Below are 131,711 nucleotides of genomic sequence, written 5' to 3'. Positions count from 1 at the left end.
TTCTAATTTCTTTTAAAGCGCACAGAAATATAGCACCAGAGCAGATCCTGCAGACCAGTAAATGCAGCCTCCAGGAGCAGTGCCTGAACACGTAGCTCGCTCCCCGGGAGCCATCCCGGAGGGCTGCCCAGCATCAGAACCGTGCTCGCGAGCCTGGATTGCTGCCCAGCATCAGAACCGTGCTCGCGAGCCTGTCTCTTCACCTCTGCTCAGGGCAGCCTGAGTGTGTGGCCATATATAAATCTCGTAAAGCCGTAGATCAGGGTATATAAAGATACAAATATGGAAACTGACAATGTGTTCTCCAATGCAAACAAGCCCTAAAGCTGTCTCTTGGCACTGACACCGTGAGCAATCTCTCTGCTCTCAACGGGGCTCTCCTGCCTGCACAGCGAAAGCACACATTTAAGCACTTGGCTGCTAAGGGACTAAGGAGATCAGTTTGGAAGCTCAAACTCAAAATACGTTCACACACAGTCTTCAAAGTTCAGCAGTGACTTTATAAACACAGAATGCAGCTCCAAGCCCTGCAAGGAGAGGTATACTTGGCTCTGCACCCGTCTGAGCAGTGAGCGACGGGAGCCCTGGGCAGGTGCCGGTCGAGGCCAGGGCGGGCAGACGGGCATCGCCAACCTCCACTCCGCACCCGCGGCCCCCGCTCTGCGCCCCTCCAGGAGCTCCTGCAGATGCTACCACAGCACACCTGGAACATGGGCTTGGCGGAAAAACAGGGCACTGGGGAGTGCCCAGTGATCCAGCCGGCAGCAAGGGTCTAATAACGCCCTGGGGAGCCCGCGGGAAGGGGCTGACTCCAGCAGAGCCGCCGGCAGGACAAGCCCCAGAGCCGGGCTGGCCGCGGGGCCGCGCAGGAGCGCGGGGGTTTGGCAGCGCCGGCCCCGACGGAGAGTGTGCTCCGCGGCCGGTCCGCCCTGCTCCGCGGGGCCACCGCTCCGCGCCCTGCGCGCCCCGCTCCGCACACCCGCTGCGCGCCCGCTCTGCACACCGCACTCGCTCCGCGCACTCGCTCCGCACACCCGCTCCCGCACCGCACACCCGCTCCCGCTCGGCACACCCGCTCCCGCACCGCACACCCGCTCCCGCTCCGCGCTCCCGCACCGCACACCCGCTCCCGCACCGCACACCCGCTCCCGCACCGCACACCTGCACAGCCCGCTCAGCACACCCGCTCCCGCTCCGCACACCTGCACAGCCCGCTCAGCACCCCGCTCCGCACAGCGCAGCCGCCTCGCCCCTCGCAGCCCCGCTGGGCTCGGCTCCGCAGCCCCCCCGCGCACAAAGGCGCTGCCGGTCCCCCCGCCGGGTCCCCCGGCGGGCACGGCCGGGCTGGGCGGCTCGGAGAGGGGCAGCGGCTCCGCGGGGCCGGGGCTGCGCTGGGCGGGCGGCGCCTGAACGGCGACACTGAGTCCCCAGGGCGATGCCGCGCTCGGGGACCCCCAGCCCGCACCCCCAGGCCCGGACGGCTCCGCCAGCGCACCCCGCTCCCCATGCCCTCGCCAAGAGCGAAGCACTCACGGTCCTCCCTGCGCGGCAACCCGTGCTGGCAGCGCGGAGGATCCTCTTCCCAGGGAATCACTTCTCCATGGAAGTTCCCGATAAAGCTTCCCAGGAAATCTGGCACGTGGTCTCGGCAGAAAAATCAGGCGGGGGGGAGTTCCCAGGGATCCTCGGAGCAGCAGGAGCCTCACGTCTGCGTGCTCGGGAGCGCAGGTGAAGCTCTGGAGATGTCTGGGAAGACAAACGACAGACCCGGGCTGATGGAGTGAGCAGTGGCAGGGCTGAAAGGCTGAGTCAAACCCGCAGGAGCTCTGCCGGGCACCTCCAGCGCGGCCCTGCTGCAATTTCCTCGGCAAGTGGCTTCAGCCTTCTGGCCTTGCCTCAATCCCGGACCCGCGGCAGCCCCGGGGGACTGGAGGGCTGGAGGGCCCAGGCCACCTCCATGGGCCAGCAGCACTCCCTGCCTCGCAGGACCGAGCTGCTCTTTTGATTAATGCCCACTCACTTTTGCTACAGCAACAGGCACACAGTTCCCACTCCTCCCCTCCCAGTGAATATTTGAATCACACCATGGATTCACGGGCAACTGGGTTTTGTTCTTCAGGGTCTTCGTCTGGGAATGAAGGCAATTATCACATCCCAGCGCCTCTGCTCGCTGCAATAAATCTCTCACAGAAGAATGGACCTTGGAGGCAGCTGCTCGGGGCGGCTTAGTCATCGCTGCCATGTGGGAAATGGGCTGGCGCTCACCGGCAGCGCGGCACAGAGCGCCAAAGGCTGGCAAAGCAGCGTGGCAGCACCGGGAGAGGGCTCTGCCACTCACTGTGGTTTGGCCACAACTGGATCCTACTCTCCCTCAGTGATGGAGGGAGCAAAGGGTATGAGGCAGAGCCCAAGCTTACCCCAAAGATCTTTGAGGAAAAGCGCAGAGTGTTTTTCAAACTTACAGCTGTATTCAATTTAATAAGAGTTATAGTTCCCCAGCAGATAGTAAACTATTTTATTTATGCCCATGTCTTAGACAGAATTAAACACCTTTTGTAACAGCACTAAATGCAGTTTTCTGGTAGCACTAGAAACAGAATCCAGGCCACAGCCTCCAGCGTCACTCTTTCCTATAGCCATACGAATTAACTGTCCTCTGTGCATGTGCAGAGAGGTGAAGAAAAGTTTCCTGTGCTCACTGAATGCTGCCTGCGTCTCTGACCTCACCTACACAAGTTCTTTGGATTTAAATTTGAACTAACTTCATAATCGCACGCTGGACTTTCAGATAAGACTTGATGCTTTGGGTGGCATCGAGGGCTTTAGAGGCTCTGGCAAGAACGCAGCTGTCTCCTGAGGGCACCTGCAGTCCTGGAGTCAGCCTCCATCCACACATCTCGGAACAAATCAGAAATAACAGAGTTCTTAGACTTAAGAGATGTCCATCCAGTGCAAGAAGACCTTGGCAAGCAGATGTATGACCTTGGGACAGGTAGATGGTGAAATCCCAACGTACTTTTAATGCCTGTAAATCTCTCTAATAAGCAGCTGAACAAAGGGCAAATTGTGTTATGCAGTTTGGGTGATGCTGTCACTCTGGGTTAGCTTATTTTTAAATAGGTTGCCATTCTGTTTACATGCAGTCAATTTAAAAAATCAGCTCAGGTGCATTTTAAGAAGTGTTATCCTTACCAGTTAGTAAACCCCGATCTGCCACCCTCAAGGCACGTCTTTCACACAACCCTTGGAAGATCTTCCCAGCACATGGGCTAGCAACATGTTAATCTTTATAAATCAAATATTTGCCAAGTGGAGTAGAAAGCCATGTGTCTAAGCAAGATACATTGAAAAATGGAACAAAGCGCCATGTGTGTCAGAGATCACTAGGTTGCGTTGCCTGTCCCTTGCTGAGTTATCCTTCAAAATGACATTTCCCTAGCCCAGCTGTAGATATTATTTTACTCCAACCTTTCTTTTTTCCCACTTTTGACTGCAAAAAAATGACCCTCTGTGGGAGACTTAAGGCTGTGGCAGACTTAAGGCTGAGAATGAACGGTCTACCACTGAAACAGGAACAGGACTAATGGATTTCTGAGTGTGTGATCAGCCTGTATATTTAACACATCTCTGGAACAGACACTTCCATGCTAAAGCTCCTCTCCTTCCTCCCCTACCAAGATTCCTGTGTGGAAAGAGAAACAGGAGCTCGCTGTCCTGTGAGCCCCAGCGGGCTGACAGGCTGCTGGCTTCTGCTCCGGCAGGACCTCCTGGTCAGCTCTCCCAAAAGAAGATTCATCAGTATTCGGGAAGCAATTAACACGGCATTGCAGTGGTCCGGTTGTGGCACAACTTCCCGCTGTTCCAGCTGACAGGGAGGCGTCAGTCCAGGACATCCCACGTCTGTCACTCCAAGCAAGCTGTTAATATGCGTTATCACTCTCTGATGGATCAAGCTATCAGAAGCAGCAGTGCCTGGAAAACTCTGGACAACTCTTCCACCTCCTCTGGACAAAGTCCCAGCATCCCCACCTGACCTCCATGCACGCGTTACCCAGAAGATTGGGCTGCAGCTCCACAGCAACACTGCCAGGCCAGGCTGGCTGGCAGCAGCTATCACCTGGACGAGTTGCTCTTTGGACTTTGGATCGTGGATGCAATTTCACATTCACAGCTCTGCAGGAGAGACACAGGAGGACACGTGTTCAAGCTCATTCTTCAGGTTTCCAAACAAGGGTACTTATTCTGCACATGAAAGGTCTATGCTGAATTGCTTTTATGGCCAGACACCTGCATGTTTGGCGATCCCATTATTTGTCTGGTTCAATCGATTTCCCCTCACCCTCTCCTTTCAAGTCTGTCACATCAGGGTCGACCCAACTTCCTGATGCTACCAGCTTCATATCAAGAGTCAGGCACGGCAGGGCTACGTCCGTGGGGAAACCGGGGGGAGAGGGCACGAGTTCACAAGCAGGAAGAGCAACACCTCCCCAAGGGGACGTGCAGGTCTCCAGAGCCTGTCTGCACCGGTCACCTCCTTGCGCAGCAAAACGTACAATTCACCCTGTGGTCCTCACCCCACCGTGCCCTGCGAGCTGCAACGCGGGTCGCACCTCAGCTGCCTGCAAACAGCAACCTGTGCAAGAGCTCTGCACTGGATACCTGTGTCTCCTCTTTGTTTTGGGCACTGCTGAAAGCAACGTTTGGGATCTCACCCCGAAGAACCACAGCGAACATTACTGTGTGGCATATGGCAATAGGAAGTTATAGGCCTGGAGAGATGGAACTGATAGCAAGGAAAATTTACCTCTGTGGCTTTCCTGATGCCTGCATGTTGGAAGAACCCCTGCACGAGCAGAAGAAAAAGTTTGAAACTTGCTGATCATTGTAATTTATTCTAATAGCGCACTCTAAAATGGCTGAGGGGACGGCTGCTTCCCTCCCAGTTCCAGTACTGGTCACAGCTGAGACTACTCGTGTTGCTGCTTTGCTTTCAGGGCCCTTGCAGTGCTAGTAATTTGGGGGGCTTTTAAACATTCAGAGTGCCAAGTACGGAGTATTGCCCAGGGTGTAGAACTTGTATTAGTTGGGTAGAAAAACCTGGTGCTTAGTCCTAGTCCTGTCTGAGCAACACAGAACTCCCGCTGCAGCTTTGTGCGCAGCACACGCTGGTGTTCCTTTCCTACGGTACATCGCTGACAGCTGCAAGACATCTCACCTGAGAAGAAAGTCTTTCCTCCGCAACCCCAGGCTTATATTTCTAAGGCAAATGATCCTATTCCAGTGCTATTTTGCTTTCTAGACTTGTTTGTAGAGTTAGATTTAGCCAAGGTTTTGTTATTTTTGTTTCTTAAATGGCTCCAAGTCTCAGTAGGGTTTGTTTCAACAATCTCTTGTGGACATGCCAGCCTTAATCTCACTTTTCCAGGCCCTTCTTATTGTCTGTGATGAAAGCGCGACACAGAGCCTCGCCTGCTAATTGCCAGCTTTCTGTTCCCAATGACAGGTGTATTGTCTGGAGGACCAGACCCAATTGTGTCCCTGCGCAGTTGGGCGTCAGCTGCTGATATTGGAGAGCCTTTCAGGGGAGCTTGGGCATGGCTGGTTATTCAGTGCCATCATTTATAACAAATCTGTGTAGCCTAGAAACTTTTAATAGAAAAAAAATAGGACCTGCCTTTATTATTCATCTATCATTGGGGGTTTTTTTGTTTTTGTTTTGTTTCGTTTTTTCTCAAGCTACTAACTACTCCTAAATCTCCCATCCTCCTACCAGCAAGACACAGCATTTGGTTCTGATCCTCTGTGAAGCAATAAATCTCTCTGATATCCTTTTTCCATAGTTTTCTAATAAAGGTGTTTTGCTGGTTTCAGCAGCCACCCACTGCAGATCTACTTTAACCTGTAATCACAGTCAGCAAAAAGTTGGCAAACTGTTATTTGTGTGGGGTGCGTTCTGAAGCAATGGGGCTAGTGGATATGCACGGCCTCAGACTGACAAACATCAGGGAGAGACGGTTCACATCCTCGGGAGACCCGAGTGGCAGCCCCGCGGCAGCGAGCTCGCTTTGGGACAGCGGCTGCGCCACCAGGTCAAGAGAGGGGCTCTGGCGCTCAGGCGGAGTGAGGAAAGGCAGCAGCAAGAGAGCTCCTGGGAGATGAGAGGAAAAAGAACAGGAACCATATTAGACTCAGCTTGCATCTGTCTTTCCCATTTTCCACATTAAAGGGTAAATAAAGCTTTCCATACGTGACTGTTGTGCAACACCAGAGCTCCAGCCAGCGCCGTGCCACCAGAAACGCAACGGACCATTAAGCAGATGGCCCAAGTTTTCGCTGCAGGAACCTGGCAATGGAGAAACCATCTCTTTACTGGATTTAATCACATCAGTCACAAGACAGGAGGGAAGGTTTACAAACAACCGGCACAAGCAGTTCCACATCAACTCCAGGAACACAGATGTTGAGAAGGAGGCGGCGTGTTGCGTCTGGCTGAGCCCGGGGTGCCTCCGCGGGTTTGGAGCGGTGTTTCAGTCAGACCAGCACAGGCAACCGCAAGGTTTCCCCTTATTTCTGCCCTCCCGCGCTGTGCAGCATCAAAACGTGCATCCAGACACCGGTGCTGGGAGACTCGTGACTGCACCAGCAGGTCACAGCTGTAATACAATATATAGACAGCCTCTACCTGCTGCTCCAAACGTGTTCTGCAATGTGAACACCTAGAGGTTACCAACACCTATTTTGGGAAGTTTATCTTGTCTTTATAATAGCTGTACCTCTGCAGTCATGTTCAGTCAACTCCAACACATATTCACAGTCCAGATGGAGACTCCCCACTTCACATCCCTTTTAATGACACGCAGCAGCATCTCAGAGAGCAGCACAGAAACCTCTTTGTACCTGAAACTCTCTTCCTCATTTTCCAACTCACGTAGTTTTGCCAGCTTGTTCTGCCAGAACCTAAATAAAGCTGAAAACTTACTCCAACACTACTAACAGAAGGACTTTTGCAATTGTCAACAGACCACCAGAAATTCAGGCACCACTTCTAAACAGTATTGACAAGTGATAGACAGTAGCATAATGATTTGAGCATCATAATGCGAGAAAATAGTGTAAGATCAGCACTGGACTTTCTCGAGTTTCTGGCGTCCTATAGCATTTAGCTGAAAGCAGGCAAAGGGCTCCTCGGGTACTTCATTTGTCCCTCCCTTGGAGGGAGATGCCTCTTTCTTACGTCTGCCAGCTCCTTTTCACTGTTCAGAAAACAGTTTTTTCAGAAACTCTTGGGAACTTGCTTCACATTTCAGTGCATCATCCCCTTGACTGCAACACTTGTCTGCTCCCAGCTTCAACCTCTTCTTCTCATTTTCAAAGTAATGAAGACACTGTCTTGCACTCAGGGCAATTCTCTATTTCCTGCAATGAGTTTCAACACCTCAAATCCATCTCCTGCCTTTGGAACAGTTGCACAACAAAGATCCTGGAGAGATCATCTTCTGTCCCGACCTGGGTAAGCACTTACTCCATTACCTTTGTTTTAGTCAGAGGTTGATAAAGTTTTAGTCTATCTAGTTCTGATCTTGCCAGAATTGTATTTAAATTCTTCTGACAGATTCTTGGCCTGCAGTTTGTTAACAGATCGTTGTTGAGGCAAGATGTTTGAAATTAGAGTGGTTTTGAACAGGAGAGACACATGGTGCGTTTATTCTCCAGCTCAGTGATTATCTCCGCCTGGCTCCGCTCCTAACACAAGTTCACCTTGGGACGTTATGGGAGCTGCTGGCTACTTTGGGATCCAGGCAGTCTGTTGGAACACGCACAGGACGCGGCCACAACCAGGGTTCAGGTGCCGCTGCAATATGTGCTTTCAGCTGCTGGATGATTTGCGTTGCCTCCGGCCAGCGCTAATGCAAAGCAGTCCTGTGCAGCGTTGGATGGTGCAGGCTCTGCAATATCCTCCCATGGGCTCTGCAGACAGACGTGGTGTAGGGGCTGTCAGCCGCTCCGTTGCCTGGACTTCGCGCAGCAGAGACACCAGCGCAGCCGCTCACAGCACGAGAAAGCGCTGCTTGGGTTTCTCCAGCTGCCCTTCGTTTCACATACACGTGCCGGGGTGACCTGTCACCTTTCACTCTGAACAGTTGTAGGCACCAGTCCGACAGCCACAAGCTACTGGGCACCACACTCCCACCAGGGCTATACTGGGATCCTTTCACCAAACAGAGCTGCACTCTGGGGACCAGCGCGGCGTGTGTGGCGGTCGGGCTGTTGGTGGCTGTCAGGGTTGGCTGTCTGTCCTTTGGAAACCTCCAACAAACAGGCGCTGAGTTATTCCACCAGACAGTGCTGGAACAATGGAAACCCTCTGCCCATCACTCCTTCCCGTTACACAAAACCAGTCCTGTCTCTACAGGATCAAAAGCCTTGTCTGCTATGACTTTACTTTTTGCAACTCTCTAGTTCTAGAGAGCAGAAAACTGACTCATGATTTACACTTGTTACCCTGAAGAAACAGCATGTTTGTCTTTCATACTGCAAGAGCAGGTGCAAGCTTTGCAGAGTAAAACCGTACTGAAGATTTTGTTAAATGTTCCAAGTTACCCAACATCTCTTTAAATAAGGTCAAGAATTTAAGATGTCATTTGGCACTCACACACAAAGCAAGCACTGAATACAAACCTAGGAAACCAGGCATGGTATAAACGCAGACACTAAAATACCTGGGAATTCATACATTGCAGACACACATAGACTGTAAAGACACAGGCTTCAGCTTGAATGCCCACCTGTTGAGAAAAACATGAACACTCCTTGTGTCTCAAGCAAGCTTTCAAAAATGTGTCTGGAATGCTATTTAACTTCCCTGTCAGATGCCTTGTAGGATGATAAACCTGGATTGCAGCCTTGTTAAGGCTAGAAACAGACTTCAGGACTGCTTTAGAAAAATAAAGAGAAAAGTTTGCATTCTTCAGGCTTCAGCACAGCTCATTGCCCCAGGTTAGGGTAAGCACTTCTCTGAATATCAGCCAACCATTAACGGGCAATAGATGGAGCTAGTGGTGCGCGAAGATGGATTTGACCTAGGGAAGAGATGTACTTGCACATCTGCAAAAGAGCCAGTCGCATACCTGGGAGGACAGGAAAAAACACTCTATTACTAGAAGGTAAAACAATAATTGTAGGACATCTGCTTAGTTGTCAAGGACCAAGAGGGAAATAAAGCTGTTGTCCCCTCTAGCTAAAACCTGCTGTTTCTTTTTCCCCAGACTCCCAACCACCAACTGCTCTACAGTTTGTATGCCAATCCAATTTTGATGCCTGTAATTCACCCCAGAGACTGTTTATTTTAACTTTATCAAGTGAAGAGAAAAACAACTGTGTTCAAATTTTAAAAAAAGAGCATCTGGCAGCAGGATATTCTTTCTCTCAGACAGCTTCCCAGCCTAAGCGGTGTACAAGAAAATGGGACTTGAGGTACCCAAGGGCTGAAAGAAAGAGGAGAACATAGAACACAGGTTCTCTGTGTGCTTATCTGTTGGAATGAGTGCTCTCGGTATATTGTGCTCCATCTCAGGCCAAGTGGCCAAGCCTCGTACGGGCCCTACGGGACAGAGTGGCGGTGAAACCACACACGGGACACTGCCCGATGTGTCCTGTGCCAAAAACGTGACCTCTGGAGCTCCACCAGCTTCGCAGTGTGTCCCCAGGAGCGCCCAGCCTGCGTGGGACAGAGCGACACGGCTTTCCGAGGGCTAACGGCAACCAAAGGGCGCTTGGGAGAACAGACGCGGCCGATCCTTTTTCCACATTTCAAGTATCAGGCGCCTTCCCCCCTTCAGCAGCACAAGGGCTTCGAGCGATGTCAGCACACGTCATTAACAGCAACTTTAGGTAGGTTTGCATTCTCTCGTGCAACTATAGGTTCTTTGTTAAGATCTAAACATAAAACTTGGGGATTTTTTCCCTTTTTGTCCTTCACCTGTCATTTTGAGAGGCTCACAGCTTTTCACAAAACCCATTCGACGAGCCCGGCAACCCACAGCAGCATTACCGGCGTTTAGCACAGGGAAAAACAAAGGCACGGGAGGAACCAGGCGGCCCCGGCTCGGACGCGGAGCGCTCGGAGCCCGGACCCGCGTCTGCCCGCCCGGCCCGTCTGCCCGCCCGTCCTGCCCGCCCGTCCCGTCTGCCCGTTCCATCTGTCCGCCCCGCCCCGCCCGGCCCCGGGGCAGCGGCACGTTCGGACGCGCCGGCGGCGCCGCAGCGCGGGTGCCGGTGCCGGTGCGGGGCCGGTCCCGGTCCCGGTGTCCCCGCACCGTGGGGCGCCGGTCCCGGCGGCTGCTGCCCCGCGCGTCTGCCAAACCCCCCGAAACGCGCGGGTTTTGGTTAAAGCTGCCAGGACAGCGGCGGGTCCCGAGCACGAAGGGCAGACGCGGGCAGGGCCCGCGGAGGCCCCGCGGCCGGACCCGGCACTTCCGGTGCCGCCACCGCCGCCGCCATTTCGCGCGCAGCGGCCGGGCGGGGGCGTGGCCCGGCACAGGCCCCGCCCCGGTGCGCGCGCCGGCAGCTGACCCGGAAGCGCTTGCGGGCGGAGCGGGAAGATGGCGGCGGTGTCGGTGCTGCGGGCGCCGAGCGGCGGCTTCAGCTTCGACAACTGCGCTCGGTGAGGGGCGGGCGGGACGCGGGGCTGGGCCCGGGCGGCGGCGGGGGCTGCGGCCGGGGGAGGCCCCCGCCCCGGCCCACTTGTCGCGTTGTGTTGCAGGAACTCGCTGCTGGAGGCCGAGCTGGTCCCGAAGGGGCTGCGCCTGCCCGCGGCCCGCAAGACCGGCACCACCATCGCCGGCGTCGTCTTCAAGGTGAGGCGGGCGCGCCCCTCCGGCGCTGCGGGCGGCAGGCCGCGCCGGGCCGCCGCGGTGCCCCCAGCCGGCCGGCGCGGTGGCTGCGGGCCGGGAGAGGCCGCTCGGGCCCGCGGCCGCCTCGGCAGGAGGCGCCGCCGGCCCCGCTGAGTCACCCGCGTGTCCCTGAACCCGCCGGCAGCGTCCGGGCCGGACATCCAGCGTTTGGCAATAATTGTCCCTTTCTGCAGGAGGGCGTCGTGCTCGGAGCAGACACGAGAGCAACCGAAGGAATGGTTGTCGCTGACAAGAACTGTTCGAAAATACACTTCATTTCCCCTAATATCTAGTAAGCGTTAAAGTTGTTTATTGTGTATTGGTAACAGTGTTGGGATTTTTAGTGGTGCTCTGCTAAAAACAATTGTTAAGATGTACTTTAAAATTATGATTTATTAGCAAGGCTTCTGGATTTTTGGTATTTCATTTACACTTAAACAGACTCTTGTTTCATGCTCTGAAAATATCGATGGTATGAGAACTTAATTTTCTCAATATTATAACGGGAAAATTTCTGCTCGTTGGTTAAAGCATTAAGTTTCCCCTCTCTTCCCCACCTCTCCCTCACTTGCTCTTAATATTTTTCAGCTGTTGTGGTGCAGGAACAGCTGCAGATACTGAGATGACAACTCAGCTGATTTCTTCCAACCTGGAGCTCCATTCACTGTCTACTGGACGACTTCCAAGAGTTGTCACAGCTAATCGAATGCTAAAACAAATGCTTTTCAGGTAACTGAGTGGGTTTCTTGTTTATTAACAATGCAGTTAAAACAACCAGATAAGCTATAAGCTCCAGTGAAGGAGCATCTTTCCTTGGTCTGCTCAGCCTTCATAACAACAAATTGAGAAGTTTAGGCAGCCAAGAACATCTAATGGGGAAACACAGGAACATGGGGTTTTTTTAAGTCCCTAGAGAAAAACTTAATTTCAGATACAGGAATTTAACTTAAGGCTTGAAAGCTACTGTGAATTCTCTCCCTGTTGGTACAAATGTATTGCCCGGTGTTTGTTTGTTCTTGACACCGAAACATACCATATTTCAGTAAATCTTTTAAACTGTTGCTCACAGACAGTAAAAGTTGTCTTTCTATTACGAAGATGTACCTGGTGCAATCATGGAAAAATTCTCAAATGCATGCGTTGTGTTAAAGAGCCACAGCTTTCTGGTGGACTTGCAGGCTCACGTGTGGCCATTGCTCCTAGGTACCAGGGGTACATCGGTGCTGCCCTGGTTCTGGGGGGAGTTGACGTAACAGGCCCTCACCTGTACAGCATCTACCCCCACGGATCGACGGACAAACTGCCCTACGTCACCATGGGTGAGTGACACTCCTCAGTATTGTGACGCTGCCTCAGATTATTATTTTAAGTGTTTTTACTTAAAATGCATAGTTTGCTGGGAGCTGTACAGACCTCAGACCTCAAAGATAAAATTGTACTCATTTTCACTGCAGGTACGCTGCTGTTTCTAACACTTTAAAAACATGGACTATTATACTATTTAAACCTAAGCTGCCAAAAACCTGGTATTAGGAAAATTGCTGCATGCATTCTCCAGCATACCTTAAAGCAAGAGAATTGTGAGATTTCCAAAAACTTGCTATAAAAAAAATCTTTAGAAACTTGATTTGCAGAAAGTCCTAACTCATGGTTCATATAAACTCTCATTTGGGGATTTACATTCTCTCTGAAGATTTTCTGTAGTTTCATTACGAAAAAAATGCACCTTGCTTCTTCGGGACTGTTGTATTTCTGTATTTCTTGCTAAGTAGCAGCTGTATTTTACTCAAGAAGGTGCTTCATTGTAGTGAAGCAACAACTGCTTTACTTGTACATATAATAATTGGTCTTAACCTGCTGTACGGAGCTGCTCGGTAAAGACGTTTAGTTCTGTCTGTTGTTGGGGTCAACTTGATATTTGTAGCCCACCCTCAGGTTATTAGGTGTTAGTACCCCAACTCTTCTATGTAACACTCTCTGTGATAACAATTTGAGCTCCATGTACACACAGTTCTGTGTACATCTTGTTCAGTTTTGAATTGGGGAGTGTGACAATACTGAAAGCTGAAGCCACAGATTTCTTGCATGCTTTTTGACATATAGATGCTGCCCTGTCCAGACCAATTACAAAGGCGATGCTTGGGATATATTGCAAAATACAATCTTAGTAAATGTATTCTTATTTTCCAATTTTCTGCTATAAACAAGAATATAAGATAATGTTGAAATAAGTACTTTCTGGTAGCAGAATGCAAATCTGCAAATTGTGTTTGCTCTCTGATCATTCAAGAAAACATCGCATCATTTCAGACTTGTGTTTCGTTTTGAAGACTTGAATGATTTTAAAGGAAATCTTGGTTTTGGTAGAGCTATGAAAGTGTAACGTAGGGTCCAAATAAAAATATCAGAAAATTGATCTGAAAAGGAAGTGTCAGGTTAGCAAATCAGATTCAGCCTTTGTCTGATGCAGCTTTTATGCTGACTCTGTGGTGGGAAAATAAAACTTTAATTTTAATTAAAACTTTTTTGTTCACTGTTGGCATCTCTAGGTGAAACACCTACTTACTGTATTGGAAATGTTAAAGGTTTTTATTTTTGTTCTGGATCTTTGCACTACTGCAACATGGCAGCAGTTAAACAGAATCGTTTGTTAACTGTCACGAGATGGGATTAATTTACAGGAATTCTGCAGAGGTGGTGTGGGACCAATAGATGGTGCCATTACTGCAGGAACTGGCGAAGGACTGACTGGGCATGGAAAATCCGTGTCATGGGCATGTGGTGTCATTGTTTAGCCTTTGATATAAAAAACCCTGAATGTCTGATTCCTACAGTTGCCTTATACCCGACATTGCAGTAAACTGTAAGCCTAGAACTGACTCTCCAGCCAGTAGTAGTTCATTGCCTGGGTAAAGTCACACGGTTTCTGTTATGTATGTGGTTACTTTTGTGCATGTGTTTCGAAAGTTCTAAAATTTGTCATTTCTGAAAATTCTGGTGACTACTTTTTCTCTGCTATGAAAATAACATAGTAGCAAAATAGGTTCAAACAAGTAGGAGGTAGAATATCAATGGGTGAAGTTTATTTTAGCTTAAACTGTGATTTGCTGTTGGCTGTAGCAGGTCTGTGTCTGGTGATGACATGTTTGTTTTGGCCATTCTGTCAAACAAAGCCCTTCTCAGCATAAGTGTCCTTTGCCTTTCCGCACCCGGGACACTCCAGTGTTCTCCACTGGCTAGGATATATTTTAGTAAAAAGAGTAACTGGTGCGTATAAATGAAAGGTGGAACTGAGACAGCAGGAAAAGTATCAGACGTCAAATTAGAGATGGTAATTGGAATTGTATTTCAATCTTATTTAAACTAATTTATTGTTCATTATTTTTTTTTCCAAATGATTTGAGGGCAACTTATTAAACCAGGGTAGGTGGTTTTGGCCAGTTAATTTCTGGAAATTCAGTATTAAATAGTAAAGGTGGTTGAGGTGTTGGGGTTTTGTTTGTTTTAATGTGCTGGAGTGTGCTTTTATTTAGCTGGAGTGTGCTTATGGATGGACAGAGTGGGGTCCTCCCTTGCAAGGGAGACTTAAAAGATACTCAGTGCTTACTCAGGAGTGAAAACATCGAATTAAACTGTTTATGCTGACAAAGGACAAAATTGGATTTCAGCAAACGATGCAAGATTGTCTGATTGCTTGGCTTGTCTAGGAAAGCTTCTGGCCAAGACTTATAATGAAATGCATGCATAAGATGAAAGCACTTGAAGTCTGTGGTTCAGCTTTTGGAAGCAGTAAGTGTGTTCCAGCAGTCTCGGGTGGCCAGGCCGGTCCCCTGGTGCCCGCGGTGCTTCGGATCCATAAATCAGCTCTTCATGCACCGCAGCGTCGTCCTGCCGAGCAAGCACTACGGCTGCGAGACCCGGCAACCAGCATGAAAAATGATCCCAGTCCATGGGGCTGCGGAGATCACCGAGTTTTTACCTGGAATGAACAGCAAATTGAATAACAATGAGCGGTGGTGAATAACTGCCCTGTCAGGGAGCCCTGACATGATGGATTGAAGCGCTCGGTGCTGCTCTGCCAGGCTCCCGCAGTCCTGGACGGGTGCTGGACGAGGGAAAGGGGCTGTGCTTTGCAATAGGAACTTGTCGTCAGTGAAGGTTCTGCTAAAAAGATCTAGTTTATCTGTTTTAGAAAAGCCACTGCAATTGCAAAACATGGTGGAAATTATTGTTGTCTGGGTTTTTTTGCTATGTATCAATAATTATCTTGCACTTTAAATCTATACTAAAGCAGTACAGCTGCTCAAGTAAAGACCAGATGGGATTTTTTTAAGTGAGTTTTACAGTTGAGTCCAGAATTTTTTTTCAGTAACTTAGTTGTGAAAACTTACGAAGTGACTGATGTTTCTTAAGAAAAAAAAGAAAATCTCTTATGGTCTCATAACTTCCCTGGTTCATGCTCATTATCAGACTGAAGAGCATTTGCCTCAAAATAGAGCTTTGCATTTCATTTTCTCTAGTTCTTTATAATTTGTTGGGCAATCAATATTTTTATACATTTAGATGCTAGATTAATACTTCCTGAATGTTTGTCTCCAAAGTGTAGCTTACTGAAAACGTATGCAAAATAAATTCTTTGGAATTGACACGGCTTTTAAAATTGATGATGGTGTTTCCAAGGTCGTTGAAGTGTAACTACTCATCGTAGTTATTGTTTTAAAAATGTAGCTGAAAGGTTTTTTCCTGGATGTTATATAATACAAATACACCGTGAGTTTACCAATGATACTTTGTTTTAATTATCCTTATTGCTCATATGTGTAACAGTTGTAAACTTCCAACACTTAATTCCAACAAAGAAAATTTCCTATTTCTGCATTGTTTGTGTGTTGTTAAGATTCCAAACTAAAGTTATCTAAGATAATATCTGGTTTGGTATTACTTTGAGCTCAAAACCACTATTTAATGACTCATTATCTCACAGCTTTCCTGAGTGTTTTAATAGATTTGAGGTTGAACGGCTGCATGTTAGCAATGCTGAACCCTAACTGGTGATGACTTACATCAGTTGGTGTGTGTATGAGGTGGGAACATCTATCTCCAATTGATTGTGTTTTGCAATTTTTGAATTTTATCTTTCTCCAGACATTCTGTTTGGGAATTGTTAAGCTTGTTTCCACATAAAGGCAAAGTATGGCTGTTAAAAATGAATTATTGGTGGGCACTGAAATGTGGACAAGAGAACAGCTGTTTCCCTGCATACAAACAAGTTCTCCATAGACCCTTAATATCCAAGTTTTCTGTGCTTTTATAGGTGCTGCAATAAGAAAACCGTACTTGCAGTGTTTACTCACGTTCACAGGTTTTATTGCCAGCTCTCCTGTTACAATGCAAAGCTTTCACAAGTCACTGCAACTACTTGGAACATTGTGGGGCTGTTTGGATCGTGTGTGGAATTTGACAAGCAGAGGGAGGTTGGTGTGACTGTAGTGACGTTGGTGACGGTGCCCGCGGGCAACTGTCCCTGCCCGTTTTCTGCGTTTCTGCAGGGACAGTCGGGTGCTGGGTCTCAGCCCACCAGTGGTGCAAACAGGGACTGAGGGGTGTTTCTTAGTTAATGTGCTACAGGTGAATATATGCACATCATTAGGGTGTTTAAAACAGTTCATATTGCTGTTGTCAAACAGCAGATGATTTGTTTTGATGGAGAAACTCAAGTATACATCTATTTGTTTCTGAAAACATAGTGTTTACATCTGGTGCTAGTAAGAGTGAAGAATTTTCATTATACTGTTTAAGACGACAAATCTGTTCTTTCAGGGAATGCTTAGCTGTGCTATGAGACTTTTGCTAAGACAATTTTTTAAATGCAAGCCGTTTGTACTTCCACTCTTGCACATTTTTTAGTCTTTATCCTCTCAGTTTTTCGAAGAACCCTCATCCAAGGGTCCGATTGTTTTCTAGTTCTGAGGTTTTCTGTTCTGCTCATGGTCGGCCTTCATTTGAGTGGGGCAGGAATGTACTCTTAGGTTGAGGCAGTATCTCAGATTCCACCCGCGCCCCCCCCACCTCCATTAGAAATGTTCCAATGTCGTTTCACAAGAATTATTTTATGGTTCGAGTCCTATATTTGTTTTGGCACATACCTTATTTTGGCCTTTTTTTGAAGGATCAGTAAAATTCCTTTTGTTTGTGATTTGTTCTGTGATACCAGTTGTTTGTATCAGCAGTTCATTTCAGCTATTAGTTGCTTAAAAATCTTTTTTATTCCCAGTTTCAGCATTTAAAAAATGGAGTCATGTATTGCTCCAAGGTGTAAATGAATAGTCATTGCCTGTAATACAAGTCCACACTCAGAGTGTCCTACTGCTTTTAGATGTGATGTATTTGGTACTGTAAGGGTAATGATCCTCAACCACAGCAATATTCTGTAGCAGGAATATCTGTCATATTCATTGGGATTACCATGTTCATTGATTTGTGTCTGTAAATCTGCTGTTTCTACCCTTTAAATTTGATCTATAATTGGACCTCCTTAAATGGTTCAGATAAGGTAGTCTGTATTTTCTCAACAGTGTCACTGTCAGCTTCTCCTTTTTCATTATACATTCAGCAGACTTGATAAAATCAGCAGGACACCTCATTTGAAACTGTTTAATCGCTGCCTTTTTCTTTCGCTAAACCATTGAGGTGGTCAAGCGATATACACAAATCATTTTAAATAGAAAATATGGCTTTCTGTGTGACCCAGCTAAACAGATAGCAATATGCAAAACAAGTTAAAAAGTAATAAATGCCAAAAAATCTTCTAATTGGAGTAAAAAATTGCAGGTAACTTTATTCACTCCCCAAAAGTAATGCTCTCTGAAAAATGTTTAGGGCCATAGATAGACAAGATATCTTCCTGAAGATTCACTCTTTCTGAACAAAGCAAGTTTACAGTTTCAAATAGTATCATACTGCTTGTATTAATTTGCAGAAAGCACATTTCGAAGACCTGCAGCTACAGAACTTTGGGTAGAGATGGCTTCTGGTCATCATTGCTCTTGCGCTGCATCCTTTAAGAGAAGTGATGTTAAACTCGTGTTTTCATATATGTCATTTTGTCTCTTCCGCTGTTATTGTTCAATGTAAAAATAATGGCACAAAGTAAATGCATAATAAACTGTTTTAAAGTAGATATGGGAAATAACGCGAGGGCAGCAGCCGCTACCCTGTTAGTGCTGCTGGTTGACTCGTCCTGTGTGTGAAGGCGGCTGTGCCGGGGCAGCTCGTTAGAGCAATCTATTCATCGCAGTGGCTGGTGTGAAGTGTCAGAGCCTCTAACGCGGCCACGCACAGAACTGGGACAGGAGAGCTGGGGGAGTAGGAATTACAAACTGTGGCACTCGGTTAACTCACTTGTTCTAACCTCATTTTCATACCCTGATGTTCAAAATAGTAAAAAGAAAAAGGCTGTTGGGACAGGGACCGTGACAAGTCTGTGTATGCCGTTATAGCTACAAATTCAGGATTAAATGAGGTGCTGGGTTTAAAGAGGGTAGACACCTTAGGGTGTGTGGTGAGCTAAGGTAGACTTCAGTCTAGTTTGTGCTGCTGATACTTGTTGTCTTTTGAAAAAAATACTGTATCTAAATACACTGGCTAAATAAGTGTCCTAATTGTGTTACCGTAGGTTCTGGATCGTTAGCAGCTATGGCAGTATTTGAGGATAAATACAAACCAGACATGGAGGTAAGAAATTTTTTTTAAGCCTCGCTGTTTTTCCCTCAATAATTCTCATGACTGTAAGAACTTAAAATGTTTTAAGCTTTAAAAAAGTTAAATCTGCTCTAGTTTCCCTGCACTTAAAATGTGATAATGTCAGTTTACTGCAAAGCTGTAAATATGGATGGGTTAAATAAATGGAAAGAAATGTTAGCTTCTTGTAAATTTATGCATAGAAAAACTTGTGTGATTTGAATGTAGGTGAAAGCTTTAAAAACATACAACTTACGAGTTATGGTTGACTTCAGTAATTTACCCATCCCTGCATAGTCAATATTGCTGTTTTCCCCCCAGTGGTCACTTGTTCTCTCTCAATCTTGAGAAGAGAATGTATGATTGTAAAAGCAACAAAAAGTCTTCGAGTAGTATATGAAACCAGTTAGATTTCCAGTTGATTTGGTATGTTCAGAACTGGTAACTGCACTTTCATTTTTAACATCTACTTAAAAGCTGGTTGTTAGCAGATTTATAAGGTTTTGGGTTGTGTTTTGCTGATGATCTCAATAAAAATTGGAAAAATGATTTGTTGTTCATTATAGAGAATCATTCAGGAGAGCTGAAAGCTGGACTGTCATGATTAAGATCTGATTAAGTTATTCAGTTATTTTTTATAAATGTATGCAGTACGTTATTTTTGCATTATCTAGAGTATTTCCTTACACTTAGTTACACCATGTTCAGTGCCTGCTAAACTAAACAGTGAAAAATCCAGTTATCTGCAGATGATTGATGAAAATAAAACCAAAACAATTAAAGGGCTTCCTGTGACCATATTTTGTGAAATGCCTCAGCACTGTCAAGCCCTTTTTTAAACCACATTAATGTCTTCAGACTTTCTGTGAATGCTCCTTCTCATTCCAATTGACTAATACTTTCACAGTAAAGGAAAAACTGAGAATCGAACACAAAATTGAAAACCGAGTCTGTTAAAAATTACTTGTAACACAAACAGTTGGAATCATTTGAGCCTCAACTGCAGATAAAACTAATCTTATAGCTACTTAGTGTAAGTGAATAACACAGAAATGGAAACAGTTGATTGACTTCAGAAAGGTCTTCAGATGTTGCTCATCTTTGTATCGCGCCTGCTGAGGGTCATTTCCTCCCTTCACACGCCGGCCTGACTGCACTGTGTTTGCAGGTGGTGATCCCGTAAGTCCACTGAGTTCCTCTATAAAATGAAGTAATTACATTTAAAGTGATTTGTCATACCCTGTAAACTCTCCTGAAGAAATGGGATGTATAATACCCAGTTGATTTTAAAAAAACTCCATTGTTTTGAGTAGCATTACACTAGATGGCTGATAGAACCTCTAGATAGAGGTAGACTCTCCTTTTTTCCTTTCCCCTCCCCACATGCTCTGTAAGAACGACAGAGTCTCTGTGTCCATCCTCTGTGTGACTGTGCACTTGGGGTATGTGCTATTCATACTGAAAACACGGGCTGCAAATCCTTGGAATCAACAGCCACAGTGTAATAGTCTGCTGTCAAAGATACAAATGTCAAAGAGCTAGGAAACTAAAAATTTCATCTTTTTCTCAGCTAGTTTTCAAGCTTGTATTTTAAGTCATTCTTTGTGTAAGAGCAACCAAAAAAGGCACCAAAAATTGGTAAATCTCCAACTTTTCCTATTGAGAAAGGTCATCCTAATTAAATTGTCTTCATACACAACCATAAATGGCAGCAGATATTCACTGTTATAACAAGCATGTAGAAATGCAGCCTACCAATTTGTTGAAATAGATATTTAGATCTTTGAGGCTTGCGTGTACCTTAACCCTTCCTTTGTTTTCACTAGATGCTCTGTTCTGACAATCTAGTAACCGTATTAACTAAACCAGCAAAGTTTCAGGTGATAAAGCTCAACTGTACTCTTGAACACTTGTTCATGTTCCGATATGGCTGCAAGCTTAAAATATTTACCTGTTAAGTCAGATATGTTGTGGTTTTGTTTTTCTTTTTTTTTTTTTCTCCATTAAAGCAACAAAATAACAAATGGCATTTCTATCGAAATTAAAGCAAATTAAATCTGAAGCACACTATGTGTATTTTACATAAAATGTGCCATGAAATGGCGATGATGATAAAATTCCTGGAGATTAATTTAATAAAATGGGTAGAGGATTAATATTTTTCTGTCAAGATCAGTAGTGCTTTCTTTTGCACTAATTGTCAGAGTATCTTGCTAGGGCTATGGAGGGTAGTGGTGTGCTTCAAGACCATCACATCACAGAAAAATGATTCAAAGGCAAACTGTCCTGCACCCTCTGGTATCGACTTGCAAATTAGCATCTGGAATGTAATTAAACAAGCTTAATGAAAGTAGCAGCTGAATACTACTGGAAAAGACAATCAGCTTTTTTGCCTCTGATATATATTCTGTACTATTGAAGCTGATCACCAAATGCATCGTGTGAGCACAGTTAAAAAAATTAGCATTTATTTGAAGAATAGGAACTGTTTTTCATTCTGTTATGCTTTTGGCATGCACTGGTGTCCCAGGAGAGCCATGCCACAGCAGATAGTGCACAATATTTATAAATCCATGACAGGCAATAATAGCAACTTGAAAAATTCTTTTGCTAGAATTTCAAGTTGAGAGCTGCCAAAAGCTGAGAGGATCAAATCTGCAGTGGCAGCTGCTGTGCCCTACAGTTAGAATCGTAGACTTTGAAGATGCTCAACTTAAAAAAAAAAAAAAAAAAAGACTGCAGGCTTAGCCAATTCTTGCAGGTTTCTGGAGCCCTGGCTCTCTGCCTTTTGAAGATGAGCTGCTGAGGCTTCTCCCAGTGCCTGAGGCGTGCTAACACCAGCAGGATGTGTTTTTTTCCATAGACTTAGTGTGTCTTCAGATTTAAGTAGCACATGCTTTATCAGTGCCAGCTGTGATGGTCCTTTCCCTGGTTGCAATGCCGGGAGATGATCTTTACCCAACATCCTTCAGAGAAACTGCCAAGATGGATGGTGACGTACACAAGTGCTACTTCTGCACTCTGATTTATGGAGGCATGTTTCATTATGAAGCAAGTGCTGGCCTCTAGAGGAACCATTATAGATTGCTGAAGATGTGAACACTTTCAGCCCTGAAGGCCTGTAGATGCTTCAAAAATGTAATGCCAAGCACCTAACTACTGTGGAACAATATTAATCTGTCATGTGGGCAGCTATAGATCTACTTTAAAAAACATAAGTGGAAGAACAGCACATCTAATAGAGTGTTTTGAGCTTAGATCTTTCATTGCAGCCAATTTTTCTTTCAATAGCGTTTCAATGGAATAGCCACATGGTTTTTAAACCTTACAGTCAGATTTTTGCAAATGCACTTATGCCTTCTGGTGTTAAACAATAGCAAAGAAATACTCCAAGTCAGTGGATATGGAAATCATCATGAGCTGGGAAGACACGTCTACAGTATTAAATGCTGGAATTCTGGATTTATCTGTACTGTGGTGGTTGAATTCCCAAAGAGACTGGGGGCGGGGTATTATATATTTTGTTCTGGTATTTGGCTTCTGTTGTTTGGGAAGTAGAAGCTTTTTGTCTGTAGAAGAATTACTTGATGTGCAGCGAGGCTACGTAGCGTTCTGGCAACAGCTTCATGTTTAAGCAAAGAACCAGTCTGCTTGTAACTTCATTTCTTTTCTGTATTTCATCAAACCAGCCAGATTTAATAAAAAGAGGATCCAAAAGGAAGAGAATCAGTAGAAACTGCAGAAAGCAGAACTATTACTGAGAAGGGGAAGTAAATGTGTAATGAGTTTGGGGGCACAAAATAGGTGGGAAAAATGGAAGGAGGTAGTCTGGCAGATATTAATAACTATTTCTAAAAATAGATCACCCCCAAAAAAGCAAGATTATATTTACACTCATTTCCTGCCACACTAAAAAATGGTATAATAAATCAAGTGGTACTGAATGGAAACAAACCATGCTGTGGAGGGGTAAGAGCAGATGAACAGTAAGAGAGGGGCTGCTGTGGCTGCCGCTCCTCCCCTGCTGGCCCGGGCTGCTGTTCCGTAATTCTGCAGCGGTTCCTGCACTAACTTGTTTGGTTCAGACAAACACGGGTTGGGGAGCAATGTGAGCGGTTCAGCTGCTGGGTGGGGGGTCAGGAGGAGCTGGAGGTAGGAACCTTTCTCAGTTTGTAGTTGGAGCTGTCAGAGTAGGCGTGTTCACAAAGAAATTATAAGAAGGAAGAGGACTGGAAGCTGCAAAATGTTTAGGCTTGGGCTCTTCTGGTCCACAGTTTTGTTTCCTGGCTCTGCCGCTGATTTTTGAGGTACGTGTGAGCAGCCCCGTATCCCAGGGTGAGGCAGCTGAGGCATGAGGAATGCCCTCCTCTGGACACTGTGCACCCAGAGTCCTTGTGGTGTTAAAGCGGAACGCGCTCTAAATTCGGCTTTCACTGTGTACCTCTTATTTCAGTAAAAAAATAAATCAGGCATAGTACAAAATATTACAAAAACATATCACTTTCTTCCATTTTCAAACAGCTGCCACACAGAGAATTCAAATGTTTCTGTGCTCATATTTCCTCCTGTCCCTCAATATGATGGTATTATTTTTATTTATTAACTACTGACAATAATACTGAGCTATTTTTGGAAACTGTCAAAACTCTCTAATCTTCAACGATAGTTGTCTCATCAGTCTTATTTAGCCTGCATCTGTGCGATTCGAGGCTCAAGAGCGGTGACAAGCTGCATATGAATTCCGTGTTCATTAGTGGCGGTGACCAGGATGCCGGTGTCCCTGCGCAGGGCTCAGGTGTGGAGTCCAGGGCTAATCCCGCCAGCTGCCACGCGGAGCTTTAATGACTCCGCGGGAAGGTGACCACGTGCTGGGAGGTTTGTGGGCTGAACTCGCACCGCAGACAATGGAGATCAAGCCGGGCTGTGGGAGATAAGCTGGAGAGCCTGCCTGAGATACTTGAACCCCTGGTGGTGTCAAACACGGAGATTAAGTAAATGGGGGAAAAAAAAAGTCTGACTCCATGAACAAATATACGTACTTGGTGTTTCTGTGCTCTCTATATCCGTTTATTTCATTACCCAGTGACAGTAACCAGGACTGTTGGTGACATATCTTCACTGCCTTTTCTGACGAGCTCCTGGTGATACAGATTTCAGGCTTTCCTTACATACCTGTATTATTGTCTCTTTCAGAGACTGGAATTTCCATGGGTAAATATCAGGTGTTAGTGCAGACAGTCGTCCAGAAAGTAAAAGCTTATTGTGCTGTTTCTTATTTTTTGATTAGATGGAAATTACTCTATGATAACCCAGTTTCTGCTCGACACATTGGAGAGTGAGCACTGTTCTCATCTTTCATGGAATTGTGCCTTGGATCGATCACCTTTGCGAAATAATGTTAAACAGGAAACATGAGGCTGATTTAAAATGTGCTGGCTGGATGTGCTCCCAAGTGGCTGGGTTGTGCTTGGAACTGTGCTTTTTGAATGCACCAAAGCACAATTTCTGTGCAGAAATCAGGTGGGAAACTGCCAACAGTATCAGTCCAAGTTACCAGTGAGAGCCAGTAGCACCTCCTGCGAGTTTTCTGTTTACAGCCTGTATGGAGGGAATAAATATTACCTTCGTTTAAATTGCGCCTTGCCGCATGACAAAGAGCAACAATTTCTTCACCTTCACAAAAGTAACACTTAAACTTTGTAGGTAATAACGCGGACAGGCTGGTGGGAAGCAGGGCTCTGTGTTCAGAGATCATTTCACTGCAGAGGGTAAGGTGTAGGACAGGTAATTATTTTTGATGCATTTCTCAGGAGCAGGTGTTCCAGTTTAAATTGTTTCAGTTTGTGTATCTCCTGGAACTGCAGAACGCAGGCAAAACATACTGGAAAATATTTCACGTGGCGAGAAGCCCGAGGGCCGAGCGCGGTCCTGTCTGCGCAGGGACGGCCGGCGGGGCCGGGGGCTCCCTCCTGCCAAAGGCTTTTACGGAGCATTTCGGTGGCTTAGGAAGGAAAAAGTACCAGAGGGCCCAGCGCTTATTTTTCCAAATAAAATGTTGGGCTTCATTCCCTTCCATCCTTTGTTGAGAGGTAAGGTAACAGTCATATGAACAGAGATTTGCTTTATTTGAAGCCAGATGCGTTATAGTTAGATGATCACTTTTTGATATGCAGTAGTAATATATAATAATTCTAGTTGTCATCCTTTGCATGGTTTACGTTTCCGGGGGCTTCCTGGTGGCTCCGTGTGTCAGCGTCCGTAGCGCAGCTGCGCGGGGCCCTGAGGCTGGGGGACGCGCAGCCTGGCACAACGTGCAGCTCCGTGCTGCTGAGCGACGCCTTTTTATTTTGAGAACCAGTTCCCGAGAAAAACATGAACTTCACCCAGACGTAGGAAGTGATGAATTAAATGAATTTTCTTATTAATTCTTAGTTCAGAGTGTGGGAATAGCATTAAAAGAAATCCTGCAGTTGTGAGAGGAACTCGTAATTTAATTCTGAACCGTCGGAAATATGTATTGTACTAACGTACATGTAAGGAATGACATATAGGAACTAATGTTATTGAATAGTAGTTCCGAATCACATAAGTTTCTTGCCTTGGCAGGTAATTTGGCATAAATTGTTAATGTAAATCCAGGTTAGTGGGGAAGACATTATTTTACTAAAAAAGATAAACTGCTGATTAATTCAGTATAGAACTCAATTACAAATTGAAAGTGTCTCTGCGGGATGCCGGTACCCTAAAGACAGCAGATGTTGAATTGATACTCCAGCATATTTCACACTGGTATGAAATATTAACATGGTTTATTACACTTGTGTGGTGTACGATATCAGAAAGGGGGAGGTGGTGATGAGCCCGGGCTTGCAGGCGTCTACCATCGGAACAACTGTAATCACTGAGAATAGTAATTAGGGACTAAGGTGTATTTTATTTGAAAAGTTCATTGTAGAAAACAGTTAGCAAAATAAACATACGCTAATGTACTATGCACAACAAAAGTGACATCCAATGCAGTACAGAATGACCTGATCTGTGATTATCTGATCTATTAATGAATGAATGGAGGTACATTTGTGTAAAAACTCAAGTTGCTGAGCTCTAACAAGACTGCTAGGGCAGTGCTGTGCTCTCATTGACTTTTGCAGAATTTCCTGCCCCTGCCGTATTTGTGCTGACGATTGCTACTGCTTAACAAAACTCATTTTTCTGGTTTTGTGTGTGTGCGTGAAGTAGGCAGCACGTTAAGTGATGTGTTCGTGAGCAGGGATTGAAGCAGGCTGGGATTTGCCTGTCGGCGCGTGCCCCGGTGCTGAGCGCGGTGGCACTGGGACGGCACTGGGGTGGCACTGGGACACACGGGTGTCTGGAACTGGAACTGGCCTCTGCTTTTCCCCCTTTCTTGTAAACAGAAGTCCAGCTTTGAATTCTAACTTCTCCGCAAGCTTTCAGGCAAATGTTTGGAGTCCCCATCCCAAACGGAAGGCGCGTTCCCCAGCGTTTGAACAGGGTGTATTCTGGAACGAAAATTCTAATCGTATTTAATAGTGGTTGAGCCCTTAACGCTGTTTGTTGTGCAAATACTGAGTCATTCACTTGCCTTCCTGCAAGTAAATGAAAGTAATGTTTCAGAATTTGCAGTCTTGTTAAATAAGACTGTGGAAACAGTCCTGGAAAATAACATGATACACATTACCTTGATTTAAAATAACTCAGCTGTTTAACATACAAATAATGGAGTTATTTCACTTTCCCCCACTTTTGCTTTAGAAACTGCTAAATTTCTGTTTGTCTTAGTCTTCAAGAGCCGTTCAGTAAAACTAAATAAACCTGTATATAGTATTTGAAGGCATATTTTTCTTTAGATGTAACTTTTTTCTTTGGAGCATGCATTAAAATTCAGCAGAATGAAGGTGATGCCATCTTTATACTTAACTCAGGGCATAGTTTTAGTCCTAGATATCTTCAGATATCTTAATTCTTCTATCACATGCTGGGAGTATTCCAGTAATTTCTACCTGTTCCCTTTTATGCACAAACTGGTGGCTGTTCCCAGGACCCATCTTTGTGTTTTACGGCTCCGTGTCTCCCAGATGCTGCTCATCTTACAGATCCCGATTTTCGTAACCCCTTGGCCTTTGGCGTTACCGTTGCTTTAATTCTCTCTACCTGCAACTGCTGCCTTGTAAGTGTTTCTTTGTGCTGTGGTCATTTGCTGTGTCAGTTTAATCCTGTTTTCTGAGATTTGGAATCCTGATCCTACATATTCATCACATTTATCTATTCTAATAGCCTGGTTTGCATTGTTTGGACTGTTAAATCTCAGCATTCTGCCTCTAACTTCTTTTGTGACCTTTTAGAGCACAAACAAAAGGAGGAAGAAGGGTGAGCAGGAGAACTGGAAAGACTTTTAAGTTTCCTTCACCTGGTCAAACATGAAAGAAAAGGAAAAGTTTTTGATTGTAGCATAAATTTAAAGAAAAAATTAAAAATGATGAAACAAGGTATGTCATTCATCTGCTCAGGAGGTACAGCTTGCGATGCACACTTTTTTTTGGTGAAGACTTGTTAAACCTGAGTGGTTTGACGTACATGTGCCAGCCCCTTTCCAGCACCCGAAGGCAGCCAAAACAAATTCATCTCACTAACGGTGTCTTTCAGCCGCCCCTTACAGGAAAAACACGGAGTTCTTTGCTCCTCAGTTTTGTTCTTTGGGTTCTGGCGTTGCTCCCCGTTCCGTATCGATCTCTACCGCAGCTTCTCCCACAGGCACTGACACGACCTCACGGGTCATTCTCTGCTGATGACTCTAACAGAGTCTCATTTTGCTTCTGTAGGTGCTTATATCCTTCAAGAGGTACCACTTTCCTAGTCCCAACACTCCTTTATAGATTTATTTTTTTAATTATCATTGTCCTTCCTGAAGCTTCTGATTGTTTTCCTCTCTTCCTCTTCCCACATGAATCTTGTGGATTCTTACTTTAAGTAGGATCGACTTTTTACATTATATAATCTGAACAAATTTCATTCTATTGGAAAAGACAGTTGTGATAATTACTTGATTTTTTTTAATTTTTACAAAAATTGTTACACACTATGATATTCATTCTATCCTGACATTCATTGTGTACTGTCTTTCAAACTCTTGATAAGCCTTACTATTGGAGAACTGCTCTACGTATCGTATATCCATCAGGATACCAGTGACCTGCAGAAGGTATTGATTTCACTTTGGTAAGAATTAAAACAAGTAATCCTTTCTACAGTTTTTTAAATCTAGAAAAGACATCTCCTGTTTAACTTGTTTGCGAAGTTACAAAACATCGAGGAAATAATATTCACAAAGGTGTGAACAGCTGCTCCTGTTACTGCTGGAGACATAATGATAAACTTGTCTAAAAGCTGTTAGTAAAGGTAGTGTTAATGTGATGTAGAAATATCCTCATCTTCTGTAGGAAACTCTTTTACTTCAGTAGCGTTTGAAATCTGGAAATGGCTTAATGGAGAAGAGAAACTTATTCAAGTCATATAGAAGAATAATGTGTAAAAGTTCCTTATTGGTGCTGTTTGGGACTTGCACCGCAGCAGCTGTACAGAGGCAATCTATCAGTTCTTGAGTGTCTACAAAATGCAACTCTCTAGATAACAGGTTTAAAGTAAAGATTTAATACAGTCTCTATCTACTATGATGTTGCAGTGACAGTTTAAAACTCATTCTCTAAATCTCAGCAGACTTTATAGCCAGCAGTGGGCCCATATAAAGCTTAATGGCATTGCAACACATAAATCATCTTTTAAAGATGCTACCAGTGGCTCCAATATTAAATGCAGACAATTGTCTGTGTTATAAATAATTTATCAAACACCATTTCAGATTAGCCTTCCATGCTGAGTTATTTATTTTAGCCTTTACTCTGCTATTCCTCAGACACATTTTGAAAGATCCATTACTGGTCACTTTAATGAACTTGGGGTCTGTTTTCCCCCCTCGAGCGCCGCGGTACATCTGTGGTGACCATTACACGGCTGGTCTGCACCTCTTTGCGCCTTTTACAAGCGCTGCCCATTTGTCATGTGCTGGTAAATGGAGCTGCACATTGGAGTCCTGGGACGCGCGGGGCCGCGGTGATGGAGACAAACAGATCGCGCCATAAAGCGCCGCTTGTCAGCGCCGCCGGTCGCGATGCATCACTCCTGCCCTAATCTCATTTAAGCAGCAGCCTGGACCCCAGAGAATGAGATTCCCAGTTAGCTTGGTCTTTGCAGCCATAAAGTAGGAAGCGCTCCTTTTATATACCCTGAACTTTTAGGGTTTTTTAAGATTAATTATTGCAGTGACTCATTGGTGCCCCGTACCTGGGGCTGTGTCAGCACGTTGATGCTCAGCCGGTTTCCGCTGCGGTCACAACCCTTGCGGAGCGCGGGGCCGTCAGGAGCGGCGGCGCCTTCGCTCTCCTGGCGGGCTGCTCATCTTTCTAAGTTATGAGAAAGGGAGGAGAATTAAACACAGCACCGAAGCAGGGTTTGCTGTCGTTAAAACTACTCCAGGTTCATCAACTAGGCTGCAGCATATCAAATGAAAGAACTGAGATTACATTTCAGACTTTCGCAGTGCAGGGGATGCCTTAGTGAGCTCTACTGACTGTACTGGATATTTTAAAAACTATTTTGATAACAGCAGATTGATAGAGTAAAAAAGTAAAAAAAGAAAAAGAAAAATCAATTAGCGAGAGGACTGTGAGATTTACACTGTAGTCTAAAAACGATCAAATTAAAAGGGAGAGCGGAATGAACCTCCACCAATCTGCGTTAGTTTTCCTAAGCTGCTCTGCTTTTCTTGTACTAACAGCTCACATAATAGCTTGAGATTATTCTGCTTTTGCTACCATTTTTAATCATATCTGCACATACTTTTTTGTTTTATTTTAGTATATTTACTTTCACTACAGTACTAAAATACCCTTAGCATGCGCCGAACCAGTGAAAGCAGTCTGCTGTCAGTCAGTGAGGAGACACTTGCCTATCAGAGTTTTGTTACCCGAGTCACTGAAGAAATGTACAGGTGTTGTTTTTACAGCATGGCTGGTTTGTTCTACTCAGCTTGGTAGGATGTGTAATTCAGGGTGGTTGTTGTTTTAAAGAGTAATACTAATAAAACCAGGACTGAAGTAAGAATTTATGCTATTTCTGTAGTTTACCAAAAAAGTGCCCTCGTCCAGGTCAGCACCTCGATGAAGCGCTGGAACAGGAGCTGTTGTGCAGCGGTTTTCGCCGGTGCTGCGGGGGCGGCCGGGCCGGGCTGGGCGCCCCGCAGCGCCACAGGCACCCAGGGCTTGGAAGTGAGGGGAGCGTTTAAAGGCTGCGTTTATCAAACCCAGCGTTGAATATTTGCTTTGGTTCATGATGTCTAGTGGCAGATTATTGAAATGTGGGAAATATCAGTGAAGCAGCGAGGGGTGGTGGCGGTAAACTTGGCGTTTGGTTACAGTCGCGTTGGGGTTGCTGAGCAGCACCCACTTTGAGTGACCTGAGGATAAAACTGAGCCCAGGTTTGTGTTCATAGACGTCCTTGGGTCTCATTCTTCATGTGCTGGAACAGGCATGCTCCAGGCAGAGTCCTCAAGTAAGCTTATACAGCTTTGAGAGGAATTAAGGAGTCTTGTGTGCTCTGGTATGTACTGGGGAGGTTACTGGAAGGATTAAAGTGTGTGTTATGTGTTGTGCAGAGATGCGATCCCTGGCCGTGCCCGGAGCTGCGGGGCTCTGACTGGGCACAGCAGCGCCGGGGGGAGAATGAAGATCAGTGTCGATGTGTTGTGATATTTGAATGGAGAGTTTGATGAATTTGAGAGGTTTTCTTGTGAGAGACTCATCTGAACGCTACACGTGTGTGACGCAGACACGTGTGTGACGCAGACACGTGTGCGCTCTGTTCCGGGCTGTGCAGCTTCTGACCAGTGCAGGTGCAGCGCGGGTATTTGGGCAGCTGCGAATTTGGCCTTTTTAAAGAAAGCAGAGCTATCAAACCTGTAAGAAAGCAAACATTGCTTTTTCAGGATTAGTGCATGGTTTCAGAAGCAATAAAAATAGTGAGTTTTATTTCCTGTTCTAGTTTCTGTTCTAGTTTTGTTGCAAATATGATTCTACTAATTGTACAAAGTAATTTAGAAATACACCTTTGAAATGTATAAACACAGTATGCATTAATGATCTTAAATATATACTTTGCTTTAATTGCCTATGAAGTTTCTGAAGTGTATAGCAGAAAAGAAGTTTACCGTTTTTTTCACTTAAATGGCAAGCAGTGCAACTGGCAGTATTTTGACAGAGGTACCTAGTTTGACCAGGATTTTCAGCAGGTTCCTTTAAATTCTCTGCACTTGCTTTCAGGACCGGAATTAAAAATATTAGCCAGCTACAGTTCAGTACAAAGCTGCTTTGCAACGCAGTTACTAGTAAGATGAGCTGAATAAATTTTGCAAACCAAGCTGTGTCACAAAATTATAGAAATAATTTTGCTAGTACAGAGGATAATTAAATAGGCCCTACCTAAGGGAAGTCTGTAACTAGTGTGTCTCTGTGATTTGTATGCAGCTGTTACATGGAGGGCACTACAGGGAACCTGTACCTGGGCACAAAAGCCTGGAAGATAAAAATTGTAAAATTTCTTTTCTCCATTCATTAACGTAGGAATCTTAACCTTGTTTCCTTGACTGTCTTTACCAAGTCTGGTGTGTGCAGAGGTGGTGGCTCGTGGGCAGGACAGAAGGTTGTCCCTGGAGACGGTCCCCGTGTCCAGCAGTGTCAGTGCTCTGCGGTGCGTGGGCGAGGGCAGAGGCAGCGGTGGCTCAGTCCCTGTTCTGCAAGCTCACGGCTTCCACCGTCACACGGACAGACGTGTCTGGGAGATGCCACCGTGTGTGCAGTGACAACTTTGTTCGCTCTCCAGGAGGAGGAGGCCAAGCAGCTGGTGCGGGACGCCATCGCCGCCGGCATCTACAACGACCTGGGCTCCGGCAGCAACATCGACATCTGTGTGATCAGCAAGAGCAAGCTGGATTTTCTCCGTCCGTATGATGTGGCCAACAGAAAGGGGGACAGGTTGGTGTTCCTAAGCTGTGCCTTATCCCTGCTCTTCCCAGCAATTCCTGTTTTCCATAATACTAGATTTTGTCAAGAGTATTCTCTAGATCTGTATATTGAATTTCAGCTAAACCAAGAAAACAAAATAAGCGGCTGTACGTGCAGCTGAGGCTGCTAATGGTGCGTACAGATGCGTGAGGGAACAAACGCGCTGCTTCCCACGCTGGAGCTGCTCCAGAGCTTCAGGCACTTGGAAAAGTATTGAAGTTTGACACTTGGGACTGAGCAGACGCGCAGTTTTGTTGTGTGTTCTCGCTGAGACGTGTGTGGGGCCGGGAAGTCGCAGCTGCGCTGCACCCTCTGCGGTGCTGCCTCCGCTGAGCGGGGTTTGAGGCAGCACAGTCTGACAGCAAAACCAAAACCTGTGACTCCGAGGTTGTGTTTTATTCTACTTCTAGAGGCCTTTTCTAGCCCCTGGCTGGAAAGCGTGCACTATGCATGCAGGGAAGGGTTGCAGAGCATTTGAAACTACTGTAAATCCTCCACCAAGGTGATGTTACTGTCACTTGTTTCCTTAACACAGTAATTCTGAGTCCTTAGATTTTATGTCATAAATGTTGAAGTCTGGAACTCTTTGGGAATGAGGTCACATTTCAGTATGTATCGTGTGGTCTTGTCACACTGACAGTGTTTGGGACACAGGTGATGAAATTCCACAGTGAGCAAAACTTGAGGAGCTGGCAAATTTTATTTCTAAAAACTCAAGATATGTTGCTTGGTGAACTATGTTGCCTCATCAGTGAAATCAGAGCCCCCCCATGGCAGCTCAAGGATTTTGCAATGTGTACTTTTTATGGTGTATCTAACAAGTTGTGCAACTTTCCCATCCACTACGCAAACAGTAGAATTTAAAGAAGTTGGTTTTTTTCCCATCTTTTGAAGGCAGCCGCCATGGGCACAGCCACACGGCCCGGCCGTTCCTCACCGTCTGGAGCAGAGACCTCGAGCTGCTCAGCCAGCAGAGGGTTTATTATGCATTTTAAGCGAGATTTTGGGTTTTACTCTGTAAATGGATAAAAAGGCTGATGACTCCTGTAGTCAGGCTGCGGAAGCATGGCTTGATTACAGTCTTTGTGTTCACTGTTAGTTCATTTTAGCACAGAAACCCAATAATTTTTACCCACTGGCAAAATTATTCTAGTATTTCAAAAAATAAACAACTAGCTTGTTGCTTGAGTGAGGGTGCACAGCAGGAATGTCCCACACTGCCATGAGATCTCATTTCTCTGTAAGGCAGCCTTTCTAGTGACTTGGTAATATATATATTTTTTAAAGACTGTGTTTCCTAAAAATGTTCATTTATCTGAAACTTTATCAGTTATTGCAATCAGTTTAGATTTTGCAGTAACCACAGTTCCTTTACTTACTTTGGACTTCTATAGAAAATTTCTAGAGAAAGCTGATTATTTTTAAGATGTGAAGATGAGGGTTTCCTCTGTGTTACTGCCTTCCAGCTGACTTTTCACCTATGTCATTAACAGGTACGGTAGATACAAGTGTGAAAAAGGAACGACCGCTGTTCTCACCGAAAACGTGGCGCTGCTGGAACTGGAGGTGGTGGATGAGACGGTCCAAACCATGGACACGTCCTGAGCCAGCGCTGGCTCTGGCAGCTGCTCTCCAGCTCATGCACAATAAAGAGGCTTCTGACCATTCTCCTAATTATTGTTTTTATGTAGTGCTGATTTCCTTGCTTACACATTTGAAAATGTGACGTGCAGAACAGAACTGCAGCATTTACCGGCTCTTTTTCGTGTTGTGGGCTGCGTAAAATTTGCATTATCATGTAAAAGAGCATCATATTGTCATTTGGGGCAGAAAACCCACTAAATACAAGAGTTGTTTTGTTACTTCACTCCAGGAACAAAGAGCAAGGGTGAAATTGTTCTGCATAAGCCAAATTTGACAGGCTTTAATTTAACCTAATGTTCTTTTCTTGATGAGTACGTACCAGATCAAGAAATGGTATGAAAATCGTGAGCACTGGTTGTTCTGAACTGCTGCCCTTGATGCTTCATCGTAGTTACTGCAGGGCAGTAATAACTGTGACCACGACGTTCATGTTGATCCCTGGCCAGCCAGGACACAGTGGAGCTCCAGCCTCCACACCCCATGCACATTTTCACTTCTAAATGATGTAACCCAAGACAGCAATAATTCAAAGTCCAATTGTCTTGCTACTTGCCTGATTTTTTTGAAAAGCTTCTACTTGGACCTTTGTGTGTCCTAAAATCCTGAGCTTGTACTATTTGAGATAAACAGCTGCAAGTAAAGGTTCACACATAGTTAGGGCTGTTTTCAGTGGTGGGTTTTTTTAAATCATTTTTTTATTTATCTAAAAATGCACAATTGCAAAAAAAAAAAAATTTACCTTTTGAAGTACATTTACTTATAAGCACTAATAAATTTTATGTAGCAAGAAAGTGACCAGACTTGTCAAGACACTCAGCCTGAGCTGAGCTCCCCAAAGATCCTTCCCCATGCGCGGGCGGCGCAGCACGAGCACCCGCTGCACACGGAGCTGCCGCGGCTCGAAGGAAACCTGCAGTGCGGGAGGGCCGGAGCGCGGCCCCACACGGCGGCTCCCAGAGCGGGGAACGGGCCGAGGGAGCAGGGCAGCTGGGAGCAATCCGGCGGCTCCAACGCCGTCTCCTGCTGATCTGAATTTCCTGAATCTCTTGAGAGCAGCCAGCTCAATGTTCTGCTTAGAAGACTCAATAAAATGGCACATTGCATTAACGATACCAACATTATTCACAGCAATTAATAGCTTTTCTTTGCTACCCTATATAAATATTTCAAAATTTGACAGGAAGTAGTTGAGGATGGCACTGCAGTTTTCCTTTAAGTAGAGCAAATTAGGTTAAAAAAAAAAATCCACTAAAAGCATATATATGTATGTAACCCTCTAACCCTATTCTTACTTCCAAAAAAATTAAGGATCATATGCTTTTCCTAAGAAAAAACAGGCACAGGCTGCATTTGAACTGTCACACACAAATCTACATTTTGGCACGAGCCCCAATGTCCCGTCAGTGCAGCCCCGTCCTCCCAACAGGCGTGAAATGGAAACACTTGAACGTGAATCCACGGTTGTTCCTAAAGCAGTGAATAGTTCTCATCGACAGTAATGAAACAAATCATTGATTCAATGAATGAATTTAGTTGGTTGAAAATTTTCATGTAAAGAAGATGACTCCTTCAAATCAGGTTGAGATTTTATAAAAATTCACATTCTGTAAATCAGCTTTCACAGTTAAATAGACGGGGCTGAGCCTTATGTAGAATTAGATACACAAAGCATTTCACTTATTTCTTTTCTCAATTTTTTCCAAGTGTTTAAAACACTGTTTTACCTACAGTACCAATGTACTATGGAACCTGTAAAAGTATCTTCACCAAAGTCTAGTTGGCTTAGATAAACACTGGTTTTTTTTTTTTTTTTTTAACAAGAACGTGTAGTCTAAAAGACCCATGCCAAATGGGAAATAAATTTAAAGAGAAATTACTTGCAGAAGCAATGCTTGTTCTGGGTTGGTTTGGCATGTTTTTCTTCTTTTTCCCCAGGTACACGCTTAACTTCTCTCATTGGCTGTAGCCAAGTTAACAGATAAATGCATCAGCAAAATACTCACTCTAAATTTTCAATTAAAAAAAAAAAAAAATCTTGAAACAAATGTGTTTCCCACCCCCCAACCCTTCCCAGTTCCTAAGTCTGAAGAGAAGGGAATTAATAAAAACACATAAATGGCTGCTTTAAAATACACAAAGTAAAAACTGAATTTGCTATTAACCTTTTGCAGAAGAGGCAAAGTAGCAGTTATACAAATTACACAAAATCTACTGTAATTCTTACATTAGTATAAAGTGATTTCACTGAAGGAATTATTTCAATATTTCACATTACAGTTAAGATAGAAGGGGTGTGTCAAATGCTGACACCTTGTTAATATAATCTAGCCTAGATTACACACGACAGTTTTAAGAAAGGACCCTTAAATGATCTACATCTGTAACATGTTATTGGCCTTAAAAAAAAAAAAAAAAAAAAAAAAAAAAAAAAAATCAATCACTTGCAATACCTCACAGAATCTTCACTTTAAAGCATGACCACCTTGTAAGAGTCCTTGTCAAATAACCTGCAGAATAATGGAGCATCCTGCTACGAGTGCTCAACCCTCTCACTTGTGTGACCAGGCACCAGTCGGTTTCATCTGAGAAAAATAATTCAAGTAAGACTAAGCTGTGCTGGCTTCTGGAGCGCGGCCGCTTCATGTGCTGGAGGTCCAGACATGCATTTGTTTTGCTATTTGGTGCACGTAACCGATGTCAGGTCTCTGATCTGGATCAGGGTATATGCACATGCTGACCAGCTCCCGCAGCTGAAAGACAGAAAACAGGCAAACGTGAATGAATCTGTGCGTTTCTTACTGGGAAAGGCAACGGGTACGTTTGTCTGACGACTGGAGTCCAGGACAGGAGCTGGAGCCTTGGCTGCAGACGTTCCTGGGCAGGTTGCAAAGTGCCCACCCTTCCTGTCCTGTGTCTCTCCACCCTACAGAAGGACCAGGAAGAACCTTTTCCACCAAACCCTCAGCACTGAAGGTTTGAATCTGCCACAGAGCCCAGTGGATTTCACGTCCCCGTTTCTAAGTGCTGTGGCCGGGGGTTCCCTGGGGCTCCGTGGAGAACACGCTGAGACGGGGATGCTGAGCAGAGCTCCCTGTACCGCGGCTGCGCTGCCCTTTCCACAGCCAGCCCGGTAACCGGCCGCTTCAGGGCTTTTAATGCATGAAGTCTGAACAGCACTCGTGTATCTTAAAATACTGGAGCAGGGCTGTCAAACACCAGTGTTTCCTAAAAACCTTTGTGAAGAAGAGAAACTGGTCATTGATTATGTTTAATAAATAAAATGCAGAAGGGCTCAAGTCTCTCCACCTCCCAACCCTCTTTATTGTGCACATGAAAGATTGTAGCTTTTAATTATACAGACTCTGAAAGCTGCTCGTACCCCGGAGGCACCAGGAGAAACAGCCTTGAGCCTCTGATCTTCTCACATCCTCCCAGTAGCCACGGTGCCAATTATTTTAATGGTAATTAAAAGCATGACCATAGAGCTACCAAGCACACAGCATCAGCTGCATTACTGAGTGTCCTCGACGAGGTTTCAGCTCTGGATGGAACGAGGCCCCGAGCTGCGGCTGCGCCCGGCCCACGTTTCTGTGGGATTCCCGGGGGCAGCGTGGCCGCACAGGCAGCACAGACGGACAGACAGACAGACGGGCAGCACCGGCAGCCAGGACGCGGTGTGACACAGTCACTGCCAACCACCTCTGTCACACCACGTGCAACACAAAGCCCTGGCCAGGCCAGAGCAAGCCCAGCTCCACTGCGCCCAGGGCAGGGGCTGCTGCCTCTGTCACCGCCGAGACCCCAAGGACTTAACACGCATCTCCGCCCCTATCAGACAAGATCACCACGGGATGCCCACAAATGAAAATGCCTCTAAAGCTCTGAGCGGAGCCCGCGCTATCAGCACGATGTGTCCGACAGCAGCTGTGCTCCCACACAGGCACAGCACTTACAGCCTGGGAAGTTCTGTCCTCTGTCCATGGCCAGGACGGCACAGGCATCTCACCAGCATCTCCACGGAACTGGCAGACCCAGCCTTGATAAGCACCGCCAACCGCTATCTCCAATTACTAGCAAATTTGTTCCCGATATAGAAAACTAATCCTGGCTGGAGTCCCAGCTCCTCCTGCTACAAGCAGCACAGCAGCGGATCATGGGAGGATTTGGACCGGTTTGCCACAAAAGGCTACAGAGAGGAACAGCACTGACACACCATTAAAGCAGGCATGCTTCAATAAATGCTCTGCCTTGTTCATCTAAAACAACACTGCAACTAAAATATTCACTGATCAGCAGTCAGCCTACAGCCAGAACTTTGCTCTGAGGCCACGTTACTGAGGTCAAGGGAAGACGCACCGATGGCTCCAGAGCATCACAAGGTTTCGGCAGCGCAGCCTCATCCCCAGCGCCTGCGGGCAGGAGGATGGAAAGGCTTTGCTGCTTCCCCGCATCACTCACAAACCTGCAGCAGTGATAATATTAGAGTGGTGATAAAGACTCCGCCCTTTCAATCTAAAACGGAGACATTCGCTCTTGAGGGAAGACGCAATGTCTAGATGGAAATAACCACCCACCCACCGGCCGCAGGAAGAACAAACTCCTGGTGCAACTTGCTGCTGCAGGCGCTTCACCTGCCTTGGCTGTTGGGAGACACCAACACACCTTCTCCTTTGACTGTCCACCCCAAAAGCATCTGAAAATCCAAACTTTTAAAGTATATACTAAACCAAACATTGTTCGTGGTGGAGTCACGTTCTAAGGTTCACAAACGTGGAGCTCTGTGCGGTTCCGGTGAGAAGCGGCAGCTCGTGCAGCGGGATGAGCTCCAGCCAACGGCACAGCCGCCCTCAGACTTTGTCAAGCGTTCTGTTAATAGTGTATGAACACCATCTGGAGTCGAGTTCTCTGGGACCTGGCGCCTTTGAGCTTTAAACCATCCTTCTCACCCTGGATTGTATCACTGCACTACACACACTCTTTAGCACTGCCAGAGGGAAGCAAACAGACAGTAATTGTAAAGACAGGAAACACATCTGTCAACTTACGCTAATTCCTGCTGCCAGCGGCATCTCCTGGAACACAAGCTACAGCAGCACGGTAACCGGGAGCGCGGAGCGGGACCTGCTGCTACGGCAGCTCGGGGGGGAAAGAATTTTAAAACCCCACCCTTGCAGAACAGTTCTCAAACAATCTTTTTGCAGGAGTTACTTAGCAAGTAAAAAACTAAGGAAAATGTTAAATGTGTGGTACAGGGTCCCTCTCAGGGTGGAGACCAGACCTGCTGCCGCTGCATGTGCTATTGCCCTGCAGCCCGCCTCTGCTCCTCAGAACTCCGAGGTAGAATAAAACAAAAGAAAACCCCCAAAGGATATAGTGAACATTTAAAATTACATTAGCCATTTCCTTTCAAACAGAAGGCAACTGTAACTGGATGAGGAGGTAAGGAAAAACAGCTGGTTTGTATAGGTAAGGGAAAAAAAACCCCAACTAACTCACTCAAAAAGCCCTGAACGAAATCAACACTCATTGTTGCAGCTGAAGTGAAACATCGCCGAGCAAACATGCACAGGGACAATTTTTTTATATATTCCAGTTCAGCTACTGCTCTCCATCCCTCGTTTTCATATGCACAAACTCCAGACTTTAAAAAGCCCTGTACGGCTGCTGTATAGATGCTTATCGCATTAAACTAAATAGCTTTCCTCCCCTCCCCATCTTTTTCTTCAAAAGAACCTTTCCCCCCTTGTTACCCACTGAAGACTTCACAAACAACAACTGAAGCACTGGTTTATGCCGTTATTTCAAGGGAAAGGAAGCAAAGGAGAGGGTTTTCCCATGGTTGCTTGTTGGGTTTTGCCAGGGCCACAGACTTTCAGTTTCAAAATACTCCCCACATGAAGAAATCTCCTTTTCTGTCTCAGTTCAGCTGTTAATGGTCACACACCACAGCGACAGTTTCCCGAGCCAGCGCGGAGGGTGCCCGGGGTGCTCCGGCCAGCCGGCTCCCTCCCCGCGCTGCCCTGCACAACCGCTCCCCTTTACCTTCTCAGAATAATGTTCAGCTGGAAGAGGCGGGTAGTCACATTGCTCTATTTTTTGGCAAAGAGAAAACAGGTTCATCTTATCTCCATAGAAAGGACTCTGAAGAGCTGCCATCTGGAGAGAAAAGAGAAAATATTTCATAAATGCAAAGGATTTAATGGCCCCAGTACTACAGCTGGGGTGTCTTACCAAACTTTATTACCATTGACACGCATCCAAGTGTTAAGCAAGGCAGGACACATCAAGATAAGCTATCCTTGGTTTAAATCACAAACTTGTCTTTTAAATCACTTAAAGTGATTATCTTTCTTCCTTGCTTATTTGCAGACACACTGGTTGCTCTGGGAAATCAGTGCAAAAGCACCTCAGGGGCAGGTGTCACTTGTGAATGAAGCCCCGACAGCCCCTGCTTGCGGCCTTTTGCACGTTTTTGAAGCAAAGAGTGAAGTTGTATCATCACGGGCATCACAGTAATAGTGGAAAAAAATTACAAACTCCAATTAGAGACACTAATGTCCAATTAGAGATTGATAGCGGACTGCTCTCAATCAGTTAAACCAAAACTGGGGAGCCTGGCACACAAGGCTGTTCCAAGCAAAACACTAATGGCACATTAGGAAAGGCACCAAAGGCAATCAAGGGTTAAACAAGGTCTCTGAGATTTCAATAAAAACACCAATAATGTCAGTAAGGTTGAAAGAGATTTTCAATTCCCATTAACTCTTCTTTCCAAGTCTAGTTAAGCAGTCAAGTGCACAAGGGGAGGAATGAGGAGGAACCAGCACAGGGCTTGGGGTGGTACGCGCAGGGGCAGAATGGCAAGAGATGGCAGAGACGTGCGACCAAGGCAGCGGGGGCGGCAGGGCTGCGGCCACAGGTGCTCCAAACATCGCACTAACAACAGTTTGCGATGCTACAGCGGGGTTTGCCTCTGACATTTTGATTAGAGCAATTACCGCCGGACAGCTACATCTCCATTTAAAATGACCACCATGCAGCATGACTGGTTAAAAAATACGTATATATAGGAATCACTGTTAGAGTTTAAATTGATTGTCTTCCCGGAACTGCTGAAGTTGTTGCTTGAAGCTATATTCTAGGAATTAACAACTTATTTTTATCCCCTCCAAGTTATCTTGCTGACAGATATCTATGGGAAGTGAGGGATGAAGACAGTTACTACTGTATTGATAAGATTTAATAAAAATCACTGTATGATTATCAACGTCAAAGTTAAGTGGTGCTGTGTGGCATCACATCCCCAGCCCCTCAGTGTGCCCTGAGTGGATTCCAGTGGACACGCGTGTCTCTGAAGGCAATTTGTACATTCAATCTCTCTGCAGCTTATCTACACAATCTATCCGGAGAAATATCCAAAGTGACTCATAACCAAACAAACATTGCTTCCTTACTTTTAAGCCAAACGGAAAAACATTCTTGTTACAAGAAATTAGTCATGATAAAATACAGCTCCTTCAAAGACATAAGAACTCAATTTTTCAGTTTTCAAATTCTAAAAAGTTTAAAAAGTCAAGTAGCTGTTTATCTTCTGAACACAGAACGGGGAACTGTCCAGTCCTCCTTGGAATTCTAAGATCTCACCACTCGTGTTCACAAAGTTAAGGCTGATCTATGTAGGAAGTAAATTTCAAAATGCTTCACATGCCAAATCTTTCACGTTACTATAGTACTGCTACTCCTACTAGGGAATTACGTTTAGTGCGCAATTAAGTCAGCATCTTGTAACATAAGGAGCACCAAGACTCCTGTGCCATAAGGGGACCATATTGCATGCAACAAAAACATATTTTAGCACAACGCTAAATATTTCTCTCTGCATGAATGTGGAATCTCCAGCAGAGCCCCGGAGCAGCCCGGCGCAGCGGTGTCACCTCGGTCACCTGGGGACCCACAGACTCGGCAAGTCCGACCCGAGCTGCGTTACACGAGTGTTCAGCTCAGTGACGCCGGCGTCACCGCACCCAACGGGCACCGAGCTGCGTTACACGAGTGTTCAGCTCAGTGACGCCGGCGTCACTGCACCCAACGGGCACCGAGCTGCGTTACACGAGTGTTCAGCTCAGCGACGCCGGCGTCACTGCACCCAACGGGCACCGAGCTGCGTTACACGAGTGTTCTGCCCCAAACACAGAAACACTGACAAGTTATGGGAAAATTTACCCATGTACCATATTGTCCTAAAAGGCTTAGCCATAGTAGTTGCCACATCTGATGTCCTCACAAAATAAATGACATTTCTGTTTATTCTCTAATTCCATGTGGTTACGAGAAGTTGTAGTGGGAAGCAAAATGTCAACAGTTCACATAATTTGTTATCCAAAGAGGATGTGAGCAATATTCCTATTACTAAATATCCCAAGGAGTTTTAGTTCTCTGGGCTGGGATAAAAGCTTTCTAAATGCTGACATGCACTGTCACTTGAATTCAAAGATGCATACATTCAAAAAAGGATTAAGATTAGATTATAAATGAGTACACGACTGTCTAGTACCCTGTGATCCCTGCTAAAAATGAAATCACAAAACTCACAAGTGCTGTTATAAAATCATAGCACTTCTTTTCAAAATATATGTAATAGCTTTTAAGAAAAAAGTTGCACACTGAGTGCATAGTTCATACAAACTGTGCCTGCTTTGTATCTGTGCATTTGGCTAGAAGACAACGTACAATTAGAAAAAATTCCAGCTGGAGTCTAATATAAAGTTAGAGAAACCGATTTCACATTACATAAAAACTATTTTTCTTTACTGAAAGCTCCCAAAATTAAAATGAGGGAGTCCAATTGGTCAGAATTCAATTTAACAAACCAGAAGCTTACATTCAAATGAATTTGCTACTTTTAAAACAAATGCAGTATGCAGGAGAAGCTCTGACTGTGCTGCCCCGATGGCAGCTCTGCTCACAGGAGGGAGAAGGATCGCAGCAAACTGCCTTGTGCATCTCCACATCCTCAACGGCTCCTGGGAGCGCTACGTTACCCCTGAGCGCTGTGCTGTACGGCACAAGCCCTTTGCTGTTCATGCTCAAGCAGCACACGATGAGCACAAGAACAGTTAACTCTTTATAAGGTTTCTCAACACTTAAGCTAAATTAAGTCTGACCTACTCAATTCCTGTACCGTGTTGTGTCGTTAAGACAAACCAGGAAAAAAAAAAGTTAGAAGATACTTGCCTCATACAATAAACAGCCCAAAGACCAGATATCAGATTTAAAGTTATAGCCGTTTTCATGTATTCTTTCTGGGGACATATAGTATGGAGTTCCCACTGTAAAAAACAAACAAACGAGGAGTTATCATCTTAAGAAGTGACTGTGCAACCTGTATTATACAGAAGTTTGACTTCATTAAAGGATTAGGTTTAGCACGAATACCTAGTTAGAAGAGATTGGCACAAAAATTTGGAAACAAATTGTGGTTTCAAAGGCGTAGAACCAAATAAGTCATCACATACAGAGCTAGAGGGCTGGTGAACGTTACTGAAAATATCTGCTGTATTTCTGAGAGTTGAGGAAGGTTTTCTTCCTCTCCCAGTCTCCCGAGAACCTTCAGAGTCTCAGACTGACAGTAAAGGATCATCCTCCTCTGGTTCGCTCAACAGCACGGAAACGCAAGGCAGACGTTGTGAGTGTAACTGCTACAACGCGAAGCCCTGAGCGCGTCCCCGGCGGGACACGGCGGCTGCGGACGGACGGGACCACTCCGGGAGCTCAGGAGAACATTGACAGCAGCAGAGAAATGGAAGCACCCAACCCAGCACCACCACACAGGTATTAAAATCCTTCTGAAAGAACCAAGATAGTAAATCCAAACTTTAAAATACTGCTCCAACTTGCAGTCACATCAGAAGCTGTGGGATTTCTATGTACTTCCAGAACTCTGTATTTTATCAAAAGAAATTTACTCCAGTATTTTGGACAGGAGTTACAGGAAATTATTAATAAATTCCTTACCTCAAAAGGTTCTTTTTAAAATCCTAAATAAGTTTCAGTTGTGGTACTGAAAATACAAGACATCCTGGCAGCCTCAACTACATCAAATAATCCTCAGATATATCATTTATTAAAACATCCAAGGACTTTCTATGCTCTCTTTTCTCCTGCTTCCTCTGCTTGCCCATCCCCTGTCAATTTTTTTTTTTGCTTTTGGCTTTCCAGTGTATCCTTCTCCTAATTAAAGACCTTTCCTCACAAGATGGCAAATGTTTAATTTGCCTGTAACATTCAGTTTACAATTTCTCCATTTGAAAAGCTGCCTGCAGACAGCTGGAGGACTAATAAGCAGATGAAGGATGGTGTGAGAGGGGGAAGAACAGGCAGCACCTTCCCCCGGCGTTCCTAAGGAGGGGTTTGCACGCTGTAGGAAACAAATGAGTTTGGGGGAGGAAAGCAACAGCTTCCTGCAAGGCAAACGCAACGCTGCCGAGTGCACAGAAACCCCAGCACAAAGCTGCTGCCATGGGAGCGACACCTGAACAAAGTCACTTCAGACCACACCGTGCCGAGCCCACCCGAGTCCACATTGCAGCTGCCAACTGTGGTGTTCTGAAGTCTTAAGTTTTCTGTGGGGTAAACTGGGATCGTGTTCCAGCACCTATTCCGTCTTAAATCCTCAAGGTATTTTCTTTCTCTGGGGTGAAAAGTCAGCAGCTCAGCTCAGAACAAACCCAACAGCTGCCCCCATCCCAAGCCAACACCCTTCAATCTTTATTCTACATTACTCTCATGCATCTATATGCCCAAACCTTGAGTCTACTGAGCCTCAACAATTTTTACTCAGAGCTATTCAGATATGTAGCATATAATGAAAAATTAATCCTATGGCATTAGTGTGAAACAGAAGATGTTACAGGAATACATTTATATATATATAAAAAATAATAATAATCGGCTTCCCAAAACAGGCCAAGTACCCAGGAAAGGGATCACACCCCTCACTGGCTCCTTTAGTTGGTTCCCCAGGACTTTCAGTAATCAGCTGCTCTATATGATAAACTCAGCTTGTGCTTGCAGGTCATTCAAATACCAAATTACTTCATTTTCCAGGTGAAGAGTACCCTAATGAGAAATCACTTTTTTGCAAATTCCTACAATAGAGGAAAAATAGCCCATGGAGATTATTGTATTTCCATGGTCAGTAATACCACATCCAGCCTGGGGCATGCCAAACCAACACTGTCGCAGATGCGGCTGGTTTTACTTGCCAGGAAAGGCCTCTATGTACGGATGAGACCCGCGTTCTGTTAATAGTTAATAATTTTTAACAGGCTGCACAGATTAACTTCACAGAACACCAAAAGCAGTCAGGACTCATTCAAAGAATCCAACAAGGCTTTCCGTGGATCTCTCCCACGTGCATGCAGACGCACACGATGGACGGTACAGCTCTCCAAGTTATTCGCACACAGTTGCCAGATTTCTGTACGAGAACTGACTTGGTTGGAATAGCACCGATTCATTTTCCTGCTTAAAAAACGTGCAGCTGCAGAAGACATGGTGATTCATTACGTGAAACTCCTGAAGACAGTTTCGGGAGTCCCCACTGAGCACCAGCGCATAAGACACCTCCCTGCCTTCAGCTGCTCGGTGCCGCTGCTGTTCCGAGCCTGCCGGGAGCTCCCGGCGCAGGCGAAGCCGGAGCCGCTGCAGCCGTCACCCCGAGCAGGGCCGGCAGCTGAGGGGGGACGTGAGGATCCCTCCCGCTCCCGCTCCCCAAAGCCTTCGTGCTCCAGAGTGCCGCTGCCAGGGGCGGCCTCCGGCCGGAGCTGCTCTTGCCATCAGTTATTCTGGGTCACTTGCATGACAAGCTCAGAGCAAATAATAACGTGTGGGCTCTAAAGTTATGGCCTTGCCTTCCATGTTAGCAGGGGTCTACTTGGTAGGCTAACATTGTCATTTCAGATAATGCCTTAAAACGACCTTTGATCAAAGCAGAATGACAGGGTTTATAATACGGATGAGTGCGTTATAGTCTGTATTTGATTTTCCATGCATTAGTCTGTTCCACTATATTAACGGGTCTGTGGAGCAGTCCACGCCTGAGCTAATTTTATGAAGTATACCTTGCACATTTACCTATCATTACTGTAGTGTTGTCAGCAAATGTACGAACAAGCAGGTCTCTGCGTTTCAAAACTGACGCATTAATATTTAAATAACTGTCATGATAAAAGACTGACAAGCCCAATTCCCTTTATGGCCTGTCCAACATTACACGGGAATTTTCTGTAATGAGCATCTTCTAGAAAAACCACACAAGGCTTCCAGTGCAATCAGTCAGGGCTCACCATTGCATTACATTAGTCAATTTGACAAGAACAGTCTAATCAGAGGCTATTAATCAGAAACTTTCTTTGGTATTTGCCTTGCTGAAAATACAAAAATATTGTTCAGATTCAATATTAATCACCAGCTAGTGGAGTAATGCCTTTAAAGTTACAAAGGTCGCAAAACGGTAGAGAAGATGACTAAGGAAGCATCTTCCCATTGTGTTCCTGAAGGTCAAAACACTTCACTTGTTCAGCAGCGCTGCCAAACGTTTCTCCCCTGTGCCCAGCGCTGTGCGCGCAGCTCCAGCACCGCAACACTCCAGCCAGGGACACGCGAATTATTCTGAGTTGGATTAAGAGCAGAGTCTCTTGTTTCACCAGGAAAACACACAGGCAAAGGCGGCAAAGTTATTCCAGAAATAAAATTAAATTTCTTTTGTCTGTAGCTGGAATTACAAACCCCACCTGTGCACTACAGCAACCCGCGTGCACAGGCACGCCGAGCTCCCTGTGAAATCCCTCCTGAGCTGCATGCCGGCAAAACGACAGAAAATCCAGTTCACACTTTTAGGAGGGTCTACCAGGAGTCTCCTTCACTGGATTCGACGTACCACAGCTGAGCACCTCCCCTCCCACACCTTCAGGCACATTGCCACTACACTGAAATCACTGCAAAGTATTTCCAAATATTTTAAGTGTCTCTGTACATTTTTTAAAGTGCTATAAAAAATAAGCATCTCCTGAAATTAATCGAACTCCATAGCCATATTTGGCTGTGAAGTACAAGTGATAAGGAATGCTTTTATTGTTCCACCTTCCCCAGCACCTTCCAGCTAATCTTTAATACTGAGCTGAACAGTGTTTCTGAATCTATCACTTTCTCACAGCAGGGAACAGAGTTCTGAATATGAAAGAACCTAACAAATTCTGACCTTTATTGTATCTTTACAGAGTATTCCCAGTTTCAAACCAAGAGATATCAGAGCACAAGGCGGGCCTCAAAGGGGTAATGCTGATTAAAGCATTCCTTCGTTCTGGAGATGTTCCACTCCTGTCAAAACAAACTTTGCGATGTTTTGAAACACTTGTGATTTTTGAAACACGTCACTACAAATGAAAAAGGCAAAGAACTATGCTCAAAGACCTGCAATGCCATCCACGAGTAACAAAAACCCATGTAGTTTTAAAAATAACTATTAAGTATTTCCAGAATTAACAACTTTGCTTTAACATGTACGACACGTTATTACATATTCAATGAACGTACGTAGAGTTGAGTATTTTAATATGTTTTAATACCTGGTGGTGCAAACACAGCAGGGAAGCAATTCCACTTGAAACCAAAGTCCACAACTCTCACCTGTCTCATCTCTCCAGACATGCTGTGGGTTACCAAGAAAAACTGACAGCATTATTTAAAAGCAGTCTAGTTCACAACTGTCTATTTCTAAACATTTACATTACTTGGGGTGTATTTCCAACAAGAAGGCTGAGGTCTTTTCCCAGAAGGAGAACTTGGGAATCAGCTCAACCTTTGGGAATTAGCTGAAGTGAAACAGTGGGCAAAGGCACTAAAATATACTTCAAATTCCTTCAAATCTCAGTGTGAGGTATCCCCACTAATTGTTTCAAGGGGGGGGAAAGAAAAATTTTTAAAATATTAAATCTACTTATCCTTGCGAAAGAGAATAAATATTTTGTGCATAATATTGCAGCTGTTTTTGTAAGACCTGTTGCTCTAAGCTCTCTATTTTTTTCTTATTACTATTTAATTAGATACACAACCCTACCCAAAGTCTTTGTAGTTCTTGTTTGTTTGTTTTGCTTTTTCCTGTAGGCAGTACAATATACCTGCAGTGATTCTGCAGCAATCTTTTCTTCAACAAATACTGTCTCCAGGCACAGACCAAAAGGCCAAAATTTCTCAAAATGCGCAGAAAACTGGCTGCTGAAATTTTAAACAGGTTTCTTGTGTCCATTTTTTCTTAACAAGAACTGCTTACTAGTCCCTTGAAGTACTGTGATTTTGCTTCAGATGGGAAACTGGCTTGGCAAGCAAAAGAAAAAAAAAGACAAAGAGTCCATTTAGAAGAGAGCTCTTCTCATGACTGCAGCAACTCCCTGTCCTACCCTCATCTCCAACGAGCGACCCGAGGAACGTGTCCCAGCCCACGCGCCCCATTCACCTGTGTGCACGTTCTCAGCTGGGAGCTTTGGCTTAAACGCATCCCCCAAAAGGAATATCTGCTCCAAGTTTATTCCTGCCCAACAATAAATAATAAAACCTTTCCACCATAACAAAACAATTCTGTGTAAAATCGGTTTGTTTTCTTTCTCTTTTTTTATTCAAAATGTAAAGCAAATCAGAAGCTTTGGATAATGCCAAGTTTATTTGGATAAAAGTGAGCATTATACCAGTTCACAATAAAGTTATCCATTTTAATATTAACAGGAATTATCTGTATTTATTACGGCTCCTAGTAAAACGAAACCTACCAACTTACTGCTAAGTTTTCCAAAGCCTAGGCAGTTTTTAAATATGCTCTGCTATTTGTAATTTTTGTCTTATAACTAATTAGGTTTTACAGCAGAGTTAATGACTTAAACTTTCTAACAAGCATATAAGAATAGCCTTAATTGGCAAGATATTCCTCTGGATGGCCACCTCAGAGCTCAACACTCGTCACCTTTAAAACATGGGAGTTTTCTGGTAAAGCCTGTGCATGAAGAGCTTTTCCCTATGGAAAAGTATCTCCTGCCTGCTCTCACCAGTCACCCGGGGAGAAGGGGAAGCGGCAGCGGAGGAGCCACCCGGCGAATGCACCCGCACCCTCCAGGCACCGGCGGGTCCCCGGTGTCCGTCACCCAGCGCAGCACTGGCACTCGCTGACACAGGAGGTGCCCCGGTTCCCCTCTCGTGGGTCCGCCCGCGGAGCTGTTCCAGGGCTTTCCCTGCCCCACGGTCACCCGCTGCCCATCCTGCCGCGGCCCCGAGCCCGGCGCCCGCCTGCATCTCGCAAGCTGCGTATGGGCAAATCTTTCATTTTTCTTTCATTACCCCGGCATGTACTGTCACTTAATTTTTATGTATGCAATCCTTCCTGACAAATATGATCTGCTGCCTGGTAATTCGTCTGACGTTCATTCTGTTCCTTGCTCTAATTACAGCTCCCGTTCCTGACGCGGTGGCGGCTGCGCTGCCACAGCCCGGTGGTACACTTGTCAGACGGGTTGTGGTACTGCCTAATGCCCTTTTATGCCAGTCTGATGGTAGTAAATACAACGAAAGAGGAAAAAAAAAAAAAAAAAAAATCAGATGCATATATTTGCATAAGCCACTCGTTCAATTCATGGGTCAGCAGCCAGAGAAACGATGGTTCAGGGCGGTTGCCGGGGCAACGCAGCTCCGGGAAGCGCCCGCGTCGCCGCCTGGGCCCGCGCGGGTACCACGCTCCGGTCTGCATCACTCACAGCTACTTAAACAAATGTCTTAATTAAACCCAAACCAAGATCAGGAGAATTCCTGCTGCTACCAAACCTATATGTCTGGCAAATTACAAAAAAAGAAAGCAAGCTTCAAGTCTGCCTGCTTTTTGATTGTGAAAATATTGTTTCTACCTGAATACAAGAACCACTGGAAATAGTGGTGTGTCCATCCAGTACCACTCCCTGCTACTCCTTTGGCGTTTTGCATTTCCCTGTTTCCAGGATGTTGTTGGTTTGAGGAAGGGCAAGGTTCGCGCAGGAAAGACTTAACTCTTCCTACATGAGCTTTCTCAAGAGAGAGCAACCCTGGTAAAGGTCACGAGCTTGGCTTACGTGTGCAGCCAGTTTCCAAGCCCCAATTTATTCTTATTAATATAATAAGTGCAGCAGTCAAACTAGATAAGATAATTAGACATGATCATATTTTTGCCTGTTCAGATGATGTGATTGTAACTTTCTGTGAAGAGGATTTATTTTCATTTATTAAGTATAGTGTGTATATAACCTAGGATAGCTTTCGATGCAAAGGGACATCTAATATTTTATAAAAGTAAACTGTAGAAATGCCTCATCTTTTTTGAGCACACACAAAATAAGGCATGTATCTTCCTTTCTTGTGCACTGAGAAGCCCCAGTGTTGTTGGTGAGTATTATCAATTAAGTTTGCATGCACCTAAGAAACAATTGAGCAAGACTCCTACTCAGTGGGGGAAATTGCACAAAGACAAATACTGAAACAAACACATGATGTTCCAAAATCAACTGAGCTAAATGTAAAAGAGCTTACACACTAAAAGCCAAGGTCCCTTTACTGCTGTACCACAGAAGTACCTTTGTGACCCAAAAAATTGAGACCCACTAACAAAAACGGAAAATCACGCACCTCTTAAGAGGTTACAGACACAATATTAAATACTTTATACCGTAAGACTTAAAGAATGAACTGTATATACTATATACTTTTCTATAGCATTGTAATTAATGCTAACAGTAAAAACGAGGGAGAGGAATCCAGATGCTCTAAACCAATCAACTTAACTTAAATTCCCAGAAAAATGCTGGAGGTATAATCGTGCTACTTGTAAAACACAGAAAAATGAACAAGAAATGAACCATCATCATGATTACAACTGGTCCACAAAACGTCATGACAAATGATACAATTTTTTTCCATTATAAGGTAAGCAGCTTCAGAGAGAGGGAAACAGAACAATTTTCATGGTTTTATCAAAGGCTTATACGTAAGTAGCCAAAGCAGAAGGCTACTTTGAAGTCCTGCGAGACAGCCAATAGCTCCAGTGCGGTGTTTCTTGGGAGCTCTGGATGCTTCTCTCTCCTCAGCCAACCACCACAACCCCTGGTCAGGGTAAGACAGCTGATCCGTATCTGCTAAAAACAGGGGTGGTGGGGAACACCTGGTTCCAGTAAGCAGAGTGCAGAGAAACATGCTATTTAGAGTGGAAAAGCTGCATTTGTTACATTTGCTGTGAATCATGCACTTACCAGGCCAGACATTCCAGACAAAATATCGAGCAGAGTTTTAAAACAAAAAAACCCTATTAATTCCATATGAAGAGTATTTAAAATAGCTATCATAGAAAACATAGTATGTATCCACCAAATCAAGCTTCTGCCACAGCAAGGGGACAGACACCACTTCTTTGAACATGACAGCTGACAACTGCACAAGTACCATCTTACCTAAGGAATGTGCTGCAGTGGTTTTAGAACTAAAAAACCGGCCTAATCCAAGATCTCCCAGCTTCACCACCCCTGTGGCCGTTATAAACACGTTGGCTGGTTTTATGTCTGCAAGAAGAAAAAGGTAAAAGGTCAAAGCCGCAAAAGGTTATTTGGTTCTAATACTGCAGCAGAAACATAGCCTGGAGCGCGCTCTGTACAAAAGAGGCTCGAGCAGAACGTGTTTCTTTACAGCTTTGATAGGCAGAATCGTCCAAGACTTCAAGCTCTGCACATACACAAAAATCAGAGTATAATTCCCAGCACACAAGAAATACCAATAAGGGAAAATGTAGGAAACGGAACAACAGAATAGAGGCAACCTCTTTAACTGATCGAAATCCAATAAATGAGTCTGCTTCTCTTTGGAAATGATAGTTTTCTGCAAGAAACTGTCCTGCCCACCATGGTCCCCTCACACCAAGGGCAAACTATGGTCCCACATCTACAGCAATTCTGGGCTCTACACGGTCCAGTTTGTTCACAGAGTGTAAAAATTACACGCAGCCCAGTGTCCCATCAGCCCCGTGAGGACCGAGTCAGGGAGGGTCCCTCCTCACGGTGCAGCAGGCTCGGTGTGGGAGGCTCCACATGGCAGCCCCCAACTACAGACCCAATTCAGGTGCAACCGATAAACTGCATCAGGGGATGCATAGCGGAGCAAAAATGATATCATGTTGCTAAAAAAAGAATAGCGAAGAATTCACTACTCCAAAAGGATAAAGGAAATAACAAGCAGCAGAGATTGGCACTGGTGCCTTTCCGGATTTTTGCATTTCCCAGGTCAAGTCCTTCACAAAGCATTTCATTTATGCTGAAAGAAGCAATATAATTTTTGGATAGAGCTCAAAGTTACAAAAAGTTCTAAGACAAGAGATTCAAAAATAACTAATGAAAATGGAGAACAGGTTATGAGAGTGTGGGACATATTTGTATTAATATTTCAGAAAAGCTCACAAGACAGAAAAACTCTTCTAAACTCTCCAAGGTTACAGCTAATATAATGAAGACTATTTTTTAGAGTTCACTGTATCCAGTAGTCTCAGCATTTTACTTCTGACATGTTCTAATGGCAAGTTTGACACTTCTACTTAATATCAGTGTCTGGAATACAAAGCAGCTCATCTTCCTAATACCACACTCACTCCGGACTGAATCCTTTAACAATGAGGCAGAGAGACAGAAGGAGAAATCCATCTTGCGAGCTCCAGCCTCTCTAAACATGCATTGGCTGAACATCAGCATAATTGTTTTTGAATGTAGGCGCTTACTAATTGGAACATTATATTATTATTCAGTGAAAAGAGACTGAATTAATGTTACCTCTGTGCATCACCCTGCGGGAGTGCATGTGTTCAACTGCACTGCATAACTGCACAAAATATTTCCACACCGTCCTTTCCGGGATTAACCGTTTCTGCTTTTTAAAATACTGTGGGAGGAAATAAATAAAAGATCAGTGAAAGAAGCAACATATTTGACTCGTTCCTGGACTCGCGACAGTCAGCTGCAGGTTGCTCATGTCTTCCAGCTCTGCAGCAGCATGACTTTTCTTCTGATTAGCTTTTAACTCCTCCTCTCTGTATGTAAACTTCAATGCAGTTCACTAATTAACTACTATTATGAAAAATATGCTTAAATAGGTTTGACATTTTTGAATGGACACCAATTATAATTGGCATTAATCTCCTTAATTACCTTGCAAAACATATTTAATGCCTCAAAACAACAAATGTTTCAAATATTTTGCCTTAAGTAACAAAAGATCATTAAAAAACTATTGTAAACATTCATTATTGTATAGTCTATTAAAAACAATAAGGAAATCTGTTTCCCCTTTTTAAGATGGCCAGAACATCAATAAAGTATCCATGTTTCTTCTATGATCAGGTAGAATAATATATTCTATTTCATGCATAATAGGAATATTAAATTAACTGAACTATCTCTAGTGAGGCAGAAAAGATACCACTGATCAAGAGACACACAGATCCAGAAAAAGACCGTTTTGTTTGCATTTATGCAGCGCCAAGCAAAGTTGAGTCTGGATTCAGTGCACCTCTGGGTGCTGAGATCTCTCTGATAAAAGAACCGTGAGCACAAGGCACACAACACAGAGCAGGGCAGCAGGGGATGCTTCTCTGCAACACTGACGGCCTCTTCCCGGGCAGCTTATTACAGGAATAAATAATCGGCTGCACCCTTCGGTCAAGGCTAATCGTTATACCTCTTCAACTACGCTTTTGGCCTTTCAGCAACGTGCAACAGTGAAGTGTCCCCGCCTCCTCCAAGGCATCCCAAAGTTGCACTACTTCACATTACTGCTCCCCGACTTCTCATTGCTTCTTCCCACACCAGATACTGAGCCAGCTCTTCATGCAGGGCATTAACAAAACACACTTATAACACGCTTCCAGAGATTTCAGATTTACCCTCATCGTTTGATATACAAGCTGCACTTCTCAAGCGTCAGACCCCAGAGGATTTCCCGCAGCAGGATGCAAGAGCGAGAATAAAGGCAGGGAACTGGTTGCTGCCCCTTTCGGCATCTTGTGCTTTTTCCTCTCACTATAGACATCTGATGTCCGTTGTCACGTTTTATATTTTACGTGAAATGCTGTTACTGGTTTGTGTTTGACTCAAGTAATGGCAAATTTTCTTTTGCAGATTAGCTGTGAAGGGGCATGACCGTGCAATTCCCCAGGCAGCAAATCTGACAGATTGCAACAGTTTCAAACCAAACTTGCTAGGGAGCACAGAGGAATTACAGAGGGTGATGGATAAAGTGTTATATACATGATAAAATTATTTAATTCTCATTAAAGTATTTAAGAATGGATATGCAAGACCACAAGTGCTGATTTTCTAAATGTCATGTCCAATAAGATCTGCCTGACATTTACAGGAAAGCCCCAACTCTCCCGGCTCTCCTGCAGCACTCCCTTACACCAGCTTTACAATGGCTCATAAATAATGCAGGCACCAGGGGCGTGACAAAGACAGTCCCTGTTTTTATCACCCTCGCACCTCCGCAGCGTTGTTACTGCTGTTCCTACCGCCTCGCTGCAACTGCAAATGCTCACATAAGCTCAGACTCCCGAGGGCCGGCGGGGGACGCAGCGGGGCAGCAGGAAAACCGCACTTCTGCAGGTAACGCTGTGTTCAGGAGACCTGCGCTCCCTCTTGGGTTTTGGAAGGTTTTTTCTTTATTTTAAAAAAAAAAAGAAATTCCAAGATTTGCACCAATGGAAAAATACCATTTATATGACCTTGAAAAAACCTTTGTCATGCCTGCAATAAACATGGGAGAAAACAGCCCATACTGGGGAGCACTGGCAGAAAGAACGGAAATTACAGTGCTGTTCAAGTTATCAACTTCAGAATCAACAAATTGTGTTTTGGAAAAATGTAACTCCCATTTCTAATGACAGAAAATTAAATAGCCAACCCTGATAGATAAATGAACACAGTCGGGAAAGTTTAAACTAAAAGGTGTAAATGACCAAAAAAAGGGGGGGCAGGGGAGGGAAATGTTTTATATGACGATATCTAACAACTATGTAGGTAAAACCTTTTATAAGATAAGATTTAAAAGTCAAGCAAAATACTTGCACCTCCCAGGAGGATGACAGCCCTAACTCCTGCTCTCACAATCCTCGCTTTTTTCCATCTTTAACCACAACTACCAAAAGCCTGAGATGAACTGCAAGTTTCCCAGGATCTGTTGGGAAAAGGGTGAAACATCCAAGAAGCCACAAGAAAACAGAGAAAGACAAAAATACAGACGAGCTCTCCACAGCCCCGGCGAGCACAAGGGAACCCGACCCCGCGGGGCAGGAGGCACCGCGCCACGGGGCCGGAATTTCGGGGTCTCCCCGGGTCTCTGCCAAGCGCCCGCTCCTGGCTGGCTCACCCGGGGGGACTCTCCTGTGAGCCGCAGCTGATTTTCAGGGGTACTGTAAATTTAGCCGCTGACTATGGACTAAACCGGTAACTTGTTTGACAGCCTTTGGCCTAGTGCCTCATAGCTCTGCTGGCAAAGAAAACAAATCTGTTAATAAGATATTTTAACTGTGACAACAAGGAGGAGGAGAACTTTCCAAACATTCATTTATGATAATTACAGAATAATGATGGCAAAAAACAGGTAAAACATGGAGAGAAGGTTGAGAGTGCTAACAAACATGATATAACACATCTGTTCTCACAAGGGATGTATGTCTAAAGATTAACATGTCAAAGAAAATATAAAAGCAGGTGGTAACAGCTCAACTAAAGCTGGTTTGCAGCAATACAAGTATTCCTGAGAGCAACATAAGAGAAGAGCAAGTACTTGAAACAATTTCTCAACCCCAAATCCCTGTTGCAAAGTCAGTCAATACAGTTTCCTGAATGTCTTCAGAGCGGCAGACAGGCTACGTGAACAGTGAATTGAACAGTAATTAAATGTCCCCATCAATCACAGACTGGATAAAACAACCTTGCAAATAACACCCACGTCCCACCAAATCACACAGAGACTGGCTCTTTCTGAGGCGGCGACCAGAAACAAGTGACACAGCTCAGCGTGTTCCAAACGCCAGCGGACACCTGGGTTTGTGCTCTGGAAGCCCCTGCGGGCGCTCAGAGCCCAGGAGAGCCCCAGTGCTCCCAGCACAGCCCTGCTGGTCCCCCCGCGGCTCTGCCTGAGCCTGGGAACGTGCAGCACCCCCGGATCCGACACCTCACCTTAATCATCTGAGAGAGATCCCCAGCGTCAGCCAGTTCCAGGACAATGTTCAGTTCATTGTCTTCAATAAAAGAATCCAAATACTTAATTATATTGGGGTGGTTCAGTTGCTGCAGATAGAGGGAAAGCAAGAACAAAATTTAACACGCTGTAGTAATGACGACTCCAAGATACAATACCTGTATGTTTTTGTAATCATTACGCAAAACAGTTCACAATAGGCACAAATACAAACTGTGCTCTGAGCTACCATCGACAAGAATCCTGTAAGAAATATCATTTATTGCAAGCACAGCATAATAAAAGTGTCTTGAGTAAAAAGCAATACAACCCAAAATAGTGTGCAATAATCTTTTCTGTTGTGAACTCACAAAACATTTAAAAGCAATGTCCTGAAAGCAGTTTTTTTAAGCAATAACTGATTTTTTTCACCCCATGAAATATAAACAAAACCCCCAACTGTTGATTACGATACACCTTGAGGTCCCTTCGCCCCTTAGAAGAACAGAATTAAAATAAAACTTTGACGGAGGATAATAATGCATAAATTGCATATCTCAGTTGATTTTTCTGATTATTTATGCTTGCATCTTCACTAATTGCTTTTTTTATTTCAGTACAGCTTTTTACACTCACAATTGGTATTTTTTTCCTTCTGTGTTTCTTAAAAATTTGCATCTTCTCAGATTGTTACTTTACTCACAGGACTAAATGAAGGCACTTAGTTTATTGTGTATAACAAAGCCCAACACCTGTGTGAACGCAGACGAATGTGCTTTTCCTACAATTTCTGTCACTGACCTTTGAGCTCTGTTTTCCCAGAGCAGCCAGGTAGACCACACTGGGTGAGCCAAACGTCCATTCTCTGCTCTCCCTTTTGTCGATCTTATTTTAAATAAATACATTGACTTCGGAGTTATTTTTATAACTCTATGATATTTGTCCATGGCATGGAAAAGACTGAAATGTCTTTTGTCAGAAGGAAAGTCTATTAATTCTCACAACTCCTTAAACGCATACAATATTAGAAAACACTTTATCTTGGGTTAATGACATTTCCTGTTTCTTTAATGCACCTGAAGTTTGCTGGCAGTTAATGCCTGATGTGTATGCACAGCAGCGCTGCAGCAAGAGCTAGGGGAAGGGTAAGTCTCCTCCGAATGAGCGGCTGTGGGTGCTGGCAGCCCAAATGCTGATTACAGCCACATTATGGAGCTGCTTTACCTAAACCTTTTAGCAAGAATTACACTGAAAGCAATACAGAATTTTGTCTGACTTCTGTTAAATTTTGAATAATTATATTTCCATTTAGAAATGACAAAACACTCCCTTTGTTTCCATGGCCACACAGAAGACTTTGATCAAAAAAGACAAAGCATTCTTTTGACAGGGATGGACTACAGCAAGTCTGTGTAATTCCTTCACAAATTCCTCAATGGTCTACATTAAAAATAAAAACAGCAAAGAAAGAAAAGCTCTTACAGCAAGTTGTTTTAGTAATAGTCTATAAATATTTCATACTAGACACCAGTTTAAAAGTAGCAAGAAAGTTTTAAAAATATCAATATCCCATATTACATGGCCAGACACCAGACACAACTGCAAGGCAGACACGGACTTTACAGCAGCAGGGATGACAAAAACGTCGAATTTTACAAGTGACAAACAAACCAAAAGACGTAAAAGGCAGAATTTACATGCTTCTCTGAAAGAGGAGTGCTTGTGGCTTTCTTAAGACAGAAAGATTTTTAATAGATTCCTTGACTATGAGAAAACTCAGTAAAAGCTTGAAGACAAAACTCTTGCATCACGCAGGCATTCTAGCTTGCAAAAGAACACACGGTCTATTAAGATCATCATGTGTGCTACAGAAGCTTTATGTGCCATAAAAGGTAAATGACTTGCCAATCTGAAAACTATTTTTTTCTCAAAACAAAAAAATCGAAAGAGTCATTGTAAAAATTCTCACCTTCAAGAGGTCAATTTCTTTGATGCAATCTTGCCTAGCCTTGGCATCCATCATTTCAAAAATCTTCAAAGACAAAACCAGATAAGATGAAAATGAAACAACGACAAAAAAATGAAATTTTATATGATAATAGGAAATCGGTCTTTGCCAATTTGTATATCCTCTACCATAAGGAAAATACACACAATCACCAGACCAAACAAAGATCAATGTTTTCTTTATTTTGAAACCACTATAGTACGACTATGGCCACTGCAGCCTCGTTCTTTCACACACGTTTTAAAATACTTTAGTGAACCCTTTCTATAAAGTAAAAAGAGAAATTAAAAATAAATATGAAATTGCACTACCGCAACATTATTCTGACTTAGAAATATCAACCCACGCCAAGATGCCGAGGGCTAAACACCACCCAGTGCCAACACGCGGCACAGAATGGAACTGGGTCCCGTGGGGCTCCAGGGGCAGTGGGGCCCCAGGGCCTGTTCTGCTGTGAACTGAGCTCCACGAAACCAACCTGAGCTCTCCGGTATTGGTAAAACTGCTTCGAGATCTTCAGAAGCATTCTTCTTTATTCCTTATCTTGAAACAATAAAGATCCCACACCTCTAAAACCCAGTTGAATAAAATCAGAAAGCAGAGTGTTGGGTCTTTTTAATGTGAAAATATCAAACCAGATCATCCAGTGGTCTCAAACCTTAAACTCTCAATTGATAAACCATTTTATTGCATTATTAATGCTGACAAAAGAACATAGGAAGAGGTGTCTGACTCAAAGTAATCGGTGTAAACACTTGAAACGTTCCCATTCTAGTTGCTAAATAGTAAGACTCTGAACTCAAAAGCTCACCTGAACTTTCTTTAATGCAACAGGTTTTCTGTCCAGAAGACAAGTTGCTTTGTAAACTTCACTGAATTGTCCTCGGCCGATCTTTTTCTCTATCTGAAAATCTGCCAATGTGCAGCGATACGGGTACGACGTTAAATGTCTCTGTTCAAGTCAAAGGAAATTAAATCAATGCATTAGAAAAAGTGACACAAAAACATGAACGTGCCTTTCCAATCTGCATTATGACCGCAAACTAGCCGTTTCTATGACTAATCATAATTCCTCACAGTAAGGACTGCCCAGCAAGACAAACAAAGGAATTTGGTCTTGATTTGATAGACAATGCACAATGGAGAGGACTGGCTTTCCTTTTCACACCTTCGGTTTTCTTAGTCCACTTCAGATGCCGCTGTCCAAGTGCAGCATACAGCCGCAAGCAAACACTTTGCTCTGCAACATAAACGACTACAATTCAACAAGCAACAAAAAGTATAAATCGGACACTTGAAAAAGCTTCCAGATTTCAAGGCGTCTGTGCAACTCCGAACTACCGTCACAGTGATTCGGGAGAGGGTTTGTAAATACAGTTGTAAAATTCAATGTTTTTAGGTAAAACTCATCAATAAAGTCCCTAAAGTAGTAATTTCTGACGCACGAACTGCATCAATCAACCAAGACAAGCTACTTTGAAAACTGTCACCTTCTCAGCATCTTCATCACAACGAACGCAGGAGAAATCCCCACTGTTCTAACTGCAGGCGCGCTCAAGAAAAACGATTGCGTTTACTAAATGCTGATGACACAGAGATGAGTGTGTAAGTCATAACCCAGACAGCGAACAGACTCTCAGGTTGTTTTGCTGCCACCGTGCCCCCGTCCCTCTGCTCTGAAAGGCTGTTTGTTCTGCAGCGCTTCCTCGCTGGGGGACACGCTCTGCGGCGCTGAACACAGGGGCCTGCTGCTCAGCTCAGAAATTTGGACCGTTAAAAATTCCAGAGAAGACACAAACGCAATACCATAACGTTGATCCAATGCCTGCTAATTCAAGTAGGCACACAACTGGAAATTTAACTCTAGGCCATCATGGTCATCAGCCTTCTCAGTTTAAGTTCCCTAAAAGAGCAAACCCACTCATTTTCAGATGAAATGACACTTCGAGTAATTATTTTTGAAATGCCAAGGCCACAGGTAAATTTTTCCATCTGTCACCACATGCATTTAAACATTCTCATACTATGAGAAATGGTTTTCATTTCTCTAGGCTAAAGATGACACAATAAAAATTTTAATTCATGAACAATAGCCAACACCAATAAGAAGGCTGCATTCGAATTTGCCATTATTCATGAAGACAAGTCACACAGAAATAGAAGTTAATTGCATCGAGTATTTGGCTGACACGGCGGGGAGCGTTTCCCTTTGCAGATCACTCCGCCAGGGCGGGGGTCACAGCCTGCGGGGCAAAGGGGGGGTCACCCTCAGCACTGCATTTACGAGCTGTAACACAGCAAAATGAAAATTGACATGAAGATTCAGGACTCGTTTCTCGAAGTTTTGCAGTGTGTACTATACAAGAAAATGGCAGTAGCCTTTCACTGATAGGAAAAAGGCAGCCCGTGGGGCAGCAGACCAAGAGCAGAATGTTAAGATAACATTGCTTTATTATTTACATACATTCCCCTTTAGGTTAGTAAATTATCAACAAAGTATGGCAACATGGGATGAAACCGGACAAGCAAATACTCAATGTAACCAGCCCCTGCAGCTTTCTGTTTAAATTGGTTGCAATCTCTCTTTGCAGGGATTTCACAAACAGTAATACTCATCAATATACATTACAGGATACAGGAACACTCATCTCATTCCAGGGAGTGCTACCAAAACATTAGTTTATGTGCATTTTGTGCATGACGAAATCAGCAGAAGAATGTCTGAACACAAGTATTTGTCCAACTTGACTGGTGACTAACCAGGAACATCTCCATTTCCCAACTTATCACATATGAGCTACTAAGCAAATTAATTGAGCTGTCCAGTCAAATCACTTTACCCATCCAAAACAAAGGTGTCAGTATGTAAAATCACAAAACACTTTGTCCTAATTAAAAAACTAGAAAGGACTCAAAGCATTTCCTTAACTGTGAACAGGTGCCTCCTGAGCCACACTCTTCCTGTAAGAAAGTTTGCGCCAAAGTTTTTCAAACCTGGAGTTAACATTCACAATAGAGGGAGTGGTTTTAACGAGATCTTATGTAGCAAATACCACAAAACTTCTTTTTAAGGAAGAAATTCGTGTTGCAATCAAGGATGGTATCCACTTGCCCTTCATAAATCATTAAACTGTGTGTTTAAACCAAGAGTGCTAAAGTGTAAATTAATATTTTAAGCATATGCCAAGAAATATCTAGCAACTTCTTAACTTGAAAATATAAATAAACGTTAGGCAAGTGACAGGGGGTGTGTGTGTGTCCCAGCCACTTTCCCATGGTGAGCACACGCCGTCTGCTTGCCACGCTGGCGCTAACGCTGGCCGAGGAGGGGACACCTCAGCTGATATGTTCTGGCATCCTCCAGGACTACAGCTGCACATTTACATATGCAATGACCTAGATTTGCATTTGCTATCACAACCTATCACACCTAATTAAAGTAATGGAGCTTTCATACAGGCTAGAAGATGTTTGATGATGGTACGAACCGGAGAGCATGCTCAGGTTAGACCAAGCTGCACCACAGAGCTCCGAATTCCTGCATTCCATTTTCCCACACGGCTGACTAAAATTAACCTTCGCTTATGCTTTACTGTACTTAAATGTAAGCAGGTAATGGAGCTTAAATTATTTTAAAAAACCCAAAAAACCAAAAACCAAACAACAACAAAAAAAACACCCCACAAAAACCCCCCAACCTCTGGAGCTCCAAAGACACCAGGAAAACGGGGTGTTTGCACATGTCTGTTCCCAGGGCAGCTGTAGGAAGGGACAGTCTGGGGAGAACTAGTTTTGAGACAAAGGCTGTTCTCTTATCCACACAATGAAGCCTCATTCTTCACTACTCTGTTAAACAAAAAAAAAAAAGGCCAAAGAGTAAAGTCAATTAATTCCTCATTCAAATAAAGAAGCTATTCATTTTTAAGAAGAAACACAGATTATTCCAAGAAGCAGCTATTCTGGACAACATCTCTGGCACACACATTCTCTTCTAGACGTAATCACTGATGCAAGAGCAAAAATTTCAAAGCTGGCAGAAGTATGTAATGACAGCCCTTGTCACTACACTTATCAGAGAAGTTTGCCAGAATTTTCAGCCTCAAGTTTTGAGATGTTATGAGACTTCCTGCAAAACAGAATTAATAAGGTTTTATAATACTAAAAAAATCCAATGAATAAAACTTCAGCTATATTACATTGCATGCACCTGAACAGATGTGCTGCAAGGATAAGAAACTAAAAGATTAACAGGGGTCTCTGCAGATCAGATTATAAAGCAAGTCGGGCAAATATATAAGATGACGGTATCGGAAAAGCTCCTTACTACACACTTGCTCTTGGTGACAGGATGGAGTTTGTTCTTGTGCTTCCACATTGCCAGGGATGGCTGTTCTGGTGCTGCGGAGAGGACTCCTGGGCATGCAGGAGTACAAACAGCCCAAAACTTGCAGCTGGAGATTTGATACCACTTCCCCCAGATCTTCCAGGCACTGAGTGGTCGTACAGCTCAGAATTTGTATTTTGGCATAAGGAAGAATAAGAAAAACTGTTTTGTAGACTTTCAATCTCCAGAAATATTAATGTTTGTCCAACAAATGACCTTTTTGTAATTATTCAAAAGCTGGGCTAAACCTAAATAGTCCTGAGCAAAGTGTGCACGCAGCCTGTCCTGCAGCCCCCGCCCCAGGGCTGCAGCAGAGGTGCTGCCGAGCGGCGTCCGTCCCGCTGCCGCTCCCAGAGGCACGCACAGCAATAAGCCTCAAGGAGCTGAAAAAAGGGGAATGTTCTCTGCTAATTGCACAGTCTAGAAACCCAGAGTGCTGATGTTAATTAACAACAAAGTCAGTTGTTTTACTGCTGTCTGATTGGCACGTGGAAAACTGGCACTAGTCGTCATTCTGCACAAATGGCTATGAGGTCACAAGACATTTAGATTATTTGTAATCAGCCTAAAAATGGTTAAAGATTGGTTAACCAACAGTTAAAAAGTCATACACTACTATCTTTAGATGCCAGTAAAAGCATCTTTCCTGTAGAGCCATGAAATGAAATATTCTTTAGAAGAGTAAAAACATACTCGCCCAATTAATTTTCTGAAATCTCATTAAAAAATTTAGCCCGACTAAGTCATACACTTCTGACCTGAATTTTAATTATCTTTACACTGGATATAAGGGTTTTTTTCTGATATTTGCAATGCACCATTAATTTTAAAGCAATGATTTCCTTGCTTCTAAAGTGCATACTTCATCTGAATGACATTTACCGTAAACTAATTTCACCTTTAACAGACATCTGCGGCAGCGGAGGGGGAACGTCAGCCCCTCCAGCTGAACACACACACATTACAGGCAGTGATTTACTATCAACACCAGTGTTTCAAATCTCTTTATGATGTCCCAAATTAGACACCCATCTCCATCCAATAATGCCTACCTGAAAAGAATTTTGCATACTTTGAGGTTGAAATTCCAGTGTGAATTTATGAGAACACATTAGAACAGATCAATTAAAAAAAGAACTTCTAAGCTCACAAGAGATGAGGAAACTTTTAAAATATAGATTATCCTTCAAACAGGTAGTCAGGTAATTACTGAAGAATACATCAGGTTTTTCAATTTGCAGCTTCACAACTAGACTACAGAGTCATCACTAAATATCCTTAACCTGACCTGTTACCTGGGATTTAAAGTTTGCTGAAGAACTTGGCTTGAATTTCAAAGCTTAAAAATCCCTATCAGCAGATATTTGTACTACCTTCTGACAAGGAAATAGAGAAATAGCAGCTTGAAAATAGCAGACCAAGGTGATATTCACAAAGAAATTCAACATAGAACTAATGCAAGCATTCCAGAGAAGGAGAAATGGAAGAGTCTTTGCTGGCAGATGAGCAGTTCCAATCTACCTTCGACGCGCGGAGCAAAGCAAACCACTGTGAGCAGCTCTGCTGCCAAGCGCTGTGAGTACATAAAAGGGTTATTTAAAAGTGACTTATTATGTTTATGTAGTACAAAAACTAAGTAAAAAATTATAGCACTGTATTTTTATATCACTGATTTATTCCTAAATAACTTTTACTGCTTACTGCTATAAACACCAAGTAATCTACAGACTTAAATAATTGACACTTTCACTCTGGAACGTTACCAGAGAATGTTCTGTCTCTTGCTGACAAACTTCATCGGGGCAATGCTGGGCAGGTAAGGGAGCCAGCAGCTAAACCGCTATTTTATTTGGTCTTTTTTATATTTATATATTCACTTACTCTAATTAGAAAACTTCAAATATGAAACATTACTCAAAAGTGTCACCTTATTACTATAGTAGTTAAAGACAGAAGTCTGATATACTCACTCATAGCTCTATCCTATTTATAAAACAGAAATAACAACTTTGTCAGAATGAAAAGAAAAGCTTTAGGAAGCAGCCTAATTGCAGGCAAAGCTCCTGCCGAGGCGCGTACTGCTGCTCTGCTCACCGGGTGACACAGTGTTTGGGACGAGGAGGCTGGAAGGGAGGGCCAGTCCACACAAAACCCTCCTCACTTGAGACACAAAAAGCTCCAGTTCTGGTTTTTTCTGTGTAAGCTCCTACCCCTGCCTGCCATGGATGACATTTCTTGCAAGACAAGTTGGGTCAAGTTTCCCTTCCCAAACCTCTCTCTTCCACAACCTATTATATAGCATGTCTGCATTACTTATATCTTCAGAAGAAAAAAACGATGCAATTTTGAATTCTTCCAGGTAACAGGTACCAGCAAATTGAAAATGATATATAATTATGTTCCTGCAAAATGGAAAATCAAAAATATGTAATAAGCAATCATATCGTGCCATCAATGTAAGGTGGCCTGCTCTCTAAATACTACAATTTTTGTTAATTTCTAAACTGAGTTTGCTGAGGAGAGGTATTTGTTTCTATTCTCTGGGAGAATATTTTTGCTATTCAGCTTTTAAAAAAATTATTATTTTAACAGCAAATCCAAAAGGAAGTCTTCCTGCAATCCTAATTCCAAACCACATCATTCTCAGAGCAGTTAATATACTCAGAGACCTCCATTAATACAACTTGGATATTACCAGAGTTGAGGGGAGGTTTCACAGAACAATGACCATACAGCAAAATGAGCCCACTCAGCATCAGCATAGCAGCAGAACATAGATTATTAGCTGCTAATTACACTTAACTATGTCATTACAAATTCTAACATGTGCTCCAAGATGCCACGAATGTATCTGCTGCACAGGAACACTTCCTAATCTTGTTCATGAAATAATTACAGGGGCTCTATCCTGCCAAATGAGGCAGTAATTAACCCTAATTGCTCAAAATGCAACTGGCTAATTCTAGGAGATTAATCAAGGGGATTCAATTATTATTAAATGACTTAATATGACAAATTGCTACATTAGGAGAGGGGGGCTTTGCTCCATACGACATTGCTTTCCCAGCAGAGCTGCCGAAGACACATTCACCATTGTACTCCACGTGTAGGCAACTCTGGGTTTTTGCAAATCCCACCCCGTTTCGATACAACTTTCCTAACAACTGCCTCCCGTTCAGGGACCCCGGATCCCCCCTGGACCGCACATCTGGAACGACACCACCCACAGGCCCTCCCCCAGGCCACACCACAGCGGCAGTCGTCTTGCCGACAGCTTTTCCATGATGCTTTGTGTACTCCTTAACATACATAAGTAAAAGTTAATTGCTCTGATAAGCAGACAGTCTAAAAAAAGGCAAGGAGCCAGAGTTCACAAAGTGGGAGTTTCATGATTACAGTGCAGGTATTGATGTCACTTTGAAGAGAGGCCCAACCTGAGGCTTAGCCCACTTGTGCGGAAAGGCCAGGAGGAGAGAGAGAAGCCACTGTAGTGAAACCTGGTAATAGTACAGACAAAATACATTATGGGAGAGATTCCAGAGACTCTCAGGAAATGAAGGCAGAGAGCCTACAGTTTCACGTAGGACTTTTTCTTGTGTTTGGTAATTAACTCTTCAGCATTTATTATTAAACTATAAAAGGAGATAAAATACGTTTATTCACTTACACAGTCAGCTGCTTTTCTTTGGACTTTTCTTCAAAGAATCAAAGAGAGGAGAAAGCCAACACAGTAAATGTTTTTATAAGATGATTTTAAAATACTTGCTTTAAGAAAAATTCAAAGGGTTTCCTTTTTCTCTTCTTATCATCAAAAAACTAGGTTCAGGAAACTCTGGCTGACTGGCAGAATCCCAAACTGGATATACCCTAAAACTGCTGTAACCGCACTATTAACAAAAGGGGCAAAAAACCAAAAGGCTAAATGCCAAGAGATCTATAGACTTTTATAAAAGGAAGGGAAGAAAACAGAAAAGGAGAAAGACTGAAGGACACATGCGCTTACCTGAGGATCATGCTGATACTCCTGCCCCGGCAGCTTGCAAAGAGGGTTGTTCTGGTCCCCTAGATGATGCGGGTGGTTGTGCTGCCCTTCCATGGTATCATACCAAACTCTGCCTCACAGTTCTGCTGGAGTGAAAACAAAGAGGGGAGAGAGAAGTCTCATCACCGTCCATCCAGCGCTGAAAGCAAGAAACTCTTGCTAGGGGTGTGCCTACATGGGGTTGTCCATCAGACAGCAAGAACGGATTCCTCCCCTTTTCCCCTCGGATTGACTCACACACACAATTCTCACAGGAAACAGACCCTCGTCTACCCCCGTGCGCAGGAGCTCAGCTGGGCACCCACAGCTGCAAGGATCAGCAACAGCTCAGAGCCACCCTCGCTCCCCCGACATCACAAAACAAAAATACCAATATTATGAATATTAGTGGTATCATTTCATAATAAGCAAAATAGCAGAAAATGGCTTTATTTGGTCAGCAGTATGTCACCTACAAAAGACGTTGCTTTCGTGTACGGTAACAGCAGCTAGTGTTACCTGCCCTAGAACTACTGAACCCAGACCATCCCCAACGGGATCACACACTTAATGGACAATTCCAGAGAGGTTAGCACGTTTCCATTTGTAAAATAAAAATGACAAAAAGTCCCACCAGACAGTTACAGCTTTCTTTGGAAAGAGACAACCTAAAACTGTAGCTTTGCCCACATTCTTTCTTCCCCACCCCCAGATGCCAAGTTTTCATGCAGGTTGGTAAGCCACAGGAAGCAGCAGCTAGAAACTGCATTAGATTCAACAAGGTCGAAGTACTACTCTAGGAACAAACAAACGAGGGAAAGTCCGTTAATGAATTTGTTCCAGTTGTACCTGCAGCAACTATTAAGCAAGTTTTCCAGCAGAATTTCCTCCAAAAATTACAGAAGTTAAAAGGATGCAGCATTGCAGAAAAGAATCTAGCAAAAGTTATCACACACAAAGCTTACTGTAAGGAGACAAAAATAAATTCACCATCACTGTTTGCAATGCTCCTTTATTTTCACTCTAAAATTACCCTTCACCCAATAGAGACTAATTGAGTCTCCCCTCCCTTTTTCAAGTGCAAAGATCTTGTTTGTGCAATTCTGAGTCACAACAACAACAACTATTTAACCTTCATTTACGCTGGTAGCACAGCTGGTGAAGAGCTGGGAAATCCGGCACTTGTAACGTAAAACTACACGTCACATCTTGGGTCTACCTTGGATCAAATTATTTCGCAGTATGATAAGATTAGTTTTATGATAAGATTAGTACCATAAACCCAAGCTTTTGCTATTCAGGGACACCTCGGGAGCGGACCCCGGTGCTCCTGCTCCAGGGCAGTCCTGGGGTCAGGCTCTGGCCAGTCCTCAAATACAGCACATGGAGAACACACAACAAACACTAACGCCCCTTCCCCACAAAGGGCTGTATGCAGGCTTTGGGGGCTTACTTAATAATGTTATTCATAGCTAGTTATTCATTATCCACAGGCACTCTAGGTAATACGCCATTTAGAGTCGCACTGTTGCTGTCCTTAGCAGCCACCAGAAGCCTAATGGTGACAAGGGAAGATTTAGTGGCCAACACAAGCATTTGCAGAAACTTGTTTCAAGAGTTCTGGCAAGTATTCACTCAGTGAAAGAGCACAACCTGACCTCATTAGTGTATTAATAGTGCATGCCTGGCACTTGGGCAATGACTAACTCTTAATTTAAAATACAAAGGTATTTTAAATATTTGGGGGAGTGGAGGAGAAAATATGATGCAGAAGAATTTCTGTAGCAAATTGCACGTGGTTCTTTTAACAGTTGTAAGTGAAATAAATAAGCCTTTAGCATCTTAATGTGCACACAGAGTATTGGGGAGAAAGCAGAGAAAAAGCTTTTGTTTCTTAAGCAAATGAACTTTCACTCTAACAAATACTCACTAGAAAGAGTGGTGAGAGCTGCTGTGTATAACCAGGCTAACACATGGGCTGCTCTCAGAGTTGGTACTACGGAACTCCAGTGGGAGGATAACCACTATTAATTAGTATGAAGAAGTTTGATTTGAAGATTCCTTCAGTATCAGGCATCTGTAGGTTTATTAGTACCCAGGTGAATATTTTAAGAATAAAAATACGTCCTTAATATCAACATTAAACTGTCCTATGAAATTTCTACTTTACATTACACTGCCAGATCTTAACTACTACTCATGATTTGAAGAAAGGCTGTTTGCTTGAAGGGAGAGTGTAACACACTTTCTTTCTCTTCTAAGTCCACAAGCACAGCACAAACACTGCGAGGGAACAGCAGCTACTGACAGCCTCACTTCTCACCACTTACCTCCACAGGAATTCAGAAATTTCACATTAACAGCCTCAAGATAAAAGGCATGTCCAGGCATTGTCATGTGAAATATCTGTAGTCTAACACCGATCAAACATCATACCCAGTGCGTCCTGCCTTCGGAAAGGACTAGAGCTCAAAGAGAGAAAAGGGAGTTCTTTCTCAATATGAGAGTCTGAGTCATCCGATCATATGCAAATCTGGGCCATTCCTAACAGAACCATAGTTTCCAGCGACCATAAGGAAACTCAAGGTACAATTAGTTACCATGAGGGATTAGACAAGGGGAAGGCAATTAAAAGCTCAGAACAGACGAGCTGCCACCAGCAGGTAAGGGAAGGTATTAGGCAGAGAGTATTTGGGTTTGGTCACTGTTTGTGTAAAGCACTACAGCTGGAAGCAAGGGAAGAAGTAAGAACCAAATATCAGCTTTGAAAAGAGATACGGACAGCTCACATGACAGCAGCTTGGAGCCGCTGACACCTGCGGGACAGCGTGTCCTGCCCCAAGCTGCCAGCTCAGCTATTCTGGGATAGGTAGGACGGGGATGCCCGGGAAGGGCCTTCACGCGGGGACCTCAGATCGCAGCCAACGCACAAAGGCACTTCATTACATCAACAACGGTACACAGACCACACAGAGCTGTAATTCGACAAAGTTCTCTTTAGAAAAGTCTAACTGCAACACAAATATTGCGATTACATTTTTAAACACGAAAACGTTGAGCAGAGAACGTGACTGTGTCCAGTACAACTACTTAAAACCAGGGAGCTTCACGCCCATTCCAGACGCCCTCTCCCGAGGAAGCGACCGCGCTGTGGGCTACATTTCTGTAATCCTTGAAGTTAGTTTGGACATTCGCTGCAACAGGTTAGATAGGAGTCATTCTAGACTACTGAAGAAAACCGTAACACATAAGAAATGTTTAAATCTGTTCAGCCACCCCTTACTCCATCTCTCCATTCAGGCTAAATAATCTGTGCGTTAAGCTATCTCATGGAATCCAAAAATTACCACGAAACTCTCACTTGCAATTAACATAAGCATTTGAATGAGATCCAGCATACCAAAAGCCATATCTTCATTCCTTTGGAAAGGAACAGTCTTTTCAAAGTTACTTGAATGCGTTACAACCTCTCACCTCACCCAGGCTATACGGGTCAGGATGGAAGTACCTCAATGCTCAGAGAAGCTGTTTCTACATACAGCACGTTGTGCATGTTCACCACACGGCAGTAAAAAGCTGAACTACATAACTTTCATGGTCTTTAAGCATCCTGCCACTTACTGTACCCTTCTGCAGTACAGTTATTACCACATACGGTGGCAGTATCCACAGCTAACCTGGAGTTTTTACAAAGCATGGGAAAATAAAAACCCTCTTATGCAGCCAGGTCCCCCATCATGTCCGAGGCTGCGATTCCTCTTTGGGTACCCAAGTGTCCTTACACCCCACCCCATCCATTCATCCCAGCCTGAATCAGTGGAAAGCAAACCAGAACGTGAATCCCCATGGAAGGCCGTGGTACCTTGCAGATACCTGACCGGCGGGGTTCTCAGAGCAGAACAGCCCAGGGCACTTGGTAGCAAAGGCCGAGATCATTAGTTACGAGACACTCATTAAGGAGGAGAACCTCATCAGCATCTTGGTGTTCAGCCTCACACACCCGACTGCCCTGGGTGCAGCTCCTCTCTAAACCAGCTCGGTGAAACAGCTGTGACCAGTCTCATCGGTATCACCATGTGTCTCTGCACGCCTCAAACCCAACCACAGGCCAAATTATTTACTCCCAGATATATAATCAACATGACCGGATCACGTACCTCTAAAGTAGACAGCAAAGCAGCAGTTTGAGTGCTCAGTGTTAAAACCAGTTTCTGTACCAAGACTCCTCACGTTCTCCCGAGCCGCCCCAGCTGCTGCCGTGTGCCCACGTCCAGCTGTGCTGCTGCCCACAGCGCTGGAGGAGCCACCCCCGAACACTCCAGTCGCTGCTAAACCCAGGGGACAGCAAGGGGTGGCACTGCCCAGAGCACGAGACTTCACAGTGAACAGCTTTATAAACGTACAACAAGCCACAGCAATTCCAGCTTTCCCTAGCACTGCCGCAAAAAGTATTCTGCAGAATAAGCTATGAGGTTTTCAATTTTTGCACCACTTCCTACTGTAAAAGCGACACGACTCCAGTTGAGGAGACTCGGTGTTCCTGGCTGTGAAGCGGAGGCAGCTGTGCCCTTCCTGGAAACATTACGGGGCCTTTCGTACCTTTGACCCGCTCCAATGCCCTCAAATATCATGCAAGAGATATGTATGTGCTTTTGCACTCCGTTACTATATCACTCTCCTATCCTTGCACTACATGGGGACTTGGGAGGGAGAGGTAAGCAGCTCTGTTTAGATACTTTGTGTAAAACAAAAAAACCAAGTCTTGTATAGTTCAGAAATCCCTGAGTTGTTTAAACACAGCCAAGTATGTTGCTTAAAGTACCGCACGAATTTCCATCTTTTAACATATACAAAGAATGGAGACGAACAGTGACTAAGATGCTGCAGTGCCCGTAAAGCGCCGGCTCCCCCGCCTCCCGCAGCCAGCGGACGCTGCTCCTGCCCAGCCCCACCGCTGGAGCCACGCAAACTGCTCTACAAAATCAACACGACCACAGCACTAACACTTTCTTCCTCTCTACTGCCCAATAATATTCTTCGTCTTGCTTGCTCATAAAATAAATCTGTCAGGATACTATATGAGATTACCTATATATTTAAATGATGATCTTGGCTTATGATTACATTATTGCCCTGGTTCGGGGTATGTGCTGTGGGGAAGGCAGCCCAGTCCTAGGAGAGTATTATTTTTGAGTGACTTTTATTGTCCATTATCTTACACCATTTCTGTCACAGCTACGATGTCTAGTAGGAATAGTTCACAACAGAAATATCTTTGTCGTTAGTATTCTCATTGCAATTTAGTCAGATCAACCTTTAAATCTCATCCATCACACTGAAGAGCTTTGGCAAGGCAAGCACAGTAATATATGCTTCCATGCAAAACCTAATTACAGGCTAGGTTAAAAAGCCCACCCCGTTCCTTCTGCAGTGCAAGGTGACAGGGAATCCTGAGCATCCCTTGGTTTCTCACTCTCCCTTTTTGCTGGTGAAGTGCGTAACCCGTTCATTACGGCAGACTGATTCTGTCTGGCACATGACAAACTTACTTGAACCTAACAATTAAACTTCTGACAGCGTTTCCAAAAGCAGAGAGTATTTACTGTAAATGCTTGACAATTTTTTTCCTCTCTGCTCATCTCTCTGAACAGTCACCTTATGATGACTGGAAATTACCATAAGCAAATAGCAGTCTAACATCCAAAAACCCCTCATGTTAGTGTGAAATACACACCTGCCAACGCTGAAAAAATATGAATATGAATGTTAAAGGAAACAACAGGAGGAATGCCACCGAAATGCAAGAGACAGGGGAGAATGCTGCAAGAGCAGAGTTCAAGAATACAATTCGGTAAGAAATGGTCCAGAAAGATGTTCCTTCCCAAGGCCAAGCCGGCCGGGGCTGCAAGTGCAGCAGCGGAGGAACCGCCAGCCGGTTCGTGATCCCAGCAGCTCCAGCTGCAATGATGGAGTTCAAGCAAGAGCTGTGCAGAGTGCAGATACATCACCCGCAAATAGTTTCAAAATTTTTGGCTTAGCATTAAGATGAAAGCGTATCTATAGATATATCCATGCAAATGTAACACAGCATGAGTTATGTACACCTGCGAAGCCCAAGAAAAGCATAAAATACAGGGAAGTGTGAACAGACTCTTAAAAAGAAGATATTAAGAGTGCTCAGTTACACAACTTTGTTAGATTTAGTAATGCCACTCGTGACCAAGGTGCTAATATAATATCTAATATAACTTCATTGATCCTCATTGACATAAGCTCTAAAGGACAAACAAAAACTGGCAGAAATCAACCTTTCCAGCTTTTAATATCAGGGAAGCTTTAAAGGGTAGGCCCTGGCTCACTAAAAGTAATAAATGCATCAGTCACCTAACACAGTTAAAGACAATAGTTGTGTTTCAAAGTAAAATTTCCTTTATCAGTATTTTTAAGTACTAAGGAGCCCAACTGTGTGTTTTAACTCGACTTATTTTAATTTCGTTTAATGGATATTTTTGCTAACTTTCCAAAGCACATCTTCATCCAGCCTTAAATAACTCCTATTAATAGAAGGTACGAACACTCAAAATGGAATTGATGTCACAATAGGAAAATACAAAAATATGTGTATTTATATATTCAAAATTTTACAAGTAGCTGCTGTCCCATAAAAATGCAGAAACCAAGTCACAGCCCTCAGTCAAAACTGTACTTGCAATTTGTAAATCCCTAAAAAGGCCGAAGATGTTTGTAACAAATAGCCCACTGAGCAGAAGAATGGTGTTTTCATCACACTTTCAATTTCACAAGTGTTGGAATTACCATGAAAGCAGGTGCAGATGGGCCTGTGTTAAGACTTTGTGCAGACCTTTTGTCACGACTTTGTGCAAACTAGATTTTCAACAGTCAGCAACAGAGTGCCAGGTTCTCAAAGACCCCAAATCCACTGAGGTTTTTAGTAAAATGGCTGAAAAGCCCTAGAGCTTTTTCATACTGTGTCAACAACTGATGTTCATTAAACAAATGCTGTGACAGACACTGTAATTCACTGTTCCATACCTAGAAGCAAAATGACATGAAGTCAACTATTTAAAGGTATTTGGACCCATTTTGCTGTAGATGCCAATAAAACAAATGCTTCCTGCCAGTAATGAAGTATCTGTGTCAGAGCACTCTCTCCATCCAGCTCAGGCCCATATTGCCATCTTAAGCAGGGCAGATTATCATTTCAAATACACTGTATTCTAGTTGGGGGACAAGTCTAGCAGAACAACTCAGTAACAGCAAGCTCTGACACAGTGTTCTCCCTTCCTCCACTATATTACTAAACCTGAGGGTGCTACTTGAGTTCATACAATACTTTCGATAGAACGTTTCACATGCCCATTACTTTCATCAGTTCTCAGGACCAACCAGCAGCGTAGTTAGCTTACTTCTACCACCGGTTAGTTTTTCGGTTGTTTGGGTTTGTTTGTTTCCCTACATTGTAATATCAGCTCCCTAGAACCTGGTCCCAAATCAAACGACATAACTGTTTGTGAAAGTCTTCCGAATACACTTCAGATGCTACACAGCTCCATCCATCCACTACAAGGGATGGGTTCACACGCTCCTGTTCAGCAGTCCTAGGATCAGTGCCAAGAGTCCTCGGTGACTTACAGTTATGACTAAGTAATCAATGTGATAAGATAAATGTTCCTTTCCACCAGCCTAAGAGGACTATTCCTACCTCTTACTTCACAGAGCGGAATTTCCTAGTGCAACACCACATGTAAATAGTTACGTACAATGTTTGCGTAAGATGTAGATAAATATAAAATGCACAGTCACATCCGAAATTGAGGATGGACAGCAGCCAGCAGCATTTAAAATGACAATAGTTCCTCTGAAGAGAGATAATACTGTAAATACAGTACAGCAACAGCAGGTTGCATTTTTCCCCAACTATTACGTTCAGATAAAGTAAGAAGCCAACATAATTTATATTCTTCTAGTTGCAATTTTGAGCCTTCCAAAAGTATTAATGATATTCATTTTTACAACCTTTGAAACATTAGAGATAGACCTCTCAGGCCACTACTGGTGCTAACGAAACACTTGTTAAAAATAAACACATACTAAATCTACCTGGAATTTTACTGTATTGCTTACTAAGCATGCAACAACATGCTCGTCTTTTAATTTATAATGCAATAAACCTTTCAAGCCTGAAGTCAAATTATTTAAGAACATTTCTGTTATCCTTCTCAGAATTCATTCATTTCTGATGAAGGAAAGATTAAATATAGGCTGGAAATATATTCATAATGTATATGTTCACAGAAACTGCCAGACATTTTCACATCATTAAATCATAACTGAAATAAGTAACATCACATACAGCTATGAAACACGCACTGTCTGTACCAGTAATGTCAACTTCATGATCGCGCTGGCTGCACCGTCTCCCTTCTGCATCAAGGGAACAATCAGCTGTTTGCACATAGGCAAACTTACTGTACTACCAGCGAGCTGACAACCTACATGTGAAATACAAACAGTTTCCACTCTCAACCAACATCTGAAGAGCCCTTGTAAAAAAGAAGAGCCAAAAATCAAGTAGTAGGGAAGACTAATTGTTCCAGCCTACAGTGAAAACATCCAAACTAAGCCAACCCCTAAAATAAGTTTCTACTACACACATCTCTAAGAAGCCAAACTACTTCCAGACCTTGTTCCTATCAAGACACTTTAGCAACCAGCCACCTCAAGAGCATGAGCAAACGGATCATCTTAAGCCAGCAAGACAAAACCAGCAGTGACACCCAAAGGACAAAAAAACCCCAACTTTAGGTAAGCTCTGCTGCTACAGCCCCAAAACCCCAATGTGGGAACTGTTCGGCGCAGTCTGTTCTCAGAAAGCTTAACTAACATAAGATCTTAAATCCTAACAAAGTTTTCTATAAATACATATATACATACATGATTAGAAACACCACCACTTAGCACTGCTAAATACCTTTTAATTACCACACTTCAAAGCACTTGACAAATATTAAGCAAACCTCACAAAGATACTTCTGAAATATTGCTGTCATTCTCCAATGTTTAAGGAAAGCTAAGGCAGACCAAGGTAAAAGAGCAAGCCCACATCAGACGGGCTCCAAATCCACAAAACCTGCTGTAAACACTTTGTTTATGCAGTTTCTCTCTAGAGCCATTCATTTCAGTCTTTAGTAGCCAACAAATCCGTCTCAAATACACAGAAAAGGAACGGAGGAAGATATGAATATATATAGATACATGTTCACTGAAGTTCAAAACATCAGAACAGCAGCTTGAAGTATTTCCATCTCTCCTAATCAGAAGAGGAAATAGCGCTGAGAATTCTGCAGCCCAGCCAGTCTCCAGACTCATCCGACTGGAAGCCGCTGCAACTTCAAAGCGGCTCGTAAGGCGCAGGCTCCCGACCCAGGCAGCGCGGCACCCGCCAGCGCCCGGGCCCTGCCCGCGGCTGCCCGGCACAAGCACAAACTCTGCCCTGGGTCAGAACATTTAACATTTGTCTAGTTGCAAAAATTGCTGCGTTAGAAACATCTTTGTATTTTTTCTGCCTCAAAAATATGCTAAATAAGACTGTATTATCATACATTGCCATGAAGTGTCTTTATACCAAATAAAATAATTGGCTTCCCCTACACATTCCTGAGCATCGGGAACCACCAACAGCAGTTTTCCGAAAATTAATGCAGCTCTTTAGTTGATATCCACGCTTCCATACCACTGCACACAACACATCTCCATCTCCTTTCCCACAGGGCACAGTTTTCCTTAAAGAACAAGATTCATTCACCAGTGCCCTGCAGATCCAGGCTACGGCGTAAAACAAAAAAGATCTGTTCTTTGTAAGTCTGCATAGCTACTTTTATTACTGATTCTGATGACAGACAGGGTTAATGAAGTTCTTGCAGAGAACTCTCCCTTCCCTGGGCTAAATGCCCAAATTCTTTCAGGATTCACAAGACTTGTCTATTTAAATTGAGTCCAATTTTTTTTTCCTACAGAAAGGCCTGCACAGAATGTTCTGAAGAGAAATTTGGAATTAACCTTTCAAGAAAATTATAACTAGATGTGCAAGCTCTGCACAAGAGACAAATCACATTTCACGCTATATTCTGCCCGCTGTGTAGCAATTTTCTATTATTCTAAGAAGCTCCAATGCTGAAGCATAAACTCAGTAGTATCGGATTATTTGAAACCATAAGCTCACTCATGCAAACAAAAATCTCCCATCCTACCCACCCGGCGTTTCTCCCCCAAGCTCCCCTGGCTGCCCAGACACCACTGATCTCAGGTTAACACTGTGCTGTTCCAACAAGAGTTCAGCTCCTTGAGGGAGCTGAAGGAACAAGCTTTCCTTACCAAGACAACAGCTCCACAGCCTCACTTCCAGTTTCTCGTCTGAAAAATCTCTGCTACGTACCACAAGGTGCCTTCGGGCCGTTCCCAGCTCACCAGTGACATGTTGATCAGAGACCGAGCAGTTTCTCAGCACACAGGTCTAAGAAACCAGCGGAGTGGAGCAGACCTGCCCTGCCCCAGTCTTTCCTTCCCCCTAAAACCGAGGTGCATCCCACCGCTGATTTGCAGATATTACACAGTCCTGCAGACAATAATAAAATAGCACTGCTGGCAGAGAGCATGAAACCAAAGAATTAACAGACGTTTGCAAAGGCCTGTACGTTATGTTTTCAAAATGCAGCATCTGTTCTATCTACCGCCAGATACCCACCTATCAGCCGCAGCCATGATGAGAAGTACTTAGGGTTAAAGTGCTAACGCAATTAAGAGAAACAAAAAAGTCCAGCTGAGGCACAGAATGCAATTTAGCTTTCAGCAATCCCTGAACTAAGTAAAATGTAATTTTCCAACCATCTCAAATTACCAGTTTTTAAGAGTAATTATGCAGAACACAGCTGAAAATATCTACAAGGGACTGGTTCATCAGCATTCAAAGACAACTGCTTGCCATCAGATACTTGCACAAAGGTTTGTTTCAGAAAAGAAACACAAATATTTACAGTATTTCAAAATAACCTACAATATGGTTTATTAATATCAATGCAAATTATGTTGACATCTTATTAATACCTGTGAATCAAACACTACTACTCAGCACTAGAAATAAGTGAAGCAGCAAGCAACATGGCAAAGCAAGTGCCAAAGCAGAAAAATAAAAATTAAAGAGCAATGACAGCAAAGGATCAAATTGACCTACTGTAAAACAAACTAGCTTAAAAAGCTACTAAGAAAAATATAAATGAATAGTGATATAGCAACTTACTTGGAAACAACACTAATTGCTGCATGAAGTGTCCAGGTTGGACTGGAGTCAAAGATGGGGACAAAACACACCCGTCCTGACCCCATGCTCTACTCTGCTCCAACCCCTAGACAGCATCACAAAATAAATACGGATCACCACAGTGCTGTCAGCAGGACTCTGCGTGGATTTATAGGGATTCGGGAAGCCAAAGGAGTGCGTGGGCAAGGTTTCTGTAAAAACAGCAAAGCCCTTTCGGTAACACGTTCCTGTGAGTGAACAGAGTTCCCACACTACAACCAAGAGCTGCAGAACAACTTGTTTTAAAGGAGTAAATGTGTGGAAAAGAGGAACACATGAAGAAAAACAAGGTATTTAAATACATAGAAAAGACTTATTAATGAATTTGCAACATTTACCAGTTGGTTGACAGACACAGACCAATTCAGATCAAACCAAGGCAAGCGAGAGGCGAGTCCCAAGCCCCAGCAGCGTGAGTGCTGGGAGGCAGCGGCAGGACCGTGCCAGGCAGTGCAGAGGGCAAACCAACCTTAAAACTGGGGAGGTGCAGGAGAGCTGCTTCGACAGCAGCTCCCGACTCCGCTCCGCTGCACCGGGACTCGCTCCCTGAAGAGCTTACAGCCTAAGCCAAGCCTAAAGCCTACGGTCAGGTGATAGTCCGGGGAAGAACATCGCTGCCACGCGCTCTCAGCAAAACCGACAGCCACGTGCTTGCGGGCGCCAGTAATTCACGCTACGGTAACAGCACGAAGGAAAAGCTACGGACAACAGCAAGTGAGTCTGCAGGAAATTAATGCCACATACTGGACGCATGCACAAAGGTACCCTGGTTATCAGTGCTGCCTGGCGACTTAAGAGCAGATAGAAATTTAAATATGGTCCTGCATAACAAATCAGAGAGTGTCTCCAAAGGCAAACTTTATTGCCCTCATCATCTAGCTGCTTTTATCAAACTCATTAGTGCCACCTATGTCACCAAAAAAAGGAGCAAGCTGGCAGTCAGCTGTTCCCAATCTCAGAGGAACAGTAGGGCAGGCAACATGTGACCCCAGCAAAGTCTGATAAGACTCATGATGAATGATTCATCTGAAACTTCGCTTCCTTTGGAGCATCACATGCAGACAGGTTGTTTGAAAGCACACGCAACACTCCCAGCTCCTGCCCAGCCTTCCCTCTCACCGCAGCGTGTCCCGCTGGCCACCCCACACGGGCAGCCCTCTCCACTAAAGCCAATCCCCCTCCAGGAGAGCTGGTACAGTGTTTCACCTACAGTTATCAGTTTCATCAATACACAATCAAAAATATTTAAACATTATTTGCAGCAACTTTTCCTGAAGTAGCTGCAACTTGGTTAACAGGACTTTTCTTCAGACAGAACTGCTTAAAGTTTTCCCTCTCCCTGCATCACTGATAAAGCACAAAAACTAAAATAATTCATCACAGCCACTTTAAAGTACAAACCAAGGAGACTAAAAGAAACCCCAATAGATAAGTCACAGAGTAAGTTATTGCATACCTTAACATATAAAGAACTAAGAGCAAACACAGGTAAAGAACCATACCCAAGACTGTTTACCCTTGGATGATAAAGTTCTTACAACTGACATAATGTTATAAATTGAGTAATTGACCCGCAAGGAAGTAAGGAGCTCAAGAGAGTTAAAAATTACCCTATAAATACCATAAAGATGAACAGATTTGTAATACCCACCCAAGAAGCACTTACTCTAAGGAGAATGATTATGAAAACACAGCAAGAATATTTACTACATAGTACGGAGTTCAGTATATACAGACTGCCACAAAAGGCAGCACTGGTTCTTAATATAGTGACAGCTGAAAGTCACCACTTAGATTTCCCAGCTGATTAAAGGGGAGCGTACAGACACACACAGTTGTGACTGATTTGCTTCTTTGCAATACATTCATATATTTTTAAAAACCTTTTCAAGGTTGTTTGGGGTTTTTTGTTCCAGTTTAAGTTTTGAGACGTTTTGCACAACTCAACAGAAGAGCTCATGAAATACTGACAGCATGAAAGAACGAAAGCAGAACTTCCATGAATGAAAGCGAAGGGAATTTTTGTGTCCATGTTTATTGATATCTGTTCTACCCTGAGTCCCTACTCTTGGAGGAAAGGAACCTTAAAATATCTACAACTTTTCTCTCCATCTCCTCCCTACAATGACATACATATGCCCCAAGAACCAGAACCCAACACAAATTCCCCAGGACAGTGTTGACATTCAGTGTTCCTATGCAAGAAACAAAACGTTCCAACAAGGAGAAAACCCATTCCTTTTCAGGGCGGCATGGACAAGTGTCCACAAGGTTAAGAACAGGAGAGAGACTTAAACTGAAATTCCTGAAAGGAATCATTGAATGTACTATGAAGTTGCAATCCATCCTGTAGGTCAACATTCCCCAATTATTGTGCCGTCTGCAGGGATTCTGATCTCCAGCTCCACAGTTTAAAAATCACTAGGTTAAGGAAAAAGCTACTCTCTCAAGTAAAGGATGATAGTTTGCTCTAAGGAAAGAAGAAAAATTGGAGAAAAATTATCCTGCGCTACTTGAGCCAGCAAGCACCTCGGGAGCGGGTACGACCGAGCAGCGAGTACGGACGGAACCGCTCACGCACCGGAGCGGCAATCCCAACTATCCAGCACCCGTCTTTCCCCTCAGTACAGACTTCCAGCTCTGCTTCACGCACACCACAAGTTTTCAACAGGCTGGTGGATATTTCCCACCTCGAAGCAAGTGGGCTTCTCGAAGATCGAACGACAAAAGTAACCGGAGAACGGTATCTGTCACTGAGCTCTGCAAAATGAAAGCCTTGCGAATCCTCCGCAGGGCGTGGAGCAACACCTGCTCCGTCAGCAGGCTGGGCTGGGCGCGGGGTCACAGCCCTTAGCACTTCGGTTTTTGACCCCTGAAACACTGGCGCACTAGGTGAGGCGACCGTGGTTCACATGGATACAGCACATGGAGGAGCAGGATGGTGAATGCGTCCCCCAAATGGGACAGCATAACCTGTCCTGGGATTCCCACCCAGATCAAACACCGAAGGATGTTTTGGGCCCAAAAGGTGGGATGCTGTGTTGAAACGAGACACTGAGACCTCCTCAGGAAGGTCCCTCAGCTGTCTCCCAGCAATGCTGAAATGCATATCTGGGGACGCATCAGCCAGGCTGCTGACAGCCATTCATTTCGTAAATAGCTGTGGCAGCACAAGACATTATCACCCCCTCCTCAAAGGGGAATCTGCCCTTTTCTCCAGCATTGCCACACTCGGGTTTATTACCCTCGTTTCCTCAGCGAGGCTGGTTTTGAGAGGGCTGAGCTCACCAAAGGGCTGTGCCTGGGCCGTGCCAGCTCACCCACACACGGCTCTGCCGGCGGCAACGCGGCATCGGCAGCAGCTCGTCCCCGGCTCCTTTCCAAAAGGGGTTTCTGGAACAGCCTCAGCGGCATCTCCATGCTTGGAAAAACAACATTTCAACCGATGTTACACAAACAATCCATCTGCTGGTTTTTTTAAAGCATATTACACATTATGTTGAGAGAAATCAGTGCAGAGGTGCAGCCACATTTTAAAGACACAGTGAACTGAAATATGCACAGATCACCACACCTACCAGCTCCCAACAGAGACATCAGAATAGTTTCAGAATGAGAACTGCTTGAAATTACAACCAAAACCACTCAATACTTTGATAAAATGTCAAAGTAAACTGCCTTCCTAAAAAGCAAATGCATTGATCCATCAGGGGGTGCCTGAGGTCTGTCCAAAGGCAGCGGATGGCCTGGCACCAACTTGGGTTCCTACAAAAGTTCGAGTCCAGAGCTGGAGACCTAAGTTACTCAAAGTCAATAAACACAAAAACTTTAAGAAGCGCCTAGGGATTGTAATATACCTGCCAATGAGGAAACAACCAACCAACCATAAGGGAATGCCTTAAGCCAGCAGCAGCAAATTCTTAATTTAAAAAGAACAATCTCACCATCTTCTGCACTTTGTGATCAGACATGTTGTAACTATTTTAATAAGTTTTATAATTGCCATGATGTACTAGCTCATAGAACAATAAAACAGCATATCCCATTTACAGTCTAGAACTAAATTCATGTAGTTCTGTGCACAAACTCCATTTCTGCCATCTTGAGAGCTCAGCAGAAAACCCTCAACTCTAACAAAAATCATTAGGCCTTTCACACCTGCTGTTCTTCAGACTCCATTGCACTTGGACTATATTAAAAATATGGATTTGCTCCATATGGAGCACTTGGACTCTATTAAAAATATGGATTTGCTTCTTTGACCATTTCTAATCTACCCAATTTTGTTGTGCAAAAACCAGTACAAGACCAGGGCAGACAATTCCACCTCACCCTGCTGAAACCCAGCCGACTCTAAACAAGTCACTCATGAACTATCTGCAAGTTTTCTGGTCTGTCTTTTTTTTTTTTTTTTTGAGATATAACAAATAATATATTCTGACTGCTAAACATGCATTTGTGAGGTTTCAAGAATGCTTTGGAGTACAAAATTCCTAGAGTCTCATTCACTGACACCATTTGGTTTCAAATAGATAGAGGTTGCTGTTGGTTCACTTAAGTGTGTAACAGGAAACTCAAATTTGAATAAAAGGTTGTATTACATTACTACTGGTTTTATATGGAAACCTTTTTAGAAGTAAGAAGCTAAGGGGAAGTTTTTTCTCCTCTCCCATCTGTGACAGACAGCTGTTCACTGCCTGGAATCTGTGGCAGCAGACACTTCAAGTAGCACCAAGCTGAAGTAAACACTTTAGAAATTTAATTTCTTTAATCGTACTGACACCATAAAATTATTTGCAATTTATTGCATCATGCCACATGATAAGCCATATCATATGACTAAACACTGGAAGCTAAATATACTGTTTTAATTGAATTTTGAAAATATTTTTCTGGGAAATATTTTAAAATGTTAAAAACCAATCCAAGACACTTCTCAGGCATGTACAACAATGGCACTTAAAGCAAGTCCAGATGTTTACATACTTAGCACAGGTTAGAACTTGAACTAATCCTGATCCAATCCAATGTGCATATAAAAAATAAGCCAAGATAGAGAAATACCTATCTACCCATAAAAAAGATCTGACAGCTTTACAGACTGCTGCATTTGAACCACTATTAAAAATAACTCCCTGTGGTTTTCTGGTTTTAAACAAAACTTAGCTTAGAAGCTCTAGAACCGCCCCCTTTGTCACACAACACACTGAACCTCAGTTCTCCCTGTCCTGCATTTCAGCCAACTAAACACAGCAGCCCCAACCGGGCTTTAACAGCAAACATACAAAACCCCAAACCAGTAAGAAATTTTTAAACAAGCATTTTATGCAGTTTTAGTTTCTGTGTAATTCAGACACATGCAGCAATTTCAACCTGCTGGAAAAAAAATGCTACTACTTTGAAGTCGTTTTTTTCAATCTGGATTTTGCATGCAATTTTTTTGGCTTGTTTTTTTTCTTTAAAAAGAAAATTACTGTCTGGGCCAACACTACCTCTCAGTTTGAACACATTCTTCTATCTCCTAGATACCATTTTTTCTTTCCTCCTTTTAACTTTAGAGACCCAGCTCAACAGTGAACCGTGGAATCCAGAAGTGGAAGAGCCCTAGAACATCCCATCAGCAGCCCCGAGCCCCTGGTGGGTCAGTTCCCCGTGGGGAAAAGGCAAAGACAAAGCTACAGAAAACACAAACTGCCCTTTCAGCAGCCACAGAGAGGAAAGTGCTACAACCCTCTTATCTAATCAAACTTCCCAACCCTTCTTTTTTGGTTCCTTAGTTTTATACCAACTTACTCGGCTAAGCCACCTCGGCAATATTCAGAAGGGCAGCCCTGGCGCAGGGAACAGCGAATGCACAGGAAACCATCCGGTTTGGTAGCACCAATCTGTTCGATACGAGCTCAGCCATCCGGGGACTTTGCATGACACGGGGACAAACCAAATCTTCCTGATTCTGTTATCCCCGGCTCTCAGATAAACCCTACTTATCTTCTAGGGCACTTAAGAGACCAACCGATGAAAAGCACAGGGAACTTGCTGAGCATTTGCATGTGCTTGTACTAAAGCTTTGCAAAAGGAAGGGTGAGTATAATAAACACAGAGTTAACAGGACTTTGAAGCAACTATTTTCAAGGCCTCTGCCTTTAACAGGACAAAGTGTTAATTCTGTCCATTTTAGACAACCTTCAGCTTCCACATGATTTTGCGCTGGGAAAGGACATTTGTCCAGCGCAGAGCATGGCACAGGCACACGTGAGCTTCCTGCGCCGCCACCTCGGGCTGTGCCCCGCGCAGAGCAGGGCGCCGCTTTCCTGCCAAAAGCCACATTTTCAGGGTCTTCAGTGACGAGTGGTATCAAGGCACTTGGGAACTATATTTCAACTGCATGAATATTTAGTGTTTGCTTTCAATATCGCAAGAATGTTTTTCATGCGTCTTTCATTTATACTAGGTACAAAGACATACATCACATAATTTCCCACAATAACCCAGTCAAGCACCTGGATAGGTGTACACAGAATTAGTCACCGTAATTCACATAAAAGGTAAAACAGACTGGTTAAGTGAGTTTACAAGACAAATGCAGCAGTGTGTGTCACAGGCAGAATGGCTATTCATGACTTCCTTAATCATCATTCTGTGCTCAGACCATATGCAGCATCATGGCCACTGGCCATCCTGGTGAGTGTTGAATTGTAGTAACACCTGAGGAAGTTGCAATTAAAACATGTTCACTCAATGGTAAAGAGGAGCCCAACTTCTAAAATAAGGTTCTATGTATTTATTTTTTCTCATTTGTTGGAGATTACCATGAACAATTTCTTCTATAAACAAGAATATCTATGAAAAGCAAATTAGAATGATCAAAGCTAAAACACAAGTTGGGTACTAAACTTGTTTTTTGTAAGGACTGCATCCCAACTCTGCTTTCATTTAGGACAGGGCAAAAGCCAAGCCCCAGACGACACGCTGATGCCCACTTTCATCATTTTGGTTTTGAAATCCTCCTCTAGTACTTCCTCTGCTCCTCTAGCAACACACGGTCAATTTTCTTGCTTTAAATTCAGGGTGAATACACTTGATTCCTCCCCCCTGCCCAACTCGGTGGCAGCTCCAGCACACACAGTCCAGTCCATACAGCCACGTTGTTTGTTGTATATGCATTTTTCATAGCACTGAGGTTAAATACATTGGGTACCACATAAAATAGGAAAAGATGTTAAAATACATCCACTAAGTCGTCTTCTACACATGCGGAAAGCGTGTTCTGAAGGTGCGCAGGAGGCGGGCTTGTTGGCAACTCCCTCCATTTTACAGCTTAAGAAAGCAGGGGTAGAGCGGCAGAAAAGCCCACACAGGTATTTCTGGCTCCTATCCCTATATAAAAAAAACCCCTTGTTTTATCCTGAGTAAACAAGCATTAATAAACCATTCGGTACACAAGAAACTATTTAAAGCCACTGAAAGAGGCCTTCAGACCAACAGGTAGGTCTGAATAAAGCCCAAAAGCACGCTGAAGATAAATACCAGAATCTCCCACTAGTTTCTCTAGTACAGCTTCAATTATTACAAGAAATGAGAAAAGCCAGTGTAGGCTCAGTATTTTCGATGTGCACTTAAGTGTGATACATTGACATAAAACTTCTCGGGTAGGATCACAGAAGGCCAAGGACTATAAAAAAAAAAAGATCTGTTTCCCAATGTGGGCCTGGAGTCCAAGTTACTCATCTTCACCTGCTTTTGTCCCAGCAAAATGAATACTGAAGAATCTGAAAAGGTATATTAAAACTCGTATGCAAACTACATCTGTCCTCTCTTATAAAAAATGTATTTGTTAAGAAACAGAATTCCAGAGGAAGAAGGGGAAATGAACAAGCACAAGTGTTTTACACGCTGGAGGTGTTAAAAAAATCACAAGGTTGATTCTGTTCTGACAAGCCCCTTTGGGGTGACAGCAGTCACTCAGACCCCATCTACAGATCTCCATTCCCAGAGGATGCTCTTTTTCCACCGTAATAAAAGTTCCTCCCAGTCCCCATTTTTTTAGGTCTCAAAGGCACAGAGCCACAGCAAACAGGGGCAGCAACATTCTTATCTAAAATAAGTTCCTTTTTTTTTTTTCTCTGTTGTTGCTTAAAAGAATACGACTGCCACAAAGAATGTCGACAGGAAAAAAAATAACAGTGGAAAGAGTTCGACTCAACGTCAAGAGATGTCTCAAAACGTAAAAACTGTAGAAATATTGCAGAAGTTAAACAGTTACAATGATTCACAAAAATGAACTTTTGAAGGAGACACAGAAATGACAGCAAGACAGTCATAATGTGTCAGGAACTTGCATCACTGGACTTCTAATTGCTACAATATTTCCTATCAAACTACTTATACTGCAATAATGCCACAGGCGATCACCATTGGCAGAAATACTCAGTGTGTGCGAACAGACAGACAAACAGATGGAGCTCAGAAATCCAGCACTATTCTAAACAAGCATAAATCACACTTCGGAGGGAATGACATGTTGGGGGGGGAAAAAAAAAATAGTATTTCATAGTTTAGCTCTAACATGTGCTCTCTCCAAAGCAACACGGTAATCGCTACAGCGCTGGGTGTATCTCCGAGCTCCAATCTTTTGCGATGGCACAAGAGCGAGCGCCCTGGGAACAGGCGGGCTGCCGTCCCGGGAGCTGCGGACGCGGGGAGCAGGAGGGAGCAGCAGCCGCGGGGTCCCAGCCCAGGGCCCCCCGGAGCCCCGGGGTTCTCTGTCCCAGCCCGGACAGAAGGAAACGCGCCCAGCGGGTCCCGGGGGCAGGCACAGGCTGCCGGTGCGGCGGCTGCTCTGCTGGGGCACGTGTGCTCGGCAGCACTGCTGCTTTTAACGGAGAAAAAAACCCCTCCCTCTGAAACATTCTGCAATGACACCAACCAAACCACACAAACATTCGTATTTTTATCCTGGTTTTAACTTTGCTCGAACGTTCAGGCTGCCGGACCCCACCTCCCCGAGCGGAGCCGCTGCCGACCCGCCAGCCCGCCCGGTTCCGGTGCCGTTCCCCGCGGCTCCGCTCCCGCCCGGGCACGTGTCGGCCCCGGGGCCGGAGGCGGCAGCTCCGGGAGGCCGGAAGGCCACGAGGCGCCGCGGCCCGGCCCCCGCGCCCGGCCGGGTGTCCGCACGCCCCTCGGCGGCCCCGGCAGCGCGGCCGCTCGCGCCCTCGCTCGACCTGCGGCCCGGGGCTGCCCGGGGGGCGCGGGCGGAGCGCGGCAGCACCGCCTGAGGGGCCGCGCGGCGCAGGGGCCCGCGGCGGGCACACCCCCGGCACGGCACGGCGCGGCGCGGCCCGGCCGCGGCCCTCGGCGGCCGCGGGGCCCTGTCGTGCTCACCTGCGGCCGGCGAGGCGGCGGAGAAGCGCCGGTGCCCGTCCCGGAGGGGGCGTTCAGGCGGCCGCAGCCCCGCAGCGAACGAGCGAGCGACGCCGCGTCCCACACACAACTTCGCCGCGCGCGCTCGCCGCCCGCGCACGCGCTGCCCGCCGCCGCTCGGGCGCGCGCCCCGGCGGCTGCCACGCAGGCCGGGCGGGCCGGGAGCGCGCACGGGGCGGGGCCGCGCGGCGCTCTGCCCACCTGCCGCCCGCGAGCGCCGGGCCGGGGGCGCCGGGGGCGCTGGGGGTTCGTCCCGCGTCCCGCGGCGCGGGGGCTCCCGTGGCGCAGAGCGTGCGCGAAGCCCCCCCAGCGCCGCGGCCCTGCCGCCCGCGGAAGGCGGCGGATTCCCCGCGCCCCGGGTGTCGGCAGGAACGCCGCGGCTCCCCCCGCCCTGCAGAGCGGCGCCTGCTTGCGGGGTTTCCCGTGGGCAGTCGCAGACTCGCGATCGCGGCGTTGGCTCCTTCCGCCGCTCCTGCAGACGGGGCGCGGCGGCGGGAGCACGGAGCGGCTGCACAACGCGGGGCCGCCGCCGCCTCCGTTGCTTTGCTTCCCGTCCCTGGGTGCCCGGAGCGAAGCGCGGAGTGTGCTTACAGCAATGCGGGGCTGAACGGGTCCAGCTCTAAAATATATTCAGCATTTCAGACGCGAAATCCTTAATTCATAAATCGCTTGTGTTTTGCACATGAAGACAAATGTTAGTACTCGGTATGTTTAAGTTAAATTTGAACTTTAAGTTCAACAGGATTTTTTACAAGTGAGCAAAAACGTGAACTTCACAATAAATAAAACCGAAACTAGCACGTCTCGTCTAATTGTCTGAACTGGGTGAAAGGCTCAAGGTAGCTCCATATCTGGGGAGAAATGCAATTGCCCATATTTTGTCAACTTGTGCACTCCAAGGCCTGGCTCCATCAGAAGGTGTTTGCTGGTGCGACTGGGAAGCTCCCAGTGCTGTCATGGCAGAAAGTGCTAATGCCAGCGTCGCTTGGAGAAGTTCAGCAAATGAAACAAGCTGTGCAAGCAACTGCACCTTTTGTCAGTGTAACATCATTTCTACTCAGCCCTTTGCCAGTTAAAAATATCTTTTTTTTTTTTTTTTAATCTCTAATGGAGGCTGTTGAACTGCTGTGAGCCGTTAGTGTGGAGCGAATTACAGCTGCCACCTCAGCTGGGATGGCACAGGCAGGTACGGGGGAGCCCAGCTCCGCTCAGCCCTGCTCGTTAACTCCCACCAGCCCCCCAGAACGACACCGTGCGCACGGGAGCCCCGTTCTCTGCGACATGACCGTGGTTTGAGCCCATTTGTCCCATGCCTTGGCCTTTACATGTTGCCAAATTCCTTCAGGTGTCCTGGTGCCACACTCAGCTGTCAGGGGCAGAGTTGGACACCGCGCCGCACTGCCTGGCAGCACTGAGACTGTGTTATTCACAGTCCCCGGGAGCAGCGGGGAGAGGCCCCGTCCCACATTCCATGCACTAAGTTCACAAACACCCAACTTCCAGGGAAATGCCTGCAGCTGGCGTGGAGCGTGACACCGCGCTGCTGCGGCGGCTCCTCTGCACCCACTGCAGCACCCGCACCGGCAGCAGAGCTGCGGGGGACCTGCTACCAAAGATATTTTGGTTCAAATAAGTCACTTTTTCCCAGCAGACTCGGCTCACTTAAGCTCCAAAGAAAGTCTCTGTTTCGCAGAACTTGAAAAATCATGGCAGGTCTCTGCTCAAATGACGTTGTTTATCCTTTGAAACTCCTAGGAAAATGTTCTTGCTAGGGCAGTTCCAGTTCTGGCATCCAGAGAGACAAGAAACTGCAGCAAATGTTTGTGGGATATTCAGGTGGTTTTGTGAGATTTGAACTGTTTTGTTTGGAAATGTCACTGGGTTTTGTTTTTGTTGTAAAGTTGTTTACACAAAGCTAATATAAATTCAGTGCATTCAGTTTGGGTGAATATAAACAAGATCCTTCAGGGGCTCAAGTTTCTGATATGTCTCACATTTAAGATACTGTAAAACTCGATTCTCTCTCCCTGAGCATTTCTGGTGGCGCAAAGAGCTTTCTCTCGAGGGTGCAGATGCCTGCACAGCTCTGCAATGCTTCTCACTAGAGACAGAGCAATAGACACAACAGATGGAAACTAAGAGGCCACCTGGTTTTAAAGCAAATCATATCATCAATCTATCAGTACAAAATCTGAAACATGGGAAAGTGCTTAGAGAAACAAAATGAATTCAATTTTTTTCTCCAAACTCAATTTTCCCAAGGTCTGTTGATGTGCCATTTGCAAAAATGCATTTCTTTCTCTTAAAAAGAGAGTGTCAGTGGATTGAGGTATAAGAACTTCAGTGTTTTACATCAAAACAACAAAAAAAGAAATCTTTTGTTACACTGCCATAAGTTACTGTCTTCCTATTCAGAAAAGCTGTTTTCAAAAATCTGCTACATTCTTGTGCACAGCTCCAAGATCCAGGTTTTTCTAAATTAGACAGACCAGACAGAATTACTTTAGATTATCAACAGCAATTCAGTTAGGAAAGAAAATTAAATTTCCTCAATTAAGTCTTACCAGAAATAGATTTTATTTCACAGCCTGTGCTATGGTTCTGTGTGAAATTCTCTTTGAAACAACCCTAAAGTGAGAACTTTCAGAAGATGTTTGCTTTACTTCTTGCTTGTTTCGATCCCTGTAAGAACAGCCCCAGATTGATCCGGTGGCCGCCTGGCTGGCCCTGGCACCGACACGTCCCTGCACAGCAACACCTCCCTTGGAACGCGCCCGAACGTCTGTGCCCAAACCCGCAAAACCGGGCTTCGTGTCTCCAGATCAAGTCTTCTGAAGTGGAAGAAACGAATTTTGTAGATAGACATCCGTCTCAATGAAGCTTGCACCATCCACAGATCTCAGCTAACCGTTTTCGTTTAATCAGTTTAATGCTTTTATACAGTTCGAGGATGGCTTGATGTACAATATGTAAAATCCCACTGATACAACTGTCACAAGGAAGTCTAAGTAGTTAGTGTAAGCCCGAAGATCAGCCTGTAAGTAATGGAGAACTACATAAATAAAAGGGTCTTAAATATCTTGATTTTTAACCTAAAATACAAGAAAATAGTCTTTTATGCCTCTAAAGCCTTTATGGCTGATCCTAAGATGGCTGTAGAGCAACCGCCACCTCCTCGTTATTTACAGCCCACACGTTCGAGTACTGACCCATGGCTAGTGAGGCCGCTTGGTCTGAATTGTTCAAACTGAACCAAGCACAGCAAGTAAGCACAGAATATCAGTGTGGGCTAAGAAAATGAAACGGGAAAATTTCTGTATGAAGATTGCCAGTTACAAGTCTGTTTTGGGAAAACTGGAGTGATCTTGACCCAAATCTTGAAGGATTTTAAATCACCATACAGTCAATTTGATTGATTTACTTTATCCTGAGTGCTAAATGCAGCTGTCACTGTATCCTTCATCCTCTGTCCAGTATCGATAAAATCCCAGCCTTACTGCACTTAATATATGCCTATTGACTTATTTGTTATTTTCCATGCTTAATAGCATACACCAAGGAGACTCTGCTAGAAGTTATTTTCAGGGAAAAAAAAAAAAATCTTCTTCCTCAACTGAGAAGGATGGAGTTTCAAGAGAGTCAGTTTTGCAGCGGTAGCTGGAGGAGCCCAGCTGTGCCTGCACAGCCCCGCTGCAGCACGGCTGCTCCTCACACTGCCCGGCGTGCACAGCCCCGCTGCAGCACGGCTGCTCCTCACACTGCCCGGCGTGCACAGCCCCGCTGCAGCACGGTTGCTCCTCACACTGCCCGGCCTGCACGGCCCCGCTGCAGCACGGCTGCTCCTCACACTGCCCGGCCTGCACAGCCCCGCTGCAGCACGGTTGCTCCTCACACTGCCCGGCCTGCACAGCCCCGCTGCAGCACGGTTGCTCCTCACACTGCCCGGCCTGCACAGCCCCGCTGCAGCACGGCTGCTCCTCACACTGCCCGGCGTGCACAGCCCCGCTGCAGCACGGCTGCTCCTCACACTGCCCGGCCTGCACAGCCCCGCTGCAGCACGGCTGCTCCTCACACTGCCCGGCCTGCACGGCCCCGCTGCAGCACGGCTGCTCCTCACACTGCCCGGCGTGCGCAGCCCCGCTGCAGCACGGCTGCTCCTCACACTGCCCGGCCTGCGCAGCCCCGCTGCAGCACGGCTGCTCCTCACACTGCCCGGCCTGCACAGCCCCGCTGCAGCACGGCTGCTCCTCACACTGCCCGGCCTGCACAGCCCCGCTGCAGCACGGCTGCTCCTCACACTGCCCGGCCTGCACAGCCCCGCTGCAGCACGGCTGCTCCTCACACTGCCCGGCCTGCACAGCCCCGCTGCAGCACGGCTGCTCCTCACACTGCCCGGCGTGCGCAGCCCCGCTGCAGCACGGCTGCTCCTCATGCTGCACACAGGCCAGTGTGCACAGCCCCGCTGCAGCGTGCACGCTCGCTTCTCGTATTTCTGTAAGGTTCCAGTCCCAGAGGAAGCATTAATGCTAAAGGAATGCATACCAGTGTGGAACTAGTCTGCAAGTCAGTACAAAATCTCTCCAACAGATTGCTCCGAGAAACACCTCTTTTTTACCATATTTGAGATCTGCAGATTGATCTCATGAGCATTTGTGCAGCAGTTTAGTCTCAAATTGATAAGAGCGCTGCAAAAAGAGAGAAATAGAATCAACAGAGATTAAAAAGCGCTGGTCTTCATGAAGATAAGGCAACCTAGAGCCGCCACGTGACCCGGCATCTCTCCAGCTCAGCCGCCTGCAGATCTCATCAGGGAACCAGATGTGACCAGTGGCAGAATATCCTTCACAGCGTGAGATCTGGAGTTTGTGATTGCCATCCAGGAAAGGGGAGATGGGAAAGTATGATGGAGAAAATGTCCTTTTTCTTCTAGAGTTTAATTGCTTAGAAGAAAGACACATTTAAAGAAGAAGGGATGCTAGAAAGTAGGCTCATGAAGGTGTCTGGAAGAAAGAGCAGAAGGATTTTTCTCATGGACAGAAAATTTAAACTTGCTTCCTCTTTCGTGGTGATTGTTTTCGATGATTAAGTGGCAGCAGACAGTTCTCATTCATTCCCTTGGTCAGTTGAAAACAGGGTGGGGCAGTACAGAAAAAATAGAAGAGGCCTGTTGTCCCCTACTAGCAGGGCAGGAAACGGTGCGATTTCATTCATGACTTTCCTGGTTCTCCTGTGCAGAGAGGACGGGCGGGGAGAGGTGTTCCCTCCAGCAGAGACCCTTCACACAGCCAGGGGCAGAGGGACCACAACCCGTGGGCCATGGCTCGCTCTCCTGTCACATCCCGCTGGCTGGAGGGCCGTCCCTGTCCCGCTGTCGTGGTGGCACCTCCCAGCACCCCCAACTGCAAGAGCTCATGGCACGAGCTCCGTGTTGCCGGGCAGGGGCTGCGAGGTGGCTGTTCCTGTTATTTTTGTGGAAGGGCGAGAGGAAGATGGAGTTTTTCAGGCACACAGACTTGTGGTCACTGCTTATTTTGGGGAGAGAGGGAGAAGTTGGCTGTACAGAGCTGGAGCTGGGATGCAGAGTAAGCCACGTGTCCTGCACACACAGATTTCACTCTCTGCACTTTTGAGAGGGAAGGAGTTGTGGATGCCTTGTGTCAGCCCGTAGCAAAGGATTTGGAGATGAAGCCTGTGCCCTTGAATTTGTATTCAAACAAAGAACAGAGAAGTGGTGCAGGGAGCAGAGTGCTGGGGTGAGGCCCCCAGCAGCCGGTGTTGCCAAGCAGATGGGTTGTCGTGTTCTCAATCAACTGCAGTTTTTAAGGTCATGCCTAGATAATGAACATCACAGCACTCAAGCCTACAGATCATGAATATATGGATGAATATCGACTCACGCATTTTCCTTTCTGTAGCTCGGTTCATGTAACTTCCCCTCTGCTCCAAAGGCAGCGTGTCCTCCCGTTCAGGGTCTCTGCAGACTCTGCAGCACCCTCTGCCCGCTCACAACTCCCTGGCTCTGCTGGCAGCTCAGCTCTTGACAGAGCGTGGTCACTGTGATCTGCAGCCGGCAGCTCCCATGGGCCTCTTTCGGGAACTTCATAATATGGAAGGAGAAAGCAGATAAGATAAATAATGCCAAGCAGTGAAAGGTTTCCTTGATTTCAAAGAGAAAGTCCCACAACAAGGTAATCGCAGCTGCGGAGCCTGTATCAGCTGCCGGTGCAGCGGGAGCTCAGCCAGAGGCTGAGCAGCCGGGCTGGCTGGGCCGGAGCCGCAGACACACGGACAACGTGGGGAACAGCAGAGCCTGCGCTCAGGTGCCAGCTCAAACCAGATCTTTAGCTGATAGCAAAGATACACCATTCTAACTGCTTCATTCTTGTGTTAGCAGAGGCACAAGCTTTACTGCTCTGTCTCCCCTATTTTCTTAATGATCTGCCTTAAGTTGGCCCCTGTTTATGTAGTGTGTCTGGTTGTTAGTGAGACTCAAATGCTTTCCCTTACTCAGCCATGCTGGAGTTCTCTGGTGTTTTTGCAGAGTTTTGCTTTCTTACAATTCCATGAGTGAATTTCTTGAAAAAGAAAGACAAAAGGGAAGAAAGGGAAGGGGAAAGGGGAAAGGAAAAAGAAAGGGAAAGGGAGGAGAGGAGAAGCCAAAAAGAAAAAAGAAGAAAAGCAATTGAAGCCAGATTGAGCAGCTCTGGCTTTAACAGCCCTAGGCCCTTCCCCTATTCTCCCTGACATTCCTCCTCGCGACCCTTTCCAAGTGTTCTGGGCGAGTTTCTCAGGAATGCACAGTTAGGCTGGGTCTCCGTGAGCTCGGCCTGTTATTCCCCAGGAGCTGGCAGAGCTTCCCCGTCTTCACAGCCAGATGTTACGCGTGTGACCCTGCCAGCAGCTGCCTGCACCTTCCTGCTCCCAACCCCTCTCTCGGGGGAGACTTTCTGAGAATCTATTCTGGGTAATACTTTTCTTTTGTGATTTGTTCTCGTCTTCACTTCTAAGATCTGTTCGTAGCACCAATGCTATACAATTTCACAGCTAGAGAAAGTGGGATGCGTTTTGCTGTAAACTTCAACGGGAGCAGGACAGATTAGTAACATTGTAGGATTTTTGGTTCCTACTCATAAATCGGGACCCAAGATGTGCTTGGTGTTGTGCAAAAAAATACAGAACAAAAGAAGATTCCTGCGCAGAAGCAGCTTGCAGGTAAGTTTTACGTTTCAGACCAACCATATGGAAACACAGAGACAAAAGAATGCAAATGAAAAATGAGGCAATAATAGTTAACATGGCACACAGGGATCATACAATACCAACAGCTCTTCTTCCATCTTTTCTTCCTCTTTTCCATATATTCCTCTAGCTTATTAACAGTTATGGTGATGCACATACCAAGCTGCGCAGCCAGGATCAAATTCTTTAGAAGTGCAGCAATACATCACTACACACTGCATGACAGCTCTGCAATTTTATAACTTCGTGTCCCATGGGATGTACACTCACAGGAGATCTAAACAGTCACAGTTGGTCTTAGCCACTCTCCTCCTTTCTCTTCTACTGCTTTTCTCAGTTTTGAACTAAACTATAAACTTTGTGGGACAAAAACTTTGTCCTGTGCCCAGCACATGGGATTCCTGACCACTGTTACACTCTCTAAGAGCTACTGCACTACAAATACTTAACGTACGCCTCAGAACTAATGACTTGTCACTTCATTTAATTTATCAAGATGTGAAATGGAGATTATACCTTACCTCAAAATGAGCAAAGGTGGAGGTGGAAATAATGAAGTTTAATACCATTTTATGATCCCAGGAAACAAATGACAAATTTGACCTTTAAAATAATATTTTGAAAGGAAGTTAAAATAATTGCATAGCATAGTTCTGAATGTTAAAGTCCTTTCTGTCCCTCCAGTGAAAGGTACTGCAGAAACACAGAGCATTATGTTTATTTATTAATAATCCCACAAAGAAATTTTCATGATCGCCACTGGGGACTGTCTGACAGGTGACACGGGCGACCTCCTGCCAGGAGTGACATCTCTCCCCCACAATTTACATTCTCTAAATGATTTGTGATCACATTACTTACAGCACAGATTAGCTTCTCCCCCCGCTATTCAGTCAGACAGCACCATATTCAACTGTTCGTTCCATAGGGCCATAAAAATAATAATATGGAAAATCAGTGCCTCTGCTTGCAGGGCATTCCAACATGGGAACAGCGCATTGGCCAGGAGATCGATTCCTGCACGCATTTTCTCAGACACTGGGATTTGCATCTGAGGGAGATGCGGGTCCTTGGCTTGAAAAGAGCATCCTAAGTTCACGTTTTGATTGCACAGCCAGATAAACAAATAAAGTGTTCCAATTAGAGGGAAGCAGATAATCAGCCTGCAGTTTGGTGGTACAGGAACTGAGGGGACTAAGGAACAAAGAGATTTGGAACAGCCAAAGGACAAATCCCAGGCATTTATTGGATGTTAGGGAGACTGTAACCATCAGCGGCATGGAAATGGTTAAGAGAATATATTAAAGGTGCAACGGGTCCCCCGACCTCTGCCACTGTCAGTTCTGTCAATGGGTCTACAGACGCCACCAGAATAATTATGGCCTATATTTAGATTATGGATGCATCGGGCAGGGTGAAAGTTGAACATGGGGAACATGGTTGTTTGCAGTTCATTAGCAAGAGGAGCAGCCTGGGGGCGAGGAGGGCGCTGAACTGGATTCATCCCACCTGGAGCGCTTGTGCTGAGCTGCATAATGTCAGGGAAAGGGACCTGATTATGTGGGGAAACAAAAGCAATAAACAACTGCATAGAGACTGACACACCCAGAGGAAGGAAGGAAGGAAGGAAGGAAGGAAGGAAGGAAGGAAGGAAGGAAGGAAGGAAGGAGGAAAGGAAGGAGGAAAGGAAGGAGGAAAGGAAGGAGGAAAGGAAGGAAGGGCTGATGAGAGCTCTGTGCATGTGATTTTGCCAAGGAAGGTTGAACCAGATGATCCTTGTTGTCCCTTCCAACCTGGTATTCTGTGCTTCTGTGTGTTTTGGTGTGGTGTTTGCACACGTGTGTGTAAGAGGGAAGAATCACGTGGTACAAATGAATGAAAGCCCAGAGCACTGCCTGGAGAGCCCACTGTTGCGTGTTTAGGAGAGAGGAACCTCCGTGCTGCGTTCCGCGTTTCCCCCGCTGTTCATGCAGTTCCTTTTGATTTGGAAAGCAATCCTTAAAACCTTGTGCTGAAACTTTCCCAAGTTTAAACTCACTCCTATTATTCCAGGCCATAGCATCAAGGTCTGTTGTGAAAAGCAGGGGGTTTGTCGTGCTAGTTCTTTATTCACATCACCATGTTGTTTTGTCGAGGTCCCAGGTCTTTCTAAAAGAGCCAGCAAACAAGAGCAAGGAATGCTGTGTTGCAAAGTAAAAAGTTCCAGATGAAATCTAAAGTATGTTCTCTTTAGAGGAACAAAAGAGAGATGAGATTGAAATGGTTTTTTTGGCATGTAACACCACCGTATATGACCGTGCCAACACTGAAGGTCCTCGGGGTGCTGCCGTGCAGGTCTTCAGCTACTGGTGTATTGACACAGCTATTAGTAAATAGCAAGTCAGGTGAGGAAGAGGTTGTAGAGAATGTAAAATGGAAACCAGATGCCACCACATCACATTATTTCTTCAATGCAGACTAAAGATGACTGACAGTTTCCCATCATTCTGACTACACAGCACCCCAATCAAATGGCTGGTAAAGTTTCTTTACTCCAAGGCACTGGGGATAATGAATTCAGAAGTTTCTGAACAGCTGCTTTTCATGGATCATTTAGAATTTGCGATGCAAATATGAAAAATCCATGTTAAATGCCCTCAACTAATTGAGTGGAGTACAGTGAATACAAAAGAATAGATCACTGACCTTGGTAAAAACAGCACAAAAGCCTTAATCTGCCCAGAGAGACCAAGAAGGTAACTGAGGAGGAGAAAAGAGCCGCAGCCTGTATACGCTCACTCAGGTTCCTAATTCTGCTTGCCGAGAGATAAACGCAAGACTTTCCCTTTGGGAATATGCGACAGCCACCGAACTCCCTTCCTTACAAACCACAACAATGGAGAAAGAGGTGGGTGGGAACTGGGATTCTGCCAAATTGCCAGTGTCAAACTTGACCATTCAAGGCAGAATTTGACAGTGGGAGAGAAGAGAGAACAGTTAAGGGTCTGTTTTAGAAAAGGTGGGGAGAAGTTTTTTAATAGCTTAGAAGACACAAGATGACGGGAGAAGGACGGCAGGGATGGGTGGGAGCGGGCGGGCGGGAAGCAGGGCCGCTGGGACCACTGGTGCTCACAGGCGAGTGAGGGATGGAAGATGCAATACTGGCAAAATGGAAAACGAAGGAAAACTGTGGCTTTCCAGGCTGACGTGGCAGAGCTGTTCACCTTGGAAGAACAAGGAGTTCATGCTTCCTGGCTCTATATTGCAAATCCCTAACATTTTTCCTTAGCTAGGTGTATGCTTTAAAGGTATTGGTTGTTAACCATCAGCTGCCTGGCCCAGGGGCTGTTATCGCTGAGCAGGCTGGACAGATAAGATATTGCTCACCCAAGGCTCCCTGTATGGAAAACAGCAGCAAGGTCCAGCAAGCGAGCAAGTCTCCCCAGTTGTAGTTTTCTAAAATTGGAACGTCACGTCCGCTGGGCTGCACATACCAGCTCTGGTCCTGTCAGCTGTTCCTCACTTTATCATCGTGTTCCTTCAGGGGAGACCAGATAACCGCTCTCTTGTTGCTACAGGCACCACCACACCTTTCCCAGGTTGTGTCTGTGAGGAGCAGCAAAACAGAAACACTGGAAACAGTAGAGGCCAATCTATTATTTATACCCAGCTACTCCCCTTGGGCCTGAACAAGCAAAAAGCTCTTGTTAAAGGCTTATAATTCTTGGTCAGATTCCAAGAGAGACAAAGGGATGTTGTAAAAAGAGTTTCATATGAGCTTGGTAAAACACTCTCTTAGGGAAGAGGCAGCAGGTTTCCTTTGTGTGGGAAGGCAGGAGGTAGACGATTTTGTTTAAATTTACATTCCCAATGAAGGATTTTCCTATCTGTGCTTCAATGGCACTCATACACATTTACGTTTCTTTGAGCAGTTTTCTGCACGTGGAGGGTTTCGGTGCCATTGCCAGAGCAGCAGCCTCGTTTCGTGCCTTCTCGAGTCTGTATCACTCAGGAAGCTGGAAGTGCTGACTCAGCTCTCAGAGAGCCCATGAAGCATCTCCGTCCTCACCGTTTGCAGTTCTCGGTTGTGAATAACCGCAGAGCAAAAATGTTTTGGTGCTCCTGGTTGAAATGCTGGGCAGATATGGGGCTTTCTTTAGAACAGGAAGGAAACAGGGAGGTACAGCAGCGGTGCTGTTGTTGTCAGGAATAAGAGCAAAGACAACCAAAGTGACCAAGGATCGAGAAGGAAGCAGAGCCGCACTCAGGAGTTGTGCTAGAGGCCTCGGAAAACACTTGAACTGTGCTTTTGCTCCACTAGTTTCAGCCAAGTTTAAAATACTCAGAAAGGATCTGGAAGGTTGCCAAGACAACAGCGTTTTGAAAACCGCAATGTTCAGGTTTGGGTGGGGATGAGGAACGTGTTCAAGTTATTCTGCAGTATCTGGAGTCACAAGCCAGCAAGAGAGTCCACACGGTCGGTAATGCCCAGCAGGGACTGACACAGCCATCACAAAGTTCTATTATTCCTTTTACTCAGCACAAACCACATGTTTTTCATTAGGTCCAAATTGTAAAAGAAAATATATACATATTAAATAAAAATACCAGAGTTCTGTGAACGTGTGTTTGGCAGTTTGCATTCAGGTTACAAATACTCAAACTGTGTATTTTAGAAAAAAGCTGTTTTATGAGATTGTGATCCGCAGTCAAATAATGCGAGACATGCCATATTCTCAGCCAAGCTTTTGGCCCACACATCCTCAAAAAGCAAATAAACAAACCCAAGTAAACTAAATCATCCTGCACTTCAGCAGCTTGGTTGGTTCGGGTAGATAAGCGCCTTGGAACAAAGGGGTTTATGGATCAGAGACCTCTTCAGTTTTCTGAATGTTTTAAGCCCAGTTTCCTAAGGATGCAAGACGTCTGCATTTGCACCGTCCATCTGTCATCTCCCCCCACCTCCTCCACCCTCTAGCTTTTTAACTCACGGGCCGATTTTAAATAATTTTATGTAATTTGGCAGGCAGTTGAAGGAGTCTCTGACACAGATTTCAGCTTGACAAAGTTTGTGAAAAATCAGTGGACTAGAAAGTGATCAAACGAGCGTCCTTGCGGAGGACAGAATCCCGGCAGCCACCCAGCCGGTCCCGCTGGCTGCACGCAGCGCGGGCCGGCACGGTCCCTCACCCCGTCCCGCAGGGAACCGCGGGGCTGTTGTGCCTCAGCGGGGGCTGTGTCACATGCACATGTCAATGCGCTTGTCACCGTCACTGCAGCTCACGCCGCTGGGGTTTGGATGCAAAATTCTGCCACCCCTTTCTACCAGCACGTCACTCACTGGCGTCGTGCACGGCCCTGGATTTCGCTGTTGAGAAATCTGCAAGAACAAGCAGTAACTGTTCAGCAGCAATAGAAGTTAAGGTAGTGTTTACGCCATAAAAGTATGCTGTGCTGGTGAAACATGTATAGAAGGAAGCAGTATCTGAGAAGGGATTGTTTTATGAGGGCCTGACTTTAAAATGACTCATTTAGCACAGAGCAGCAATTGTGACTTTATTAAAAATCCCCATGTTCTGGTGTGAACTCCGTGGCTCAACATGTCCTGCCAACTTCGACTTCATCAGAAAATAGGTCTTACTGAATTCCCATGGAAAAGTTCTGGAGCGGGTCCCAAGTCCGCGTCCCTGCGCGGGGCCGCTCTGGCACCCCGGCTGCGCCCGCTCCCCTGTGCGCGGGGCTGGAGCCGAACCCCAACCCGCTGTGGTGCGGATCACGGCTTCTGCTGCTTTTGGAACATCTTCCTCTTGTTATTTTTGTTCCTCTGCATTCATTAGGTACATTTTGTGTAGTGCCCACACACTGGAAAGTGCTGGAATTAAATGAAACAAAAGTGCTCGCTTGATATAAAAATGGGACTTTTCACAAAAGATTTGCAAACCGCAGCCCCTGACCAGGCTCTGCCAGCAGAGCAGGTACCAACAGCTGGGGGACACTGCGGGGTGGGATGTTTGGTAGAAGAGCACAGAACCAAGGAACAGCAAGTGTGGGAAAAACAGGACTTCTTGTATTTAAGTTTCCATAGCCTTTAACAGGATCCAACAAATTCAGATATAAAACAGATTGCTTTGTATTTTAAGTGTATGGACTTCGCATGGCCAATTTAAAACTCTGCATCAAACTGCTTTCTTCTCTCCCTTCCCCCGAAAACAGGTTTTGGGGATGGAAATACTGATCTAAACTAAATCCCAGGAGCCTGACAATCCTTCTGCAGAACTTCCCTGAGACCCTGGGCCGTTGCCAGCTTTAAGCGATGGAAAGGAAGACTGCCAGGTCACAGGCCATGCCACAGATGGGATTTGACTTCTAAGCAGTCATTTAATTTAGGCCTGGAACAAGATTTATGGGAGTCTATTTGAAATCACAGAGAACGAAAAAGATACAGGGCTGGGGGGAAGAGGCAGGTAGATGTGAATTTGGATGAGACAAACTTCATCTGAAGGGTGTAGAATATTCCTTTGAGGCTCCTAGTTTCCATCTGTTTTACGGATGGGGATACTTATGCTTCAAGTAAAAAAACCCACGCTAGCAGAGTGAATAATAACAGAGGGAAGAATAAGGACCCACAAATCCTAACCCTCCTCCTCCACACACTCCCTCTGCAGGGATGGGTGCAAAGGCAGAAATCTTCTGTTATTTTGTTTGTACCAAACAAGGCACATCTACATCTGGAGATTTAAGATCAGGTTGGTCTTGTGGACACATTAGGCAGGAGAAATCCAGGCAGCAGCCACAGCGATGCTCCCCCAGCACAATCCCTTCTTGCATGTGGTCCCAAGGCAAAATAGGCCTCAGCACAGCGAGAGGCACAGGTATTTCAGTCACGTTCCCTGGAACAGCTTCCCCAGCTACCTCTGAGGCATTTTTTGTTGCTCCTACTGTGCAGCACCTGGCCAAGAACCAAGCTGGTCCTCCTGAGCACTTGTCATTTTCTCTCTTCCCTCTCCTTCCCTCTTAAACAAAACAAAACAAAACAAAACAGAAAAAAAAAAGGAAAAAAGAAAACAAAACTGTTTCCCCACAGGCTGCAGACATAAGTGAGATGCAGGTGCAGGCTGCACAAAGCTAATGAGTTCAAATCCCAGCTCCCCGCACACCCTCACACAAGATGCCCAGCCCTTTGAAGAGACGAAATGAAAAGAGAACAAGCACAAGTGTTGGCACCTGTAGGAGACGGGCTGCCCCCGCTCCGGCCGGCGGTGCAGGTGGATGGGACCCCGCTCCAGGATGCCATGCTCACTTCAGAGTAATGCCTTTACCTGAAGAGCTTAAAAGCTCAACTTAAAATCAGCCTTTGTAGCACTGCTGGCCATTATTATCCCCATTTTATAAATGTAGAAACCAAGGTGCTGGCTAGAGCCGGGAACTCGTTTGTCCAGCTCATGCGGTTTGTCAGACAGAGGGTGGCTGTGCCCACCCTGCCGTGCCAGCCCCTTCCCCAGCTGCTCTGGTCCTGGAGGTTTCACAGCTCAGCCGAGGAACTCAGTTCCTCCCGTTGGTGGCAGCGACTGCCACTGTGGCAGATTGAACAGAGCGGGAGGAGGTGAAAACTGCTCCTTTCCATTTTGGAATAGCAGGAGCCAGGTGAGACTCCAAATGAGGGCAGGTGTAGCAATGTGCCACCACCCGTCCTGGGTACAGCACAGCTCACAGGTGGTTTCCACACCAGCACCCATAAACCTCCCTGCAAGAGAAGCCTGAGTGACGACCGACTCTGGATAGAGACAGCGACCAACACCTCCTCCACTATCTCGCTCCAGATCATTGTGAAGTCCTGTACCTCACCCTGTCCCACAGGGAAACCACCTCATAGCAGCTTTACTGAGGAGTCCTGAGACTGATGTGTGTCTTAATCACTGCAAAGCTTTGAAAGTCAGTGGGAGGTGAAACGTGTTCCTACAGCTTTAGCTGGTGCTTTCCAGAATAGTCTCTTGCTTTTCTGCTGGCAGCTTAGGTTCCTGATATAATTTTGCCTCTTTGCTACATATCTAGAGAAAGGGAAGCTGCCTCCTTCCCCACAGACACACCACTTCCCAGGAAAAGTGCAGCCCCCCGTGGCCTTGCTTGCTCTGCAGGGCCGGGTCAGTGCCCTTTGCTGTGCAGACCCACGGCTGGGGAACAGCCTCCCCGGCCGCTGGAGCCCCGGGCTGCTCTGCGCTCAGCCAGGGTCACGCTGGGTTTGCGTCTCTCGTGGCAGCTCCAGCACGCGGGACAGGCCAAGGCTGCCGGGCGCTGGAGAAGCCCAGAGCGTCCAGACTGATGGCAGCACCCAGCCTAAGGGTGCTGCGGGGAGACTCAGACCCTCCTCCCTTCCCACAAATCCCTCTCTTGCCTCCTCCCATCTCATGTTGGCTGGTGGAGAGTCTCCTTTCTCGGTGGTGGGTTTTTTCCTTCACAAAGCCTGGGTTTATTTAAAGCAGTTGGTCCTACAGCAGGCTGCATGGAGGGACTGGAGAGGAATCTGCCAGAATTGAGGAGTGGGCTCTGCTGTGCTGGGTGATGGTGGGTGGGGTGGGGGCACAAGGAGGGACCCCAAATCCTGCCTGCTCCCCCAGAAACTCGGCTCTAAGAGCTCTTGTGGTTGGGAGATCCAGTTACCCACTGGACAGACTCCCACTGGCCGGTCTTCCCAGGGGCAGGACACTGCTCCTTGCTTCTTGCTGGGGGCAGCTGGTGCCGGTGGCAGTTTAACGTTGTCACTGCCGTCACTCCGCACGCTCTGGGGAAGCCCCTGCCGTGTGTCAGCCGAGCAGAGCTTCTCCCCCGCGTTCCTGCCCGAGCAGCTTTCCCCTCCTTGGCTGCTTTGCCATTTACTCACCAGGAAATGTTTCAGTTTCACAGGGAGATGCAAAGCACATTCTGCCTCTGGTTATGAACCTGCAGGCAAGGCTGCGAGGGGTAGCAGAAAATAGGACAGGAAGGCGGGGGTGTGCTCAGCCCCAGTTCAGGCCGCCCCGTGAGCATCCAGTGATCACAGCTGGTGACAAGGGGCTAAATCCCTTCTTGGTGCAAACAAGTGTGACTCTCGGTCCAGCCCTAAAAGCCAGCGTAAACCCAGGCCTGAGCTGGGCCCCGTGGGGTGGCAGGACACAGAGCTCGGAGCCGGGACCAGCTGCCCGTTTCCTCGGGGAGCTGAGCTGGGGCTCTGGCCAATATGCCTGATTTCCCTCTCATTTGTTTTAGACTTTCAGCAAGAGATTTCCACAGCTACTCCCGATTTACACCAGTGGGAATAAGAGATGGTCCAGGCCCCTCCTCCTCTGGCTGTGGTTCCTCAGATTTCTTCCTCGCAGAAAGCATGGAGAGTCCATTTTTTCCCTGTTAAATCATCTGATTTTTTTGGCTCCTCTTTCGATAGGAATTCTTTCTTTCTTTTGCATTAATTTTGCCCAGTTCCAGCACTGACCCATGTTTATGAAAGAGGCTTATGAGCTGTAATGTTAACTAGCCTCAGTTTGCTGATTCAGCAGCAGAATAAATAGGTAATTACACTCTGCCATATGTGTCTCTAATTCCAAATAGATGGTGTCCAAAAGGCGCTGTGCATTACCAGCGGATGACTGGAGTTGGGACTGTAAAAATGAGTAAATTGGTCCCCAAGGCCAGAAAAAGCTCTGTCAAATCCCACTGTTTATATCATACTGAGTGGCTGACTTGTGGTTATTTTGTAATTTAATACTGCTAAATGTCAACGGGAAATCCTTTCAACTACAGTTTGATACCTAGTGACAGAAAATCATTCAGGACTTAGACAAAGCAGCTAGCTCAGAGAGGTGCATTTTTTTTCTTTTAATCTTTGCATAAAGAATGATCTTGCAGCGGCTGCCCTGCCCTGGAGGGGAGAGGGCAAACACGCTGCTTGTGTCTTGTCCCCTGAAGATGTGCCCTGCCCGCGCCCTGCCCGTGCCTTGCCCATGCCCTGCCCGCACCCTGCCGGCGCCCTGCCTGCGCCCTGCCGGCGCCCTGCCGGTGCCCTGCCTGTGCCCTGCCCGCACCCTGCCCGCGCCCTGCCTGCGCCTGCCGGCGCCCTGCCGGTGCCCTGCCTGTGCCCTGCCTGCACCCTGCCCACACCCTGCCTGCGCCCTGCTGGTGCCCTGCCTGTGCCCTGCCCGCGCCCTGCCCACACCCTGCCTGCGCCCTGCCCGCACCCTGCCTGCGCCCTGCCGGTGCCCTGCCTGTGCCCTGCCCGCACCCTGCCCACACCCTGCCTGCGCCCTGCCTGTGCCCTGCCTGCACCCTGCCCACACCCTGCCTGCGCCCTGCTGGTGCCCTGCCTGTGCCCTGCCCGCGCCCTGCCCACACCCTGCCTGCGCCCTGCCCGCACCCTGCCTGCGCCCTGCCGGTGCCCTGCCTGTGCCCTGCCCGCACCCTGCCCACACCCTGCCTGCGCCCTGCCCGCACCCTGCCTGCGCCCTGCCCGCGCCCTGCCGGTGCCCTGCCTGTGCCCTGCCCGCACCCTGCCCGCGCCCTGCCGGTGCCCTGCCTGCGCCCTGCCGGTGCCCTGCCGGCGCCCTGCCTGCACCCTGCCCGCGCCCTGCCCGCGCCCTGCCGGTGCCCTGCCTGTGCCCTGCCCGCACCCTGCCCGCGCCCTGCCGGCGCCCTGCCAGCGCCCTGCCTGCGCCCTGCCGGTGCCCTGCCAGTGCCCTGCCGGCACCCTGCCCGCACCCTGCCTGCGCCCTGCCGGTGCCCTGCCTGTGCCCTGCCTGCACCCTGCCCGCACCCTGCCTGCGCCCTGCCGGTGCCCTGCCGGTGCCCTGCCTGCCGGGCCGGGCAGCACTGCCTGCACCTCTGCTCCTTGAGCAGGAGTCGCTGGGCTCCCCGTTCCTGGTGCCTCCCCAGCCAAGCCCAGCTGGGCAAGTTTTTTTACTCTTTGTCCTGCACAGCCCAGTGTAGACCGACTCTTTTGCCTGCATGTTTGCTTATAAGAAAACAGAAAACCCAGAATGGCCACATTCTCCAAATGCTTCCTGTAAACAAATCCAAATACTCATGCACACACAAACACTGCTCAAGCTACGCTGGGGAACGAGCTGCAGAGAAGAGATTGCAAGCGGCTGGTGATGTGTCTCTTTCAAATGATGAGCTGAATCTCGTACACTGTGTTAAATAAGTATGCCTAAACTCGCCCAAAGCAGCCTACTGCACTGCATTCAAGGTGCTGCTGTGCCCACGCAGAGAGCTCCCTGAAGGACTGCGGCTGGGAGCCACCGAGGTGGCACAGAAGTCATCTGTGCTGGTGCTTCCAGCTGCTGGTCACCTCATCGGGCAGGGACAGTCACCCCGTTTCCCGGGGAGCAGCACGTCACAGTGGTGCGTGTGCCAAGGAGGAAGGGACTCGGCTCAGAGCCAGCTGTGTGCAGTCCGGGGTGACCTGCCACGAGCTCTGCACTGTGGCAGGAAATTGTGCCATGGGAAGGCACCAGGCTGTGACACACATGGCTGTGGGGACACTGACCACAGCCCAGACATGCAAGCAGTGAAGAGTTTTTTCTTTGTGTGCATACAGGTTCAGGCTCTGTTTCAAGAGCTCTTTGTGCCAGGCAGCAGCAGACGTGTTTTCCAGGGCTGCTGTCCAAGCAGGGTCTTGCGCACCTGATATTCTTTCTCAGTCTGTCTCCAGCAGATCTCTTGTCTCTAGAGGCTGAACAGAATAATTAGAGGTCTGAGAGCTGGACAAAGCCTGTCTGGTGGATGGGGTAATTTACAAATACTCAGACTGTCCACACTCCTAAGCCAAAGGGGAAGCTTAATTAGAGGCACAGGAAAAATTCCTCTGGGAGAAAATTAAGGCAGAGAGAAACCCCAGCCCAGCAGAGGCAGCAGGACACCCTCAGCCCAGCCTGTCCCTCCAGCAAACCCTCCCGCTGGCGTGGCCCCGGAGCAGGGCTGTGTGCAGAAGCAGTGGGCAAGTGGCAGCCCTGTGCCTGAGAGCAAAAAAGGTTCCGTTGTCCACTCATTGACTCTGCTCCTGCCTGCGCTGGGGAGCTCTGACAAGATGTGCCGAACTAGCTCGAGCATCTATCTCTCCAGGGCTGCGTGGCCCGGCCTTATGTTGGCAATTGCCAGCTCAGGCTAATGGGGTCTGCGGGGAAGCTGTTTCACACTCGATTCTTCTGTTACACACTGTTAGCTGCAAAGTGGGGGGAGCTGCACAAGCTGCTCAGGCAATATGTCTGCACAGATCCCACAGGATCCTGTCTACTGCTCTTCAGTGATCCCTTAGGATCCAGTCTGCTTCCTCAGGTTTAGGCCAGTGGCTTCTAGAAAACAATGACTGAACAGCTCAAACCTTTCTCTGCCAGGCTGGGGGAAGAGCAGAGTCACACAGCAGGAGCTGCCCGGCTCCATGTACCATCAGGGCAACGGGCACCAACACAAATTCAGACCAGAAAAGAGACTGTCACAGCACCAGGAGTGCGAGTGGCTGGTGTCACGGCTTCTGGGGCTGTGCCAATACTTCTTCTCCCAGTGTTTCCTCTCCCAGTCTGGGCGATGGAGCTATTCTGTGGCTAAGGCAGCCAAAGGCTGGGGCACAGAGTCCTAGATCTGCTCCAGTGATTTGCTCTGGGGCTTTAAGCAAATCCTTTTTGGCCCAGCTTCTTGCAGGCACCTGACAGAGACAGGAGCCAGTGTCTAAATGCATTCCTGCTCTCAGAGTCTTACTTTCCCCATTGGTAAGCTTGGTTAATACCATCTCACCCCTTCCCGGGATGGTGTTAGTCTTCATTAGTACATTTGAAGCATGCCGAGATCTGCGGATGAAAGAAATATGATAATGCAATGATACTGCGTGATTATCTGTTGGACTTGGAAACTCAGCCCTCACCCTTATATCCAGACTTGGCAGCTCCTGACATCCCTAGAAACACTAGTTAAACAGCTGGAGCACGGAGGGGGAAGTCAGTGACATCCGTAGCCTTGGAGAGGTGAGCAACTGCTGTCCTTGAGGCCCCAGTACAACTGTGAATATGTAAATAAATCTAATTCTGCAGCACAGTTTGAGGAGAGGAAAATGTAGCCACTTCCCTGGCTCAACAAGGGCCAAGTCAGACATTACCAGGGCAGGCTGGGCGCTCAGGTTAGGACCGACTCCAGTGCAACCCGCCACCAGCTTCTGCTGCTGCTACGTGCAGCCAGCGAGGCACAGGAGAAGCATGGGACGTCTCCAGCCACTAGGAATTACCACTCATGTGATCTTTGTTTCCCCGTGGCCTCATTTGGCCCAAACCCCAAATTCCACAGCACCCACACTGCACTGCATCTTCACTTTGCTCTGCCCGAGGCTGCTGGATGCGTGTTGCATGTACACGGCCTCCTGCGAGGGGAGATAAGGCTGGGCAAACTGAGATGAGACATGCAGGGGGGTTTCCTAGCTTGTAACAATAGCTCAGATTTCTTCTTTTGAGATCAACATGGAGGGGAAAGTCTAGTTTGCACAATAGTCCCTGCAAAGCAAGGCAGCTGCTCCTGTACAGCAGAAACAGCTTCACTCTGATGTTCCCAAAGCCACGTTATCTCCTGAACCACTGACCTCCCTACAGCACGATCCAGCCCTCTGGGTGCTGAGGGGACCCATGGGACAGGGGTGTGTGGCTCCCTGTGTTCTGAGAAAGACACCCAGTCCTGGTTTGTTTGATGAGATCTCTGGGTGGGCCACAGCTCCTGGGGTGAGGTCCGTTCTACCCTGCATCCCCAGGCCTCACACACGGAACTGCAGACTTGTGCATTTGGGGACGAAGTGCCATGAACAGTGTGCCTGAGCACATGCGATGGCACCAAGTCCTTCACACTGAGCACGGCTAGAAAAGGGGGCTCTGCTGGGCAGGTGCAGAACAGATTTGACAGAGTGTGACTGGCCAAGACGCTCATTTGAGGAAAGCCACCCTGGCCTGGGAGGAAACGTGTCCTGGCTCCAGCCCAGCAGGGTGGCAGGGACAGGGAGACATGGGCTCCTCAGACCTGCGGGCCGAAGCGTGTGCTGTCCACACAGCACTGGGGTAAGTGGTGGGTTTGGGGAGGAGGGCTCGGGGAGGGGTTGTCAGACATGCGGCTGTGCTTTGGCAGATGAGAGCTGCCCTGTCACCCCAGCCTGAAGTGACACCTGCCAAGCCCTTCCACTCTAGCTGGGAGAGATTAAAGGTTGGAGTGGCTGATGGTTAAGGCTCAGTTCATTAGAAAGGGTCCTGTTAATTGGGTATTAACTGGCCTCTGCTGGGGATCGGGGACACATGTGCTGGGAATACAGGAGCTGTAGTGTGATGCTTGTCAGACATTTGAACTTTGGCAGGCTGGTGTAGCTGGCATGGGGAGGGCAGCCCAGCCCTCAGCTGGCATGTCAGGCCATGCCCCGTGGAGATTCACGGCTGCTATTGTCTTGGCCAGACTAATCCCTCTTACTGGGATGCTGGTCTGCTTTTTCCTCCCCATCCCAGATTGTGTATCACACCTCTTGGGCTTTGCTCAGTTTAAAAATACATGTTTAGGGTTTAATCTGTGCTGCTCTAGGGCACAAAGACCAGGCTGGCCCTGAGATCACCTGACATTAAGTCCTGAAACAAAGCCCTTAGGGCAGAGTCCTCATACTCTGGCACTAAAGTCTCAATTCCTGTCGCCTGGAAACATAACAGGATTGTCTCCGTTTAGTGGGATTATGTCTGAAAAAGCCTTTTGTTACTGCCACTCTCTGCTCCAGGGTTGACAGCTGAATCAAACCAGATGGGAGTCCCACGGTCAGAGCAAGGAAATGGTGGAGGGCTCCTGGCTCTGACGTGGCTTGACCTTGGACAAGTCCCTCCATTGCCCTACACTTGGCCTCTCCTCCCTGAGGCAGAGAGGAGGAAGAGGCCTTCAGAGATCAAACGCCTTTTGCCCTGGCCATGCCGGGAAGCTGTGTGCAGCTCCAGCAGGGGCAGGGGTTACTGTCACTGCTGTCCCTCTTTGACTTGAGAAGCGAGTCTCGTGTATGTCTGAAACAGCATCCCACAGTGGGTGTGGTTAGGGGACAGGCGTGTGACTTTTGGCGACATGGCGGGTCGCGTTCACAAGAGGCTAAGGAAACGGGGAGCACAGAGAGAAAACGGGAAATATGAGGCTTGCCGAAAGCCATTCCTGTCTTCCCTTTACATCAAACCACAGCAGCGTTCCCTCACAATAGCACCCTGTGCTGTAGGCCAGGCCTCAGCTTCCTTGGGATCGGTGGCAGGACGGTGCCCAGTGCGCAGGTCCCCAGCCCTGCTCTGAGCAGCAGCCAGCGAGGATGCTGCTGTCAGCGCCTTTCAAGGCAGAGTTGCAACCCAGCAGCTCCCCCTGACACTTGCAAAGCTGCCGTAATGACGGAAGCCTCTCTACCTTTAAGGCATGAGGTATGCTATACACAGCAAGAAGGTTTGCCTAATTAACTCCGATTGTATATGACATTGTCATGTTGATTTACTAAATATACGTGGGAAATCTCTTTATTTCACCAGCTGATTGGTGACATAATCTAGGTCTGTAAGGAGCAGCCTTGACACCAATTCCCTCTGGTTATGTTACCTGTCTTTTCCACCTGCAATCGCATCAATGAAGCCCACAAGGAACTTCAATAACTAATTTATTCATTTTGCTTCTGATTTATAGTAAAAAGGAAAGGATGTCAAGATACACTTGTCTAGAATGACAATCAAGCCCAGAACCCTTCCAAGCTCGTGCCTTCTCAAGAACTAGAAGGCTTCACCTTAGCAGCATGTGCATCCTACAGATCGCAATTACCAGCCCCTTTTGTGTTACTGCAGACTCACACCAGCTGGGAGAAAGTTTCCAGATAACACAAACCTGGAAAAGTCAATTACCTTGCTCCCTTATCTGCTAAGACATGGGCATCCCTGACTGACACATGACATGTTCTATCATGCTTCTCATGTCCTCACTTGCCCCAGAATAATTACTCTATGTGTACCAGGCTGTGCTGATGTCCTGCTTTCGTACTGCACCATGGCGGAAAGGGCACCACAGAATCCTGGGATCACTTGTATGAGCAGCAGGCACAGGATGAAGACTAAGTTGATGCAAATGAATCCACAACTGTCTGTGGATGAGTCCCAGTAAAACTGCAGTGTGGCTCAAGGAGCTTCCACATTATTCAACTTTACTTACACTGAAGTACAGATTTTCAAATCTGTGCTTGCTATCTAAAGAAAATGGACTCCAAGACAGCTCTGAAAATCTCATATTAAAACTCCTCTCCTCTTGTGCGACATGGGAAATTGTCAAAAGTTTGTTTTGGCAGCAAACTGTTTTCAGTATGTAACCATGTGCCAGAAGGTCAAGGCTTTCCTCCCCAGATGGAGAGCAGAGAAATAATTACAGATCTCCTCTTCAGAGGCCACAATGAATCTCTTTCCAAAAGAGAATATGGTCTTACATGAATCGATGCAAGAGCGGCTGTTAGGAGTTAGTGGTGCCTCCAGAGCCGTGCTGCAGACTTCCACTCGCAGAGGTTTGCAGTAACTGGGTGTCTGTGGTGTGTGCAGCTCCTGCCGAACCTGATGTATATTTTTCAGGGCTAAGAGAGACCAGGAGCCACACTCCCTGCTCGCAGCTCAGAGCTGGAAGCAGCATTGCTCTGTACCGTTCATCCTGCCCCACATCAGCCCATCACCATCCCAGGCCACCACAATGGCATTTCCCATTGGCCACAACTCTGTTGACATTGTTGCCCAAACTTGGAGCTTTTGTTCGCAGGGGCCAGCAGGGTAAGCGGCCTTACGCTGGCAGAGGCACCCTGGGAGACTAAGAATGCCTCCTTCAGCACTTCTCTGAGCTGCTCCAATTTCTGCCTGGAACAACTAAAGTCAGAGACCAAAACCACTTCCTCCTGCACACGGACTGTCCTCATCAACGCAGCGCTCTTTATCGCAGTGAAACGAGAGCCTCATTTGGCAGAGCAATCAGGGGAGCAGCGTTAGCTACTCAAAGGGATGTGCAGATACTCTGTGTCAGGCGTGGAGCCCAGCTCAGCAACAGAGAAAGCAGGGGACAGGGGAACGTGCAACTCCATTGGATGAGAGCCTAGTTAAGATCCGTCTGTGTCAGCCCAAAGCTTAATCTGGATTGATGCAAACTGCAGAAAGTATCATTAGAGACTGTCTGGGGAAGTCACAGAGCTTCTCTGCTCCCTTCTTGTCTTCCCCAATAATAGAGCTATTTCTGTTTACAAAGGTGGACTTGATCCTCAGAATTTCCTCTGTAGATCTCTAGTATTTGCATGTGTCACCCTGTTTTCCCTGGCTCATTAATCACTCACTGTGCTTGTCAAATTGGAGCAGTGCCTGCTGTGCTCCCGCAACCTGCTACGGGGGCCCCAGGCTGAGTGTTCTACTGCTACTACATGGCTGGTTTATGGCACTTGAGCACACAGCCCCCCACGGTGTGCCCGACGCGCACTGGGAGCATTGCCCTGGCAGACTGCGTGGCACACGGCTGGCTCGTTCGCTACAGAACATAAAGCTTTCCTTAAATTCCAAATAGAACATCTTCCGTCATCCACGGTGTCAGTGTGGTGTGTCCCACACGGACACACACCCGCCTGGCCTTTCCCGTGCCTCCAGCCCGGCACCCAGTGAGCCCAGAGCCCCGTGGCTGGGGCACGAGAGCCTCTGCCGGGTCCTGCTCACACGATAGAAGTGCTCTTTGGCTCTAGACTTCAAACCTCTTTCTCTTCCATTACATTCTCACTCTTCATTTTATTTCCCTTCAGCAAACGAGAAGAAAAAAGAGAAAAAATATGTCTGTGCACGGCCTCATGGCCACTGGCTGTAAGGGCTGTAAGTTCAGGCCAGGGCCGAGATCCACTTTCCAGGTCATGGCCTGTTTTCTCCCTGTGCGTCTCACCCACAACGCGATGCGAGCTCGTTTCTTCTCTTCACCAGCAGCAATGGCTTTTTACAGCACAGTCCCTGTCTTTGATATGAGATGAAAGCATATCTTGCCCAGCCACCCCAGGGAGTGGGAGAACTGTGGGGAGAGAAGGAGAATATGTCAACGATATGTCAGGAGAGCTCCTGAGCAAAGAGCTGTTTACAGCACAGACAGTCTGGACTGGTGAGACAGGTCCAGGAGCACTTTAAACAAGGTCACTTGGGCCGCGATGTGGCTCAGGCCTGTCTCAAGCAGAGCGGGGTTTGTCTCTGTGGTGCGCAATGTCTCTGGCTGATTAGGAGCAAAGCCCATCTCCTCCTTCCTGCCTTCCCCGTCAGCTGGAGCACACGGCTTACAGGAACAGCTCCCTTTTTTCTTCTCTCCCATTTTTAATGACCAGTCCCTGTGATTGGCATGAGGAGCTGAGTCCTGGTAGGGCTGGGGAAATTCAATATTGTGAAGACCAGGACAGGAAACAGCAGCATGTTCCTGCAGTCACACTCCACATTAAGTGATTTGTGTACTGAACTGAAGATGACACAATGAAATGCTGAAATCATCGTGGTCTTTCCCAGCTTACAGGGCAAAATGAACTTAAAGGGTTCAATCTGGTACCTCTAAGACTCCTATCACCTTGTTATCAAGCTTTGAAACATCTATTCAGGCATTTTTCAAGGCCGGTCTATGAGGGCGGGAGCTCAGCCCCAGAGCCTCGTGCAGAGCGAGGCACATGCCAACAGGTGCCCCAGTGAGCCCCAGGGCCGTGGGACAGTGGGTCCCTCGTCCCACACTGTTCTGCTATGCTCAGCATTAGCAATTTAAGCTACAAGAACTGCCATATGGTCCCAGACAGGACACTCTGCGAGATCCTCATCCTACCAAGCAAGCCAGGGATGACAGGGGACGGGAGATGTTTCCCTGGACACCGACAGGAACAATCCCACAGGTTCAAGGTAGTTCTTTCCATTTGAAGATTTATAACAAAAATGTCCGTGGGCTTCCTGGTCTGTGGAGCTATATGAGAGACTTGGGGAAAGCCAGGTCTCTGAGGAGATCACCCAGACTGCCTATTTTTAGCTACGTCAGAGGTATCCCAGAGGTAGCGCCGGTCACGGCTGACATCCACATTAACCAGAAGGGCAGCTGGGCTCTGCCTGAGGAGTGGAAAAAGTTAACTCTGCCTCATCTCTGGTTGCAGAGACACGGAGCTGAGAGCTGCAGAGCCAGGACAGACACACGGCTGCCTTTCTGCACATGCTGTTTACTTTACTCTCTGTCAAAGTATCACGGACTGGAAAGCCGGGGTGAAACCTGGATGCTTGCTATCTGCTCTGTGCCTGGGCCAGGCTCTGGGCCCAGCTGAGGCTCCTCTTTTACCTCCCTGTTTCAACTTTTCACCAGTGAAAATCAGAGTTTGAAGGACAGTCTGAAACTAAAGCTTAATGTAAAGTTACTTTTGAAGCCTTATTTGAGTGTTAAAATGAAACCGTGTAAACCTCTAGTGGAATCCCATTAATAGCTATTAAATTTCCCAAAGGAGTTAATAACAAGTTATTGATTTGTACACTCAGCAGTTGAGCAATGAAAAAGAAAAACCAAGACCACAGAAAGCTGGGAGAATCTCACTTTGACACAAACAATCACTGGAAGATATTTCACTTAAGGTTTTACATATGACAAGTTAAAAGAGGGAATACAAAAATCCCTTATCTTTAAATGTGAAGCTGAACTGCTGCAATCCTACAGATAGTTTCAGGTAGAATATATGCCATTTCCTACTGTTCCTTGGGAAATTGCAACAAGAGCCTTGAAAAGACACACCCGCACACGGCTGTGGACATGAAGAGCAGGGCAGCCGAGCACCACTCCCCTCCTCACTCACTCACTTCACAAAGAGAGCTTAACTATAAGCTACCACGGAGCCACATGCCCACAGATACACACGCATTTCCATTCATATTTCATTCATCCCAAACTAAGTCTTTCTATTAAAAATCTCTGTAAACGCAAAGGCAAGATATACCCCTAGTATTGAACGGCAATTAAGCAATTCATTTTCCTCTAAGACTCGTCTACTGTAATCTTCATCAAGAAAATCAAGCCAATCCAAAGCAGATTAATGTAGATATGCCTGCTCAAAGTAAATAATTGTTAGAGCAATCTCTCTACTGGGGATGGTTCAATTCTCTTATTTTTTTTACTGTTTACAGAGTCACTGGCAAAGAAAGGACATGTTTCATTTTCTCCACTTCAGTGGGGTGATCTAATGGACTGGAGTGGACTCACTAAAGCTCTAGAGCATGGTATAAATGGGCAGTGGCCATTAGACAATGCAGGAACAAGACAAATCAGCTCTTTTTAGCTTCGGGTCCTCTACATAGCCCATGGGATCGAGCTAAAGCAAGAATTAGCCAAATAGAAACCCAAGCATTCAGTCCCTTAATGACAGGAGCTGCCTCAGGGACAGAATGCTTCCCTGCAAGCAAGACAGAGGGACGCTGGGAGGGGACATGGTGGCACAGAGCCACAATTAGGGGAGCTTTGTGGTGAAGGTAGCAGGGAAAGGGGATTTTCCACACTGTGTCTTACGGGAAAGGAGTCTGGGGAGCCTGTGATGCCGTTTCCCCGGCCCAGGTGCTGGGAACCCCGCGGCTGTGGGTGTTCAGGCTGCCTGCCAGGGCTGCCTGGGCTGACAGCCCTGTGGCCCAGCCCCGCTTGCTCCGCGCTGCCCACCGTGCATTCACAGCTAGAGCGGACCAAATTCCCTCTGACCTGTCCCTATGGGGCAGCTGTGCACTTATTTGACTGACTTGTGGGAGCATTCCCTGCCATAAGTGATCAGGAAAGGAAATTCTCTGTCACCTGAGTCAGCATCATTCACAAGCCTAATCTGTACTTCACCCACACAGCGCTTAGACCAGAACTGCTTACAGGCTTTTCCAGTCCAGGCATCAGAAACAAGTCTGTGTCTGTTCTCACCGCTCACCCCAAAAGAGCAGAACCGCTGTCTGGAATACCTGTGATCAATATATAGAATCAGAGAGTCTGAAATAGTTATTGTAGAACAGAAGTGAAAGTTGTGCTTCAACACACCACCTTGTTCCTGGAACAGGCTCAGAAGCAAAATGAGCTGTAGAGATTAATTAGTCACTGCTCTGACCTCATGCTTTGGCCAGCATGGAGTTGCAGGGCTGAAACAATGCCATTTCCCGTGAAAAATGATTCGGTAGTCTAATGCACACCCCACTTCCCAGCCCAATTTGGTGTCTCCAAGTTCCACTCTATTTCCACCATTATGCAAATATTATGTCCCTTTGAAATCCTGTAAATACACCCACCCTGACTTGCCAGAAGGTTCACTTCATGACTTTTTCCCCAGATCTCTTCTACAACCTTGCTTGGTTTCTCTGCCCCTGCTGTGAATATGACCACACGGGCCTTGCTGCAAGGTAAATGAAGAGGAGTCGCTCCACTAAGTGACAAAAAACATTATCAGCTGAAGATCCAAGGAGAAGGCAGGCCGGCACATCCAGCATTCCCAGGGCGTCTCAGAGGACGCGTGGGAAGGCCTGCGATGCATTTGTTGCTATTGTACGTATGTTTGTGCCTGTGTGCATGCTGACATTCAGACAGGACAAGAGAAATTTGCTCTTCCCACTGTTTGCTCAGCTTTGGCTCCACGAGTGGGCTCAGACACATCCACCCTGAGTACACGTCTCCCACCTTCCCCTCTGCAGACAGGTGTCCTGATGCAGCGCTGTGCACAGCTTTATAAACACAAGTGCACTTTAGAGTGTGACCCTCTGAAAGGCATTTACAGCTAATGGGGGAAGGCAAAGAGAATAAACATGCATTTTTCAAAAGCCGGTGCAAAAATGGTGTAGAATTAAGCTAGCAGAACAGAAATTACAGCTGGAGCCCATGATCCAGGCTGAATAACCGAACAGCTGGAGGCCTTGTCCTTGAGGTGCCAGGGGGTGGCTTGTTCTTCAGATAGCTATTTACCACTAGCGCATTTCCGGATCTATTGGGAAGTCTTGTTACAGTTTCAAAACAATGGTCCCCTCTCCTTGCACCAAAAAAAAAAAAAGGCTGATAAAATACAGAGTAGCCTCACAGGCAATTGGAGGTATGGCAGCTCCTACCCACTGGGTATAATTTTTAACAACCCAAACCAGCTCCAGAATAAAGCACAGAAAATGTCAGCCCTTTTTATGAAAGGGCTTTTGAAAAAGCCAAGCTGATTCCAATTTGCCAGAGGCATTAAGACAGCATATGTCACAGTGCCTGAGAACTGAGAGGCTGAGAGTTGGCTCCAATGTGCCAGATAATGGAGCTGCTACTACTAGTCCAGTGAGCTCCGGCTGCCACCCTGCTCCTAGTAGCAGTTTCCAGCATGCTGGCACTCGCTGCAGGCCACCTGCAAGCCAGATCTGGTCTGTCGGAGGAAACTGGGACCTATTTTAGTTGCCCAGCTGCATCTCAGCTCATTTGCAAGAGGCAGCCTGCCACATCAGAGCTCCTTTAGGAAGCACCAGGAGGCAAACCAATCTGCCGCCTCCCAGAACAAGACTGGTAGGAGGGTGCGTCTCTGCCCCCACTTAGCTGGAGAGCAGAGGGGATTGCTGCGGGAGGCAGGAGAATGCCAGGGCTGTCTCCTCACCAAACACACTCTGCTTTGCCTCAGGGAACAGCTCTGACATCCCCAGGCTTAGACATTAAACTCCAGGGCAACTGAAGTTTGTGCCAACATCTCCTGGGCACTGCTAGGGTCTGGCACACTAGGATCTGGCTGGGGACACCCCCTCCAGCAATTGCCTCTCCACCTCTGCTTGCCACCGGCTGTCCCCTTCCCAGGCAGGGGCCACCCCTCACTGACTGCCCTTGTGCGCAACCCTCCTGCTGCCCTGGCTGGAGAGGATCTGGTGTTGAAGAGGCCAGGCAGGTAATCCAGTCCCTTTTGGGGCCAGCCATGGACATCTTTCACCCCATGGCATTGAAAAGGGATGTCAGTGTCCTCAAGAGTCAGCAGCCAGCTGAGCAAAGAGGGCAGAGGGTCAGGACTGGTCTCTGCAGAGCTAGTGAAAGAGCTGAAGAATTTGCCCTGGGACTTAGTCCTGGGGTCTGGTGCATGGTGGAGCCAGAGAACCACGTTGCACCAGGTCTCTGTGCTGCTGCTTCAGACCAGGCTGCAGAGCCTGGGGGGCAGTGCTCTGCCTCTTCTCGCTGCCCAGAGGGACTGCCACCCTGCTGTCCCCTGCCACGGTGCTGGCCCTGCCACCCTGCTGCTCCCTGCCACCCTGCTGTCCCCTGCCACTGTGCTGCTCCCTTCCACACTCTCCCCTTGCAGACTGCATCATCTGATGAGCTGCAGAGCAGCGCTGCATCTGGGTCTGCTCCCGCTGCCTCCAGCAACTTCCTTCCCAAGCAGAGCTACGTGAGCACACAGCACAGCAGAGAAGCTGCTAAGCTACAACAGTGGTGTTGGAAGCCATGTCATGGCACTGGTAGGTGATATGTACCCAGGGAGCAAGGGAAGAGCTAAGCCAGAGCAGAATAATGAAATATTGCCATATTTTCCCAGGCTGGCCTTTTATCAGATAGAACTTCCTTCTCTTTAGTCACACATTCCTGTTCTCTTGCCAGCACGCAATCTCAGCCCTAACAGCAGAGATGACTGAAATGCCTGTGCTCACACATACCCCTGCGTCCTCTTTCTTGTTCCACTGGACGCTATCTGCTCGACTACCTGAGGAGAAACAATCAAATTACCCCTCCCCAGTCAATTGTCGGCCTCCAGGAGAGCAGTGCTGTTCGTGGCTCTCTATGTTTCAATAAAAATCAGTGGAAATGCAGCGACAGAAAATAACAAGAGACCCACGTCCTCTTGAGGGAAGAACTGGTCACTCCCACATCTATTGGCCTGTTTTCTTACCAGAAACTAGTGGCCAGGTGCTGTGGACAGGAATGAGTCAGACACAGGACTGGTCATAAAGTGAGCAGGAAACCAGAAGTATTGTCCGTGCAAAATGTGCTTATCAGAGGGCTGGAATGAAAATGTTCATTTTCTTAGAGCATGTTTTTACTGGAAATGTTCCCAGTATTTTTTTAGCAAAAAAAGCCTAGTGCTTAGAATCTTTCACTTTTATTTTTTTTCATTATAGAGGAAGGTTTTTAAACCATGCAGAGGCTGTTATTTGTGGGATAAAATGTTCTTCTGGCATTAGCCTGCAGTGAACATCCCAGGAATGCCAGTTTCCTGACAGGAGTGATCACAAACCAGCAAATCCTAAACCACTCTGAAAGAATGTTCCATAAAAGGCATTACAGGCTCATAAACCAGCGTTTGCACCTGATGCCATGAGTTACATGTACCTGGTTTGGGAAGGGAAATGCAATCATGTGCACTGCATGTCAAACCAGAGCAACGCAAACTTCAATTGTAGATGCTGGCAGCTTCCTGTCACAAACAAACTGCAGACCAAGAACTCCTCATTACTACCTCAGTCATTTCAAAGCATAAATGTAATTATCATGATCTGATCAGGGACAACAGAGAAAGAGGCATAATTTGCTGACAACAGTTTTTGCAATAATTAATCTCCCAGATCTTGCCGTACAGGGTCACGGACGTCTTGAAATGGGAAATGGGATGTTTAAATCATTTGTGTCCCTTTAATCGCCGGTGCTGGCGGGGGTGACTCAGGGGCTCCTGCCCAGAGCCTGGCGGGCGCAGAGCGGACGGGCAGGGCTGGGCTGCTCCTGCCCGGGCCCCGCAGGCTCCCTTAGTCCCCTTCCTTCCAGGGACCAGGACTCCAAATCAGGAGGATGGTTCCCACAGGAATTCCCACAGAAGCAGATGCAGCTCGCGCAGGAGCTTCCCAGCCAAACTCTTACCCTTTCTGTACCAGGTTAAGTGGTTAACTGGATGTGCTCTGCTTTTAGAAAATGGTTCAGTGAGCACAGCTGTCACCAAACAACAGCGGAGCAGAGACTGAACAAATGCATTCAGGGGAAATCAGATAATAGAGGTGGAAAGTGTCCTGTGATCCATTTAACTGTGTCTGCTCCCGTGAGAACACCACGGAGACCACGGGATTTGGTAAGCCAGCATGCCCATGCACACACACACGGTGGAACGCACACACAGAACCCTCGGGCAAGTCAGGGCAGGGCAGGACAGGACGTGTGGCCCTGGCAGCAGGCTCTGCGCCCAGCGCGGCCGGCCCTGCCGGTCTCTGTGAGCAGGGCTGGAGGGAGGGACGGGCACCGCGCTCCGGCCAGGGCTCGTCTCAGGGAGCCTGTTGCTTCACAGAGCCTGTTCAGCAGATGAAAGCTCATCAAAGCACTGTGTGGTGTTTACACTGAGCCAGGTGAGTCTTGCAGTCTCACCTGGCTCAGGCAGACTCAAACCACTCTTCCTACTGTTGGCTTAATAATTAAGAAGTTGTTCTTGCCAGGTTAAGGACACATCTTTCTTTACAGCACAGCCGGCTCTGTTTACCCCTAATTGCACTCTAGGTAAGAGGTTAAGAGGAGAAAGGATCTTATTATCTGGGTAAGCTGAAAAAAAAAAATCCCCAAGCAGGAGGGCCAGTGCAGCTGTTCCTGCTTCTCCAAGGGCAGGACTCTGCCTCTGGAACCTCCCCAGAGCCTCATCCCTACCCCGGAGAATTAATTATCTGCTCCTCGTGGCTGGGCAGAGAGTGGAGAGAAACGATTCCTTTGTGTTACGAGAGGAATTGTGAGACAGATGAATTAGGTCTCGCTCGGTGTTCAATGTTAATTACAGCCCAGCTCGGAACAGCTCAGGTCTGCACAACACACTGTACCTGGTATACAGAGGCCTGCGTATGTCCACGCACACAGAGCTGTGCTGAAGCAAGGAAGGATTTCTCCTGCAAGTGTCCGAGACTACTCAGACAAATCCTACCAGTCAGCTAAGGTCTGCAGAGTCAAACCCTCATGACACGAGCCACGCTCCACAGGCCAGGGGAGCACAATGTGCTGTGAATGCCTGTGCCAGCTGCCGTGAGCCCCGCAGCCAGGTCCTGCTTCCACAACACCCAGCAACGACAGACCCTGTGGAGTAGGCGGCAGCGGCTTAGCTCTCCAGAGCTCTGTCCTAAGCAAAAGGAGCACGAAGGCTGGCATGCGAGAAACCAGCCCTGCAGCCCAGCAAGCAGGCCGAGCTGGAGTGTGTGCACAGCACAGGGATTACACAGGGCAGCTGCCACGGCACCCAGCCAGGATCCCAGCAGGACTCAGTGAGTCAGATTTGAAGGCAAGATGCACAGAGAACTTCACACAAACCATCAGGACAATTTGCCCACCTGGCAGAAAGAGTTTTAAGTACAGACTATCAGAAAAAGCAGGTTCGAGAATGCTGAAATTCTCCAGTTGTATGTAATCTGAAATGGACAGCACGAGACACCCATCTCTCTTCTAGCAAAGGAATGTGGAGCCTATTTGGGAGGGCACGTTATCTGGGTCCATTTCCATGCAGATGTTCTTGCATTTCCCATGCAACGCGGAAAACATGCTTATCTTTTCCAGGTAGGGATGTTTCTTGACATAGCTGAGAGACACGGGAATACGCGCTCTGTGTGAAGCACAGCGAATTCACGGCAGGAATTGCCTTCCCACCTCTTAAGCACACCAGTCAGTTCTGAAGCAATTTCTCCTTCTCTGTTAACAATGTAAAGCTTTGGCAGATTACCCAATTTAAAAAGTAATTTAAAGAGCACTTATAAAATATTTCATGAAACATTTCTAAAAACATTGCCACTTTCACTCACCAGCCATGACAGTAGCAGTTGAAAGAAGGATAGTGTAGCGAAACCTCTCAGACTTGGATCTCTTGAAATTTCTGCTGCTTCAAGCTGCTGTTTCTACTCTGTATTCACTTAAAAGGTGTGGAAAATAGGCATATTCAGTATCAGATTTTGTTGTTTTAAAACTCGTGGAAGTAAATACTTTGATCTAATCACATGTAAATTATGTGTCACTGTTAAAATATAGGACTGCATGTAAATCTCAGATACAAAAGAAGTCATCACCGTCTCCATGTAGAATGAAAAGAAATATAGAATATTAAAATCAAGAGGTTCAACTTTATTAGCATAACAGCTTCAGTTTATATTCATGTGCACCAAAAATGCATTCACAGCAAAATAACTCAGAAAGAAGAAAAGCCCTGATTCAGCACAGTAATTTAACTCATATTTAGCTTTAAGCATGTGCTTAAGACCAGCTGGGCTTAAGTCCAGAAGAAGAAAAGTCCTCTGACTGTCAAGGCAAAGCCAGTAAAAGCTGAAAAAAATGATTGTAGGCTGACCAAAAAAAATCCAAAGTAGTTTTTATCTGAGTTCAGTCTTTGTTTAAATTCAAGTGTGTTCTGTGGTTACAAATCTCTTTGTCCGGGCCTAAACCAAGTCCTCTGAGGCTAATAAATTCATAATAAATACTGTCCTTGAAGGATGGAGCACAAAAGCTTCCAGATTGCATGAATGTTCCATCGACAGCAAAAGAGACAGATGGAGCAGCTACAGGTAACACCACAGAAGCTGAGTGGAGCGGACTGGTGTGTGTGCTGAGCTGAACAGGACATTGCTCTTCCTCCCATTTGTGTGAAAAAATGCAGGGGGCCATGAGTTCCCCGCTGCTCCCCCCTGGGCTGGGGTGCCAGATCCCCCATCCTCCCGGCTGGGGGCATGCGCTTGGCACGGGGACGCTGCAGAAAGCTCTCCCAGGCAAAGGGAGACAGTTGTCAGGGCTGGGGGAAGGACGGACACACACCGCGGGCAGCAGAGCCGTTTTCCTCCCCTGCGGGCTGCGGGGAAAGCGCTCGCTGTGCAGGAGGTGATTCACAGTGACGGCCACTGATGCAAAGGTGGTTGTGGCCACTGCGAGCAGAGCTCCCTGAGCCGGCAGGCTGCTGGGCTCCCTCCGAGACTTGGCCGTGCTCGTCAGCCTGCTCTCTGATTTCCCAGCTCACCGATCAGTGACAGTACTGCGACAGACAATTGCGGCCATGAAGCCACGGGCTCAACGGCGTCGGGGGGACAACCGAGAGGGGGTTCACTCCTCTGCCTGTCCGTCAGCACTTGGGTGAGTGTCTGAGCCCGCATCCAGTTCAAGTGTCAGCCCATGGACACAGAGAAGGGGTTTGTGACTTGTCTTGGCGAAAGCATTGCCACAGCAAAGAATACAACGCAGTACTGCCAGGCTTGGAGAAGATATGAATATGTTAAAAGCAGAATAAGATAAAAAATAATAGGGAATGGTTTTCAACCACTATTGACTGGAGGAAATCTGTGTTACTCTTCAAATGACAGCACCCGGCACCCAAGCAGAAAAGAAAGGAATCTCAGCTCACACACGTGCAAGAGGCTCCCAGACGCTCTCTGGCGCTCCCAGACACCCCTGAGAGGATGCTCTGGGGTTGCTGGGCTGCAGTGGGTGATACTGGGAGTGGGGAGGAGAGCGGAACTCTGCGGTACCAACGCCCAGACTGACCCTCTGCTGATAATAAGCAGAACTGCTCGTTAAGACGATGAGCTTTTCAGGGCAACAGCAAATACTCACCCAATATGTATACGACACCTAGAGAAGAATAAGTACATTGTCAGTGAAGGCAAAGATGTTACCGTAAAAATTGCAATGAAAAAGAATTGTTCTCAAATTGAGGAAGAAACACACCTGAATAATCTGCACCATGGGCTGTGCCTCTCGTGAGTACAGGCATCAGCAGGAGAGAAAAACATTTTGTCATATTCCAAAAGGCCTGATGCCCTAAAAGCTCTAAACCCCTAAAAAACCACTTTGGTGACATGAATTCAACCATTTCCCAACAATCTTCTTCTTTTCCAGAGCAACGGCAAGACACCCCCTTTCAAGGCAATGCAAAGTGTCACCGGCCCCATGCACACAGGGGGAGATCACTTGCTTTCTCTCTCTGCACATTAGGTGACTTCACTCTGTTTGCTGTGAGCTTTTGCAAAAGGTTCCTTTCATCAGCTGCCTTTGAGCTTCTTTGAAAAATGGAAATAATTAGGCACGTGTATTTTCATTGGCACAGAGAGGCTGAAGCCTGATCTGAAAGGCTTTGCCTTTGCAAGAAAATAATAGGTCCAATTAAATGTACTTTATTCTCTGAAGTTCAAACGCCGTAGCTTTGGGAGCAAGAATTACGTGCAGAGCAGGGATATAGGTACATATATGACTGGGGTTAAAGATAATCTGCTTGGGTTTACAGAACAACAACGCTGATGATTAATAGAGAAGCAAAGGGTGAAAGTGTGCCACTCCTGTCCAGAGGGACAGCGCTAAAGCCCCGTGTCCACTGGCGCTGAGTCCGCTGAGAACCAAGTGACTCCATTTGCATGTGTAATCACACACCAGACTGCTAAAATGATGGATGGACTTGCGATAAAACACGCTGGCCCTGAAGGGAGCTGGATCAGACCCCTAATTATCACTCATGAGTCCTCGTTCAGTTAATACTTGCAAGAAGTTTCTAAAGTTTCAAAGGAATATAAATCTTATCAAAGCATTTCTAATTGCACGTAAATGACAGGTACAGTGTCGTTTCGCTTGGACTGCGGGGAAGGGGCAGCAGAGCTCTCCAGAACCAGTGCAAAGGTCTAATACTGCTTTCAAAACTCACGGAGAAATCAAACCCTCATCTAAATGTTAACTGAAAGCAAAATTGCAGTTAAAAACTAGAGAGGATGCTCTGAAAATAATTAAAATCATGTGAGACAAATCAACATGCTCCTCTGCTTATGGTCTTGGCTCTCTGGGGGCTAACGCCTGTCTTTGCTGCCTGCAATGCTTTTCTTTCTGTGTGCTTGGACAAAAGACACTTTATTACGGTAATTTATCACCCCATAAAAGTGGCTTTCTTGTATTGCTGAATAATTTTGAAAGAAATATGTTTTAAAAATTAAAAATGCAGTTGTTGTATGCACACTCAGGTCTGCTGGGAGACATTTCTGCAACTACTGTAACTGCCTGGGTAGTTTTAATACCTCTACCTTCTATTATTTAAAGTATGATGATATTTTTTCCTTCTCTGGGCTTTGTCAGGTATAAATAAAAGGCAAGGGTTGAGTTGTACAGGGTATCTGTAAGCATTTCCATTACTGATATTTAGTGTTACTTGGAGGGGGTGGTGAGACCATGGTGCTTCTCATTTGCACCTGAACCCTGAGGCCTGACTGAGAAAAGCAGAAGGTGTGTGTTTGAGAGGGCATTTTCTCTGTGCATGCTTCCATTTTTTGTCCTCTATGTGGCAGCTTCCAGCATGGAAATGAGACCTATGCACAGATATTTAAGGAAACTTTAAACAAACATACTTGGGGGACCTGTGTAAACCGCTTGATTGGACCCAGGATGAGCAGGAAAGGCTCCCTAGGATAATCTCAGGACTTAGAAGATGCTCAGACAATATCTAGAACTGGGTCCGTGATCCTGGAACAATAAAAACTTGTTTTGCACTTTATTATCCTAGACCTAGAGGGTCCTTTGCTGACCTGGAGCTGCTTTCTCCCCAGCTCTGGAACTAAAGGAGATCCTGGGGGTTTCCACAAGAGCTAATGACCACCGTTGGTATCGTTGCGGCCCAGTGAGATCACAGAGTAACCAGGTTGCTAATCAGCCCTGAGAACACACCAGCATTTGCCTGATGAATCAATAAGCACAATGAGCTGAGTTTCCCCTTCTTCATATTCTGTTTTCCATATTGCCTCAGAACTGGTAAAGACTGTGTCAGATACCCTTTGCCAGCCATACACTAATTACAGATCTGCAACCAGTCCCGATGATTCTTCAAACCACAACATGATAAAATTAGATCATTAGTCACATCACCCTCTTTGCAGACAATTATCAGAGGGATGCAACAGTATCTCCCCATTTCATTTTCTAAGAACTGACTTCAAAACCCAGAGATAGTGAGTCACACTCAGAGGTTTCTTCACCAGCTTTTATTTAACCAGAGTTAACAATGTGAAAAGCTGCTCCCTGTGTGCAGATATGCAAAAACGGAACACACATGGTAGCACTGCAAGAACAGCCACACAAACCTCAGGCTGTGTGCAAATCCAAATCACTGGTCTGCACGTTAAAACCAAAGGGGCTGCCAGGCAAATCACAGGCCCCAGCGACAGCAGAAGGGTGAGAGCCTGCATCCAACCACGAGCATAAGGAGAGACCCAAAGTTATCACAGCGACAGATGGACTCCTTCTGGATCACACATCCCTGAACTGCCATCTCACTTGGAAACACGTGGCAAGCAGTCCCGCAGACACCGGGCAGGGTGCTCGGGGATGAGTGCTGCAGGAATGCCGAGGCAGACCCTCACTTGTTGAGCTAGCACGTTTGGGTACAGGTACAGAGCTGAAGTGGATCAGACCAGAGGTTCATGTAGCCAGTGTCCTGTCTCCAACAGTGGCCAAAGGCAGATGTGTAGGGCAGAGTTTAAAGTTAGGACACCATCTGCTAGAGCTGACCGAGTTTAGTGGTTCATTTATGAAGTCATTTGGGGAAAGATGCAGCGGGTTGAGCTGGGCTTTTCCCACACAAGCATGGCAGCATTCCCGACTTCCTGACGTGCTGCAAACCCCCCAGCCCTCTGCTTGCGCTCCCCTTGCAGCAGCTGTGTGAGTCCTGCCGCGCACAGAGACCCGGCGGGCAGGCCCAGCCAATCCTGCAACAGCACGCAGACTTTGCAGACCTGCCCTGATTGCGCCTCATGTTATGGTACCAGTTTTACGCAGCTTAAAAGGCATTAATAAATAATGAATTTATGTTGTTGGCCTGTTATATAGATAAGCAGCATGTGTCCAGAATGGTTACCAGCACATCAGTGGAAGTTACCATAGATAATTATAAGCTACAATTAAAAGCAATCCATTGCTCTGCTGGACTGCGTAACAGTATGTAATAAAAGATTAATCGCTTATTAAAATAGCCACAAGTATTTAATTAACCTTTATGCATTATTTCTAATAGTGCTTGTCTTCACTGCAGTCAGTGCAGTGAGTAAGTGGCCTCAGTGCCAGCCGTACTGGGCAGGATTTAAGCAGCCGTGGTGAGGCAGCGCGGGCAGAGCAGCCGCTGGGACTAAAGCACTGTCAGTGCTCAGCCCCAGGTGTTTGCCCAGCTCCTTGGGCTGGGTTGCTGGCCCTTGCTGGGCTCAGCTCTGCACTTAGAAGTACACAAAGAACACGTTTAAAGCTGAAGCTGGAGCTGCTCCCATGAGAACACATTCCAAGGTGACTCTTCACCACAGAGCCATGCGTGGCATAGCTCTGAGCGCCAGGCTGCTCCCTGCGCTGTGCTGATTCCCATCGCCGCCATCCTGAACCCAATCCCCCTGGCTGCTTTCCCGCAGGCTGCAAAGGTATTTTGGCTATGCATAGTGGCCATTCCTCATAATTCTCTAGTCACCAGCTGAATTCTTGCCACCTGGTTTCCTTCACACAACAGAAATCAGACAGGTCTGTTTTCTGGAAAGGAGCTCTCCAAAGAGCCCTGGATGTCTGTGTACACTTCCATTTTGTGTCGGCATCACCTGTGCTGGGATCACCCGTACTGTATTGTGCCGTTTGCACTTGGGGAGCTCGTTCCATTTTGTGTGTTCATCTTCTGTTATCAGTTGGATCTGGATTTACAGAGACATATGGAAATTCAGGCAAAGTCTTTCCTCTGAGCACATGCCATTAGCTCTGATGATTACTCCCAGCAGTACTTACCACTAGACAAGAGGGGCTTTCAGAACTGAAGTAGTTCAAGGACTATGTTTCCTTCACAGAAGCTAGTTTGCTTCTTCAACACCCTGCTACTTGAACCTCTCTCTGCCCATGGCAGCCTATCACAAGCTTGCAGAAACTAAATCGACTCAAAAATGGTGTGCAACTGAAAAGTGGCTTTCAGGAATGCTTTTTAAGTGTGTAAAATAACTCCATGGCTTGTTGAAAGCCATCAAGAGGTATGCTCGAGGAACAGTGTTTGGAGACAGCAGAAAATAGCTCTTCATTCCAAAGGACGGCAAAGTGTCTTTAGTTCTCTATTCCTCTCCTATGCAAATATTATCCTTTAATGTGGCTGGTCCTAGAGTGATAAAGGACACACCTTCTCCCTCAGATGAAAGTGTGATCTCTTTTCTGTGTTTCTTGACATGCGTTCTCTGTGTAAGAGAGACTCTGAATTCTTTCTTGACTTCTCAGCCCCTGCTGTGTGTGAGCCTCAGCATTACATCCTATTTGGCTCTCCAGCCCTACCAGCTCTCAGCCAGAATCAGATGAGACGCTGCCGGGGCTGCAGCCCTCCTTTATTCTCACATTAGTGGGACCTATTCACATGTAAGGGACCTCTATTATGCTCAATCTGAAAGATCCGTGACATGTGGAAACAACATACTTTGAAATGCTCATGCAGCAGTTCTGTAACCTCAGCCAGAGCTCACGAGTTGTACATAGATTCCCTAAATCACTACACTGAAATACGCTGTTCTCCAGCAAAGCCACTTCTCCTGTGCCTAGATGCTGCTCCTGCCTGTTGATACCTTTTAGTTTTGAAGGTTGCAGTTTGTCTGATATATCAAGGCTACGAGAGGAAGAAGTATTTTGCTCACAAAGGTTTAAAATCCCCATCAGTTTGCACCTGTGACTTTCAAACCAAAGCAAGCTCTTAGCTGGTATTGCTAGATGTCACAAGGGCAATGTAAAGTGTTGCTTAGTGCTGAGTATCATTGCTTCCGCAGAGCACCAGCCAGGGCTGAGCAGAGGGTTTGGGAACCTCTCAGTGAACCTGGGATAAGTGTTCAGCTTATAAGTTGATGAGTTTCTTTTTACACAAATCTACCTTGGGTGATATATAATTTATTAGGAACACGTGTGCCTTGTTTCCACTGGGGTATGAGTGTGCTGGAGCTTCTATGGCAGAGGAATCCTTTGCTGATCCTCTAGCACTGGGGGCATATTCAAAAGCACAGAAGCGTGAAGTTTGAGAAGCAGCATGACTCACCACAAGAGATAAAATATCAGCCTTGCAGGAATGGGTCCAGGAGCACAGCGACTGCTGTAACAGATGAGCCAAGTCTGTCCCAGGTTCCTGCCTCCCACAGTCACCACCAGCAGCTGTTGGAGAGAAAAGTGCAAAATGTGCTGCCCGCAGTGCAAGTTTCTCTCTGACCCCCTGCAGCATGAGAGCAATTTCTGCTCTGAAGCAGCAAGGTTTCGATATCCAGTTCAGTTTATAAACTCCTTGTTACATGTGAGTAATGAGACAATCCAGAGAGAGTTGCCCAACACTTCTTTTTTGCCCTGAAAAGCTTTTCACCCAGACAATCATTTGGTACACTTAATTCAAAGTATAATTTGTATTTAAAAGACCCCCTTTTTGTTGTTGTTGTTAATCTTATGGTTCCTGCTTTGCAGTGCATGTTCTCTGCAAGACTTGTCACAGTAGTGGAAATTGCCCTAGTGCTGAAATGGTGAAAGGTTAAGACAGATGCGGCAGGTAGCAATGATCCTTTAAAGCTTTTCTTTGGAGTACGTCTCCCTCAGCATTGAAAAGGAGGTTATCTACTGTGGACATTATGTACAGGGTGTGGAGCACAAGGAAATTGATGAACTCTTTTCTGGAGAACAAGTGCCTTTCAGTTATGGTAAGTACAAACTTAACGTCTTATGCTCAATTTGACAAGAAAGCAGAGTTTCACTAAATTGTCCTTGCATTTGCTCCATCCGACTTGCTGCTTTCAAATGCAGAAAGCATTCTTCTCCTTTTCAAGGATCCAAAGAAGACAAGTCTCAGAAGAGAGCATTCCTGCCCAGGGCTGGATCCAGAGCTCTGCACTTGACTCAGTTCATAATGGGTGTCCCTGAACTCACTGTTTACAGGATGAATGAAATATTTTTCACCCTTTGTTTGCCTCAGTTCTTGGCACCTCTGCAATCTATGAAAAGATGAAAAATCTGGAGCTTGCCAAGAGCTGTTAATATGAAAACTTAATCTTTCCTCTCTGGTCTGGCAGTCACATGCGTCAAACAATATCTCACATCTGATCTTGGGCAACACCTGAGCTTTTTCACACAAACTGGTGCAGAGCTGGGGCTCCACATTCGTGTTGTACAGGTCTCCTTCCTTCTCGTGTAGCGGCAGGAGCAGTGGGGCACTGCAGCACCGCTCAGTCTGCTGCCTCCACCCTCCTCCAGTACCACACAGTTTTTACAACCAAATCCTTGGCTGTTTTCATCCTTCCAGCCCATTTTCCAATTCATTTCGTCCACTGAAGTGCTCATAGTTATTTCAAATGTGGCTGTAAGTATCTGAAAGAGCTTTTGTGATTTCCTACTGCCAGAGTCGGCTTTGGAAGCAAGTGAGCAGGGAAATCGCCCAGGGCTCCAGATCCTAAGCAGGGCCTGTCAAGCTACTATAGGTAGTAGCTGAAGCAACACAGTCTGTAAGTGTACCAGAGGAGTCCATCCCTTGGCCTCTGCTGGACTCCAACAGCCACGCTGCCTGCCGCTTTCCCTCCAACGGAGCTTGTCCTGTGCTGCAGGCTGGTCTCTCTTGGCAATGCAGTTTTCTTCCTAACGTTAAACCCTCTGGCTCTCTTCAGCCATGTCAAAGGTGAGCAGGACATGGTGCTGTCTGAGAGTGTATGTTAAGCCAGATACCAGGTCCAGTCTTTAGAAGTGCTGACACTTACGACTCCTATTCCAGTCAGGAGTTGCACAATGTTCCCTGAAACCACCAGCCCTGCAAGCACAGCTCTCCATGTCCCCATTCCCCATTACTGAGCTCTACACGTCTCCATTCCCTGTTACTGAAGTCAAACCCACTGTCTTCCCAAGTCAATTAGCTTGATCCACTGAACTCAGCTGGATCACACAGGCTCACACCGGCACTCTGATCCCAGCTTTGCCAAGGGTACTGCGGGGTTGTTTACATGGGTAGCCACTGTCTGGCCCATATTAGTGCCTCAAATATGTAAAATACTGCATGGAAGTTGAGATGAGATTGCTTGCATGGGATAGGGATTATCAGGAAGCCAGGCTGGGCAAGCAATTGCGTGATGTGCACGCCTTGCCCCATACCCTGAAACACAGCACCAGCCACCTCATATTCCTGTTCAAACACCCAAACGGTCCCTCAGTGGTAAGGAGCAGAGCAGGGCTGGGCCAGACCAGCCTTGGCAGGCTGTAACAGGAGCCGTGGCCCCAGCTGCATGTGCTGTAAAACTCTTCTTGACACCACCACAGACTGCTCTCTTGGAGCCCTGGAATGATTTCAGCACTTCTCAGACAGTATCATACCAAGTTACTGAAAGTATTTTCAAAGAGGTGTTTGCTTCCCTAAATTTTGTTTGAGTTAATAAAAAGTGACAGAATTGGAGAGAAAGCAAAGCACATGTGTTCCTGGAAAGAAAAAAAGGCCAGTCAACAAAACTGTGGCCCACTGGAGAACAGTGCAATCCGGATGGCTTTGAAACATCTGCAGAGAATGAGGGAAGGGCACAGGGAAGGAGGAACACGGAGGGGAGAAGACAGCTCTGCAAATGTCAGGCTGTCCTACCGCCCTGCGCTTGTTCGCTGCCTTCTCTGCAGATGCCAATTCGCATGCAATTGAGTGTAACAGCCGGCTAAGGCCAGCACCGAACAGAGACCTGGTGCCTTCCAGCAACAGCTCTCTCGCCTGTGAGCAGATGTGGTCTCCTGTCTAGGAGGAAGAATCAGTCTCCAAGGCTGACGTTCTGCTATCTTTTAGCAGCACTAAATAAAAGTTGGTGGCAAGACAAGAAAGGGACTGTTTTATGTTCTTGTAAGTGCCAGAGACCAGAAAACATTTTTTTGTTTCTTTCTCAGGTAAGGTATGTGTTTGTAGCTTAGAGCTAATTAAAATGCTAAATTACCTCCAGCAACTGCAGAGAAAACTCACAATTTAATTACTTGTGAGAAAAACTTTAAAGTTCCTTAGTTCATTGTGAGATAAACAAGTGAAACCTCTAAGATTTGATGCTTTGTTGGGTTTTCATAACAGGAAATGGCAATAAAACATTTCTGTCTGTAGGAACTTCCTCTGGTTCCCCTCTTGGCGCTGAGGGAACTTGAGGAAGCTGCCCGAACCAGGCACAAAGCCTTCGCTGGGGCAGGCAGCCAGTTCCATTCACTTGCTGGCTCCTGCTGAAGGTATTGGGAACCCCCAAAAGGCTGCCTGGCACTTGGTGAAACAGGAAAGTAAAGGTCTGTGTCCTGCAGTTCTGTGCTTGTATCTTAGACACACAAGGGAATTAAAAGAGGAAAAGTAATGCCCCCACTCCCTCTTCTAAGCTCTGTTTCACACAAGGCAATGCAGACAATCTTACTGCAGGACCAGAGCGAGACACTCTGATCCCAGACCAAACCTGTCCACACACAGGAACAAGCACCGTGCTCTGCATTCTTGGGCAGCCTTATAGCAAACTAATGTTAAAAAGCAGACAACGCTTGTGGCAACAAAATGAAAGCTGAAGGCATTGGAAAATGTGGCCTTCGGCAGCACAGATAAGATCACATTGAAGTGTCCACATCCCAGCCTCAAACAGCCCCGCCGGAGGTTCCAGCTGTGGCCGTCACCG

At 46.1% G+C, this 131,711-nt stretch overlaps 2 protein-coding genes across 3 annotated transcripts; one reads left to right on the top strand and one right to left on the bottom strand.

Moving 5' to 3' along the window:
* The first annotated feature begins 10,553 nt into the window (after positions 1 to 10,553).
* On the top strand, positions 10,554 to 33,440 carry PSMB7 (proteasome 20S subunit beta 7). The gene is made up of 8 exons (XM_065648215.1): positions 10,554 to 10,663; positions 10,763 to 10,856; positions 11,087 to 11,184; positions 11,481 to 11,621; positions 12,096 to 12,211; positions 18,568 to 18,626; positions 31,585 to 31,736; positions 33,260 to 33,440. Exons 1-8 carry the CDS (start codon positions 10,602 to 10,604, stop codon positions 33,369 to 33,371), a joined length of 834 nt encoding a protein of 277 aa, XP_065504287.1. The 5' UTR covers positions 10,554 to 10,601; the 3' UTR covers positions 33,372 to 33,440.
* Positions 33,441 to 35,809: 2,369 nt separating this feature from the next.
* On the bottom strand, positions 35,810 to 87,049 carry NEK6 (NIMA related kinase 6). Of its 2 annotated transcripts, none has more exons than XM_065648214.1 (10): positions 86,866 to 87,049; positions 66,090 to 66,214; positions 58,514 to 58,654; positions 57,664 to 57,726; positions 55,694 to 55,804; positions 52,289 to 52,397; positions 50,927 to 51,034; positions 42,645 to 42,739; positions 39,453 to 39,566; positions 35,810 to 36,160 (listed from the first exon to the last, which is right to left on the bottom strand). In XM_065648214.1, the coding sequence occupies exons 2-10, from the start codon at positions 66,180 to 66,182 to the stop codon at positions 36,050 to 36,052; spliced, it is 945 nt and encodes a 314-aa protein (XP_065504286.1). In that variant the 5' UTR covers positions 66,183 to 66,214; positions 86,866 to 87,049; the 3' UTR covers positions 35,810 to 36,049. The 2 variants fall into 2 exon arrangements, with proteins under 2 accessions (XP_065504286.1, XP_065504285.1); XM_065648213.1 differs by having other exon boundaries at positions 66,090 to 66,211.
* Positions 87,050 to 131,711: the final 44,662 nt, after the last annotated feature.

The sequence above is a fragment of the Caloenas nicobarica genome, chromosome 19 (assembly GCF_036013445.1).
Source record: "Caloenas nicobarica isolate bCalNic1 chromosome 19, bCalNic1.hap1, whole genome shotgun sequence".
Classification (NCBI taxonomy): Eukaryota; Metazoa; Chordata; class Aves; order Columbiformes; family Columbidae; genus Caloenas; species Caloenas nicobarica.
The sequence above is the reverse complement of the archived record's forward strand: the minus strand, read 5'-3'. Positions and strand labels throughout refer to the sequence as shown.

Excerpts from the sequence above, each read along its gene's own strand:
- PSMB7 (XM_065648215.1), top strand. The coding sequence starts at position 10,602 with ATGGCGGCGGTGTCGGTGCTGCGGGCGCCGAGCGGCGGCTTCAGCTTC. Across the intron at positions 10,857-11,086 it reads TCGCCGGCGTCGTCTTCAAG|GAGGGCGTCGTGCTCGGAGC; the intron begins GTGAGGCGGGCG and ends CCCTTTCTGCAG. Across the intron at positions 18,627-31,584 it reads AATACAAACCAGACATGGAG|GAGGAGGAGGCCAAGCAGCT; the intron begins GTAAGAAATTTT and ends TTCGCTCTCCAG.
- NEK6 (XM_065648214.1), bottom strand. The coding sequence starts at position 66,182 with ATGGAAGGGCAGCACAACCACCCGCATCATCTAGGGGACCAGAACAAC. Across the intron at positions 42,740-50,926 it reads CACTGCAGCACATTCCTTAG|TGGGAACTCCATACTATATG; the intron begins GTAAGATGGTAC and ends TGTTTTTTACAG. Across the intron at positions 39,567-42,644 it reads TGGGCTGTTTATTGTATGAG|ATGGCAGCTCTTCAGAGTCC; the intron begins GCAAGTATCTTC and ends TTTTCTCTCCAG.